Source organism: Thunnus albacares, chromosome 1, assembly GCF_914725855.1.
Source record: "Thunnus albacares chromosome 1, fThuAlb1.1, whole genome shotgun sequence".
Lineage (NCBI taxonomy): Eukaryota > Metazoa > Chordata > Actinopteri > Scombriformes > Scombridae > Thunnus > Thunnus albacares.
The window spans coordinates 17238511-17364951 of NC_058106.1; the positions used below are offsets into that span (position 1 = coordinate 17238511).

The 126441-nt window shown below is 40.1% G+C and overlaps 8 protein-coding genes and 1 long non-coding RNA gene across 20 annotated transcripts; 4 read left to right on the forward strand and 5 right to left on the reverse strand.

Moving 5' to 3' along the window:
- Positions 1 to 27: 27 nt before the first annotated feature.
- dld (deltaD) lies at positions 28 to 8902 on the reverse strand. The gene is made up of 12 exons (XM_044360632.1): positions 8383 to 8902; positions 7909 to 8211; positions 7005 to 7065; positions 5808 to 6065; positions 4226 to 4286; positions 3963 to 4093; positions 3675 to 3844; positions 3343 to 3559; positions 3068 to 3241; positions 2227 to 2965; positions 1836 to 2067; positions 28 to 1721 (listed from the first exon to the last, which is right to left on the reverse strand). Exons 1-12 carry the CDS (start codon positions 8434 to 8436, stop codon positions 1716 to 1718), a joined length of 2406 nt encoding a protein of 801 aa, XP_044216567.1. The 5' UTR covers positions 8437 to 8902; the 3' UTR covers positions 28 to 1715.
- A 3357-nt stretch (positions 8903 to 12259) lies between these two features.
- fam120b (family with sequence similarity 120B) lies at positions 12260 to 33214 on the forward strand. 3 transcript variants are annotated; one of them, XM_044346783.1, is made up of 16 exons: positions 12260 to 12445; positions 12557 to 12628; positions 16875 to 16994; positions 18788 to 18978; positions 19370 to 19503; positions 19599 to 19721; positions 20065 to 20256; positions 20867 to 21125; positions 21230 to 21413; positions 21759 to 21860; positions 22259 to 22431; positions 24598 to 24690; positions 27674 to 27880; positions 28042 to 28162; positions 32332 to 32623; positions 32718 to 33214. In XM_044346783.1, exons 3-16 carry the CDS (start codon positions 16877 to 16879, stop codon positions 32746 to 32748), a joined length of 2220 nt encoding a protein of 739 aa, XP_044202718.1. In that variant the 5' UTR covers positions 12260 to 12445; positions 12557 to 12628; positions 16875 to 16876; the 3' UTR covers positions 32749 to 33214. The 3 variants fall into 3 exon arrangements, with proteins under 3 accessions (XP_044202718.1, XP_044202710.1, XP_044202728.1); XM_044346775.1 differs by lacking the exons at positions 12260 to 12445; positions 12557 to 12628 and adding an exon at positions 16483 to 16571; XM_044346793.1 differs by lacking the exons at positions 12260 to 12445; positions 12557 to 12628 and adding an exon at positions 16600 to 16707.
- Positions 33215 to 53951: 20737 nt separating this feature from the next.
- On the forward strand, positions 53952 to 56567 carry LOC122988384. The gene is made up of 2 exons (XM_044360646.1): positions 53952 to 54386; positions 55421 to 56567. Exons 1-2 carry the CDS (start codon positions 54045 to 54047, stop codon positions 55748 to 55750), a joined length of 672 nt encoding a protein of 223 aa, XP_044216581.1. The 5' UTR covers positions 53952 to 54044; the 3' UTR covers positions 55751 to 56567.
- A 3739-nt stretch (positions 56568 to 60306) lies between these two features.
- On the forward strand, positions 60307 to 78526 carry rufy2 (RUN and FYVE domain containing 2). 5 transcript variants are annotated; one of them, XM_044346852.1, is made up of 19 exons: positions 60307 to 60583; positions 64242 to 64415; positions 64600 to 64717; positions 66192 to 66293; positions 66551 to 66674; positions 67664 to 67728; positions 67833 to 67898; positions 68809 to 68878; positions 69127 to 69228; positions 69448 to 69564; positions 69669 to 69761; positions 70773 to 70853; positions 70954 to 71051; positions 75443 to 75562; positions 75991 to 76120; positions 76220 to 76314; positions 76822 to 76870; positions 77140 to 77220; positions 77482 to 78526. In XM_044346852.1, the coding sequence occupies exons 1-19, from the start codon at positions 60508 to 60510 to the stop codon at positions 77623 to 77625; spliced, it is 1905 nt and encodes a 634-aa protein (XP_044202787.1). In that variant the 5' UTR covers positions 60307 to 60507; the 3' UTR covers positions 77626 to 78526. The 5 variants fall into 5 exon arrangements, with proteins under 5 accessions (XP_044202787.1, XP_044202795.1, XP_044202804.1 ...); XM_044346860.1 differs by having other exon boundaries at positions 70773 to 70847; XM_044346834.1 differs by lacking the exon at positions 60307 to 60583 and adding an exon at positions 61797 to 62537.
- A 1868-nt stretch (positions 78527 to 80394) lies between these two features.
- On the reverse strand, positions 80395 to 89841 carry hnrnph3 (heterogeneous nuclear ribonucleoprotein H3 (2H9)). Of its 3 annotated transcripts, none has more exons than XR_006402856.1 (12): positions 89755 to 89841; positions 88191 to 88283; positions 86790 to 86945; positions 86285 to 86428; positions 84821 to 84959; positions 83854 to 84053; positions 83120 to 83215; positions 82587 to 82702; positions 82178 to 82313; positions 81991 to 82073; positions 81744 to 81800; positions 81541 to 81567 (listed from the first exon to the last, which is right to left on the reverse strand). XR_006402856.1 is itself a non-coding variant. In XM_044346882.1 (11 exons), exons 2-11 carry the CDS (start codon positions 88276 to 88278, stop codon positions 81488 to 81490), a joined length of 1212 nt encoding a protein of 403 aa, XP_044202817.1. In that variant the 5' UTR covers positions 88279 to 88283; positions 89755 to 89841; the 3' UTR covers positions 80395 to 81487. The 3 variants fall into 3 exon arrangements, 1 of the variants encoding a protein (XP_044202817.1); XR_006402855.1 differs by having other exon boundaries at positions 81991 to 82076; XM_044346882.1 differs by lacking the exon at positions 81991 to 82073 and having other exon boundaries at positions 80395 to 81567.
- Positions 89842 to 90258: 417 nt separating this feature from the next.
- On the forward strand, positions 90259 to 96679 carry LOC122979442 (phenazine biosynthesis-like domain-containing protein 1). Its single transcript, XM_044346905.1, has 10 exons — positions 90259 to 91066; positions 91301 to 91400; positions 93119 to 93217; positions 93477 to 93586; positions 93814 to 93843; positions 94027 to 94115; positions 94428 to 94519; positions 94854 to 94937; positions 95225 to 95287; positions 95489 to 96679. Exons 1-10 carry the CDS (start codon positions 90983 to 90985, stop codon positions 95599 to 95601), a joined length of 864 nt encoding a protein of 287 aa, XP_044202840.1. The 5' UTR covers positions 90259 to 90982; the 3' UTR covers positions 95602 to 96679.
- On the reverse strand, positions 94028 to 95580 carry LOC122979450. The gene is made up of 4 exons (XR_006402857.1): positions 95494 to 95580; positions 95175 to 95265; positions 94272 to 94464; positions 94028 to 94106 (listed from the first exon to the last, which is right to left on the reverse strand). It is a non-coding gene; the product is annotated as an uncharacterized LOC122979450 (long non-coding RNA).
- On the reverse strand, positions 96402 to 108440 carry dna2 (DNA replication helicase/nuclease 2). 4 transcript variants are annotated; one of them, XR_006402849.1, is made up of 26 exons: positions 108108 to 108440; positions 107492 to 107548; positions 106277 to 107243; positions 106029 to 106146; positions 105557 to 105706; positions 105205 to 105388; positions 104738 to 104886; positions 104318 to 104440; positions 103793 to 104039; positions 103550 to 103664; positions 103135 to 103291; positions 102718 to 102909; positions 102291 to 102533; positions 102084 to 102197; positions 101774 to 101883; positions 101361 to 101470; positions 101076 to 101204; positions 100701 to 100793; positions 100277 to 100470; positions 99979 to 100068; positions 99480 to 99693; positions 99132 to 99221; positions 98834 to 99019; positions 98589 to 98735; positions 97905 to 98064; positions 96402 to 96571 (listed from the first exon to the last, which is right to left on the reverse strand). XR_006402849.1 is itself a non-coding variant. In XM_044346805.1 (25 exons), exons 1-25 carry the CDS (start codon positions 108135 to 108137, stop codon positions 98011 to 98013), a joined length of 4263 nt encoding a protein of 1420 aa, XP_044202740.1. In that variant the 5' UTR covers positions 108138 to 108440; the 3' UTR covers positions 96988 to 98010. The 4 variants fall into 4 exon arrangements, 2 of the variants coding, with proteins under 2 accessions (XP_044202740.1, XP_044202755.1); XR_006402851.1 differs by having other exon boundaries at positions 96402 to 96827; XM_044346805.1 differs by lacking the exon at positions 96402 to 96571 and having other exon boundaries at positions 96988 to 98064.
- A 4270-nt stretch (positions 108441 to 112710) lies between these two features.
- Positions 112711 to 115915, reverse strand: LOC122988391 (zinc finger protein OZF-like). Its single transcript, XM_044360655.1, has 2 exons — positions 115655 to 115915; positions 112711 to 113951 (listed from the first exon to the last, which is right to left on the reverse strand). The coding sequence occupies exons 1-2, from the start codon at positions 115815 to 115817 to the stop codon at positions 113002 to 113004; spliced, it is 1113 nt and encodes a 370-aa protein (XP_044216590.1). The 5' UTR covers positions 115818 to 115915; the 3' UTR covers positions 112711 to 113001.
- Positions 115916 to 126441: the final 10526 nt, after the last annotated feature.

A 126441-nucleotide genomic window follows, 5' to 3' on the forward strand; every position in this document is an offset into this window, starting at 1 on the left:
ATTCCTCTTTATTTTGGAAAAATATTGCGCTGTTTTCCAGTAATAAAAATGACAGGCTCTGTACATACGACTTCTCTCTTAAATACAACACAGTCACAGTGGTCTCAAGTGCCTAACACATACATGCATACATACTTACATACATTATCTGCCAAATAAAAACAATCCAACTTAAATTATAACAGGTTTAACAAAAAAAATCACAACAAAATGGGAACACAAATAATTACATAATTAAGTTAAAAGAATACATCTTTCTTTAGATAACAAATAAAATAAAAAACAGGAAACAAAATGATCCTAACCAATGGCAGGCAGGGTTATGGTGTCCTTCAATTGGCTAATAGTGGAAGACTGGGGGGGGTGGGGGGTGAAGGGAGCGGGAGTGGGCAGTGCATACATTGACACCACACACAGGCATCACCTCCTCTGTACACACACACTCATACACACTCATACACACACACACCTCCATAGTGCAATGATGTCTTGGCAGTTAAGACTAGTCCTTTATAGCTCAATTTGGAAACCCGACAGCATCAGAGGTTGGGACAGTTTTGCAAACTATGCAACGATTTAGACAATTTTGTCAAGCAATGGTTGGCAAGTTGGAGGAAAACTGAACTGATTTCAAACAATGAATCCAGGAAAGTCTGTAATTGGATAAGCAGCCGAAAAATGAACCTAAAATGACTGATAAATTCATAATTACACTTCCCTTACATTGTGTTTGATTAGTTTCACTAACTTCCCTGTTGTTTGCTCTCTAATGTTGAATGTTTCCCAAGTCGGCCTGCCCAAAACATTGCCCTGTGTATCACAACCTTCAGGGGTCAGGGGCCAGTATGGCCCAACAGGATCCATGTTGGATCGATCTGCAGTCACTACTGGAGTCTTCAGTTCTCTTATTTCTGCTGAGAACCAGCTCAGCCAAAACTGTCTCTGTCAGTGCTGCAGAGTTAAAGATGTATAGCTGCTGTCCAACTGTTTGTTTGTTTTTTTAATTTTCTTGTTTTGTTGGGAAAGCTCGAATTGAGATTTGAGGACTTCTACAGTTGCTTCATCCTCTACTCTGCAGCACTGCGCAGAACATGAACTGTCCAATACCTAAGACAGCTTTTACACTGCATTGTAAAACCACAGCACATAACAGTACTACAACAGTACTTGAAAAGTTCTCAGTACTCCAAAGGTACTACACTGTTCATTCAATCAGTACTCCATGGTACTACAATATCATCTGTCAATACTCCGTTGTTTATCAGGAGAGAAGAGTTCAAAGGATTTGAATCCATCCTGGTGCGAGCAGTAAGTCTTTCTGTTGTTCAGCTGACAGACATGAGCATCTGGAGCAATCATCATTTGACTGCATGAGTACTTGTTCAGCACTGTTTCTGTACAAAGTTTTGTACTAGTGCGAGTGCTAGTACTAAGTCTTCTGGTACTGGAGTCAGCATTAGACCTACATCCATTGAAGGTCAAAAATGTCCAGTATTCACCCGTAGTACTATTGTAGTACTAAGTCCGTGCCAAGAGGGTACTGACTCTGCGCTGGCTCAGTAGCACCTTGGCTCAAAGTCCTCCGGTAAATCCCAGGGAACAGCAGCAAACAGCAGGAGTAAAACCTCCCGGAGACAAGCTGAGCTCTACTGCTCAGGGCTGGTGGGGACCACCATCAACCAGAGGAAACTGGTCTGATCTGGTCTGGACTGGTATCATACCTGCAAAACAGAAAAAAAGGTCAGTATTTAGTGTGTTTATAAATGTGTGTTCATTATTATTATATCCATGATATCAATATTATCAGGTAATTCTATTTATGAGTTGGTTCTCACCTCTGTGGCGATGATGCACTCATCTTTCTGGTCCGATATCACGTAGACGGACTGGTATTTGGTGTCGGTGGTACTCTGGTACCTGCTGTCACTGGGACAGTGGTATTCAGCATCACTGGTTGACTGGTATTTGAGATCACTCGCTGCGTGATAGTTCAACTCGCTGGATGACTGGTACTTTGCTTCGCTGCAGCTTGGTGACTCTTCTACTTGTTGCTTTTCTGATGCGTCACTGTGGAACAAAGAACACAAACTGATTCAGAAATGCTGTCCTGACAGTTGCTTACAATGCATTTAGGCCAATAAATGTGCATTTTTACACCTGCATTTCTCACTAGCTTACTTTCTAAGCAGTATAGCATTGTAAGTACATATTTTGACAGCTATGTACCTGTTTTGTCTCTTCCTGTATCTTTCCTCTGTGTCAGACTCATCCGGCATTTCACATTTAACCTCTGGCTCGTCGTGCTCCTCCTCTTTACACAGTGACAGCTCCTCTGGCCGCAGCTCATGGACCAGGTTATACTCCACGCTGGGGTAGCGAGTCTTAAAGCCGTTCTTTTCTGATCCGCTGAGTCCATTGAGCCCACTGATCCCACTCAGACCACCCAGTGACCCAGCGAGCTCCGAATGGTAATCCGCTTTCTTATTGGTGTTTTTAATTGACGTAGTCATCATAGCGCCCAGCTCCTTGTCGCTGCGGAGACAATTGTTGGTGGTCGTCAGGTTATTCATCGTCTCGTGGCTGTCACTATGGACACTGTCACCATGGTGACTGTGCCGCTCCTGCAGTTTGACCCGAACATAGACCACCAGCACGGAGCAGCCGATCAGGATCACAAGAACAAGGAAGACACCGGCGCACACAGCCGTCCAGGGGAATCCGCTATCATCATCTTCCTCATCTTCAACAATTTCACTGTCTGGGTAAGAATATCGCCTGTCCGGTCCATCCACCACTGGCTGACCCCTGGGGACCTCTGGCAAGAGGAACTGGCAGTTGCGACCGCCGTAGCCAGGCACACAGGCGCACACATAGCGGCCGCCACGCTCATGGCAGGTGGCTCCATTGTGGCAGGGGTTGTGAGAGCAGCGGGAGATGGGGGAGCTGCAGTTTTTGCCTGTATAACCTGCAGAGAGAGTAGAGTGTAAGAGTCTAGAAAAAAACTAATAGAAAAGTACAGAAATGATGCAAACATAATCCCAGAAGACTTTTTCCAGCGCTGTCATACCTGGAGGGCAGGTGCAGGTGTAGCTGTTTGCTCCCTCCTGACACGTCCCGCCGTTCTGACAAGGGAAGGACAGACAGTATCCAGAGATGCTGCTGCTGTCCTCACAGTTCTGACCTGAAAATCCAGTGGGACACTGACAGAGGTAGGAGTTCACCAGATCCACACATTCTGCGCCTGCAGAGGGAAAAGAAGGAGGACAGAGGGTTAGTCCCTGGATGTTTTGATTCTAGGTTTAGGTTTAATCGGTGAAGGTACAAACGCAGAGCACAACCTACCATTTAAACAGGGGTTGGAGGAGCAGTGGTCGATTTTCTTCTCGCAGTTGAAGCCAGCGTATCCCATCGGGCACTGACAGAAGTAGCCACCGTCAGGGTTGTCGACACAATGGCCGCCATTGAAGCAAGGCCCATCTGCACAAGTGTTGGCACTCAACTCACAGTTGTTGCCATAGAAACCAGGTGGGCAGGTGCACTTATAGCCGTTTTCATCGTCCTATATTGGAAAGAATGTAAACAGTGGTTACTTACAGGCTCGTCTCCGTGAACATAGTTTGTTTTTATTCACACCCCCCTTCTCTCTCACTCTTTATCTCCTGATTGATACTCACAATGCAGCTGCCTCCGTTGCGACAAGGGTTTCCAGAGCATTCATTGACCTGGATCTCACAGCTGGCACCTGTATATCCAGGTAGACAGGAGCAAGTGTAGCTGCCCTGGCCGGTGTTGGTGCAGGTGGCTCCATTAAGACAGGGTTTATGGTGTGTACAGTAGTTCAGATCTGGAAACAGCAACAATAAAGAATATCTAATAAAATATTACAACACACTTTAAATGTGAATATATGAAACAAAGAGGGCTAATTGAGTTGCAACAAAGTAGTAACACAGTAAACTCACCCTGGTTGCAGAAGAGCCCGCCCCATCCCTCCTGGCAGTTACACTGCCAGGGTTGTTGGCAGGTGCCATGGAGGCATCCTGGGTAACGGATACAGTCATCACAGTAACGCCCACTAAAGCCCACACGACACCTGGGAACACAACATTAAATAAGTCCTGTTAATAACAAAACCAAGGTATAAAGATCAGTAAAATTAATTTATGAACATATCTGCGCAACATGTAAGATGTGAAAAATGAATTTCCATTGTTTTATGACTTACTTGCACTCTCCGGGTTTATCACAGAAGCCGTGTTCTTCATCACAGCCAGGAAGACAGATTGCTGCAGAGGGGGAAAATAATGACTGGTGAATCATGGGAAAACTAGTGTTGGAAACATACGTTTGCCTTCCATCAGTTTCCCCATTCACACAGGGACTTTTCAAACTGCTACCTGCCTTTCAAGTTGGCGCCCCAGCCTCCTTATCTGTTTGTCTGACTTTCAGGCTGTCTGGTAGCTTTCCTATCTGTGCATTTTGTTCACCTGCCCACCTGTCTGTCTGTCTGCAGTCTGCATTCTCTATCTCCAGTGATATAGGCCCAATAAAACACAATTAATAGCACTTTTGATGTGTGGGCCCTCAACTAGGAGTCCTGTGACCCATGTTTGGTGCTTAAAGACACTCTGGGCCAAACTGGAAACTGATCAACTCTGGAGGATAATCAGGGTCATAAGGTCATTCCTGATTCTTATCAATACAACAGGCTGCAGTGTGTTGGTGTCTTCAGTGCTGCACATGTTGCTGGACTTTTTACCATCCAGATTTAGCAGCTACGGCAGCTTTGGACACCAAAGGGGGAACCAGCCAACAAGCCCTCTCCATTAACATGGTTGCTCTCCAACACAAAAGCGCCCCACACAAAGCCTCCTTTCTCCCCTTGACTGTGGGTCAGAAGTCCCTTTTCTCACCCTTGGCCCCTCTCCTCTTCTCCCCTCCTCCCTCTGATCCTCCTCTTCTCCCTTCCTCTTCCATCCTCCTATCTGCTCTCTGCTCCTCCTCTCCTCTTCACCATTTTCCTTTCCTCCCTTTCCCTCCTATGCTCCTCCCGTCTCTCCTCACTCCCCTTCTCCTCCCCCCCCCAGGGCCAGCTGGTCTGTGTGGAGCTAACCACCAGACAGCTGCTCCATTGTCTCCTCTCACAGAGCAGCTGCCCCCTCCACAACAATACACAACCCCGCTCGGCCAATCACCAGCCCGAGTCACAACAATACAGGACCCCCACTTGGCCAATCGGGGAGGAGGTTTGGGGCGAGGAGGCCCTATAGGTCTAATGGAAGGCACGCGGCGTGTGAATTACTGAGGAGCCACTGCGGCTCATTAGAATGGAGGCCTCTGGTGCTATGGGATAACTAACTGACGCCTGTTGCACACGGGCCCCGCATTAGGAGGTGGAAAAAGTCCCTAAACAATAAAGATAGGCAAGTGACTGTTGGGGAAATTAACTTTGAAACTTCAAACTCTCTTTAGTTTTGACAGTTAGATAATGACTTTTTAAACGGATAGTGACTCCACTCAAAAACTGATACAAAGCATGCATTATTATTGCTCATGTATTGAGGCAGTTCACTGGGATCAGATGCTCTATGTAAACATCAGCACCTATTACTCATGTGTTTCTCCTTTAACTTATCTATCTCACAAGCAGCTGTCAGTGAATTTAAATATTAACTAGTGCAATACTTCTGAGGTGAAACAAGTTTTGCCCCTTTTATCTCCCATTTATGGCCCTTCCACCCATTGCTCCATACAGCCTGAATGATAGTATTGGATCAATAAACAAAAACAAAAAAAAAACAACTTACGTTCAGTGCAGTACTGTCCCTTCCAGCCAGAGTTGCATATGATCTCTCCACGCTCGCCGCAGGTAAAGTGTCCGAAGGCATCGTCTCGGGGCCGACAGAAGACAGAGCATCCATCTCCGTAATAGTGCTCGTCACACAGGAAGCGGTAGGAGTAACGCAGCTCCGTCCTGCCAGCCGTCTGCATGTCCTTGGACCATTCTTCTCCCACAGTCAGGTGACGCTGAGTGGTGATCCTACTGATCAGACGCTCTGGATTGTCTGGAAAAGTCAACGACGTAGCTTGTTATAAATTGTGTGTTATTACTGTTGGTGTTGTACTGCAGAGTAAGGTGCACATGAGACCCTGTAATTGTCATAAACTATTAGATTTGTCCCTTTTTTTAACTTTGGATTTCAGATCTTTACATTCTTTCTGATGCTTGGCCTTCTATAAAAAGACAACACACACACACAGTGATATTTCTGGAGACATGTCACTGGGTAGAGACATAGAAGCCAAAAATATAAAAAAAAACTTTCCAATAGTTCCAATGCAAATCAGCCATGGATACTGCTGTCTGAATTAGAAAATAATAAATAAGTTTTGAAGTGTGCCCTTCCTCTAGTGGAGTTTATTTTAGCTTTTCCATTATCTCCACCACACACAGATACAGACACACTCCCGTGTTGTGGTCAGTTAGTCATCGTTATAGCAGTGATAAAAGCAGGACATGCTGATAACAACAGCAAATATCTCACCACAGGGACAGATTTCAATTGGCACCTGTAAAACGTGTGGGTGGCCTTTTCCCCATTTCATGTTAAGGAAACCTGCAGGTGGTTTCTTTAGTATTGTGACAAACAGTACAGAGACTGTCTTTATCATCATGAGTCTCAAGTAAATCTGATAAATCTTAATGCCCAAATAATGACAGGTTGCTTGAATATTTTGAAGACCAGACGCCTGAATGTAGAGATCAGTTAACATTGCATGTCTATGTGTCGAAAGGAAGTAACTATAATTTTCTCTTTATAAGAGCTTCAGCATAATTCACTAACACACAAGACACTCAGTATACTCTGTGTTTCGTTGTTTAGCACTAATGACTGAGCACTAAGTGAAAAACATGCCACTGAAAGAAAACGAGGCCACCACTAGCCTTCTGGCCTGTGTTTGAGTTACACTGCTGTCTTTCTGCTTCTCTGGCTGTCACCCACCTGTTGTCAGGTCGTCCAGGGAGTCAGTGTGCAGAGCTTCAATGATCAGTGAAAACGTCCCCTGAGGAGAGACAGAGAGAGAGAGAGAGTCAACAGCTGCTGGGCCTGAAGGTTTCCCTCCCTCCGCAGGGCAGCAGAGGGCCATTAGGAGGCCTCCCAATAAACTTCACAGCCTAATTCCCGTGTTGATTAGGGGCCTAATAAGGGCTACTACCTGCTCCCTTTTCACACCCCTGCTACTATCACACTCTGACACCGCCGTAAAACCAAACGAGGCGGAATTTCACGCTGCGCTGCCAATGATGTGCCAACTCAGAGGATGTTAAATTTCCCACCACGCCTGGTCGGAGGAGAGAGGCGTTTGGTGAAAACACCCCCCTCCGTCCCTCCACCACACACACACACACACACACACACACACACACACACACACACACACATACACACACACACACACACACACACAAAACAGTCATACACACACACACACACACACACACACACACCCTCCTCCCCTCCCCGTTTTATCCTACCAAAGAGCACAGAAATACTACAATAGCCCCTCTCACACACTGCTGACAAAGACCCTCACAAGTGTTGAGTTTGGGAGCATCTGTTGCGTTTTGCACTCTTCAAAGCTAATATGTCCCACTGGAATAAGACTATAATAACTTCACAGTCTGCCCATGGTTTTCAGTAGCTATTCCTTAAAATGTGAGATTAATCATAATACAGACCGCATGACACAATAACACAGTCAAACTATTAAACTATTAAATGCTTACAGAGCTTATATATGCACTTTTATTCATTTATTAAGTGGTGATTTATTAACTGGGAGATGTCATAAAATAAAGCATGATAATTAGTATTGCAGTTAATATATGTATATATGAACGCTTACCGGCCATGTGAAGCCGAAGTTAAAGCGGACTGGGTTGGTGAAGCTTTCCGCGTTGGTCTCCGGCACCTGGAAGGAGTTGGAGCCCAGGACGGGAGTCACAGCCCCGCCGTAGGTACAGGGGGGCTCGGGGGAGACGCTGGCCTGGTAATGCTTCAGACAGATCCGAAAGAAAGTCTTGCATTCGCACTGCTGGTGGCCCTGCGGATGAGCCGAGCCTCCCGGGCAGCAGTTGGCGTTCCCCGTCACCCCTTTCTTGTTAAGAAACTCCTGCAGCTTCAGCTCAAAGACTCCGGAGCACAAGACCTGTGGAGTGGAGGTGACACACAAACACAATTAGCCCCGTGTGTTTTCAGACCGGTAATTTTAGGATGTTTGTGGAAATATAAAGATAATTACAAAGTATTTGAAAAGTTTTTTTTAAGTATAAAAACAGCGCGCGTTTTAATACACCCTATTTATAATAATTAGACCTACCTGGCAGGTGAGTAGAGAGAGAGTGACAACCAGGAGCAGACACAGGCGTCCCATTGTGTTGACAGCCCTTCAACAAGCAGTGAAAGCTCCACAGGTCCGTGTAAGCCCGACTCAAACAATCATGGAGAAAGTTTAAAAAGCTTTCCGTTATGTCACAGTCAAGGTGAATTATTGACGCGCAGGAGAGAAGATGGATTCACAGAGAGTTTTCCTTACAGGTCTTCTGCCCCTCTATTTTCCCATATACGAGGCACGGGTTTCTGACAGGATGGAGAAAAAAAAGTTTTACAGTGTAAAGTAATCCTCAACAGAAGGATCCCCTTTGAAGAAGCGTGAATGAAAATCCCCGATGGAAAGAAAGAAGAGTTAATTCCAATCAATCGGTGTATCAGTGCGCAGGAGGAGAAAGAGGCAGCTCTCGATGGCCTTGTTTATTTTTCCACTTGATTGATAATGATATGCTGATCCGAAAAACAGAAAACGAGTCTCCGTCTCTCTCTGCCTCTCTCAGTTTAACAGTGCGTATGTCTGATGGGTGTCCTGCCCTGCACAGGGTTTTATACCGGGCTAGCAGGCGAAGGGTAATAAGATGCAAATGAGCCCCTCTGCTCCTCTTCTTCCCCTCCCTCCACCACCACCACAAGTCCGCCCCGGGGCCATCACAAAGAAAGAGGAGGGGGGAGGAGGGAGGGAGGGGTGGTAGTGGGGGGGTGCGCACAACTTTTCTAAACCCCCCTCTCTTTCTCTCAAAGGGACAGACCAAATGGCTAGTGAGCTGTTAAATGTGCAACAACCCCTTGCTTCCCCTGATGCCTCCCTCCTCCACAGCACAACACGCAGGGCCCAAATTTACATTCCGACAAATTCTTTAACCTCTGCACGAAATCCTCCACATCGCAGCATCAAGTGATTTATATACGCCGCAGCCGGTGCGGACGGTGGCTTCTCATATTTGGGGTTAATGGTGAAAGCCTCGGCTGGCCTGCTCCCCTGTTCCCCAGCCGGCCGGCCAGCCGCCCCAACTGCGCTACAACGACCATCTGCTCCGCCACATTCCTATGGTGTTACCCCTGCCGTGGTTTTCACATGTTCACCCCCCTAAAACAAGTCGATCTGTTCGTATGACCTTATCTTTATTTCTTGGCTAATGTCCTACACCGCACCTCATGAAGTGCGCACTCATCATTAACATATTATGTCATCTTACATGATTGGAAATAACGTAATATAACTAAAGTCTGTCATGTCTGGCATAAAAATGCAAGACTTTTGATCACTCAGTTCATGCGTTTTCCCTTAAACATAGCACCCTATAACTTAATAACATCACTTTGACGTTAGTCGCATTAATATAGAGTCCATCCCATGTCCCATAAAACCGACTGTATGTTTATAAGGCGATCACTTCCCAAATTCCCATTGATGCTCTCTATTTTTACTCCTAAATTATATTTTGAACCACTTTAAGTAGATGAATCCCTGCTTTATGTGTTTGAGAGTAAAACATTATATTTACCAAACCAAGTGCGCAAAGACGCACCAAAATAACCCCACATGGCCACAGGCCAATACACCTACACCGTTTTCATTGCATGCCTGTGTATTTCCCTTACTCGCTCTTTGGTAGAGGCAGTAAAAAAGACTTGGTGGTGTGTCACTCGCGTGGCTGTCATTAAGGGACTTTGTGAGGAGAGGGAGGGGGAGGAGGATGAGGAGGAGGGAAGGCATAGAGGGAATAAAGTTTTTTTCTTTGTGCTTTCAGCTGTATGGTAATTGGGCCGGCAGCACCTGCTCTCCCACAATAATACAACACCAGAGAGAGAGAGAGAGAGAGAGAGAGAGAGAGAGAGAGAGAGAGAGAGAGAGAGAGAGAGAGAGAGAGAGAGAGAGAGAGAGAGAGAGAGAGCATGGCTTGTTGCGTAAACAGTAATCTTACAATATGTTTGATGATAAAGTATCTCAGTTCCCGCATACTGCATACAATCACAGCAGATAAAACGCGATAAACTGCAGCTACATTACACTGACACCACACATGGCTCCACCGTCTAATCTGCGTGTCTGTGTGTATCCGCAGAGAAATGTGGGCAAGAATTCGCACTTGTTGACACGATGTTAATAGGAGTTTATCTCAGGCTGTGAAATAACTGCTGAAGAAGTTGGTATATGATTATTGTCCACCTTTCTCCAAACATAAATATCTGCCATGATCAAACCAATCATCTCCTCTTAATGTGATTATCTCTGCAGTTATGAGGTTATGATTTATAGCAGGTCCTGTCAATTAATTATAAATTGAAATCTAATAATTCACAAATCTAAAGCTGCTATTTTATAGTCTAGGCTTAAACACAATTATTTACAAACCATTGAATATATCACAATGGTAATGTGTTTATGTGACCTGTGGCTGTAACACTGCAACAAGTACTTGATCTATTTGTCTTCACAAAAAGGAAATGAAAGGCTAGAAGGGAGTTGCTGATTAGACAGGACAGTTAGCTGATTTGGTGCCACTTGTTGTCAGTCAAGTCAGCCACCACAACAGCTATTAGGACCCCATTTGATTTCTTTATTAATGTGTCGGTGAAGGCAGTGATGCTTAATGTGCTGCCTGAAAAACAAGAGGCTCTACTGCAGAATACCACAGATATTTTTATGTGTACACATTTAAACACACACACACACACACACACACACACACACACACACACACACACACACACACACACACACACGCCGTGGGGAGGGTGGGGGGGTTCTTAATTAACAACTCTAATTGAAGCTGCTGCCTTGCATTATTTGGCCTGCTGCTGTCCCAAAACAAGGCCTTCATTCACAGCGCACAACTTTATTACTGCGGATAAACCTTCAATCCATATTATCCTCATAAACTGATGATTCACTGTGCTCATTTGTGCCTTGCTGTGTTTTACACCTGGTGTCACTGGAGACAGTTTGGTGACCAACAAGTTGGCTGTAATTCCTCTCTGGGTCAGAGTACAGATAAATGAGAGGCCTTTGCCTAATGTGTCTGCGTGTCCATGATGTGCTCTTTACACTCTTTGAGGCCGATTGAAGGACCTTAACCTTAAGCTTTAACACTATTATCCTTGGCTGCCACGGTCTTTCGAGATACCCGTATGTGTGTTTAGCTATAGGACGCTGCTCATTTCATTTAACCAGTTGATTTCAGCCCCCTTCTCAATAGCCGACAATGCTCCTATGTGGCGTGGCGTAAAATCCCTCTCTCGAAGCCTTTTATTAACACTCATCCCGACTTTCAGAGGTGCCCTGTGCTCTTTCTCTCCCTCTCTGTATTAGGCCAATATACTATCAGTCATTCATCACCATGACTTGGCACACATTTTCCGATTACGCCAGCAAAGCGTGACTGAAAGGCATGGTGAGATGGAAAGTAACCCCCCCCCCCCCCCCCCCCCCCCCCCCCCCCACACACACACACACACACACACACAAACACACACCTCGTTCACCAGCATCAAGACGACATTTTTCCCTAAAACATAATTTATGCCACGAGATTCTCTAATTGTGTATTAAAGGAAACAGCAGAAAGTAGGAACTCCTCCCCTCTGATCATTGTGCGTGTGTGTTTGTGTGTGTGCATGTGTGCGTACGTGCGCATGCGCGTGTATGAGGTTAAAAAATTGTTTAACTGGAGGTCGATTGTTTAACTGAAGTGCTTTCCTATTGTCTATGTGTGTATGTGTCTGCGTGTGTGCGCGTGATCGTGTGTGTGTGTGCGTGTGTGTGTGTGTGTGTGTGTGTGTGTGTGTGTGTGACCAGGAGCTCTGTGACACGCAGGGGGACAACAAAGGGAGAGGTCTCGCGCCCCGCCGCCCATTCATCCCTTTCTCTCGCGAAGTAATTCCCATTGATTCTTATTGAACGGCGAGTCGCGAGCCCCTCGGGGGAGAGCCGTGTGATTTGTGAAGGGTCGCGAGGACAAGACACGCCCCTCCTCGAGCCCCGGCCATCTGCTCACCAAACACCACAACACCAACCAACCTACCAAATGGCTTCCCTCATCTCTACCTATGTAAAGTCTCTTCATTTCTCTCTTTCTGTCTTCTTCTGTGTGTCTCAGTGAATCTGCTTCTGCAGACTGTCATCTCTTTTATTTCTCTCCATTCTGTCATTTCCAAACTAGAAGCCTTTGTAGGTGAAGCTACTAGTTGCTCGGTGGGTTCCTGGGCCAAATCACAGTGGAGGCATGCAACGGGTATGAGGTGGCCATATGGCCAGTGTGTGTGTGTGTGTGTTTGTGTGCGTGCCAAGAAATGGATGGATGGCCGTCGTGGGAACCTCCACATCATCACCATCACATCAACACACACACACACTGGACACACACTAACCATTGCACATAGCATGGCAGCCTTTGGTCTGGTCAGTTATAGCAATCAAAGTTCACAGGGAGCTGGAAAGAGGCACAACTCTGGATCATTCAATTTGAGCCAGAACAAATGTAACTCCTTCTATGCTGCAGGTTCCCACATGCACGGCAGGAGAACTGGTATGTTTTAATTAGCTCTGGTGCTCAATTAAATGTTTAATTTGTGCCTGGGCTGAAAGAGTTTTAGTACGGCTGAATAGAGACCAATATTCAATTAGTTGAAGCCCCTGAGCTAGTCAAATTTATTGGATTCATGCATTCGTTCCATCACATCATGTTGAGAGGAGCAGATAGATAGATAGATGGATAGATGGATAGATAGAGAGATAGATAGATAGATAGATAGGTGCAGGTGCAGATCCTGATGTGTTGAGGATCTTTCCTGTGCTGATTATAATGATAAAAGGAGAGTCGTGTGGCTTGATGGATCAGACTCCCCCAGCAACAACAACACTGTGATGTCAGAAACTTGAGACTCACGTGCCCCCCTTCCCAATCAGAGCCACAAAGACCCGGGGCCGCCTATACCTACCATCCCAGTCAGGAATGTAGCAGCTTATGCCACCTGTTAGCCTGAATGTGAGACACAAACTTAAATTACACCTGTGTTATGGTTTGGTGGTCCTGTGTGAGTCATTGTTTACCATTTTATGAAAGACAGAGGGTCCATTTAGTGGAAAAATATGGACATAATCTGTAATAAGATGAGGTATTTTTACCTTTTGAGCTTCAATATCTTCAATATTCCTTTTGAATGTTACCTTCATTGGTTTCAACACTAGATGAAAACATTTTTTCCACTTGGACATCAGATATTCTGTATTTTCCAGTGCTTCATTTAAGTTTGTTTACATTGAGAAGAGCTTAAACTATTAGTCAGTTAGGCCTCATCAATAAGTGAATTGACAGAAAATTAATCGGCAACTTTACTTAGTTTTAGCTTCTCAAATGTGAGGATTTTCTGCTTTTATTTGTCTTTTGTGATATTACATTTTTGTATTTTGGACTGTCGCACTAAACAAGTAATTTGCTGATTCAACATTTATAGACTGATATCCTATAGGCTATTCATTGATTCATCAAGAAAATAGTAGGAAGATTAACAATCATTTTTGATTGGAGTTTAAATAAAGTTCTGTAGGTTTTAACAGTGCTTCGCCACATGGTGAATCTGCTTTTGAAGATGATGATGACCCGTGACGAACACAGAATTTGAAATTCCCATGAGACGTCCGGAGCATAATGTTTGATTTGAAACCAAAACAAGCAAACAAACAAACAACAACCCCTGTATTTTGAACAAATCACACTCTCCCTGCTCCCTGAGATCCCTGCCCTGTGGCCCCCTGGGGGTCCTTGGCCTTTAGTTTGAGAACCAGTGGCCTCCAGCAGCAGGATTAGCCAGGCCAGCTGCCCAGAGAGACCCTGGACGCTGACACCAGGCCTGACCCCAGGGTGGCTACTATCAGGGACACTGAGGGGATTTGGACAGCACTTGGTGCGTATATGTGTGTGTGTGTGTGTGTGTGTGTGTGTTGTTCATTCAGTCGGACAACTGTTGAGCCAGTACAGATTTGGGCAGCGGTGTTCTTTGTATGTGTGTGTGTGTGCTTGTATGGTCAATTCTTTCCGGGGGTTAACTGCTGATCCAGTACAAATGGGAGGTGCTGGGGGGTAGGGCTGAGGGCAGTCGTGTGCTCCTGGAACATCTGCCTCTGTTTCTCCTGAGTCAAGCTTTGGTCAGGAGAGGGGAGGGGTGGAGGAGGAGGAGGAGGAGGAGGAGGAGGAGGAGGAGGAGAAGGAGGCAACGGCTCCTGCTGATCACACATGCTCCTTCCTACTATTAGTTATTTGTGTCCACATAAAGAGGATATATGAAGGGACATGGATGTATATGTTGCTACATACAACAGTATATTCGTGTTTTTATGTATCTATCACTAGTGAGCACATTTGTGGGCACATTTTCATTTTGATATGCAACATGATAGCCTGGTTACAGACATCTAAATTGACGCCCACATCTATGATTTTATTCAGCAATTCAACTAAAGTGAAAACACAATGAATTTCCAACACTTTCAGTTCAAAACCCTGATAATGCAAGTCAGAAACTAACTAGCTTAATGTCTTCGCTGCCCACAAACAATAGAGGATTATTTTCATGCTTTCTGGCTCTAAGAATGATACTTTTGGTCGGCGGTCATGAGCAGGCTATCCCCCTTTGTCCAACCACGTCACTCCTGGATGAACTCTCTACACTTACATATCACACAGCATTTATTTTAATGTCAGTAACAGTAGCGAGGTGGTGGTGGCTGGTAAATTGGAAGATAGACCTAAATTATCCATCAAGTGCGGCTCCACTCTAGAAAACAACACCCTTTTTCTTCAGTACCTACCTCATAACTGTATAACACACAATAATCTACCTACAGTACAGTATGTGCCACTATGTGCTTGGATACGTTATAAAGTTATTATCATCTGTTCTGACCCTCTCATGCCTCTTTTTTGTCTTGTATTGTTACATACTAAAAATCACTTGGTCACGATTTGATTTTTAGTGTGTATTGTGTTGAAGTGTCTGCCATGTTTTTGTGCTATGTACAGTGTTGTTGTTTACGTAATTCAGTCTTATTATGAGGATAGCGACATAGACCTAAATCTGAGAAATCACCTCCAGCTCCTCAGTTCATCAGTTTTAAACATAAATCTGTAGCTATAAGACAAGTGGGCGAAGAGAAGAATAGGTATTGCAGCTGTTGATTCAACATCTGCACACATCCAGGGCAGCTGTTTCCTAGAAGCATTCTTAAGGCTAAACAATGGAAGTATGGTCATTTTAGCCATAGCTGCTATTGGGAAACATGGCCCAAATATGTTGGCCAAAATGTGGTCTTCATGAGTCCAGTGGCCATAACTTTCCGGTGCACACACAGGAGGCAGATTTACAACACAGCTCCTCCTCTCCTTGAAGATCAGTTGACTGGGAGGGGTGGATTGTCTTCCCAGTCCACAGAGCATCTGGCTGAGGAACGACAGATGCTGACAGCTGGACTGACAGCCAGCATATGTCCCTTTCTTTATTTAGCTCAGACAATAGAGTGGAAGGGACGGGGGTGCTTTGTGTTGAATGTAGACCTAATAGCTTGTGACTCCAGAAAAGAGAAGAGCCCCCATTCTCCAGGAGAGCCCAGAGAGCAATTAGCCAGTCTCTGATCCTGGCCTGGAGAGTTTATGGGAAGACTGAGCCTACAAAACTTCAATGGTCCATTCTTATTCATGCCATATTAAGGTGTTTATTTTTTAATTACAGCAGTATGATTAAACATTAAAACTTATATTAACAGTAAATGTTTTATTTTTGGTCCTCGTAGTCTTATATTTGAATGAATCACTAAGATGACTTCCTGAGACTACTATTATATATAACCTAAGATGATGGTTGTGGTGGCTCATGGATGTATCATAAGATGTATTATATTATTATTGTTATTATTATTATTATTATTATTATTATTATTATTATTATTATTATTATTATTATTATTATTATTATTATTATTATTATTATTATTATTACTAATAGTAGCAGTAGTAGTAGTGGTATTATAATACATCCATGGGTGGACTCCATGCGCCTACCAGCACGTGTGTTTTGTTTTGCAACGTGATGACGCCACGCGTAGATGACAGGAAGTAATTTGCATAACAACCCATGAACACAACCAGGATACAAGCCGCTCGATTATACCGAGAATTTAAAGTAAGTTGTTAGCTGTGTAAAACAATATTTGGTAGTAAATGTATTTGCACACACAACTTAATACATAACGTGATGGTTTGCAACGGCGAGACCCGGAGCTGTGCAGGAATCAATGAGTTTAGCTGTTAGCATTGAGGTTTGTTCTCACTGAAAACTGAATAACCAAACAGAGGGTGATAGGAAAGATATGAGGGAGCAAACACAATATTCTGGCATCATTTAGCATCCTGCCACCTTAAAAAGTTTATAATGAACGAGTCTGTGTCGTTGTCTCACCCTGTCTCTCTATTTCTGTTTCTGTAGATATGGGAGTGAAAGGTCTTCAGCAGTTTGTGGACTGCTGCTGTCCAGAGGCCTGTGTGACTGTGAACCTGAGAGAGATGGCCAGACAGCATGCTGCCCAAACCACAGATCACACTACCAGTTGAGTTTCTTCTGTGAAAACTGATTGTACTTTTCAAAAAACTGGGGAGGATATTGATCAAGCTGATATGAATGAATGTGTTTACCTCAAGCAGTTTAATCTCTACTGTACAAATACAGGTATATACTACATTCAACTGACTACCAGTGTTTGTATGCCTTGTACTATTAATATTATAACATTACTCTTTACATGTGCTTATAACTGTTAGTCAATGTTAAACTGTTTACTCATCGCAACGTCACTTTATATAACACACTGCATCAATGGCACAAATGTAAATCTGTATATCTACATCTTGTGTATCGTAAGCCGGTCATAGTAATTTACATCATACACATCAGCACTTCTGAGTATATTTCGAATTTATACTTAAATATTACTTTTGGTGATCAGCAGCAGTAATTTATATATACATATATATTTTCTAAAATAGCATCTCCCTGGACACAGACTCTTTGAACCTCTCCCCTCAGGAAAAAGACTGAGAGCCATAAAAACGTCATCCACCAGCAGACACAGGAACAGCTTCTTCCCAGAAGCTGTTGCTCTTCTAAACAACTGTGCTGTTATCAAACTGGACTTTACATTTCACAGCCCTCATTCAATCCCAGCATTGGTCACTTTAATATATTTAATCAAACTGGACTTTGTACATTGTACATTGCATTCAACCTCGACTGTCACATAATTAAGTATTTATTGCACATGACACATTAAATTTTTGCACTTGTCATCACTTCTTGGTTCGTAGCACAGTCCATATTTCCTTTGTACAGTCAGTATTTCGTTTCAAGTTTTATATCCCATTTCAAAACTATTACTTTTCTATTCTGTTTTCATTTACTTTTGGTACTACTTTGTTTATTTCATTATTATTATTACCTTACTCTTGTTCTATTTTTATTATTCTATGTTGCATTTGTTGGAGCAAACGCTAAGACACATTGTTTGTATGCTTGCACACTTGGCTAATAAACAGATTCTGATTCTTATCAATAGTGGTAATATTTACCACCACTTTACATCCAGTATTCCTAATTATAAGCCTGGAAATCACATTTGCATGGCAATGATATGGGTAAAAGGACCAACCCTGCTGTTGATAACAGACAGACATACATCAGTGATTGTAGTAGTTTGATAGATTAAAGTTGTGCTAACATGGATGCAGATCAAAGTGAAACATTGAGAGGCAGGGCTAGCGGCCCAACATTAAAGGACAGGTTCACAATTTTTCAAGTCTAACACTGAAATAGTTTTTTCTTGCCATAATCTTTCATCCTGTTCATACTGACTGTTAGAAGATCCCTTCATAATGCACTTACAATGTTTATCTGAAGGTAATATGAAGCTTCAGTCATCCAAATTAGTCAAATCAAATAGACATCTTTCAACGTTACAGCCTTTTTAGTGTCAAAGTCCCTCTTTTTGTTACTATACTTCCACAGCAGCTCAACAGGGAAACACAAAGAAGGAATATGATGCTATAAAGACTGTAAATGTGGCAGATATCCATCTGATATGACTAACTCAGACTGCTGAAGCAGCAGTATGAACAGAGGAAAACCTCTTTCAGTGTTTATTTGGACACCTGACTGTTGTTTCAAGACAGACTTGAAAAACTGTGAACCTATCCTTTAAGGAAAAAAAAAGAAGTTTGATCAGCTGCACTTTGTTTAGCTCATTTGTTGAATTGATTGAATTGATGAAGTAATTTATGGGATGTTCGCTGGCTCAGAGTGGGTTAACATGCAAGCCCACATTTGTATTTAACTCTCATGTACTGTAGGTCCTACACTCATTGTGGATGGTATGGCCTGCCTGCGCCACTGGTACTCATGTAAGGACTGGGTGTGTGGGGGGCAGTGGAGGGAGTACATGGACGCCCTGAAGAGCTGGGTGGAGAGCTTCACCTCAGCAGGTATTAGACTGGTCTTCTTCTTTGATGGAGTGGTTGAAGAGAAGAAGAGGCGGGAGTGGGTGAGGAAAGAAACACTTTCTTTAAGCATACATATTTAGATTGTTGTATTTAACACGCCTTTAAATTGTGTCTACTGAAAGACTGTCAGCCCATTTCTGTCTTCAGTTACAGAGTTCTTTCTTTAAGCAGATTAAGCAGATTAAGATATCTCGATTGTATTTCACCTTTAATATAAGGTGCCTACTTGATGTCCTTGAGAACATGCCAGCTCTAACATTTTGGTCATGTTTTTCCGTATCTTCTTGCCCACTTGAATAGCACAAAGCAAAGTGAAGTCATACCCTGTGATTTAACATAGTGACCTTTGAATTAGTAGATTTTACGCAGCTAGTCTTGTGAGATTACATTCACAATCTCTTGTATACAAACAACATCTTTTCCCGTCTACAGGTGAAGAGGAGACGCAGAGTAAACGGGGAGGTGTGTAAGGTATTTCGTCACATTAAGGCACATGGAGAGCAGCCTGGTGGAAATCTCTTCGTTCTTCCTTCTGGCCTGGCAACATTCACACCCTTTGCCCTCAGGTCAAATTTTGGTTCTTGTTATTGGTGTTAATTGTCTCTAATAATGTTGCTCAATATTAATTTCTTCTTATTATAGATTTCATTATTGCTTGCAGGTCGCTGGGTCAGGAAGTGTTTTCCACAGTGCAGGAGGCTGACTATGAGATCGCCAGATATGCCTGTCGTCATGGCAGCATGGGCATTCTGGGACAGGACACAGACTTCCTCATATATGACAGGTTTGTTAAAGTTATTACGTTATAATGTCTTTTTAAATCAGAATAAGTAAAAGCAAGCTGTTACCAAAACTGAAGAGTGTCCTTCTTTAGGGATCAGAACTCTGATCTCTGTTACGGTAAATCTGCATCACCTGTTAAATTATACAGTCAAATACTTAAACCCTGTAGAACTGAGTTACCTGCAGAATGACTTATCCTACTTACTACTTACAGCTCAAGTGCTGAATTTGATTATAGATTGTGGTACTTCATAACATTGATAAGTCATGGAAAACTAATTAAATTAGATTGATAAAATGTGGATAAAATTCCTGATCCAAATGTGTAATTTTGTCTTTTGAAGTGCTCCTTACTTGTCAGTGGCAAATCTGCGGATAGAAAGTCTCACCACTATCCTATACGACCGACAGAGGCTCTGCCGAGCCATTGGACTGTCTGTTACCCAGCTACCACTGCTGGCATGTCTCCTAGGAAACGATGTGGTGTCAGAGGAGCGGATGCAGCACATCAGGAACAATGCCATGGCAACATACAGGTGTCTGAGGTTTTGGTTTGATTTGCTCAATATTAATATTGTGTAATTGTAATAATGTAATCTCTGAATATTTAATTAAAAATGTAATTCCTCTTACCTTCCATGTAGATTCATCACGTTCATCATTTAATACCTTTAGGTATAATAATACGGACACCATGTGCCCTATACTACATATATATATATACATATACACATACATATATACATACATATACATATACATATATATATATGTGTGTGTGTGTGTGTGTGTGTGTGTGTGTTTGTTTTCCTGCTGCTTGGGTGCTCAACCAAAAATAGCTGACTGAAATCATTTTCTGAGAACTTGTTTCAAACAAAACAAAAATTGTTTTTGATAGCCTTAATCAGAATACTTTAACTTATCTGTTTATGATCTGTGTAGTACTTAAGTCAGCTTTGTGCTCTGTCTTCATTTTTCATAGTTTAGGAAATAAGGAGTTGCTAAACCACAGTTGTTTACTTCGGTCTGCACTCTGCTGACTAAAATCACTGATCTCAGCTTAATGTGACGGTGAGCCAAGTTGGTTAAAGATCTGATGAGAACTTCTGTTGAATTCACAGTAAAGCTAAGTCTTCTGTCTCCCAGGGAAATGCATCCTGCTCCGCTCTCTGGAGCTCCTCGGGGGCAGATGGTGCTAGCTGTATCCCAGCTTGTGAGTTCTTTGTGGGGCAGGGAGGAAGAAGAGTCCAGACTTATTCCTCAGTCTCTGAACTTGTCAGATCCAGACAGAGAGCTCCTGGAGAGGGGCGTTCGCTCCTACTTACTGCCTGAACAGGAAGCTTTTCAGCGGGATGACAGCTTTCCCTCCGCCTTTGAGAAATATGTCAGTCCAGAAATATTAAAGGTATGTTCTGTACCACATACGTGTGTTGTTGAAATCTCTTCTGTTTTGAGAGAGTGCCAAATGCCAGATTGGCTAAATATGTCTTTCTTTGTGGTTTTCTCCAGGCGTGTAGAGAGAAGCATGTAGCGGCAGAGGGTTTCATGGTTTACAATGTTGTGTGTGAGGGAGTGGTTGAATGTAGCAACAGTCTGGAGGATGAAGAGGACAATGAACTGCTGCCTCAGGCCCTCGTCTACAAGTCCTGCAGACAACACATCTACAGTCTGCTGCTGCTGCACAGGCGTGATGGTAGGACAGCAGACATACAGGACGGGTCACACACACTCATACACAAACGTTTGTTGACATAAACGCACACATGCTGACACACACATTCTGGAAACCCCGTATGCACAGTCAGAAAATCACAACACACATGTAAATGTAAACATACACTGCTGAGGAGAAAGTAAATTTCAGTTGATGGCATACAAGCCCTGCAGACTGTTCACATACACATGGACATACACATATATGCACACTTCGGAGGAAATACACACTTGGCAGTGGAGTTTGTGTTGTCACCTTTTTTTGTTGTGCAGCGAGGAGAAGTCAAACTAAATGTTACCTTGACTGTTATGTGTGTGTTTTCAGACAGCATCGTTGAACCTCCAGCAATCAGGGAATGGTTTGTCTACCCTGGAAACCCTCTGAAGGAACCTGACTTGGTCCATCCCGTCCCAGTTAGCCTCCCATGTACTGTACCTGCTGGTTTCTCAATATACTAGTCTCTGTATTCTTAGGCTCAGGTTAGGATTTAACTCTAGTTAGGCCAGCTGATGCAAGTTAAGAAAATGAGGAAATAAGGTCTTTTTATATAATTTCCCTTGTTCGGATGATGATAAACTGTTCCAGTTTTGGGTAGTGCTCTGCAAGTTTACAATGCTCCAGGTAACGAGCAACAAAAGTAGTCATGTGGTTTCCCTGGAATGATGTATCCCTCTCTAATGAGCAAGTGGTTTCAGAATATTTGCCTCTGGATGGAAAAGACAGTGAAATCAAGCTTAATATGTTTAACACATTACAGACATCTGGTCATGTTAGTGTTTTCAAGGCCAAACACCAAAGTATTGTGTCTGTGTCTGAATTTGTAGGCCATCAGCCCAGTCTGGACTTGTTGTGGTTCGGCACTGGTCCTGACATTTCTACTCTTCGTCTGGTGTCCTTCTTTTCAATTTTTGACTGCCAGGAGTTCTCTGAGTTGTATGGAGCTGTGGAAGACTCTCTCCTGGCTGCTCTCTGTCTAGTCACCTACATAGCCCTCCAGGTAATGTTAACTTTTTATGGTTTGATATATTTTAGCACGTAATGATGAAAGAAAACAGATGTCATAAGTCAAATTCAAATGAATGCTGAGGAGAGCATTTATTGAACCAAAGTCACATTAATTAAACAGGAAAAGGTGGACACACTTTTTCTAAAGTCTTCATAAAGATGAGTAAGGCGGATTCACAACCCCAATCAAAGATTTGTACATTCAGTCAAATGTTTTGATTATTAGACTTATTTCCTCTAACTTATAAATGTATAAAAACAATCACAAATGGCAAATTAATTTAGTTTTATTTTATTTTAATTGAAAAGACATACAAGTGATTTTCTCTGAAGTTACTAGTACTTATTTCACGTGCACAACCTTCTTTTGAGTGATATTTGATGTTCCAGTTGCAGAAAGCATGAAAACATCGTTAGTAACGGGCAGGTTGAAAATGATGACGTCTCCACTGTGTTTGATATGTCTCTCTTTTGGTTTTCATTTGCCCAGCTGCGTGTTTTGCTTCGGCACCAATGAATAAGTTAAGCTGTTAAATGAAACGGTTGAATACAATGCATTCAGTTTGTATTTAGGCATTTCAGCCAAGATAATGGCAGCATATGTGGAGTAAAGCTATACTTGGTGATTTATGTAAACAGAAAATGAAAGACCAAATGTTATTTGGTGACACTTAAACATACAAGTCAGCTTTTGATTTGGGATTAGCATCTATAACACATATACAACAATTATTCTGCTCTTTTGTCAACATGTGATGCGAAGTTAAACATCTCTTGTTGACGGTCTGTTCTGTGTTGTTTTGTCATGGCTTGATGGTAACCATTATCACCCACTGAGTGCCCAGTTTAGCCACAGACACCGGTCTTTGCAGCTGCAGCTCTTACGTCAACAACTGCTCTGATAACCACCCGAGGGCTTTGAACAGAGCCATTTCTTAATTCGCCTCACTACATTTCTGTTTTTATTTTGGGCGTAAATTTTAAGCTATAAACATTTTTGATGTGTGTAATCCTTATGTAACGCCTCATGATTGCTTTTCAGAGTATGTGAAAAAAGAGCTTTTGCTTTTGTGCGTTTTGCATGGACGTCATCTGAACTCCAAAACAACAGAGATCACAGGATCACTTGGACAAAAGTACATGCGTCATTTTGCTGAAGATAAACAAAAATTATACTTAGAGTTTATCCTCATTTAATCAACTTCGCTATGAACAATTTGAAAAGGAAATGTGAATGAAAATATTGTCTTGAGCTTTCAGACGTTTTGACTTTCTTTGCATATTTAACAAGAGTGCTTTAACTGAAACATCTTTGTGTTGGGAAATGTATAAAATGTGTTTGCTTAGTTTCTTTAGATTTCTTTTTACAATGTTAGTGCTGTCTCCTTCTGTAAATCTCATTTGAAAAAAAGGATGACAGTTCCTGCTTTCTGATGCTTGTTCTCTAAAATGAATAAGTGAATGAATGATGAGCATTCACATTATCCTTCCCTGCTTTAAGATGTTTTAGCTACCAGTAGGCTACCAGAAGTGTTTTAATCAAACAAATCTATTCGCCATTCAAAAGAAAAATTGTGAAATGACTTATGAAATGACCACCTTTTCTTTAAATCAATGTACCTGATAAATTTGTTTGATTAAACACTCATTACAATTGAGTACACTATTAGCTTAAAGGCAAATTAGATAACTGCAGCTTCCAGACAGATTTTTGGACAAACTGTCAGACGGACACTTTTAACCGGTTGTTTAAATGGACGAAGGACCAACAGACAGGCTGAAGAGCAGCTTGTTAGATGGACCGTTAGACGAGTAGACAATCAAAGATGAGCAGACAGGCTGACAGACAACAGTAGCTGTTGTTGTCTGATCACTGCTGCATTCACATTCACTCGCCACTCTTCTATTTAAATAGCTTCAGGGTTTGTTTGTTTTGAACACACAACTGGGCAGCCTTGTTTCTGCAGTCAGCATTGTTTCTTTCTCTGTTGAATTGTTGCGCAGAGAGCAGACAAAACAAACTGACCCACATAGAAGACACACTGGGATGTGATTGAATTGGCTAACCATATATTTGCCTCTGTGTGTGTGTGTGTGTGTGTGTGTGTGTGTGTGTGCGCGCTTGTGCTTGTGTGTTTGTGTATTTGTGTGTGTCCAGGTACCAGCTCTGTCTTTAGAGGACGTGGATGCTTACCTGAGTCAGGCTGTATGTCTGAGACTAAAATCCCCTCAGGAGCTTCAACAGATCAAGGTCAGCTACAAGCACAAACACACAACACATACTGTAAACAAGGTCAATCATTCTTTTATTTTTAGTGATTTCAATCAATCATAGCCAGATTTTGTAAGACAACCAGATTTCTTTTTTGTAATTTTCACCTCATTTTTATGTCCTAGTGCACCAAAAAAATGTTGTGTTCTCTGCTGTTTACAGTACAGCTCAGAAAATGATTCCAGTAATTAGAAAGTGAAGAGAAAAATGGAGAGAAAACACAGTTAAGCTGCTGAATGAGAGTGTGTTGAAGAAAACAAACAAACAAACAATTTTGGTTTAACTGTGTGATGGTATTTTTGTATTATAGGCTTTTCAAATATGATTTTCACCAAATTCTTTATATTTCAATATGAACATGGATAAATGTCCAGATTTTTTTAAAAATAAAGGCTAAAATAATGAGACCTTCACATATTTGTACAAACACAACCTCAGTGTTGATGTGGTTAAACAGATTGAAAGAATTTCTGTGTTAGAAAACATCACTGATGTAATTTATTAAAGAGCATATGTGACTTTTAAAACAGATGTTTTCAATAATAGCTGATGGTTAAATAAATATAATCAAGTGATTTAATTGTAATTAGAATTTCTTTGGGTTTGATTTATCAAAACAAGCAATTTGAAGACATCAACCTGAGCTCCGGGAACTTTTGATGAACATTTTGACATATTTGAAAAATGATTAATCAGTTATTCAGAAGAAATAACTGATTAATCGATAATGAAAATAATCATTAGTCGCAGCCCTGATCTAGACAGCACGGTGACTGAAACCAGTGAGGCACCGATACTTCTGTCTTCTCACGGTGAACTCAGCTGATGAGACTTGTGAGCTCCCAGTTACCAGAATCAGAGAGTCAGCTTTGCTTTTCCATTCTCTGGGAAAATGGCCGTGCTGCTTGCTGCCTTGTTGTAGCCCCATTTATTTTTACTGCTTAATTACCATACTTACGTCTAGTAATTTGTATTTTTGCTGCTCGTCTGTTTTCTACACAATAATTAGGGCTGGGCGTTGATTTGAATATCCTGTCTGGGAGAAGTTCAGTGCTGCAAGAGGGGAGTCAACTGAGTGACACATATATAAAACACATGATATACGCACATATGCACTGAGATGTGGGTTATCAAACTGTCAATTTTAGGTTTTTGATTGTGTTTTCATTTGCACATGCGTGTGTGTGTAGAACCTGCAGAGAGATACAGATTCACATATATACAAGAGCAACGTCCACACATCAGGATATCACAGTACAAATTGAAAATCTGCCTTTTTATTCCACCAAAATGCGCAAAATAGTTTTTTAAAAATTAAAGTTAATTTATTAGAATGCTGTGTATATGTGTGTGTGTGTGTGTGTGTGTGTGTGTGTGTGTGTGCTCAACTGAGTGAAAATGAGTCACAACATTTATTTGTGTGTGTTTAGGGGAAAGGGGTTGTGGGGAGGTTTTGGGATGCGTTGGTTTTGTTGCAACATTCCTCCCCATGGGACTGTGATTGTGGTGTGTGTGTGTGTGTGTGACAGAGAGAGTGTGCTGGCGACAGTCGCCTGTCTGACGCTCACCACACAGATCTATTTACATCAAACACACTCCGCCCCGCTGGACACACACACACACAAATTCTTGTGCGTCTGTGTTTCTGTCTTTTGTCTTTCTCTCACGTTGTGTGTACTCATATTCTACTACTTTTTACACTCGACCACTTTCTCTTTCTCAGTCTTTCTTCACGTTGCTCTTTATCTTTTTCTCTCTCTCTCTCTCTCTTTGTGTTGGTTTGTTTGTGTGCACCGTCAGGCTTTTGTGTCTCTGTCCAGTGGTTCATTGTTTTCAGAAGGTGAAGCTGTGTTTGACTGGAAGCAGGTGGCAGGCAGGGCTGTATGTGAGAGTGTGTGTGTGTGTGTGTACACGTAATCACTGTTATCAGTGCTATCTTCCAGAGAACAGGTGAGAGCAGATAGCACACACACACACACGGAGAACAGCTGCCTGCTGTTAGCGACTGCTGTCATTACTTTAAGCTTGTATATCATCCTCTTTTTATTTGTCGATCTCATCCAGTTTCTTCTCTCTGTTCCTCCCCTTTATGGCCATTAACAGTTTCCTTTCCTTTTATCAATCAACTCATACTAACACAGCTGATCACTTCTGTCAGCTAAAGATAGCTAGTTAGATAGCTAGCTAGCGTAGAGTAAAGTGACGTGAGGTGACGTGAAGTGGGTGGTCTGACTCTTTTATAGCTCTGTTATTTATGTGTCAGTGCTGAGCAGATGATGTTGTGCAAATTTGTGTTGGGAAACACCAATTATTTCAGCAGCTGTGAATAGAAGTTTAAGAAATGTGTTCCAAGTGGTGACACTGAGCATATTGAAGAAACAGATGGTTTTCTACAGCAGAGCTCTTTCAATGATGCTGATATTTGTAGAGTGTTGATTGAAGTCAAAATTACCATTAATGCCTCAAACATTATGTCTCAATTCAAGCTCTATTAATATGAATAGTATGATGATATTGCCACTTTGTCATCAAAATGATGCATTTTGTTTAAAGCTCAGGAAAAAAGCCAGCATGTGCATCTTGAGTTAAGTTTTTTTTAATCAAATCAAGATACATACCTTGTAATAATAGTGTACATTTATTGATTATATTTGTAAACTGGTCTCACTCCATGGACAATGCAGTGACTGGCTGTGTGGTCCGTTACTGTGGTGGACTGAGGATCTGTTTTTTAGTTTGTGAAAATTTGAGGTGAAGGAATTTATTGTCACATGTGGTGGAGTGAAGTGTGACTTGCTGGCAGCTCAGAAGAGTCACTGCTACTGCTGCTGCTGCTGTGTCATCTGCAAATTTAAAGTCCAACAATTTGTGACAGAAGATACAACAAAGCGCCAGGCCTCGTAATAAAGATGTGCTACCAACCAAATGTGAACCCCAAACTTCTTTCTTTCTTGGCTCTCAGCTTCCTGTCCTCTCCAGTCGGGCAGTGCAGCTGGGATCGCTCTATGTTCGAGGACTGAGCCACCTGCTGGGTGCAAACTCTGCCAGCGGCTGCCCGCTGCCCAGCGCTGCCCTGCTGCCTTGGCACAGCTTCGACGGACGGCTGTTCCACTCAAAGTACCTGCTGTCACACAGCGGCGCAGAAGACACTGTGCTGTTGGACAGCGATGTGAGTGGAGACAGAAAAACAAAAAGGGGAATGTGTGTGTCAGAGAGAAAAGTGACAAAGTTGTCTTCTGTCTATTCTATCATACATGAATAAGATGATTTTGAGTCATGTGTCTTAATCATGAGTAAGTTAAGTGAGTTACTGTCTGCCTCTCCTTCCAGTCTTCCTGTCTGTCTCTGTTTCTCCACCTGAGAGAGAAACTTACAGAGGCTTGCAGGAGGAGAAGCAGAGTCCTGCAGTCCAGACCCAGCCCAGAAGCCAGATACAGAGACAGACACACAGGTGAGATATCTGACTGACCGACTGATACACATCACCCACTGACCACTTCAGCCACCTGCCAAGTGAACTCTCTCCTCCCGCTCGTGTCTGGTGTTTGTGAGCCATTATTTGTTCTGTGGGTCGCTGCTCGTATATATTTATCCGAAACAATTTACGGTTCTCCGTTGTTCCGGGTAGCATAATTATGCTGCCATTTTGGCGAGGGCTCTTTGAAGAAAGAGTGTTTGATCTTGAGACTGTCCCGGTTAAATAAAGGTCAGAGAGAGAAAAACATTTTGACCTGAATTAAGAAATTTTATGGTGTCTCTAGGGCGCCCTGGTGGACTAGTGGTTAAGATACAGACCATATAACCACAATAACCTCGGTGCAATTCCTGCTTGGGACCTTTATTGCATGTCATGACTTTCTCTCTTCCTATGTTTCCTGTCGTTATCTATACTGTGAACTATGCAGTACAAAAGAAAAATGCCAAGAGAAACATCATAACAGCAGAGTAATGATGTTTCTATTATTTTTAAGGCTCCAGTAGTTCAGTTTTTATTTTTTGGAGCCAGTCTTTGTTATTCAACACTGGCCAGAGCTCAGAGAACTGAAGAGAATCCAGTGATCTGAATGGCAGAAACACACTGTAGCTCATATAAAAAAAAAAACTGATGAAAATACTCCTGGAGCCAAATGGAGAAGTACCATTTTAATCTGACAGTTGATCTGTGGTTGTAGTTCTCTGGTGCCCCTCACAGAACCACATTACCCAGAGGGCCGTGCTGTAACGAGCTCCATGTGTGCTGTGGCCTTAACACATACCACGCTGTGTGTGCACACACGCACACGTGCACGTTTGGATCCGAGACTTGCTTTGTCAGTGCGCTAGTAATAGTAGGTTTCTGTTTATAGGCTGGGAGAGCTCTATTTTAAGACACACAACAAGACTAACTGATTACAGGCTTCTCTCTCTGTCTCTCCCCTCTTTCTGCTCCCCTTCCCCTCAGTTGTTCCCCTCTGTTTTACTCTTCATCCTTTTATTTTCTCCGTCCTTCCCTCTCCCCCTCTTTTGATTCCCCTTTTCATGTTTTGCTGTTGTTCTCTGAGCCTTCAGAGTTCAGACTGGAGATACATGCAGTCTTCACCATCTAACACACCTACTGAACTGGTCATGTCGCCTGTCAATATACTGTACAAAGGTCTTCGCTGTAGTGTGCAGGATATTCTATATTTTTCTTACTATCAGCAAATCCCTCCACAAGTCTGTCTCTCAATACTTTCCAATGACTCTACCTTCAGTCCCTCTCAGCTCCAAACAAACTGGTTTCTACTGAAGTTGTAAATCTTAAGAAACAGTCACAAATATATATTTTCATTTCTAGAAAAAAGGCTCAGTAATTTCCTAAAATAGCTGGACGCTGTAGTTTTTAGCAAAAGTTACTCAGAAAGGAGTGAATTGTGTATTTGCTTGGTACTTTCTCAGGATGCAGATTTGGTGTACTGACTAGTATTTATGGCAGCAGAACAGTGTGTGTTGGATTGACTCAGAATAAATGACAGTGCCCATGTTCACTGTAGTGAAGGAACATGTCACTTAGTGCAACAGTCTTAGTCACTGATGTGTTTTTAATCATTTTTGGACAGAAATGAAGTTCTACAGTGCAGAGGAATACACTATATCAGGTTTCAGCTACAGGATTTCAGAAAATACTGAAAATTGCCCATCACAAGATTGCGTAGTCTAAGTTGACGGCTTCAAATGCCTTTTTTAATTCAACTGACAGTCCAAAACCCAAAGAAATTCAATTTGTTACCAGAGACAAGCAGCAAACATCCACATTTAAGAAGCTGGAACCAGTGAATTTTTGGCTCTTTCGCTAAAAAGATTTCTTAAACAATTAATCAGTTACCGAAATAGTTGCAGATTTATTTTCACTGGATTCAATAATCAATCGATAAACTAACTGTTTCAGCTCCAGTCTTCACACAGGATTTGCTGACAATAAGAAAAATATAGAACATCACCAGATTTATCATTTAAGCAAAGCCCTGCTCCCTGTCGGTACAAGACTTGTCTGTAGTTTACAGACTCCATCCTGCTCAGTGGTCAATCAGCGAGGACGAGTCAGCAGTAGCTCATGAAATGTGAACCCGTAGTTTCTATTCAACCCAGTGACTTATAAACCTTTTATATCAACTGTTTCTAAAAAGCGACTGCATGCCATGTTGGCGCAGAGTCTTCGATTTGCGCCGAACTGTCTGCTTTTTGCCCAAGTCAACCCCTGTGGGTCTCATGAGGATGTTTCTGGTTTTATAGATGGAAGGCTATACACTCTTTATACCTCAGTGTTTCATTTCTGCCAGACGTAGACAGCAATCATTACTACAGAACTGTGGGGGATACGGAGTGTGTGTGTGTGTGTGTGTATGTGTGTGTGAGAGAGAGAGAGAGAGAGAGAGAGACAGAGAGAGAGTATGTGTGTGTGCGTGAGAGTAGTGGTGGCGCTATGTGGTATCGTTGAGGGCCCGGTTTGGTTTTTGTTTGGAATCAGGCCTGATGTTTAGTCTCCTCAGCAAATATCTCCTCTGCCTGCCTGCCCTCGCAATTACACTTGAACAGTGAATCCAGTGTAGTTGCTCTCCCATGTCTCTACAGTTTATTTCTGTCCAAAAAAGACACAAAGTAAATGAAAACAACCTCATTTTCAGATTTACTCACATTTTTTTGTGGAGTATATTTTACTCTGCTCTGACTGAGAGCGGTGATGTACCTCTAATCTGTCCTCCGATAAATTAACTGTTTACTCTATCATAGAAATCTAATCTCTCTAATCTTATTTGCCTCCCTCTTTTGGTTTAATCTGAATCTAAATCTTGAATTTTCCAAAAGACATAACAACGACAGAAATAGACCTGGGTGCTTGTGGTCTGCTTGACACATCGCTGGCTTACGCATGGCATGCTTTCATCTGCTTTTTTTCTGCATTTTCACACTCAGTCAGTGGGTTGATGGTAGGATGGCGGCCTGATTTGGCCTTGAAGGCTAGAGCTCCCTTCTGGTGAGATCTAAAGTTGGACTTGATGTCTTATTTCAAGCACTTTGTAATTGGCTAAAAATCTGCCACATCTGTCAAATCTCCTTAAGTGAAAAGTACATCAGGGGCGTTTCTGAATTTGGTGCAGCGGTTAAACAGGAGTCAAGAAACATTTCGCTCATTTTTATGACCCATAATTGAGCAAATGTTACCAACTACAATAATCTAAAACATCATTTTGGATGAAAACAATACAAAAATCTGTTTCATCTTAGTTTACATGACAGTTTGACAAGGAGATCTGATGGCATCCAGCTTCATGAGACTTTTTTTCTTTCTTTGAATAATTCAGCTTTCAACACTGGCGACGTTTGTCAGACTCAATGACTGCATATGTCCTCTGTGATTGTTTTGTTTTTTGCTTTTCCGTGCGGGTAGCCTTGAAATGATTGTGGACAGACTTAAAAGGCAAGCTGTGTGTGTGTGTATAAAAGACGAGGGAACAATTGCAATACTTTTTGCATTGCATCATGGAATGGGGCATTTAACCAAGATTGTTGATTGAAAAGTCAGTGCTGAAGTATCAAACATAATTTATCACTTATGGATTCCATCAAAGTTCATTTTCAAACATGAAAAGGTGATCTATAATTCAGCAGAAAAACATCTTATGGATGGACGCTGTGTACCTGAGACTGAGAAACTGAATCCAAGTGATAGTTATATTAATATCACCTCTAAAAACCTGGTTCAAATGTGATTTTTTTTCTCTTTAACATTAAATATTCATGGCTAAAAAGTGGCAATCAAAGTCACAGCTCAGACAAAAAAACATCCTTAGTTAGTTCATTAAGGAGTCAACACTCGGGTTGCACCCAAGATGTAGAGGTTAAGATGTCGACTATAAACCACAGCGTTCCTGCTTTGACTCCAACTGGGGATCTTTGTTGCAATTCTCTCTCTTTCCTCTCTTGACGTCTCGCTGTCTAAAAAAAAAACAGAAATACAGAAACCTCTCATAAAAAAATAGCCAAATTTGAGGTAATTCCAGCTGAAAGAGTGTGTTGATGTAGGAGTTATTGCTTATTGAAAGAATCTGGTTGATAAAATCATTTTTCAGGGCCTTTAAATATTACTTTTCTCACTTTTAGGTTGGTCTTCAGGTGGCGGCGAGAGCTGGAGGGAGATGACAGGAGGTCATCGAAGTGGAGGAGGTTGGAGGGAGAGAGGAGAATCAAGACAAGACCAAGGTGGATATGAAAACCAAGAGCGCATGTGGGAGAGAGGAGGACACAGAGGACGAGGGATGAGAGGAGGTCAACATTTTCACCCTCAGTCTTATCCTTACTGCAATGATGGAGGTCTCCAGAGCACGAATCCTCCTCCGAAACAGTCCAGAGGCAGATCGTATCGCAGCAGAGGGAGATACCAGCTGGCTCCGAGGTAACACCAGTACCCTTTTCTGTTCTTCTCTCATGTTTCTCCTGTTCTTATGTGTTGTATAATGTCATGTTTCTTCTCTCTCCTCTCTCCTCAGATGGTCGCAGCCTCCTGGTCCCGGAACATAAACTCGACCCTGACAGAGAGGAGAGGAGTAGAGGATTAGAGGGGAGGACTTGAGGAGTTAAGAGGATGGGAAGGACCTGATGAAAGGAGTGAAGGAATCAAATTTCTCTGAACAAACTGATTAGTGAATTACCCGTCAAGAATAATGTTTGTCTAACGGATGCAGTAGATAGAAAAATGGGGATTAAGAGGAGGCAGAAAGAAGAGATTAAGAATACTTTGTGTCATTTGCTAGTTTTAACCCTAAATTTGTCTTTTTGTTCATCGTTTTAAGTCAGTCACAAGCCTCCTCCTTCATCTCAGGGAGACTACATTTCTCACTGTGACAGAAATGAACTGTACGAAGGAGAACCCACCAAACAAACACAACGACCCACTTCAAACATGCACTGAGAAGTGGATTAATGGTTAATCCTCAAGCCTGTTTTTTCCTCTTATCTTTCACAATAAAAAGCAAAGATCTTAAGAGCTGTGTGTATCCAGTGCCATAATCCTTTTAAAGTAATGGTTTTAACTAGAGAAACAGTCATGCTGGTATCGAATATCGGCTGAAACAGGACAGCAGCACCAGAGATTTATACACTTCTATAATCTGATACCAGGAGTCATGAATGACATGTCAAAAATTAAGTAAAGCAACCGAAGTTTCTGTTTATTCAGATACAAAAGAAAGTTGTCAGTAATGGACTCTAATGGGGTTATACTTGAAACACTTTGTTTTGTGCTTTGTGCCGACCAGCCCTGCATAAATAAACAATACTATCCTTGTTTATAGAGGCCTGGGGCCTGTTTCAGAAAGCAGGTTCAGCAAACTCTGATTCTAACCCTGAACTCTGAGTTGATGAACCTCAAGATAACTCAGAGTTTTCACTAAACCCGCTTCCTGAAACAGGCCCCTTGAGTTGCAAAAATGTTATTCTGATAATAGATTTTACTCTTTCAAAAGTCAACATATGTTTTTAGCCAGAAGAAATCCCCAAAATATCACACGTCACTCTGAATTACAGTAATATAGATCAATAGGTCAGTTTCACAATACTACAGTTGTATTTGTTGTTGGTAAACTCAAAAGACAGGAGTGCTTTCTTTTGTTGTCGACTCATCCTTTCTAATGTGAGCAACCAATATTTTACACACAATAAAACTTTGATCTTAAAGACCTGAGTCCAGTAAACATGACTGATAGAAGCAGATTCCAACATTTTACTCCAACAACGCATTTGAAACATCACTGCAGTTTGAAGCTGACCTGAAGTTAGCACTCATTTTCACCACCTGTGATAATAGCTTAAATTATTTTCACACTCAGTGAGGACAACACCGACTGTATTTAGTGAGTGGGGGTCAAATTGCTATGGCATCTGTGTGTGTGTTGATAAGGAACGTGTAGCCCATGTAGCCAGGCTGACTGCCTTCCTGTAGCACCGTGAACGTTGTAAAACCCACCAGAGAGGAAAAGGATGCAGAGAAAGTTCCTCCGTCTGAGTGTTCTCATTCCTCTGTGTGTGTGTTTGCTTATACGCAGAGCAGAAAGACATTTTAGGGATTTTCTCAACAAATGGAAACTAATAGGGGGAAATCAGAGTGTTGATACAGTGACGGTGAGACTGTGTGTAGTTCAGTTGTCAACTCATCACTAAGAGCTACATACAGGCTCATCACAGATTCAGATCCACTGTCGCCATTATTCCATCGGTGAATGCTTGATTTTAAAAGAAAATAAAAAACATTGAGGCTGCTTGTTTTTGCAAAATATGAAGGATGCATCAGCTGGTGACTTCTCACAGTGAGCCTGAGATGTACATGTTCATCAGCTGAAGGTTCCTGCTGTTCACACTTTGTTTTTCAAGTAACACTTCAGGGTTTTGCAGGTTTTGCAGCCCTCAGACGTCTTAAACTTACTCGGCACATGGTCAGTGTTTATCATAATAATCTGTCATGTAGTGTTCCTGTGTCGTAGTGTTTTCTACTGTACTGTTTTGGCCCTTTTATAGTTTTTATAGCCTAATTGTACATTTACTTACAGACTGAAATAAATGCAGCATTTTGAATTTCAATTTAACAACAATTAAAAACATCAGTATGCAGCAAGTGCTTTATTTATGGAACCAAACAAACCTGCATTAATACTTTAAACTAAAATTGTCAGCAGAAAAATGCACCACTACCTTGTGGAAGGAGAAAAAAACATTCTCCCTCTTTAGACTTTTTTAAACATAAAACCCACAACACTTTGTGTAAAGCAGAGTGTTTATTTTAGCCAGTGAAGAATGAAAGTTGAATGTTTAGGCCAACTTAGATACTTAAAAGATGTTTACATATTCATACATTTCTATGTCTAAGAATATCTTAACCTTGAGTGAGCTGTATCTGTTAATGTGACTGCATTATAGTCACCCTTTAACTGCAGGAGAAGAATTATAGAAATGTTACTAGTGTGCTTGAAGGCAGATTGCCAGAGTGCCTTTTACAGAGACATGACTTTAAGTTGTTGTCAAACATGTCAACATGTAAAACTGCCAGTTTCTTTTCAGAGTACATACATGTGTGGAAAGAGTTGTTGATTCATTACTCAGGGTATGACTTAGAATAAAATTGCTGAAGTTTTAAAGGGTTAGAGAGACAAGACATTAAACAGCGCAGTGATTCTTAGAGTCACATGTAAAAACCTTTTGTAAAGGGATGTGACCACACCGTCCACTCCCCGTCTTTCCTCTTAGTCCACTCGCAGCAGAGCCTCAGAAGAAACAACAGCCAGTGTGTGTGTGTGTAGTTTTTGGGTTTGTAATTGTGGTTAGTAGATTGGCTGTGTGTGTGTGTGTGTGTGTGTGTGTGTGAGGAGGGGGATAAGGGTGGGGCATGCAACACACATCCATAACTTGAGTCCACTTGTCCCTTCCAGATAATAACAATAACAGGAGGAGGGATGTTTTCTGTGGTGAAGAGGAAGCGAGGGATGGAAGGTTAAAAAGAGAGGAAGAGGGGGAAAAAGAAAATGGAAGATGGAAGTGGAGGAGTGTAAAGGAGAGATTAGAAATAAACATTAAAAAGGTGGGTGAAGGGGAGGGAGGGAGGAGCGGGTGATGGAGGACTAAGAATAGAAAAACAGGATGAGAGGGAAGAAAGCATAGAAAAGAGGAGGGGAAGTTAGGAGAGGAGAAGATGGAGGAGTTAAGAACCCAAGCGTTTTGAGTCGGGAGTCTTGCCTCAACCACAGGAAACACTGCTGGCTGCCTAACAGATCAGTTTCCTGCATGTGTGTGTGTGTGTGTGTGGTGGAGGTCTGGGCGTGGTCCCTCCAGCAGCAGGGAGACAAACAGACAGTCAAACCCCCTTTCGAGGCCTCCTCCCTGGGATTGGCTCAGGCGTCTTTCCTCTCCGGTGGCGGTCGTTCAACAGGCTGGCTACTGTTATTTGTCTCACGTTCTGTCTTATCTAAACTTTCTGAGGCTTTTCTCACACCATGGTCGGTAAACCAGGCACCCATAAACATGTTGGACCAACAGGATTTGATTTAAATTCTTGTGGTGGCCACAATAGGCGGCACCAAAACAGATCCCATTCTAGACCACAAAACCACATCAACAAACGTTATCCCAAACAAATATCCTCTTCAAGGCAAACAGGTGTCACATGGGAGCAGCGCTGTGTTGTACTGGAGGAAGGCGTGCTCATTTCTGTCAGATGTGTTGCTTTTTCTGTAGGAATTTGTCCTCTAGATTATTTTTGCAATCAGTGTTTATTCGTCTCAAGCAGCCAAAATACACAGATGTTAGCTGTAACTGTTACATTAGCACTGACTGTGTGTGTTTGGTCACAATTCAGACTCTTAAAATAATATCAAAACCTTCCAGTTGGACCCTGTTTTCTTCTTACTTTGTACGTTCATGAAGAGCAGTCAAAGTTAACAGAGTTAGTGGAGATGCGTCTTCACCTTAATATAAAGGTCAAATACTAAAATTCACCTCTATTCATTTTAACACAACATTAAACTTGCATTATATGATTGTTTTCACCACTCTTGGGCAGCAGAAACAAGGTGTGCTTATTATACTGATAGATTTAGTTTATTTGTCCAACTTAAGTTTTTTTTTTTTACACTTCCACCAGACACAGATCAAGATTATCATTCATTCAGAGTTGTGTCTCTGGCTACCTGCTGAATATAAGTCCAATAGTCTCTCTCCTTTTAGCTCTGTTTTTGGTCTCCACCCACTCCTGAGGGAAATATGTGAGTGAACCAAAACAATAAACTTGTGGGCCATAAATCCAAAACAATGAGCTGAAAATGATGAAATGCTCCGTAGAGCTGAGGGGAAATACAGATGTATTCATCACTACTAAGTGGCACCTGTCACATACACATCGCCATTTGATCTATTGTTGATATAAAAATGTTGATTATAGTAACTTTAAGGCTGTTTATTATAAACAAAAATGCATCAGCTCCTGTCAGGTGTATGTATGTATTATCTAGTACTACACCAGAGATTAGAATAAGTTTAGTCATAAATTTAGTTTAATCCTTCTCACATCCTGTAAGTGTCAACTACAGCACTGGAAAAAATCTTAAGTTAATATTTCACTGTGAAAAAGCATCACACAGCGCTTTAGAGTCTTACGTGTAGACCTCTTACCTCTCATCACATTGACTGATATGATATGTTTGCTCATGATATGTATACTCTCTTTAAAAGCAGGGTTGTCAGAGTGAGTGACGTGAGAAGGATGAGGTGGATGACCCTCCCTTGTTTGTTCAAATACTGTTTAACATCCAATTACAGTATTTTCAGAGCAAATGTGAGACACCAATTTGTCTCAACCACAACACCACTTGTTAACACATGAGCAAACCAGCTGTTATAAAGGGTAATTCTTATTATTAGATGGTGAATAACACATGCTTTAGTAAGTTAACAAGTACTTCCAGACAAAGTGATGTTATGTACAAACCTCCAAATTGGTGTTTTGATGTCCTCACTGTTACTTACAGAGTCAGCGACACGATCACAAGGGAAGAAATGGTTAAAATATATCACCAATAAAATGCCTCTTCAGTATGCCAAACTGTAGTTGCATTCAGATACACATCCGAAGAATGAATGGCCGTTTGTTTTCTTGTCGGTGTGTGTGTGTGTGTGTGTGTGTGTACACAAAGAAATAATCTTGGCGACAGAAACGGCTCTGTTATTCTGTTGTTGTTGTAGTCGATTTTACAGAAGCACGCACCAAAGTGTCACAAGAGTCCAAAAATACACAGAGAGCCATAGTGACCAAATATAACTCTTCTGTATTTACAGCACAGTCTATAAATATGAACTGCTTTCTTTAGCTGAGGCCAATACACAGAGGGAACAACTCCCAGACTGTGTGTGTGTGTGTATGTGTGTGTGTGTGACCAACCAATACTAGCACTCCAGGCTCCAGTCTAATGGCATGTAGTTAGTGGAGTTGGATGGAGAGAGAGGACGTGATTATAAAAGGAAGACTGTAACAGAAAAGGAGAAAACTGAACAAACACACACTGACAATAGAGAGCAGATGAGAGAAACTGGACTGAATAACTTCATCAGCTTCCGTTACTGAAAATGTGTTGGGGATTAATCTTATCTTCTCTCTGTTTCTCCCTGCTACCTTCTTTCTTTATTCTACTTCTTGCCCAGAGAAGCTCCAAACTGAACCACCAAGCGAGTACGAGGCTGACCATGAAGGCTAACCTTTCACACTGCCACTTTTTTCTAGGTTCCTAGAGTTTGTAATCACAGCTGATGGTACTTTATCAGACAAGAATGAAAACAATTACTAAAATTATGTATTGTTTTTTGTTTTGATGCCATTCTACACACGCACCATCTTGACAGGGTCTATCAATACTCACCATGTATGTTGTATCCTATCCTTACTGGCTGTGAAGAAAAACCTTTCAACTCCATTTAAATCTGATATTTTCATGTATGTTTGTTCATCCCAGCAACAAACCTGCATGATCTCTCCTCCTTTGGCGAAGCAAGGAAACACAGTCTTTGGAAATGGAAAGAGATACTTTGGACAATACTAACATGATTTGGCTAACTATAGGTAAAGTAGGAATAATTGCTGTAACCTTTCAGCATACATGGTATGTTGAGTATTGTATTAAAGGAATACTTACTCTAATTCGTTTTCTACACCTACCAGCACATCTACAGCTTACTAGTTAACACATTTATACATAAACAAATATGTGAAAACAACAGTTTGTGGTTTTAGAGGGAGTTTGGTGCCATAAATATTTCCTGGTGATCAACATCTTTGTCTTTTTTATCACAGTGTGGTTACCAGGCAACCAACGGAGATTCTGCACAAGACTACCGGGTGGATAGATGACCTGACCGAACAGTTTGTTTCAAAATAAACTAAAAAAAAAAAACAAACATATCTTTTGATACCTGCAGGAGGACTCTGCTCTGATCACTGTGTTGCTTTAGCAGAAAGCACAGTAGATAACTATCAACGGTGCCATGTGTTCAAAGCTCAATATTTTCCATATTTTATGTTTCTGTTAATTGTACTCATGAGCTCTTGTAAATGCTTTGTGGGATTGATCGATCAGGTTGAAGAGCAGTTTTGTCTCTTGTAACCACAAGCAGCCTTCAGGAGCTTCTCTTCTGTTCGACAGCTGAGTTTAACTTAAGATAATGAATCCCTGGATGCTGATTCAGGATTCATACCCAAACCTGAATCTAAGCAAAAGACAAAGGTCAACATCAGCACTGAGTTTGGCTCCAGTGGTGTCCTGTCCCTCCCTCTTCCTCTCCTCCAATCAGCTTCCTCCCTCTCTTTTCTCATCCTCCTTTATCTCTTTTCACCTCCGTACATCCCTCCCTCGCTCTTTTGCTTTTCGCCTATCTCTGTCTCTCTCCTGCACAGCCCCCTCCTCCCTCTGCTCTCTCCTCTGTCTGTCCTTGAATGAATGCTCTCTGACTAGTGGAACATATGCCGCTGGTTGTTCAATACCCTCCCTCTGAGCGGAGGCGCATCCATGCGTGTGTGTGTGTGTGTGTGTGTGTATGTGTGTGTGTGTGTGTGTTCATTGAAACATATGCCTCCTGTTGCACATCGGCCATCTGTTCCTTGAATGGACTGATGGAGTGCTGCTGTAACCATGGCAATAGGCCATTCAGTCAAATAGCCCGTCAAACAACCCCTGGCTCTGTGTGTGCGTGTGTGTGTGTGTTTATGTTTAGGAATTGACGGGCAGAGTGGAGGAATTCCCACATGTTGATGAAATGAGGTTGACCTTCCAGGACGACCTGCTCCTCCGTTATCCAATCTCTTACCCAATTCTCCTTTGGTCCCCAAATTCACACAGATTTTTTTTATACTGTAGCTGACTGAGGACATTGTCTCCAAGAGACCTGCTGACCCAGTCAGACCATTTACAAACCAGGAAGAAAACATTGTGGAATTTAGTCAATGGGCAAAGTTGGATAAATGTATGCAGGTTTTAAATTTTGAATAAAGATAAGTGAGAAGAAAAGAGCCATGATTTAACCAGTTGTAGTTTTGAGAATTTGTGCTGCTCTGCTTTTTTCAAATGAGCTTTAATATAAACTCTATAACGATATAGCTTTATGTTATTGTTTGTGTGAAAATGTGTTGCCTGTTGCAAGTGTGTGTTCTTTGAAATGTGCCTCCTGTAGCTCTTATCTCTTTTTTTGTTTGTTTGTTATTTTTATATTGAGGAATAAATATTTCTGATAAGTATCAGTCTGAAACAAGCTTGAGAAATTTATGTGGTGACCAAAAATGTTGAGTCACAACTGACTTGAAAAATGTTTTTTTTTTTTTTTTTTAAATTTGATTCTTTTAAGTACTTGAAAGGAGTTTAGGAGAGTTTAGAGGATGTTGGAACACACACACACACACACACACACACACACACACACACACACACACACACACACACACACACACACACACACACACACACACACACATTTAAACAGCAGCAGGGCAACAGTGAAAATGAATATTGAGTTTAAGTGTCTCTAACCACTGGTCTATTCATCTGAACCCTCAGTCAGACCATTCAGCAGCCCCACCCTCATACACACATACACACACACACAGGCCCCACCCACCCACTATACACACCCTGCTCCACCCAGTGCAGTGGTCTGCTGGCCATATGTCAGCCCATCTCCTCTGAGACACCTCTCCTGAGACCCCCACTTCTTTTGTATATGTGTGTGTGTGTGTGTGTGTGTGTGTGTGTGTGTGTGTGTGTGTCCCATTTCTCCCCACTGTAGTCTGTAAAAGTAAAAGAAAGTGTTTCAGTCCAGCTCACCACATAACATCTGTGCAGATTCCATATTTTGGGGAAGACAAAGACTGTTTTCTGCTTCAACTTTCAACAGTAAAACCAGTAGATGTGTTTTAATTTGAACCTGCTGAAACCAGCGGTGGACCCCTGTGGCTTGTTTGCCTGCAGAGCATCGATGACCGTGACAGTGATTTCCTGAGACATGATGGTAAACTCAGAATTTGTATTTCAGCGAGTTGTCATAGTGGCGTCTGTGTGTGTCTGTGTGTATCTGACTGTAGGCACATTAATGTGGACACAATAACTCAAAAACAACATAGTATAGAAATGGCCTTCTCACCACAAAGCAGTATCCCAAACAACGTATTCTCAACTATGGGGACAATTCTTTCTGGTGGTGGCGCTGCAGCAACTATCTAAAGGTCTAAACTCTTAAAGTTAACTCAAAAACATGACATAAGTAATACGGTTTTAACCAAAATGATAAGTCCAGCTCTCCAGAGGAAACAATCAAGTCAATGAGTGACTTTGGACAAGTAGTTGTTCCTTGTAATTAGTAAATATATGAAAATGTGTGTCTGTAAACACTATTGTAGACATTTTTCTTCACATTTAAAGGATAGGTTCACATTTTTCCAACTCTTTCTTAAGACAGTAGTCAGGTGAACAAATGAACAGTGAAAGAGGTTTTACTCGCTGTAATTGTTTCTCCTGTTCATTAGAAGATCCTGATGGGGGACAAAATCCACAGTATTTGTTTTAAGCAAAAACCTATTAAAAAGTTTATCTGAAGCTAATATGAAGCTTCAGCATTCAGTTAGTCAAGTTAAAGGGATATCTTCCACATTTACAGTCTTTTTAGCATCACATTTCCTCTTTGTGTTTCCTCAGACAGTGTTTCCCTGTTGAGCTGCGGTGGAAGTATAGTAACAAAAAGAGGAACTTTGGCACTAAAGACTGAAACGTTGAGTGATTTCTACTTGATTTGACTACTTTGGACAGCTGAAACCCCATATTAGCTTCAGATAAACTTTTAAATACATGATTTGCACAGATGGAGACTTGTGGATTTTGGCCCCCATCACTTACATTGAAAGTTCATTATGAAGAGATCTGCTAATGACCAGTATGAACAGGAGGAATGATTACAGCAAGAAAAACATGTTTCAGTCTTCATGTGGGCATCTGACTATTGTTTTAGGACAGACTTGAACAATTGTGAATCCGTCCTTTAACGTATCAGGATGATCATGGTGGGACATTATACAGCTCAGGTGCCCCTCATTAGACTCACTTCTCATGCTGCCAGGAGATGTTTTACAAACAAGTATAAAAACTGTGTGTGTAACAACATCTGAAGACATTTCAAGGTAACAGTCAGTGTCTCTGTAGTAAAAAAAAAACAGGGATCCCCCTCTAACACAACAGTATGGGACTAACTGGAGCATCCTTGGTGTTTGGCAGGCTGAGGCTCATTCCATGTTGTGGTGTTTTGTTTTCAAGTCCAAATTATAATCTTGGTTTAATGTCTACCACCTAAATTCTTTCCCATTTTGTTGGTCTCTCACCACTGTCTCCACTATCTAGTAACTCAGACGTGCCTTAAATATACTATTACATTTTCCTACGTTATACGTTTGTTGTTATTAATGTTAATGCTGATTGGTTCTTATTGAGAACAGCCATGCCGTGTGTTGCTGATCCCACAAGACGAAAGACAATTGTTTCCTGATTCCTGAGAATGAATTCTTTAAGAAAGACTGAATTCTCAGTTTCTCCCATCAACAGCAGAGCAAAACAAATAGATGTTTAAATAGATTTTAAAAAGAGCCAAGTCTGATTTTAGGGTCAGAAAACGCTGTAACTATTGGCTTTATAAGTGATTATTAAATCATTTACTTATGATGTGTAGATTGATGTCAAAAACTGTTGATGTTTATGCTCCTCCAGTATGACACTTGCTTTGTCCTTTATCTTACAGAAGACCACACCAGTGGACCCAATCAACCAATTACCTTTGTAAAAAGGGATTCAGCACATCTGAATGAAAAATGATGTATCAATTTATTTATACTTACAACTTATAAACCACTTATAAAGAGTGCTTTATTAGAAAGCAGTATTAAAAAACATATTTTCTCACACAAACTTAGTGGTGTCTATGCAGAAAAGTTTCAATGGTGTGTGAGAAATCCACCTTGGAAACCTTTTCATTTGTACTCCCCAAAGCAATGAAAATGTTATTTCAAGAACTCAACTCTGGATAATCCACAGACCTCACTGTCAACGGCTTTTATAAGGACTATTCATTCAGTAGAGTGTCATTCCTGTCATTTTATCCTTCTATAGTTCAGGATTTGCAGTTTGCTAGTTGGCTGGTGAAATTGCAACAGTGCACTCCTCCTATGACTAACCTGCTAAGAGACAAAATGAGCTGCTGGGCATCTGTTAACCGCCTGTTCCTTGCAGTCTCTGTGAAATATGTGAGCTGGATCCCTACCTGGCTCAAGATTTTCTGCTTGGTAATTTGACCAAACTGACTATTTTAGGATTATGCAACATGTGAGTACACAATTGAAATGATGAAAGTCTTAAATTGTGATTTTGACCCATTTTAAGGCCTTTATCAGTTGACATAGTACTTTAGTAGTGTATACTCCCAAATATTCAATAAATTAGCAGACACACAGTAAACCTGGAGCTTTTGGGACCTGGGAGCAGTCGGCTGCGTTGCCCTGTTGGTAATCCAACCTTCATACATACTGTAGTTGTGCATGAAAACAGAGTTGCTGCACTCATTTCAGGTTTGCTCATTTTCATTTTTCCTCCAAATGAGTTTCTTGCCCCACCAAACTATGCTGTAGTAATGTTGGTGTGTTCCCTGATCTCAGTTACTTTGGTGTTTACTATGTTATAATAACCAAGAGTAATGATGGCCATAAGTACAAAATAAAGCCAAAGTTATAATAAACCGGAATTATCCTCAAGACAAATCAAGAAGAGCACTTACATACACACATACCCACAATGACTGCAGCTTCTCCTGAGCCTCAGCAAAATTAGACTCATTTTCAGATTCTGAAGCTTCTGCTTTTTGGTTTCTTGGCTCCGTCTCGAGCAGTTGTAAAGTTATCTTGGTTGACAGATGCAGAAAAAAATGCAAGCAGACATGATGAACACAATATATGTCTGTGTATGCGGGATGTAATAATGTACAACAACAATTGAATCACAGAAAATATTCAGCAAACACAGCATTACTGACCACAGTATCATCAACTAGTTATGGTTAACCAAGACGTCTTTCTGCATTCTGTTCGTAAGCATGCACACTATAGTTGTGTACCACATCTGCTTGTGTGTGTTGGTGAGTGTTTCAGCTGCGTACTCTTGTAGCCCCAGACCGCTATCCAACTTTCTTGTTTATTTCTTTCTTTGTCTCTTTATGTCTTCCTTTGTTTTGTTTGATCTTTTCTGAGATCAATCTTACCACTTTCTCTTCATCCTCTTTCTACTTTTCTTTTTTTTCTTCTGTCTGTATTAAGCAGAACTCTGTGGGGTTTTGTGGAATTTAGCTGTACAGTCCTATCAACTGTGCAGAGACATCTGTCCTCCCTCCCTACACCTAAAAAGATTAAAGGTTCTGCTCAGAGCAAAGAGGTCTAGATAATTTATTCTCCACTGGGTCAGGATAGGAATGTTTGTCAATGTGTACCTGTCTGTCTGCTAGTATACTGTCACTTGGACAGCCACAAAAACCTATAACGCTCTTAACACGTGTTATAGCGTTCAGAGTCTACACACACACATACACACCACACACATTCTTTCCACACCTTTAATTTCACTTTAGCAATTCTTCTACCTGTGTTTACTTCGGTCTTTTAATGTTCTTTAAACAGTGAGCCACAGTGTGCGTGCAGAACTACGTCGACACACTGACTGCTCCCATCTGCAGCTATTTTGTGTTCGTCCTAATGATGAAAAAAAAATCCATTGTTTTGTCTTACTGTGAGACAGACATCTTCACAGATGTCTGTGGGTTTTTGCTCCCACAAGTGTAATCCACAATATATGTGAGTGTGGTGGGTAGTATCTTTTGGCAATGGTGAAAAAAATGATTAAAATCTGTGACTTAAAATTGGCTGAACTGAGTGCAGAATTCAACATTTTCCTCAGGTGAAAGTAAAGCATTGGGAGTTAGCAAGTGAATGTGTTTAAATATCAAAAGTAGAAGTATTTCTAACGAACATCCTCTTTCAGAGTGTTAAATCATTGGTGCATTAATGCATAATTTGATATATAGATGCTCAAGTTTGTCTATTCACTCTATAAACTGTAGTTTAACAATGCAGCATATTAATGTATTATTTTAATGCAAAACCTAACTCACAACTAGAACTCTTAGATAAATTATGCAGAGTAAAATGTCTCAATATCATTGTGCCTTTACCTCCAAATAGCACTTAAATATAATTAATGTAGCATCCAAGAATTTTCTAAATTCTATCCATCACATTAGTTTCCACAGGTGAGTTACAAAATGGTCTCCATTTGATCTAAACAAATATTTTTTGTCTGTAATGTTCAATAAAAGTAATAAACCTGGGTATTTACTATCAGTCAATACCTAAATAGGCTTGAATCTTTACCAAAGTGCCATAAACCAAGACTTTAAAAAAAATACACAAGACCCCAGATTTGAATTAAGAAGCTGTTTTGCACCGTAAATTAAGCACATTCACAATAAAAAAGAAAACATTCATGTTTTAAGTTGTTTTCTCTTCATTAGTATTTGTAATATTGTTGCTGCACTGCAGTATGGTTTCATTTACTTTTTGTTTTTCTGAACCTTATAAGATCAGAGGAACAACAGCACACATGGATTTTGTTTTGCTGCGGATTCTCCCTTTAACTAGATCATCGGTTGCATGCTCGTGCTGGCCCCCCGCCCCCCTCCTGCTGCTGGAAACTGCTGCTTCTGTTCCACTTCTCAATGGCATTCCTGTGTTAATGCATGAATCATGACACTTCTTTCTTCCTTTCCCCTTGCTCTCATTCATATCTCTTTCTCACTCTCTCCGCCTCGGTAACGGTCTAACCCTCCACAGATGACTTTCTGCTGGGACTTCCTCTGAAGTGCTGATGGGTCACACGCATGACGACCAGGTTAACAAGCAGGCAGGTTTGAGAGGTAGGGATAGAGGGTCATGGTCAAAGGTCGGGATAACAGGGAAATCCCAGAGCTCAGTGTGCGGCCACTGATCCTCCTGTGGGATGATTACTGCAGAAATCTGCTTTGATCTGCATCTCGTCCACTGAACGTCTTCTTCAACAGGTGACAAAGGACCATTGTCTGCATATTCTGCTATTTTGCCACTATGTTATCCTATTTTCTTTCTATTTGGCTATTACCTGTTGGCAATGTTTCATTGAAACTTAGATATACAGTATTTGCAACTACAATATATACAGCACACTTTCATCCAGTTTAAAAACCTCAGTAAAGATATGCTCTGCTTTATATGCAAAGAATGTCTGAATAGAAGACAATTACAAATAATACAGTTCATAACATGTGAACACTGATTTTATGTATTCTGAAGGACATCAAAACAAAAAAGCACTAATTTCCTTATTTCCTTGTCTTATTGTTACAAATGAGATCTGATACAAGCTGAGAAGAAATGACTGAATTTCTATTGATTTGACTGCTTCTCTGACTTCTCTCTTGTGATTCTAAAATAAGGTTTCAAATGTTCCTGTGAGTTAAATGAAAGCTTACAATTGCTTCTAAAATCACTTTGAAATGCATCACTGTCAGAGGAAAAAGAAAATGGAAAAGCAGAAGTTTAACTGACCTGTCTGTCACACAACAGTGGCGTCTTCCTCTGTGTAAATCACAGTCATGGCTGTAAATGCCTGACTGGAAACTCTTTGATCACAGTGAAAAAAATGAGAGAGACACACACAAAGAGGATGCCTACATTTCACTGGTGAGGTGCACCCCAGGTGTTGCCAGGTCGTCTACTTCTAACTGGACACTTTTTTTTTCTTTTTCTTTCATGACAGTGAGTGTCAAAGAGTTTATCACTGACTTAATTCAATAGTTCGCTGAATACTCTGCTGTGGGCAGCACACTTAGGTACACTGTAACTCCAGGTCTGATGAATGGCATCCATGCCAGATGAAGGAACTTCCAAGAGATGGAGGGAGCAGACACTACTTGTACGTTACACAAATTAAAAAACAAACATGGTGATATACTAAATGTTGTATAGCTTTACTGTATATAGGACTCCTTGCAGGTGATGCCCACAATGGGCGGTGAAATCGGGGGGGGGGGGGGGGGGGGTAACAGTCCCGTAAAAGAAGCTGATAGCTCTTCAGCAGGTACATGTCACCTCATCCTGCTCTTTGATAAGCACAGACACTTCCCTTTAGCATGGCACTGACAAACACACACACACACACACACACACACACACACACACACACACACACACACACACAATCTCCCTCTCTTTTGTCCTGCCACAAAGTTTAAGTTTGTAGCTATATCCAAACTAAGCTTGCAAACTTACCATTGCAATCTTTTGGATTTTCATCCATATTAAGCTGGTGTCTCCAAAAATTGAGCAATTCAAAAACACTCTCCAGGTTCCTGTTGCCTCAAACTCTCCCTGTGATCACTCATTTTAAATGTCAGTGTAGTCAAACACACAGTACAGGTGTTGTCACTGATATGTATTTAAGTTTATGTTACCAGAAGGCTTTGCAAGCATTAAATAGTGATTTTATCAGTGTTCTTGGTTCAGCAGCACAGTAATTACTGTTCACCTCAATGTACAGGGATCAATTCATTGTTTTATATTTTTTCACTTGACTGAGGGAGTAAATTGTGAGTTTGGCGATATTGACACACAATGTAAGTGATCATGGAGAGCAAGAGGCGACATATCAGAGGGTATAACTATCTGAGACCCAACAGAGTAACCGATCTTACAGATGTTGGCTGTCATGCACAGTTTTATTTGCGGTTCAAAAGAGAAGGAAGAATAAGAGATTTAGCTGTTTTCTTATTGTTTTGATGCAGATGGCAAAGTTTTCATTGTATATCTATACTCTCTCACACTCTGTGTGATTGTGAGTGTGTGTGCAGGAGAATGAGAGAGGAGAAATTTCTCACTATACAAACACCTGGGAGATGAGAAAGATGCTAAACAAGACACAGCAAGAAAGGAAGAAAGAGCTCTCACAGAAGCCTTAAATAGTACAAATGAGTCCCAGTCTCTATTTAGCATGTAACTGTCAAAAGGAACAGGATGTCTGTGTGTGTGTGTGTGTGTGTGTGTGTGTGTGTGTGTGTGTGTGTGTGTGTGTGTGTATGTGTGTGTGTGTGTGTGAGAGAGAGAGAGAGAGAGAGAGAGAGAGAGAGAGAGGCAGATTGGCATGTTGACAGTATGGAGCCTCATTTCTCTGCTGGGGGGTCGACAGTTTAACTGTCCCTCCTGACCTCCTCTGGTGTGTCCTGATCATTATGAAACATGTCTGATATTTAGCAGTAGTACTAGCAGAGTGAGTGTTTCAATCAGGCTGTTTTGTCACTGGCCCCAACGTCAAGACAGAAATAATGATAAAGGTCGAGTAATGTGAGATTCCCCATAATAAACTGGGGAAAACTCCAGCTCCAGCTTTAGAAAGCCTGTAGAACATAAATTCATAAATAATAATAATAATACATTTAATTAGTACTGCACTTTTCATTCATAGTGAAACTCAAAGTGTTACATAGAACACACAACATAAAGAAAATAATAAGAGTTAAGATGAATAGAAAGGTTTTTAGGCCTTTTTTTAAAAAAGAGTCTGGGGTCTGTGCTGCTCTCAGATGGTTGGTAAGACTGTCCCACCAGTGTGGTGCAGTAGAGGAGAAGACTCAATCCCCCCATGGTAGATAAATGAATCTAAACTGGTGCACACAATGACGTATCCTACTAGCTCAGTGTGTGTGTGTGTGTGTTTGATGAAATAATTGCTGCCATGACAGTGAAAGCGTCATTCCTGTGGTTCTTCATGTTTTAGCCCATTGGCTATGAATCTCATGTAATTTGCATGAGTGCTGAACATTTTCCAAAGCATACCGTAAGTTTCCGACTGACTTCCCACCTTCCAGGCAGCCATCAGTTTCCATTGACTTGGGAAGAAAATCCACTTAAAGGGATTTGAAACTTGCTCAAAATCCATCAAAGGGAGTATTTTGTCTGTTCAAAACAATTCCTGCTCACAACTGTTTCCATGTGGTGACAATGTATTTCAACTTAGCTTGAATTAAACTAAAGTGGACTAAAAGCTAAACTAATCTTCATACATAAACAACCGAAAACTATTGGCTGCTGATCTGAAAATTTATGAAGCACAAGAATTCTTTAATGGGCTGAAACACGTAAAGTCACCACCGTATTCCTTTAATGTGCGCTCCAGATCTCTAGTATGAGAGTGTGTGTTTGTGTGTGTATTAGGAGGTTAGTTACAGGATCATCTCCTACCGTCAATGAGGTGTGAACCCCAGACTTCTCACGTCCCCCCAAACCCCCCTCCCTTTACACTAGGTGTCAAAGCCCCCACTGAGGTGACACTTTTCACTGGTCTGGGAAAGGGCTGCTCTGCAACAACGCACGCACACACACACACACACACACACAGATACCAGAAGATGGCTCGGGTTGGAAAATGTCTCCCCTTCTCACCAGATATTGAGGTCTATAGATTATCAGGTCTAGACAAGAATGATAAAACCACTGAGTTTCCTTGACAACGCAGAATCTTGGCAACTGTGAGACCTGCACTGGGACCAGAACTGTCTTTAAGGTCTTTAAATGATCTCAAATCTGTCCATTAACAGATCTTGGATCTATACTGTTCACTGATCAAAATGATCTGGCTCACAGCCGACTCAGCATCGTCTCAAACACTAACACACACATTTACAGATTTATCTATGACTACCTGACTGGTGTCTGTTTTTAGGCCGTGTATCTTGCTCTGTTCTCCCTCCTCCTTTCCTCTGAAGATAAATATGTCGCTCAGACTGCTGAGGATGTGTGTGTGTGTGTGTGTGTGTGTGTGTGTGTGTGTTTGGCTGAGAGACAATTTGGGATGTTGAGTCATGCAGTATAGGGCAGATAGCACTGCCAACAGTCAAACTCTTTGGTATTAAGAATCAGGATCATAGTAAATTGTTATTATAAATTTGTTATTATAAACTCAAAGGAAACTTTTCTGCACGTCATGAAAACAAAGAATACAAACAACAGGTTACAGAATGTAAATGTGCGGAGGACTGTAGCCAAATGGTTGCAGAAGTGACCTCTTGACCAGAGGGTCAGCGGTTCAGATTCCTGGACTGCCTGGTAAGGAAAGCGACTGGGACACAACAACTTGAGCAGCTTGGGGTACATAATCACTGCAGACAAATATACAGCAAACTGTAACAGTTTACATAACATATGTATATATATATAAAGTACAGCTTGAAAATGCCCACGTACTAATTTTAAAACCCTATGAAATGATATTTTATGTTTACATTTAATTAAGTGATCCTTGGCTCTGATAATCAGCATCCCAGTCTGTGCAGATGATTGCTGCTCCTCGTCTTGGTGTGCTGGTCTGTCTGATTGAGTCCCTGGGGCTCTCTCTAGGCAACAGTTTGCACACATGTTGGCACATGATCAATATGTACATAATAAGTTACATAACAATAGTATAAGGTTATTTCAGAGTCAATGTTCTGCCCTCTTGACTTCAAGCTTTATCCTGATGATTTGTTTCCCCCTCAAACTGGTTTCTATCATTTACATTCACCTAACAAATAAATACCATGAAGCTTTCATGTGTTTATTCTGTCAAATGGTTTTTATGAGCTCTTAACTCACAGGCAGGAAAGTTGCTGTTGCTGCTTGTGCAGGAAGACGAAGGCTCCACTGCTCTCTTGTGGTTCTGGACTCCCCACTGACAGGCAGTCTGCCATCATCACTGCAGGAGTGAGATGCTGGTCTGCTGAAAATGTTCATGCATTAGTGGGTTTAGTTGCCTCATACTGCCAAAACTCTCAAAGAGGGAACGCACACTGAAGACTTTTTACAGACGGAACTGGAAAGATCTTTGTGCAAAGATGGATGTTTTTTTACTATTACTATCCCTCCATTTGTAAATTTTTGCACCAGAGCGTGATGCAAGTTTTCCTGTTCTTCTCTTCAGGTTCAGGTCTTCATCCCAGTTTCTGTAATTTAGTTTCCTCAAACTTTCCACTAAATATGTCATTAAGCTTTGATCATAAGGTTTCTTAAATAACCTTTTCAGGTCCATCACCTAAATTTTAGGCCTCAGAATTGTTGTTGTCACTCTGTCATGTGAATTAAAGTATTGAGTATAGTTGGAGCTTCAGGGAAACTATGCAGAAATTGCGATAATGTATTTTTAATTAATGTATTTTAAAATTAGAAACAAATTAAACAAATATAAACACATCAATCGAGATGTCCCATTACTCTGTATGCACATAAAGCATAAAAAAGGTCAGACAGGATGAACCTTTGTGTGTTTGACTCTGTCAACAACAACAACAACAACAATTCTCCATGTCTATTAGCCAAAATGGAATAACTATCACTTGTTCTTTCTATATAATTTGTGCTGTCCCTTTAAATGAAGGTGTCTTGACTTTCTGGATCCCAGTAATAACAGGTTGCCACCTCTTGAGGACCCTATGGAGGTAGTCTAGTCAGTTAATTGTTGCTGTAACTGGGGGTGCAATCACATGTGACATCCCTATGATAGTATGTCCTCATAATTGGTGTTGTCCATTGTGCTGTCCCTGTAATCTGTACTGTCCCACATGAGGAACCTTCTTGGCGACACTTAGACTGCCTCCAACAGTGACAATGTTTGATCTGTTACAACCTGGCATCATGGCCTTCACATGTAAATGAAATTTAATGCAGTGGTGTAAACATTCATCACACCTGCCTGGAGTCTTGATGTGGTTACCATTTAAAAACTATTTAAATTAGCCTTCATTTAAATTCTGGCCTTTGATAATCATATGTTATCCCAAACTTAAGGGTCCAAACCCTTGTGTAAAAAAAAATCTACATATAAAAAAAGAGTACGGGTTAGTAAAGGAAGCATTTACATGCTTTATTTCATAACTTCCACATAAATCCACATGAAATAAGCATTTACATCAAATCAACTACATTTATAAGAAGGACATTCTTGACAACAGCTTACACATACAGTAGGATAAACTTTAAATGCACAATCTACTCTAATGATTTATTATGATGTTTTGACAAACAATTTCATTTTTCAAGCATATTTCTTTATGTATACAAAACATGTACTTAAAAACTCCTTTACCACCTGATAGCAATTATGTTAATTATGAAGTTTGTACTGTAACCAGCACTTTTGGTGTGTGTTTACCACTACTAAGTTACAGTAGCACAGATTAAAGTATTTTAAACCCTAAAGATACACACAAAAAAGAATAAAACATAATGAGACACACTCAGCCACATGCATCGTTTCTACTCCCTTAACAGTGTTTTCAAAGGAGAAGTCAATTAAAATTATTTTAAGCCCAAAGACAAGGGGTCTACTTTTCAGTCATTACAGTAGTAATGAAAACAACAGCTATAGGTCTAAAGAAAAGAGTAAATACGCCATCTAGTGCATGCAGGCAAGAAGCACAGTACACTGATGAATGAAAGTCAAGTAGAGAGAATTGCAGGATTTGTAAGATTGTTGCTTCTATCTTATGACTGTCCTTATAGATCCTAATGAAACATTTTCAAACAGAGACTTATGGTGACAACAAGTGAAAACTATAGATACTTTTCAAAGTTTTTATTATAGATAGTTTTCCATACAGGATTTAATATTACTATTACTACTGTAGTAATATTACTACTTACTGTTACATATAGGTTATGGAGGGTATGATATGAATATTTAAAATGAGACAGACCAACAATGGTCAAGTGAATAACATCCTTTCAAGCAGTTTGTGTGTTTGATTTGTACCATTGTACATGTTCAGCTGTTCATTTGAGCCTCTGTGGCCATAAGGAATGTTAATTTGTTTGTTTAACTGTGGCATGAGTGTCATGTTTAATTAATGTAATTATTACAGACAACTTTCTGTTTTAATTTATGTGCTGCTACTTTCAACAAGGAAATCCTATATATTGAATTGATATGTTAATATATGGAAATTAAAAAAAAAATAAAATCATATTCTCCTTTCCAAACAAAATTAGATATTTTATTCAACGACAACATAATTTTAAAAAGCTTAAAGTGCCCCTTCACTCGAAAATGTGTTTTTCTGCATGTTTCAGCTTCACTGTGCAGAATGATGTATGTGCAGAGTTTGACACTAGAAGGCTGTTTTCATATTTATCTGCTGAAAGTGGAAATTTTCTCTGTGCTCATTGAAAAATAGGCTCAGCCTATGAGCAGGATTTGTGACATCACAAATAGTTTGGAGCCAATTCTGGTCCAAAATACAACTTACACAGGTGTGATGTGAAAACATGAAGTCTACAGTGCACGTAAATTAAGAATGGACTTTAAAGTGAAGTATGAGACATCTTGTGTCAGGAAAACTTTAGAAATGAGAAATATCTGCATATTTATAGATTCTGGAGTTTTTAACGAGGGAGGAGGAACAGATGCCATTTTGAGGATTTTAACGAGGTAATTATACATTTTTTTGTGGAAAAGCACAAATTATTAATCAAAGTAGAATATTTTATATACATCTAAAAACATGTCTGGAGGGATCTTTAATGACAACACTTTTATTTTGAATCCATTGACATCTAACTTCCTTCTGCCGACTCGAACCTGGCGAGGAAGACGAACCTCGGTCGTTGTCTGCGGACGAAAGGACTTCGCGGTGAGACGCACAGACAAAAAACAACAATGAACACTTTTGAAAAGAAGCTGGCGGACATGATACATGAACACCCAAATCTCTACGACCAATCCCGGCGGGACTACAAAGACAATCTGAAGGCGCACGTGTCGTGGAAAGAAATCGCAGAGTCCATGGGAAAGTCTGAGGAAGCGGTGAAGCTGAAATGGAAAAATCTACGCGACAAGTTCTGTAAAGCGAAGAAGCGAATGGCGAAGAGAAACGTCCCCCCGCTAACAGACGACGAGAACCCGGTGGAGAGGCCCGTCCCGGTGCTGTACAACCAGCTGGCCTGGCTCACTGCCTACGTTAAACCCAGAGTAACCGCTGGCATGGGAGACACCGACGAGGTGTGTGTCCACCTGTCAGTCCTGTATTAATTAAAAAATGTATTCACATCCTCGATTTTAAATTAGTTATTATCTAACTACTGTTAACTTAGGCCCATGGAAACATAGCCACTGTTAACATGACTGGCTACCGATGTCGTCTCTATTCTGTGACGGTTCTGTATTCATATAATTATCTTTGTACATAGCTGTCTGTCACTATATGTCATTAACTTCATTTTCAAAACCATGGAAACGTCCAGCCACATCATGACAGACGCCTCATTTTATTTCCACACCCGTATTCCGGGAAGACCCGCCCTACTCTGCCTCTGATTGGCTCTGACTTTGATTTTCTAACCCTAAACTAATCATCTCACTTTTCATGCCTGAAGCCAACTAACCAAACCAACGAAGGCAACGAGTATTAGCCAATCAGAGGCAGGGTAGGACGGGTCTTCGCGGAAAGCGGGTGGGGGAATGATGCGCAACGTCACAGAATATCCGGGTTTAGCTTTTCAAAGTAAAAGCAGTTGGCGGAAAACCGACAGTTGACACACAGGTGGGACAGAGTAAAACATTAAAAAAAAACTGCCGAACACTTTATAATAAGGTTACAAATCATATACTTAAAATCTAGACATATACCTTAAGTCGAGATGAAATGAAAACTGCCTTTTTAACCCTTAAAAAAATCAATTTCTTTGTATTCTTATATCAAAATTCAATCATGTTTTCTTGCTTATGTAGGCTTGAACCAACCCATTTCAACCAATAATATCATGACATCCACCCACACTTATTTTTTATATATATTATTTAAACAGTAATATATACTAATAATCATAATGATGTCAACATATTTTATTTTCCTCTGTAAACTTCCAAGCAAGTAGAAACCCAATCAAAGCAAACCTGTCTTGTTCCCTGCAGGAGGTGTAGGTTGAACAGACTTTGATATGTTTGGCTGTGATCACCCAAGAAAAAGAAGCATGCATGAGAGAAGCTACTGTTATCAGGGTTGTTGTTTACTTCTCTCATCACTCTCATCATAGGCAGCTGGAAGTGGAGATGACATGGAGAAAGAGCGAGATAAAGACGAGAAAGAGCAGCATGTTCCCCTGCCTGTCGTCAGCACTAGTTTCCCTCTCGTGGAGTCCTGCCCAACCAACCATGAAGAGATGGGAGTCTCTCTCAAACGTAAAAGGCAAACAACCACAGAAACTGAGATAAGTTCTGCAGATGCCCTTACCAGCCTCAGAGATGAAGACGAACTGTTTCTGCTCAGCCTTCTGCCTTCACTGAAGAGGCTCACCATTAAAAAAAGAATGGAGGTGCGGATGAAATTCCAGCAAGTGCTTTATGCTGCAGAGTTTGAGGACTGAAGAGCTTGTTCAAAGGAAATTTACAATGATTGTTTGAGTATTCAACCTGTAAATAGATTTTTCGAACCATTATAACTCCTTAATATTTATTTTTGCACACTTACCCCTATAAGACATCAAAATATAATGTAAATATAATGAGCTTTATCCTTTGAAAACAGAGAAAAGAGTCTCTCTTTCTGGATGTTGGCAGTAGAGCCGCCCCTTTGTTACCAATAAAAAAATGAGAGTAAGCATATAATTATTAGTTAATTTGGTGCACTTTACAGTAAAATATAATGCAATCAAAAACAACAGCCCCAGAATAAATCATTTTGAAGCAGGTTTGGTTGACACTGTGTCAGATCCAACTAATTTTGTCCACATCCATTTATGTAATTGTTTTGTCTAGAGGTATTGGTTGATTGATCTGATTAATGTGTCATATGTTTTGTATGAAAGGCTCTCTACACAACAATGTAACAACTTTAAACTCCTTGTCTAGCTCTGCTCGTTGGCTTACGGTTTCCAGGTAAACCTTGATGACTGACTAACAGCACTATGCCAGCTCACAACATAACGAATTCTGGTATAATTTGAAATGACTGCAATTATTTTGTTTAACATATAAGCTACAAAGTTAGGAAACAGTCAGTTCCATACAATTTAGTTCCAAAAACTGTTCTGCTTTCTAACGCTGCCTGATTCATTTCACACATTTTTGTAGATTAGACAGAGACACTGACTGTGAACAAATATCTCCTCTGTATCTTTCTGAAGGGAATCGTTTCTACTGTATATATTTTGCAAATAAACATGTTGTTGCTTCTGAAAAACATTTTTTCCTTCATATTTTTGCTTTCCAGAGATTTTAGAAGGTACTCTATTCAAATTTAAGAGTAGTTGCTGCTGAAATTAACCAGTTTTATAGATGAAAGGCGCAATGTCTGATGCAGATATACACAAATGATCACCCTGTGCTGAAAATTTTGCTATTACTGCCTAATTGTTTGATGGGTCTTAAAAAAACACACTAACAATTTTTTTTTCATTTATAACTCTTTAATTATACAATGCAGATATTTTATGGACAAAATCTACTGATTGGGCCTTAAAATATTTGTATTTTTATCGTCCCTCCAAGAGTGTAAAAATCTCATCTTTCATCTTGCTGCTTATTTGTTTCCCTTTGTTGGTTTATGGTAAAGTAGTGACAGAATTAGCCTCGTCTTACATTTCAGTGAGAAGTCTTTCCAGCTGCAGTGATAGCATTTCATTCTATTAGCTGCAAAGTCATTCACTTCCACAAAACACAAGACCGATTTCTTTTCTGTCTCAACAAGGTCCAGCCTCTCCATTGAGTCCACATTCAGGGATTGGTCTGTAACAACAGGCTTGACCCTCCTCGCTTCAACATTTGGGTGTTTTCATTCACATCTTAATATATTTCATTCACATGAACAGTATATGCTAATGTGTGGGTGTGTATCTCTTCCTGTTGTGTGTATATTTTCTCTCTGTCATTCCTTTGCTACCCCCTCTCCTCTCCTCTCCTCTCCTCTCCTCTCCTCTCCTCTCCTCTCCTCTCCTCTCCTCTCCTCTCTCCTGTGTTTATTCCCCTTCGAGCTTCCTCCCTCATCTCGCTTCCTTCTCCTCCCTTTGCTGTTTTACTCCTCAACCCCTCCCCCTCTCTCACTCTCCCTGCTCTCTTGTCATTGGGTGCTGTGTGGGGTGATGGTTGTGGTTTCTGTCGGTGATGTCTCCACAGCATGTACCGGTTTACTGCTTCAGAGCTACAGAAGCTTGTTCTGATTTAACTGCCTTGCAGCACCTCCAGATTAGAGATAGATAGATAGGTAGGTAGATAGATAGACAGACAGACAGATAGATAGATAGATAGATAGATAGATAGATAGATAGATAGATAGATAGATAGATAGATAGATGTTCATAATTGCTGTGGAAGTATGGTACTATCTATCATGGGAAGTCACATGGGAGCCACTAACTGCTGCCTGTAGCTGCTGCGACTGGACTGGGACGACCACACTGAAGCTCTCGCCGTGCGTTTTGCCAGGAAGTAACAGTTTCCACCGAGTCATTGCCTCTGAGTTCACCTACAGGTATAGACCTATCCCATGTTTGGACCAGACTTCTGATTTCTGAAGAACCAACGATCAACTCTCAGTTTCATACTGCCTGAGGTGAGACACAATAATCACATGATAACATACATGTTTACATTGGTATAGCACATAAGGGATGATGGTGTGAAGCATATTGTGTAGTTGGTATATTGCACAGATTCTATTGGAAACAATGACTTTTATCCCCTGCCTTGTAACATTTACACTTTTATCTCCTCTGATATTACAAAACAGTATAACTACTGTTTTTGTTCTCTGTTAATCAAAAGTAATACGAATGAATTACTGTATCAGAATCTGTCAGCATACAGTAGCACCCTCCAATTCCAGCACTGCTGCAGAGAGAGAGGCAGGCTACTACGATGAAACAGCATCACATTCCTATTGGTGGAAAAAACATCCACTGAAGAACACCGATTGGTTGAATCAGCTGTCTTTCATGAGGAAGGGTGTGTCCATATAGTAATTTATATGATCATATGGTACAAACATATCACCCTGGAAGTGTGTGTTTGTTTAGGTGTGGTTCAGAGATGAGACAGGCAGAGCAGAGGAGGAAGGTGGATGCAGCGAGGGAGGAAAGAGATGGAAAAGGAAGCAGCAATAGACTGAGAGTGCTTTTGTTATGTACTTTTGCTGTAGGAAGGGCGTTTACTCAGCTCAAATCAGAATGAATGCCTATATTTAATGCCATAGATTTGATTTACTGTTGATTTCTGACCCTTTTTGAATATTGACATGATTGCAGAGCTGAAACAATGAATTGGTCAAATCAGAAATGAATCATAAACTATTTTAATGATCAATTATTCATTCAAGCAAAAAAGCATTTGAAGATGTCAGCCTGGGCTCTGGGAACTTGAGAAAGACCAAATCATTAACTGATTATTTGAGAAAATAATAAGCTGATTAACAGGGAATTGAAATAATCAGTAGTTGCAGCCTGACATGATCAAACATTTTTCCCTTGCATGAGAATGAAAATTAATTGTTGTATTCAATTCCAATACATTTCAGTCCAAATGCAAAGCTCTGTGTTGTCATTGTTGGTACATTTTTATATGTGTTACAGTGTTAAACATAGTTACCTATAGACAAACAGACAGACAGTGTCACAACAAGACAGGAAGACAAATCTGCAGGAAGACAAAATGATGAGGAAACTCACACATTTACTGATACTGACTCTTGTGTTATTGACAGGAAGCAAACAGGTGGAAGAGTAAAACAAAAATAGTCAAGTCAAACACTAAGTCAAACAGTCAGAGGATATAAAGACAGATTGGGCAGAAAACAGTGCGGTCAACAGAGAAAGAAACATGGAGAAAAGAAATGGACAACATAATCAATATCAACATAAAAGCATCAGCTTCCTGAATTATGCATTACTGCAGACTGGACTGAGAAGCAGCCATTCAGAGAATTAACACAGGCAGTATACAAACAGCTAAAGAGTGCACGGATCTGCAAGAAAGCAGTCATATGATCCCTGATCAGCCCTGAGCTATTAGAGAGAGAGAGAGAGACCGAGAGAGCATGGCATACAGAGAAAGAGAGACAGAGCAAGAGAAAACAACAAAAGAGGGAAAAAAGCAATGGTTCTTGTAATGCATTTTACTGTAGTCTCAGTGCTACTCCAGTTTCTTGTGCTGTGTGTTGTAATGGATCCAAAGTTGTGTAGTTGGTGTGGTTGGAAGCTTTTACATCCATTCTCTGGTGAGGTGGAGGCCCACTGGACGAATACCTCATAAGCTGCTACTCGGTGGAGAAAAGGTAAAACTCCTATTTGATAAAGAATGTACATTTTAGTAATGACTGTACTATTATCACATTAAATCAAGATTAATTAGTAAAATATCTGAAGAAAGAATCTTTTGGTATGTTTTGTTTATGTGTGACAGTTGAAGGGTTTCATCCTGTGTTGTGTGTGATTTAGTGAGAAGAAAGTAAAGTGGCGATGGTCTGTAAGAGAAAGCCACTGGCCATACAGGGACTACACCTTGTGTCTCTAATACACAAGTAGATTTTGAGGAAATGTAGGAGCCTGATAATCAGACGTTTAGCCATTTTGTTTCATTTATTTACTTCATTTTGGGTCTGGAACCAGGCTAGCAATATGGATGACTTGTTCTTTATGAAAACAATGATTCTTGATGTGCATCTGTGCATCCTGTTGAGCCGAAGGTCAAATACAAACATTCCAGCCAGGAATGTTTTGATATTTGATAAAGTTGTGATGTCTAGCAATGCAACACTTGAAGTTATCCTTGTAAAATAGAGAAGAGCATATACGTATACTAAAAACATTTGCGTTCCTTGAGACGTGCGCCGATGATGGAAACTGTTTATACACTCCTCTCTAATCATCTTCTAAAATCTTGATTGCATCGACTGTCTGCTCTGCCCCAGGCTGCAGTTCAGAGGAAGACCAAGACTGATCTGAAGTCAAAACAGAGAGGGTCATCTGGTGTCACTGTCCTTCTGGGGATCAGAAAATCAAAGGAAACTTGACTGGAAAATACCAGGTCAGCAGAAACCAGACCACAGAGAGCCACTTCAGGACTCAGGGATCTGCTCGGTTCGCAATCCTCTCTGCACCAAGACACTGGGGAGAGGAGGCTCCCACTCACTATGTACTCCCCTCAGAGTCTCCACCGTTGGGGCATCACTCATACCGAGAGTATGGAGCGGTTAGCCTACAGCCAAGGTAGGCTAGCAAGTGGTTTTTGAATTTATGACCCTGTCTGTTATATAATGATAACTCCTGTCTACTGCCACTGCAATGTGGTCTCAGATTATGTTTTCATATCTTATGAAAAATAGTGTTATAGCAATCGTTTGAGTCATTCAAATGTCATTGCACCACAACTAATTAGGTTTAAAGTGGGCTGGTAAAGTAAAATACAGCGAAAGTAAGAAACAATTTGGTCACAGTTTTGGGGAAAACATGCACTGAAAATGGCAACTAATTTCACAATAGATAATACTTTTCTATGAGTCAAGAATGAGCCAGAGTCACCAGAGATGAAGAGAAATGCATTAAGAACCAAAAACATCTCTCCTGGCTATTCTAATACATTAAAGCTGATTTTGCATATTATAACCTTTACAGTTGCCACTCTGACCCTAACACTTATTCTTAGGAAGTAAATCGACTGGCCCTATGATTATGTGAAACATAATTTTATTTATGTCTATGTACTGAAGTCCTACAGCTGATCAGTATCAGCAGACTCTTAGAATCACCAATAACATTTAAACAAGTCACCAATCAAAGTAGACTCTAAAGTGGCCTTTATAGTCTGACAAACGTTGGTATAATCCATGACAACACTGACGGTCACAAATTATTTGTATATTGCAAAAAGTTAGAAAAGAAAAGTCAAATTTCTCCAGCAAAACCCCACCTACCTGACACTTGCAACCAACAAAAAAAGTATTTAAAGAAATCACAACATTACATATTTTATTAATTCATCAAATTAATTACTTAATTAATTAATCCAGTCATATTTAATGTGAACTCTCTCGCTGGGCATCCTGGTAGCTTAGGGCTGAAGACACCGCCAGATGTAATTGTAGTTTAGAATCCTAAATATCTTTTATTCTAATTTATCTTTAAAATATCAGACTTAGCCTAAAAACATTTAATATATGTGTCTAATCATTGAATGACCAGAAATATCACTAAGTTCGTCAGTGGTGGCTACGGCCCTGACACTAACTGTATATGTTAGACTGTTTTCTTTGTTTTTTCTTTGCTTTTCTCCTCACATATCTGAAAATAGCTCTCTCCGGGTCCTCTGTATCCATGCATCTCTGCCCCCCTACACATAATCACCATCATGCATGCAGCCGTGCAGTTCTCTCTTCCAGCAGCAGGGGGCGGCAGCTCAGCAGCGCAGCAGCCGCTGAGATCATTACGTAGTGGTGCTGTCTTTTGTGTGTGTGTGTGTCTTGTGAGCAGCCTTTTGACACCGCCCCTCCGCAGGGTGCAGAGGGAGCCGTCAGGGGCCAACTATCGGTTACGTCTGCAGGCTGTAAACAAATCTCTACAACACCACGATGTACGGAAAAGACACATTTCCTGGGCAGCTGCTGTCACCGCCGGTGCTAACGTTCACCATGTAACCGCCGCCTAGCTACGCTTTCCAGTCCGAGGACGTTACGACGGTTGGTTTTTGACACCAGTGAGACCTGTCGTTGTTTTGACCGGTGGTATCACAGGTATTTTATGCTATTGTCACGGTGGTCGCCGGGTGAATTACACACCCAAGTTAGCTCGTTAACGGTTCGCAACCCGTATGAATCTGGCTGTTTTCGCACCGACCAGCGTTAACCAGCTAAGTTATAATCAGTTCAGAGGTACGTGAACATGGCATCGCCCGCAGAGCACGACCTGGCTCTGTCTGAAGCGGACGGCAGCAAGGAGAAAGCTCAGGTGTTTGGGATATTGAGGTTGCAAGAGGAGAAATCTGGTGCTGGGGAGAAAGCTAACAGTACAGCGAGAGGAGGAGGAGGAGGAGGAGGAGACGGGCGATGGCAGGCTCCTATCTTCGCTTTAGCTAGGAAAGCATCCGAGACCATTTCAGGGAGCATTCACGTTCTGCCCAAAGTGTCGGAGCACAGGACGTCTCTGCCCGGGGACTGGAGCGTCCAAGGTAGAGTATAAATCATACGGGGCGTTAATGGAGGTAGTTAATAATAACACGATTGATGACACCCAGCACCTGATTGTTTTAAGAACACAGGAGTAAATGTCACCTAACCCTGTGCTTATCAGCCTGTCTACACTGAAGGATTCCCCCCTGAGATGTTCACGAACAATCAATAATTCAGTTAGATGCTAATTGGAGCACAGTTAATAGTTTCAGCTGGTGTGGATAAGTGTGACAAACTAACTTCTCTCTCCTCCTCTCTCTCTCTGTTATGTCCGACATTACCTCACCACCCTCTGTCTGTGTGGCCAATTGATTTTTCATAGATCAGTGCTGCTTTCATGCTTTGATGGTGTAGCATCATCTGTTAGTGGTGCTGTAGCTGTGCTGCTGGGTTTTATACCACCACACAGCTTTACGGCCTGAAGCATCACATGCTACACTGATACAAATGTTTAAAAAAACGTCTGTCTCTCTTTCTTCTTGGTGTTATCACAGTGCTTTGTACGCAGCTTTGGCTGGTCACATGATGATAAAACTAGTCAAAGGGTTACTTTTTTCCCGTCAGTATCCTCAGGGCCAGCTGCCCAAGGGCCCCTAACAGTGATGCAGCCCCCAAGATGTTTTCTGTTGATCTGTCAGTGTCTCTGCCTCTGGACTAACCTGCTTGGGCAATTAAAGCTCTTCCACATTACTCGGCAACATAGGTGTGCATTTTCACCTGACACTGTTTTGTCCTCTTCTGGTGTTTGGCTACACATTAACCTGGAGGGAGGGTCACGTGTAGAGCATACCTGTGTGGGAGGTCATAAATCCAGGCCCTTGAAGGTCTTCCATAATGAAAATATTAAATACAATGTTTGTTTGTTTTTTTAGGTCAGATGCAGTTAATGCCAAAGTTATAGATGCTGTGTAGACATAATGGGTTTGCTACAATAACACACAGATAGTAATATCAACACCAGCAAAGATTACAAACATGTCAATTGTAGAAGAGTTGGACAACTAAGCATTAAATGTATTTCGCCATAAAACCCCTAAATACAATAAAATAAACCAGGAAGCTGCTTTTTTACATTTAAATTGATAATGAATTTAATGTGAAAGCAAGACTTTCACCTGACTGACTCAGTTTTTTATTCTTCAGATAAGAGACTAATCATGTTTTCAAGATTTAATATGCTTGTTCATATTCTTTAATAAAAAGAAAAAAAGACATACAGTCTTATAAATAGTATAAATATCGAACATTTGCAGATATTATGTTGAGACCACCCTTTGAATCTTGACTTAAGTATTTTAAGTATTGTGTCAGGATTCTCTTGTCTGTTGTCCAGGGTTGGGAGTGTCTTCCTCTGTTCCACAGCTCCAGTTTAACAGACGGTATCACTGCAGTCAAACAACTCGCTAAACATTTCCATAGAGTTACAGGTTTCTACTTGGGTATTTGACGTAGCATTCTCACATTTTGAGTAGTTACACAGTGACTTGGTACCCTGCAACTGAGTATTTTGACATCCATGAATCATCAATTTGAGGACCCTTTAGTGTCTGTGTGCCTTCCTGTTGTCTCTTTGAGCTGAACTTCTCCACGCATTCATCTCATGGACGTACAGTATGCTCCATTGGCATATTATGACGTCTGCATTAACACAGCAGCTACACTGGTGAACATATTGTGTCTTGTGTGTGGCTTTCGTCCCACAGCCCTGCGAGACCCCATGGCCATGGAGCGAGCCAACCTGCTGAACATGGCCAAGCTGAGTATTAAAGGGCTGATCGAGTCGGCTCTGAGCTTTGGAAGAACGTTGGACTCAGACTATCCACCTCTCCAGCAGTTCTTTGTCGTCATGGAGCACTGTCTCAAGCATGGCCTCAGAGGTGAGAGGCTGAGGTGGTTTTAAATGCTGTCTGGTGTGGATGTATCTGCAACCTCCCTGCTTATTAAGATTGAATGTCTAGGCTGCAAAATTCCTGTACCTTTTTCAGAGAAGATGTCATTCCAACATTTTTATTCTCTCGTGCGTGTCTGACTGAGAAGAATCTCTTTCTCTCGTCTCTCCAGTGAAGAAGTCCTTCCTGGGCTTTAATAAGTCTCTGTGGGGTCCTTTGGAGCTGGTGGAAAAACTGTGTCCTGAAGCAGCAGAGATCTCGGCCTCAGTACGAGACCTGCCTGGACTTAAGTAAGGAAAACATTTATGTACACACACATGCTCACACAGAACTTAAACTAACATCTTGCTGGAAGAACATGAAACACAACACAACCACACACATGTGCACGAGAACATAACCTGAGCCAGAGCAGGGAAGTACCTGAGTGTCATTTACTTTCACTTCACCTTTCCTCTCACTGCTGCCTCACTTCTGCCTTTTCCTTATTTCTCTACTTCTTTATTATTATTTTTTTTCATTTTTTAGAAACTGTTAGATACATTGTAGATACTACACTATGATGTGACAAACAGTTAACGGTTAAAATCGAGCTTGAAATTAGTTGCAATACTATCAGTTTTTGGGCAATAGGCATGAGTCACTGATGGCGCAGTAATATTTCTGTTGCCTCTTTCTTGCATCTGGCTGATGGTGTAATTGACATTTATATTTCTTACTACAACTATCAAATTATCAGCTGAATCAAAGTTCCTTTATTTTACTCTAATAACAATATCAGTACCTTAAGAAATGTGTGTCTGAAAAGTGTCCAGGCTGCACACAGGGTAACGTGCACAGGAGTCGCTTGGAGACAGTCACGTGGCTGTTCTTTGCATGTAGTATGTTTATGTTAATTACCAATTAACTGGCTTAGCATGCAGGTCTGCACAATGTGTTGTTTAGATTTGTAGGGTGTACGCATTGGCTCCTCTGCGTGCCTCTGAGACTTTCGGTTGCCCATAACACCCTTCTTTGCATAGGTTTGCAGAGACATTTGTATCCTCAGAGAAACCTAATTCTGGTTTTAGTGGTGCATCCCATACAGTATTAATGTTAAGGTTTTGTCCTCTAGTGGCTGTAGTAAGCAAACTTTTGCTAAATCTCATCTGTGCTCATGATTCCTATGTCATACGTAACTCTAGCATTCAGTTATCAGTCACTAAAGAGCAGTCCCTCCAGGCAAGGAAGCAGTTTTTTCATTAAACTGAGTAATATTCAGTTCTCGTCTGGTCCAGTGAAATGAGGAACAGTTGTGTTGTTTATATGGAGAAGAGAGTCAGTTTCCTTTGGTGGTGCTGAGTCAGACCAACAGACACATAGCAGAGCTGCGCTTTTGCAACAACAAGTTTGGACCCAATTGTTAGATACTGTAGTGCAAACTGTGCCTGTCCCAGTGTTTTTCAGGAGATTAATGCTCTTCTAATACACAGGTTAACATTCAGATTATGGCTGAATATCTTTTTAACATGTTATTGTCATAAAGTAAATGTGGAATCAGTAGTTTGGTCTGACTCAAAGCTGAAATCCAGAATATTTTTATAAAATGAATAACATTTGTCTAGTTGGCCACAGTTTTTGCAGAGAATAAAATAAATAGACAAAACCACAATAGGATGCAAAAGACTAATCCCATTATGTGTCTGTGCCACCAGTCCTAGACCCTTAAAACCTCCTAAAAATGCAACTGTATCACTGATGTGTGTATGTTTTTTTTTTAACCAGGACTCCGTTAGGAAGGGCCAGGGCGTGGCTGCGTCTGGCTCTCATGCAGAAGCGGCTGGCCGACTATCTGCGACTCCTCATCACCAGAAAAGACCTGCTCAGGTACACACACATATACACACAGGCTCTCTCACGCAGTAATAAGATACATTTGACCTGTTTTGGAGAATATAAATGTTAAAGTTACCCAAAGTACCCCAAACATCCCAATATTGCCCGAAAATTAATTAAACACAGCCTGTCCTCTGACAGACTAATAACCCTCTAGAGCTACAACATCTAAACAATTTCACTGTCTGTTTGCTTGATAGTTGTAGATCCTTGCAGCATATGAGAATCTTTTGTATCTTCCTCCACAGTGATTTCTACGAGAATTCAGCGCTGATGCTAGAGGAGGAGGGAGCAGTGATCGTGGGCCTGCTGGTGGGCCTGAACGTCATCGATGCCAACCTGTGCGTCAAAGGGGAAGACCTGGACTCTCAGGTAACCACTGCCCTGAAACGGTATTCTACCACTTGACTCAAAGACAACGATCTGACCATGTGGTTGTATTTACAGCTCTCCACTCTGTCGTCACTATGATTAGACCTGATTGTCTGCTTGCATCATGCTAAGCAAAGGAGGAAATTGGTCTTATGTCATTAAAAAAAAAGAGCGTAACTGTACTTCCTGTGCCCTCTTGACCATTGACACGAAACAGTTGTTCATTGATTTTTGGTTCGGGAAGCAGAAATACAGTTAAGAATTGTCTGTTTCATTCATTATCTTGGCATCTGGCAGATGGAGAGCAGAGACTGTGGTGTCATGTTTGTACTCCACGGCTGGAGACTTTGTCCTGAGTGCAAACACATTTTCTCACTAATGCAAACACCTTGTGCAGGCTGTATTCACACATGACTGGATGTGTCTGAGATACATTTGTAATGTGAAGTCATCTGGAAATTTGTTTGTTCAGATCCAGTCATATTCTGATTACATGGTCAGGATTACATCTTGCATCAAGATTATAGAGCCGCACAGATTTTATTTTTAATGCCAAAACTCTTGTTAGAAGTTAAATAATTCAGTAATTTGTCCACTCTTACCAATAGTATTGGGTTACTACATGTCTTTATGATTTGCTTCAATTCTTTGCAGTGTTGTTAGCCTGCTCTGCATGTGTGCAGGAGGCAGAAATTGGTTATTTTAGCCAATGCAGACACAGTAGCATTAGGATTAATATTAGCTTATTAGATATTAATTACTTTATCACTTTCATGCATGAAGTTAGGGTTTTGTTGGCTCTGTCTGAGTTTTTATTTGTGTAATCAAGTACCTGCATGATTATAAACATACCTGTTTGGTTGCAACGGCTTTCCCGATGACTCATTTACCCAATTAATGGTTGTGCAAACTCTGCTTCTCAGTCTGTTCTCCCTCAGTGAATTATATTGGCTGAGTTTTTACACAGCTTCTTATATTTATTCTTCTAGGTTGGGGTGATTGACTTCTCCATGTACTTGAAGAACGACATTGATGATTACAGGAGTGAAGAGAGGTACAGTCTGTTTGTCTCTCCACTCTGTTTTGTACAGTACTGTCTTTTAAACCGCCTCCAAATGTGATGCAGAGCTGATTTTATGTCTGTTTCCATGACAACAGGAATAGCCAGATAGCATCCATCTTGGATCAGAAGAACTATGTAGAGGAACTGAACCGACAACTCAAGTAAGACATTTGTTTTTTTAGTGGAGACAGACCGGTCTGTATGGTTTTCACCAAACTTCCTGGTTATGATGGTTCAAAGAAAGGAAGTCCTTTGTTCTTAATGCTGTGTGTTTAGAGCATAAACAGTGGTGGTTTAAGTCAGCCTTTCTTTTTCATATGCCGTTTATGATGCCTTCAATCAGAGGCAGACACTGTGCATGGCTGGTTGCATGTTAAAAATAGACCCTTTCTTTTTTTAATCAGTCAGTTTGTGTTTGAACAACTCTGGTTGTTTCAGAAGTGCAATTCTGTCTTGTCTGTCCTCACAGACAGATGCATTCAAAAACAGATTGTCTGTCACATTCAATCTTTAAAATGTTTTTCTTCTCACAAACATGACATCGCTGATGTTGTAACATTTATTCTTAATGAACTCACTCATCTTCATCACTCATAAACCTGCATTAATCTGCTGCCTTTGAGACTTCTGTACTTGAGATAAAGCTAAAGACGCAGCTTGTTCATGAATTAGGAAGGTTATTGCAAACAAACTTCTACATGTGTGACATGACATTAAATCACATTTTCCTTCAGTGTCCTTGGTGAATTGTATGAGTAATCTCCTTTCTGAACATAGGCTAAGCTAACTGTGGCACTACTGTTATGGCACTGTGGCCATCAAAAGTCAAATTCAGGTCTGGTGAGACAGTTGAGAATGCAATCATCAAACATTATGAACATGACAACAGCACTGAGGAAAATACATTTTCTAATTATCTAATATTCTAATTATCTCTGAATTATACGACATTACTTAAGTACAATGTCATTGTGACAAATTATGAGAAAATGTTGCCCCTATAAATTCAGAAAGTCAGCCAAATTATCAGATATACTGATAATTTCTCTCTGTGTGCTTTTCTACATCCAGCTCCACAGTCCATGGTTTACAGGGCAGAGTGGACTCTCTGGAGAAGTCAAACTCTAAACTCATAGAGGAGGTGAGATAATATTGTTTATCACATTAGATGCATTGTTGTATTTTAAAAGTGTGCTGGAGAAAAGAACCAACATAACAAAAATGTATCACTACCCTCATGACTGAGCTGTACAGAACATGGCTGAGGTGCATTTATGTTTAACTATCCAGAAAAGGATCACAATATAATTTGGATTCATCTGCTGTTGCTGGCATGATTGATCACCTGAGATAATCTTTGTGCATGTCCACATGTTTTTGTGTGTGTAGTTAGCCATAGCCAAGAACAACATCATCAAACTGCAAGAAGAAAACCAGCAACTGAGGAGTGAAAACAGCCTCATTCTACTGAAGGCACAGCAGCATTTAGAGGTACACTGTACATACATACAATCACAAAATGATATCCCTTTCTCAAAATACAAAGAAACATTGGTTGTCTAATAAAGTTTGAGTTGCAGCCCACATTCGAACCAAAACTGACACCACAATTGTTGTGGATTTAAAACTCAAGATTCCAGCACCACAGGCTGGTAAAACTGATGCATATTGTGGCTCATATATTCTTCTTATTGTTGATATTTACTCCAGACAACCCAAGGTGATGTGTCAGTGGAGAGAGACACCTACAAACAGTCTAGTCAGGGTCTGGATGAGATGTACAACGAGGCTCGAAGACAACTGAAGGAGGAGTGTCAGCTCAGACAGGTCAGACTGTAACTCCCTTTGTCTAAAATATGCATCTAAAATGTGAGTAGTATATTTTTGTGTGTAATTACATAAAAAAAATATGTGGATGTGGTTTCTTTTAGGATGTGGAGAATGAGTTGGTAGTCCAGGTGTCGATGAAGCAGGAAATGGAGCTGGCCATGAAACTTCTCGAGAAAGATATTCATGAAAAACAGGTCAACATACACTTTTGTGTATCTTTTCTCTGTCTTCCTTTTTGACCACTTGATTTATTTACAAAAGATTTTAAGAGCTGAGTGTACACAAAAGGAAAAACACTTCTCCACAGTGATTTACTGTGAATGCACCGATTTAATAAAATCACAAAACATGCAGATTCAACAATATACAATACATTAATATACAAGCATTGTGGGCGTTGTTAATAGTGACTTTTCAAAGACTGAAAACCGAATCAGTAATTTTTTAGATATATTTAGACATAAACAGTTAAAGATGGTGACGTGGTTGCTCCTCAGACAGATGATAACAAGCTCTTTGGGGGCACAAGCTAAAAATATGGCAGCTGCCTGTACTTACTCACATGGCGCAAATAATACCTCGTGCCTGTCGCTTTAGTATTCCTGTCAGTGTCACACTTCTCACCACCAACCTGTGAACTCTGCAACATAAACACCACCAGCTGACATTTGTAGCCAAGCTGTGAGATACAGTAGCTGCCATGGCATCATCATCATCATCATAATAATAATAATAATAATCATCATCATCATCACAGCTTTGTAAGGAGGCTGCTGGGATCATTAACAATAGCAGCCTCAGGTGGATCAGCTGTCAGACTGGAGAATACTGTCAGCATCATTATTACACAGGTTGAATATGGAGGGTATGACATGGGAATATTTGTGTCGTGCAATGCTACATATAGTTTGCTCTATTTATATTTCAACTCTCTTAGTACTTTTCCTTAAATAACGCACACAAATCAGTGCGCATGTAGAGTTTTAGTCTTGTACTGACCCCCAGTGAAATGAGTGGATAAGTACACAAATAAATAAATAATGCCCTGTGATAAATGAATAATTAAAGAATAAATGGGCAAATGATAAAATCAAGAAAGAGGATCATAATAAATTACAGTAAAACCACTGTAGTAAAACAGAAGCAGACATATGACAGCAATACTGGACCACAACACAACTGAAGATTTTGCTTTTGATCATCAGGACACACTGATTGGTCTCAGAACACAACTGGATGAGGTCAAAGCCATCAATGTAGAGATGTACCAGAAGATGCAGGTACAGGTACACACATGCAGCTCTACACCTTCTTATATCATCCACAAGATAAAAAAGAATGAAGTAGAAATATCTGGTACTTATGACAGTGATTCTCATTTCTCAGTCATCCGATGAAGAGATGAAGAAGAAGAACGATATGATCACTCGTCTGGAGGAGAAGACCAATCAGATCACCGCCACCATGAAGCAGCTGGAGCAAAGGTGAGATACACTGTCTGAGAAGGCACAGCACATACTGATCAAAAGAGGAAGATCACTTTCTCCCTCATGTCTCCTCAGTTCCTCCAGCAGTCTAAACCAGATTCTTTACTGTACAGTTTTTCTCTGATTTACCTGAAAATACATAATCCTTCTGAGGCAAAGTAAATCACTCTTTGTATTTGTCTGCAAGAAAGTTTCAGAGTGAAACATAACACAGTCAAGAGTGCCAGTGGACCAGTTATGTTTTATTTTGTTAAAAGTACATAATTGTCTTCATAAAATGTTCTGCATGGATCTGGTTGGAGCTTTGCAGAAGAGAACTGGGGGGAAACATGGGGGAAAATGGTTTCAGTGCTCAGGTTTTTACTGGAGGATATAGGTCAGGAGGTGGTAAGCCTTGTTTTTACTCTCCTATTTGTCCTGCAGACAAATATCTCCACAGTAAAAAAAACATACCGAAGTGATTTGATTGTGGTGTTTATCAGTGCAACATGTAGTGTAAAATCAAGTCATCTACAGTTCCCACAGAACCCGACAGTATCTCATCTTTTGTGATCAATTTAGTAACCAGATGACAGTTTAAACAATATATCTATATTTATACTTTGTTTTCCTCCTCTGCTCTTTTTCCCTGAAGACTTGTACGGTTTTACTTAACAAAAGACGTTAGCGGAGGCAGTCCACCTCTATTATAAACAGCTGTGGGAAACCCTGGTGCCTATAAAACAGCAAATAGATGCAGTAAAAAGTGTTTGGACAGTGTGTTAATAATGAATAGATTTTGAAGTTGAGGCAAAACAACACATTTGAAGATTAAGTGAAAATGTATCTCCAAAATGCCAAACAGTTTTGATAACACAAAACCCTTTTTTAGCTGCGTTCAAATATGGTCTCAACCTCCGGAGCAGCTTGGGTCAGGGTTCAACAAAAGCAGGCAAAAATTTGAGATACTTGACGGTAATAATATATGGCTACTTTTGCTCTACAGATTAAATTTTATAGATTAAACTAAAATGAGCCAAAATGTTCTTAAAGTGACCTGAGGAGAAACCACCTCCACTAACATCATTAAAAAATGAATGAATACATATAAATGAAATAAACTTTCAGGGAAAACAGAGCAGAAGCACTATGTCACAGAAAATGCCATATATTGTGGGTATTGTTCAGGCTGTCATCTACTAATTAAATTGATCAAAATGAGATGCATCCGTGTAGCTTACCACCTCTTCTTAACAACTTCCTGTGGGAAACCCTGTAAGCGTAATTTATTATGTCTATTAAAATCTACCGCAGATATTTTCATGCATGATACCTTTTCTCGGTCACTATTGCACCTTCGATGTATAAGTGCTCCATACTTGCATCAGTCATGATGGAAGCTTGTAGCTGTTTGTTGGTTCATTGATGCCTTATGATCCCTCCTCACCCCATCAGCTCCCAGTCAACACAGTCCATCATTCCCCTCGCCTCGCCTGTTGGTTTAAATCTGTTCCATCCTGTTTGTGATTGGTTGTGAATGTTTTTTGCTGCTCTAAATGTTTATGTAGGCTGGTAGGATACAGACCCCGGTTACACGTCTTATATTCAGTTTTTTTTTTGTTGATCTGTTCGATTCGATGGAGCAACAGTCAGACCAAGCTGTGTTAAAGTTGCTGAAAAGTCAAAGCGGGTAATTAAGAAGATGAAAATGGTCTGATCAGAGCCAACGATTAAAAGAAAATGAATTAACAGCTAATCAGAAATCATCCCCTCAGAGTTTAACTTTACTTTCCAGGGATCAAACTAGTTTTACCTCCTGCAGATGTTGCTGTAACATAGAGCTCGCTTGCTTCACCTGAAAATGCCAGTTTCTGTCTGCTATGGTTATATTCATCTATCTGTCCACCACATTACCTTTCCCTGCTTTTCCTCTTCACCTCTTCACATCACTCATACGCTCATTGTGAAGTGAAATATATCCAGACTGTAGAAATCTGATGACAGTGTGAACCTGGCAACCTGACATCAGATTTCTGTGTGTTAATGCCTTTCATTTACACTCGCTGCTGTGTTTACGATGAATAAAATCACTCAAAGTGTTCAGTGTAACCGGGGCCACTTAGAATACTGATGTATTGACATCCTTTCTTCCTCCCTTCCTTTCTTCCCTCCTTCCTTCCTCCCTTCTGTTATCTCTTTTATACCATCCATTCAATCATTCATTCATCCATTTTTGCTCCCTTGAAACCTCCGTGTTTCTTCATTTTTTCCCTCCCCTGATTTTATCCCTGCTCCTGTGTGCAGTGACAAGGATCTGTTAAGTCAGACCAGAACGCTTGCTATGTCATTTGTAAAGTGTGCCAGCACAGACACAGAGCACCAGTACAAGCTAGTCAAGGACATCTCCTTCTGAGGACAAACATGCACATAACGCGCACATATGCAGACACACGGCTGCTTATGACAGAGTGAATAAATGGACTCAACTTAATGGAACATTCCTGTTTTATTTGCACACAATATTCAGATGGTTTTTACGGCCTGAGAGCAGCCAGAGAATCAGGAGAAACTGGAACGCATGGTTTGTTTCCTCAGTAACTGAAACATTATCATCAGCAGAGTGCTGGGATTCATACCGACCACTGCAACGTGTTTCATGGTCTTTGGTTAAATTACATACAGATAACTTTTAACAGCTGTGCTAAATGAAGATTAAGTTTCCTCTGAATGTCTTTTTCTCATTGAGCATCATCATCAGCAGCAGCTGTGTTTAGCCGCTCAGAGAACTGTCTGAATATTACATCAGTTATACTTTAATAGATGCTGAATTAATCATATACTACTTCTATTCCATCTATTCTCACATGCTCCGGCGTGCACACACATACACACAAATACACACACACACGCTACACATTCTTCCTGTCTCCAGTAGTCAGTTTATATGCAGTAACACTGAGATTAAGATTAATGAAATTCATGCTGGTTTGGGCTCTGAGGTGTAATTATAGTGTCCTTTTTATTGTTCTCGTTCACATTGAGTTAGAATGAGTACAGTGGGCTTCTCGCTCATATCACAACTACTGAGGAACCAGAGCCACCGATGAGCAAAGATGGTGTCACTGTAGTTTTTAGTGGCATCCATGTTGGCTCCGTGGAGATTGTTGAGTAACTTCAGCTGACTGTTTGCTGTCATGATCCCAATGTTAGAGGGGAAACGCACCTCATTGCCAGCCGACACTGTGTGGGTGTAAAGAAGAAGCAGTAACATGAAAACTATAATCAACATACAGCTGCCTGCGTGTCTTGTGCAGCCTCCTGCTTTTAATCTGTTGCCAGTTTGCTCTGCATGTGTCGCACCTCCTCACCTGCCCCCGACTAGCTGTGATGATCCCGTCTCCTCCTTGCTCTTCATCCTCCTGAAGGTTCACCTAAACTGAGAGAGAACTTATAAGGTTGAGACTTGCAGCTTTAGCTCAATTCACTTGGTTTTGGGTTGTTTTTTTTTTTTTTTGCAAAACAGACAGCTGAACCCAGTTTAAATGGATTCTAGTTACACTGCTGTAAACATCTGGAGCTTCTGCCAAGGGACGTTGAATGTGTAGTTGTGTGTCGTTGTCTTGGCATATTTATTGAATTTTGTGATAGATCAGGAAGTAATCATTCTACCTATTCTAACTCCATGTTCATAGTACTGTAACTCCTTTCAATTTGTAGAAGAATGAACACTCAGTACAGCTGTTTAAAACTCACAACTACTGTCTTTTACCACCGTGAGTAAATAAAGTTAGATGTTTTGAAAGTGCTGGGTGTGGTTTGAGTCCTTGGTCACGTTCTGTGTAGGTAGACACGGGTACATTTTATTTCCTGATTTCTCAGAGTCATGAATACTTCTCACATCCTGAAGTATTTGCTTTTTTATTAAGTTACCTTCCTGTTTTCAAAATTAAAATGTTGTGATTATGTAAAAGAAGAAAGAAAACATGGTAATGCTGCCCACCAGTTTACTCCGTCTGAGTTGCACACTGCATCTGGTTCGTCATCCTCTTTATTTATTGTCCATTCAGTTTGCTTTAAGGCATTGTCTCTCATTGTATCATCACAAGTTTTTATTTTGACTCATCAGCCCTACGTACTCCTTACTGTTTTCTGTTTTGACCCTCCACAACTCAAATCTAATCCCTGGTTGCATTCTTTTAAGTTTGTTGTAATAAAGCAAATTACATCATCATCCTTCTTCATTTACCCTCAGCCATCCCTCCTCCATCTTCCCACCCTTAACCTTGCTCCTTAACCGTCATCCTCCCTGCCGTCCCCCTCAGTTATTTTCTCCCTCCCTCCCCCGCCATTGTCCCCCTCAGTTTTTTCTCTCCATGGTCCTGAGTTTGTCCCTGGTTATAATGGTGCAGATTACAGGAGGCAGAGAGGCACCGCACCTCGGCCGAGGAGGGAACCAGACGTTTCAAGTTGGACTTTGCCAACAAGGCCGACAGCCTGCAGCGGCAAATCGAGCACAGAGAAAGACAACTGTAAGCAAAACACCTGCAGACAAACGCTGGCTCATTTACACACATACATGAACACTAACCTAAAGGTGCTGCAGAGAGAAACAACACAATATTTACACCTTTAGCTTTACACTGAAACTTCTCTCGGTCCTAATTCATGAACCTAGGAAACAATAAATCATATTTATGACATTATTTAAAACACGCACATGTGCCATAGCAACAAACATATGACTTGTGTTGCATGTAACTTCATTGCTCAGGAGACGTCAGATTTCCTTCAACCCAGTTCATGTTGATCATGATTTTTAAAAAAGCAAAGCATAAAGACAAAATATACAGTAAACCAGTGCTGGAACAGTCTCTCACCCCCTCTCTCTCTGTTTCTGTTTGTCATTGTTACTTTGTTTTGATGTTGTATGTACATGTCGATGGTGTTTTTCCTGTAGCCAGCAGCTGGAGATGGACTTGAAGATAGAGAGAGAGTGGAGGCAGACATTACAAAATGATCTGGGCAGAGAGAGAGAGACGGTGGCTCAGCTCAGCACAGAGGCGCTGCAGATCAATGGCCTAAAAAGGGTAAAAAAGACAGAAGCATACATGTAGCACATTCTGTATGACATAAAATATGATCTGATTTGATGCATGTCGCCTGTTGTGTGTTTATTATTTTTCCAGGAGTTCCATCGCCTCCAGGACGAAAACATTCAGCTGAAGACGATCTGTGAAGACCAAGAACAAGCTCTCGAGGAACTAGGCTCCAAACTCAGCGAGTATGTATGCTTTCATTAATAAATGCTCTTTTTGTACTGTAATCAAGTGGTTTTCTATATTGCAGCAACCCAACTTATGTTCATAGTCCCAAGGATAGACTGAACTCAAATGTAATGTGAGATTTGAAGTTTCCCATTCAGTTTTTGAAGTCAGACAAATGTTTCATAGGTCAATTGCATTTTAATATGTATTCTGATAGGAGTACAGTTGTTTTCATTATCATGTTTAGTTCAGCTAAAAAAATCAATTTTATATTCATACTAGTGTTGTATGTTTTAATTCATTTTCAACAAATCACATGTAATTAAAATTCCTGCAAATCAATAGATTACAGTTGATGAGAAAGCCAAACAAGCTTTTGAAACCCTCTAAAATGAAACCAAAAAGAAACCATCACTGTTTTTTAACGATTTATTAAGAAGTAAAGATGAGAAAAGGTTGATTACCTGTGGCGGTTAATTTATTTGTTTGATTTAACTCTCATTCATTATTGTTTTCACAATCAGATCCAAAATGAAGATTGAGGACATCAAAGAGGCCAACAAAGCTCTTCAGGTAAAACTGTAGTTAATCACATAAAAATAGCAGAATGTCTTAAATCTAAATCTTCATCACTAAGATGTTAAATTAGGTGATTAGATTAGATATATATTAGAATAAGATAAAGGAGTGAGTAAAGTAAAGGAGTAGTGTATAAGCCCTGCATCGTTGGTCATGTGTGATTGTGGATCATTGAAGTATACCGTAGTATCTAGTGATTGTTTGTAATGTGTGTGATGTAGAGTTTGGTTGGAAAGGAGATGAACTGTGTCGTGTCGTTGCAGGGGGGTCAGGTTTGGTTGAAGGACAAGGAAGCCAGCCACTGCAAGCTGTGCGAGAAGGAGTTTTCCATCTCAAGACGAAAGGTCAGTCATCAAATAAACAAGTCTGTGTCAAAAATCTCAGACATGGTTAAAATTAGCTCTCGAAATAATCTGAGGGCTCCTGATTTCTTTCTGAGGTAGTAGTCCACATCTTTTAAACATCAATTTTACACTCTATCTTTCCTGTGAAAAATCATCAGGTGCGCAGAAGAACTTACAGTCGACAGAAAATGAATCAACAATTTTGTTATAGCTCCACTGCTGATTTATTGTGGTTCTACCTCTGTGTGTATTCGCCTCCAGCACCACTGTAGGAACTGTGGGGAGATTTTCTGTAACAGCTGCTCTGACAACGAGCTTCCTCTACCTGCGTCTCCAAAACCAGTCAGAGTCTGTGACACCTGCCACGCCCTGCTTCTGCAGCGATGCTCCTCCAACCCCACTTGAAGGAAGTCCCACACTGCTGCCCTGGCTGTTTCAAACAATCGGAGATCAGACTCGTAAATACCCGCCCTCCTGTCCTCCGCAAGATCCACACCCGCCCCTCCCCAACTTATCTCAACAGTGTTTGCTGCTAAGAATGGACAGTGTGCATGAACAGTTAGTGCATTTGATTCGTCTTATTCACAGTTTGGAGAAAAAAAAAAGTCCCTCACTGACAAAATGAGGGACATCTGCATCAATCTGACCTTTGTTTTACATCACTACATTTTCTGCAGAAGTTCTGCAAAGTAAAAAACAAACATCAAACATCTCTTATCATCAGACACAGACTAGAAGGCAGTCAGTCCACTATAGCATGGGCCAAAATGTCTTACTTGTTGACGGACAAGTTGGAAATTGAAGAAGTGAGAGTCTGTGGTCTGCTTTATTATCATAAAGAATCATGACATGTCAAATCAGCTGTCTAAATATGCATCAGTGACCTCTTAAGGGAGTCATGCAAGACAGCATGGAATCTCTTCTGCTTTAGTTCCCCTTGTTTCATGTGTTGTCCTGCACCAAAAGGACACCAAAACATTACAAGATACGTTTTCCAAAACTTAATACATCATAATCAATAAATAATAAAGCAACATTTTGAGACAGTACAGCAGAATCAAATAGCTGGACTGTTTGGGTGATAAAGTTCAGGAAGCTTTAAGCTCTTAAACCATCGGCCCCTTCATCGCTCCATCTGACTGGCACTCACATTAAAACCAACCAGACTCCAACAGGCACAACAGGTGTGACTATATCAAGGTGAACTGCAGGCCTGCTATGTTGCCTGCAAACACTAACGCTGATCAGCAGGTCAGGTTTTGGCAAATCCCTTTCTAAAGTTTAGGAGGAGGAGCAACTTAACTATGAACTGATAGTGAAAGTGCACTAACTGTGAGCAGCTAAATGCAGATTCTTTCCTCAATCAAACCTTCAGTCTTATGTAGTATTACATCATTACAATGTTTGTATGGAGCCTCAAACGATATACAGTAGCTCTGTAGCCAAACAGGTGAGATACATCATTTATACATACAGTAAGAGTCTTACTGTCGGATGTCCGGTGGCCTTAATGTTGTTGAGTCTAACTCCAAAGCACCCTCTTCTGAGGTGCCGTAAAACACAAAGTAAAGGCAGCTTTTACACAGGCACAGGTTCAATCAAACTGCCTAATGAGAAACTAAACTAGATGTATTTCAGGCTGTGAGAAGATCAGAAGTGTGCCAGTTTTTTCACGTTTTCTGACCCCTTTTAAATGTCATTGTTTCACAGGAGCATTCGAATATTTTGGCTCTGCCATCATCAAAGATTTGTCCAGACAGAGGCACCAATTTGATCTGCTCTCCTCAGAATATTCAGTTTGAAATCTTCACTGAAACAAAGTCTTCCCTGCAAACTAATTCCAGGAACGTTTACTGCTTCAGGTTTTTCTGTGTTGACACTATGACTAGACTTGTTCCCCGTGAGGATGTAGCTTTCAAAGGAACTGAAAATCTTTTTTTTTTTTTAAATTAAACAGCATTTGTGCCTGTGTAAATGCTATGGAAATCACCTACTTGTGCTTCTCTTGTTGCCAAAATGAGCCCTATATTTCAACAGGTAGAATCTGAAATAACGGCCCAAGATGTTTCAAAGTAGCAACACTAGCCTATACTAGCCAAGCAAGCACTCGATTGAAGGCACATTTCACTGTTTCTTTGAGGCACTAACGCAGTGGATGCTGCTTCACGGACCAAGAAGATTTCAATTAGAGTTGGTCAAACTGGCTCTTGTGTTGTTGAACCACTGACGGCTAACTGACAACACAACCACTTCACTGACGAGTTAGCGGCTGCTGAGAAGAGACGAGTGTTATTTCTGAAAACAACCACAAAGTATGTTTGAAAATTTGCCAATCCATAATTACCTGTAATGCAGATTAATTTGATAGTATTTATATTTAATTTTGTGTTTTATGCACATTATTTACTTTTGCGCTTTCTCGGTTCACTTGAAGTTAGTTGTAATGTGTGAAGATGGAAAAGACCCACATTTTACTGCTGCTCCATTCCTGAGAGGGGAAGTTTGAAACTTTGAACCAGTTTTTTTTTTTTTTTTTTTAAAACAGATGCAGGTATACAGACATCTGTTTTTTTGTGTTATCAAACTAATGCTGATGACTGTGAAGTCTACAAGTCTTCAGTGACGGGTTCCTCTGCACATTCTGGTTTTGTATTTGTATACAATGTTTTGCAATTTGTGATTTTTTCAAAGAACTGGAAATATTCATTCCCATGAAGAGATAAAACAGGCCTGAGTTCATTTCAGGGAGTGTTTTTTTTCCAGATATGTAAGAGCTTCATAAAAGTTGATCATATCTTAGTAAAACAGGTAGAATGTTTCTGAATTGCACCCAGGCCTGAAACGTTTTTGTACAGTGTCACTCTTATAAATCTCCCAGCTTTCAATGGGACTTGTACAGTGTTGATACTACTGTATGTTTTATGTACATAATGTTGTTAATCACTGTGGCCCTTTAGCTTACTAAATCATGACATTAACTCTATGGCCAACAGTACGTTGCCTTCACTGTGTAGCAGTTTCTGATTAAATCAAGTTACACACAGAATGGTTCATGTTTACTGCAGGTGATTTTTTCCCCTCTGATTTCACAACTCAAAAGTGGATCTTTTCTTGTCTATCAAGATGCCTTCTCAAACAAACATCTCATCATAGATGATGTCAGGGACACAGAAAGAGAATTAAATATAAAATTTATTAGGCAAAATGTACAACAGCTGCATAAGCTATTTTACAGCTCAAATATAGAGACTCAATTTTACTTCCACTCTTTGAGAGTGGAATATAATATTCAACTTACTTTTAAATTCTGTAATGAACTGTGAAAACATTCATAAAAAACACACATTGGCTCACATTTATCAAACTTTTCAAAGAGCAAAGCTGATCTAAAATCACATTCAAATCAGTGTGGCAGGACGGCTAAAAGATCTGATGAAAACAAGTTAAACCAGAATAGATTTAATGTTCCTCATGTTTTAATAAAAGATTAAAAATTAATTTCTCACCAAAAGTTGCTTGTATTGTTTTGACACTGCCGATTGTCACCGCTTCACCTCATAAACACATCATCCAAATCAAAGCAGCGTTATCATCAAGTGACAAGATGAGACCAGAACAGGTCCCGACAGCACAGCGCCAATCAACACACATTTGTTTTGGGGTATTGTGGTCCTAATCCGTGTCCAGCAAAGTTCTGTCTCCCTGCTGCGTCTGTACTGACTGACATCAGCTGCAGTACAGTGAGATAAGATGAATAAAGGGGCAGTAAAAACTTTAACATTCACTTTCTGCCTGTTCAATCTTTTCAAAACTCTGCAAGATAAACAGATGCTCTGACTTCTCTCAAATGGATCTCCAACACTTTGCAACAATACAAATTTTGATATTTATAGGGCATAAACTTGTATTGGTGTGAATCAGGACAAACTATATCTCGATATCCAACTGTTAAACGATATCTGATTGTTTAAAAAATATAAGAAAACGTTTTAAAACATATAAACTAGAAGTTTCCATCAGTGATGTTGTGCCCATAAGAGCTCCAACATTTTACTTTTGTCAGATTTGATTTGTTCTTCATGTGCTTTTAGGAACGATAGAACATGTAAAGTTTATATCTTGTCTGTTATCGTATCTGAGGTTATAGTTTGACCCTGCAATAAATTGACTTCAGATCAGCTCTCCTGCGTAAAAACACTTGAGTAAATGTGGCCTCAAGAAAAGTGAGACAAACGTCAGGATGGATTGGAAGAGTGGGATGACATCATCAGTATGCACCTCGCAGCCCGCTGCTCCGTGAGCCTCCACCCCCTCCTGAGTTACTATAGTAACCGCCACCGCCACGACCTAAAGGACAAACACCCAACTTTTATTACACAAATGTTCAGAATGAAAGTGGCTGTGTACACATCTTTATCAGTCATCTGTATAAACTTCAGTGTTTTTTTAATAAATACATCTGCAAAAAGTGACAATTGTCAAACTTAATTTCACATTAATAAAGAAAGTTGATGAAAACTCACTCATTTCAGCTGCCCCACTTGCTGTTGAGTTGAGAAACAGCTCAATATAACGATGCTCTGTGGAGAAAACAGCAATCATCACTCAGCCTGTTAGAGAACCTGGATTTCTTCTATTGAAATCCATCTATTGACTCTTCAGATTGACCTGAAATTCTGTCATGAAAAATAGTGATTTCACAGTGTTTTGAGTATCTTTCCTAAGCAAAGAGTTTCTTAAAAGGTTTTTTTGTTCCTGCATGAAACTTGCCTCACTGACCAAACACTAATATCTCAGGGACACCTGGGCTGCCAGAAGCATTCTCCTTCTGTAGGTACAACTGGTCTCCTCGTCTGCTGTCAGTCAAAAAGTGATTCTCCATCATAAATATAACTAACTGTAGCATGAAAAATGTGAGGACCAAAGTGAGGCCGGAGAAGAAAAAGAGAGGACATACGCATGTGGTTCTTGTCTTTGGACATGGCTGCCACAGCGTCTTCATGGGAGCGGAACTCCACATCGGCCTCTCCAGTCGACTTGCCGTTTGGTGCCACGTCAATGTGGACCCTCAGTGGGTTCAATGGAGAGAAGAACTTAAAAAAAGAAGAAAAACACAATGTATACACACAGATACAGATTGTGTTTTTCATGACTAACATTCAGTGTTTATCTAAATGTAGTTGCTGTTTTTTATTGAGCTTTCTAACCAACATCATGCAACATGAACAGAGATCACAGCCACAGAAACATCACGGATCTGAATTATTAGTGACGTCTTTAATCTGGTTCTATGATGCCTAGTTGCTTGAAATCTTTCAAGAGAAATAATCAAAGTAACCGGTCTGTGTGTGTGTGTGTTTTCTTACTTTAGCGATGTCTCCCTCTGTGGCACGGAAAGGCAAACCCCTCATGTGGACAAAATGGCCACTGTGGAAACCTGAGCCACTTTCACTTTGACCACCGTAACCGTGGCCTCCCATCCCTGAAATCACACAAACACATCCACAGATCACAAACACAACCTCTGCAAATGTAGGAGAGAGAAGTAATATGATACATTCCAACTTATCATCAAAACATACTGTAAAAATATATACATTATTAAGAAGTGTGAAATCTTCATGAAGCCTTCTACAAGATGTCTTCAAATATCTTCAATTTCAAAAGTTAAACTTAAACATGTTTAGGTGTAAAATATTTTAAGATATGTGCCAAAATGTGATTCATTTCAAAGTGATAAAATCTAAAATGAAGAGTAATAAAAACGTGAACAATTTAATAATTGGGAGACATGTTGACAGGGGCGCTAAACTGCAAGTACAAATGGAGTTTCCGTGACATGAATCAGTGTTTCTAAATGCCAGACTCTTTAGGGGGAAAAAAAAAAATTGGACTTTACCTCTTCCTCCCCTCTCTCCTCTCACCCGCTCATCAAACATGCCGTTGCCAAAACCGTAGTTGTTGAAACCATTGTAGTTGTCAAAGCTGCCATAACCTGGACACAGACACCCACACACAGCGAGAAAACCTCAGACTGTAATTTAACACAGAATGAAGCAGCAACAACTGCTCCACAACACAGTAGACAGATCTGAATAACAGACTGACTGGATAGTAAAACTTTTCTGTTGGTTCAGATAAAGGAACTAATGACATGATCTACGCAGGACAATTAGATTCACTGATTAACCTGAAAAATAACCATAATATATCACCATAAAACACACCCTCATGTGGCTGCACCACATATGTTTGACAATAAATAATAAAGGTCCAATTTCTTTATACATCTGACTGTTAACAGTTTAAGCTTTGCTCTGATGGTTTTGTAAAATTAATCAATGAGTACTGAGTATTGTCTTCCTATGAGTATTTACTGCAAATATGGTTTAAAGACCTGGTTTGTAAACCAGTAAACTGAAAACATAACTCCTGAGTGAGACTTATTTAACGAATACTGAAGTCTTTGGTTCAAACTTGACATTATTATCCTGTTTTCATCTCATGTTACTGTTTGCCTATAAACATGTTCACATGACACATTACATAATGAAAAATACTTAGTATTGCCTTGCTGCTGAATACTAAATTGCTTTCTGCTGCATCAGATTACCACTTTTCCTGTATGCTTACCTCCTCCGTAGCCACCTCCACTCCTCATGGTGTCCATCAGAGCTGCACCACGGCCAGGCCCGGGCCCAAAAAACCCTCCCCTGGGTCCCGCCATCATGGGTCTATCGTACGGCCCTGGTCTCTGGCCTCCCATCCCCCGCCGGGGCACCTCATAGTAGGCTCTGATTTCGTTACGACTGCTCTTAAAAATCTCTATATACCTGCAATATGAAAGGCCCGTGGGGTGAGGGGGGGGCAGAGGAGACAGTTAAGGTGAAGAAATGGCTTAGCTCGGGTAACATACATAGATATGATTTACAGAGAGAGAAGATTAACACACAAGAGACAAATATTCTAAATAATGGTCTAAGTTGTTTTAGCCTGGAGCTGAAGTGTCTGAGTGACAGAACAACCTGGTCCAAAGCTCATCATTAACTGGGCTTAGGGCTGTAGTAAAGAATCTTTACCTCACCAAGCTGCCTTGACTGTCCTCTGTTACACTTCTATGCTTAATCCCCACATTAAATTATGTGTATAATAAATATATGAAAGGATACAAAGAAAGTGCCAAAATAATTATCTAATACACCCACATTCTGTTCTAACAGAGTTAAAAAGAGCTCCCAGGTCTTAAATGGCCACCAATAAACTGTCTATGACATGAAATCATCACACCACCTTTAACTTAAAGATTAGATACATGATCTTTCATCCTAATATTCAACATGTCACCATAATTACAATGCATAAACCCATTAAACCCCATCCCATTAGCATTTTAATAAATATCATGACACACCCAATTAATTTACCCATTTTACCATAATTATTCTAGCAGACCAACCCATGCTTATCATTCAACCGTAAGTGTAATAGAAACCATCCCGTTAATCATAATTATACCATAATTACTCTAATATGACCACCCAGTAAGTACTACAATAGAAGCCCAACCCAGTCCAGCCCGTCCCTTTCCCGTCTGTCCCACCTGTGCCCTATTCTTTCCTTGTGTTTCCCCAGAGCCTTTTCTGCTATCTCCTTTGAGGCAAACTGCACGAAGGCTTCCCCTGTGCTCCTCCCCTGGTAGTCCACTGGCAGAGTAATCCCATTTGGCACGATTCTCAACCCTTCAACCCAAGCACACATAAATACATAGGTCGGTAGGTAGACTGATAGATAGTTATAGATAGAACAACACCCACTGCATCACTGGAGCTTTCAGGATTAATTAAGGTCATGACAGCGAATAAATAGCAGCTGCAGTATCTGATAAGACTGGATTAAATAAAGGGGCATCTCAGAGGACTGAAGTCACACTTGTAATGTGCCCAGCAGAGGAATGAAACACACACTGGCCGGGAGTCAGCTTATACCACATAATTAGAGGGATGTAGAGGATTTTTTTTTCTCTGATACACTATCGAATTTTGGTCACCAGCTTAATTATTATTCATCATTGCTGAGTGACATTACTCCATAATAATTATTTAGTGTTGATCTTCCTACATAAAGGCTGCTAATAAGCAGAATCACAGTACTGACCCCAGATCAGTGTCATGGGACTGTCTCCTCTCAGCCAAACCAGCCCAGCCCATTCTATAGTTAAACCTCCTAATGCATGACATCTAGATCATACAGGACAAACATGCTAGATAATATGCTTACATAACACTAACATGGTAATATTCATACTAACAATTTATAACAAGGACAAGTTAGTCAACACAGTATGACTATACTACAAGAACAAACATACATCAGGCCTTTGGGCCATGACACACACACACACACTTGTATGCAGATATGTAATCCTGCCTACCACAGGAACAGGAAATAATGATGTGAAATTAACAGTGTGTAATATGAGAAATGTGAAAACATCAAGTGTTGGCAAAACCGTCCATCTACATTGAATGTTACTGTACGTTGATGTTGCAGTGTTCAGCTGAGTGGAAAGCACTTTATAAAGTGCAGTTGGGATTTCCTTTGGATTTTTCATGATACAATCAGCCACATTTGTGTTTAAGAAAGGACCTGTAAATGTTTAGCAGTACTAAATTAAATTTGCCATTAAAATTGGAGGCATATTGTTTAATTATAACCCTGTTGTATTTTTTAATATATTGTATTATCACTAACTGTGAAGCCTAGGAGGGCATTTTATGTGATACAGGTTGATACATAAATACTGAATAAGAGATTCAGAGTCTCATTTGATACGTTGCACGGCAGGTCTAGATGCTCTTTTGCACATTTAAAAGCTAGCTGCAGTTCTGCCAGCTCCCTAACACCCTTACACTGTGGTGTCGACAGTGACAAAAACTGCAAACAGCCTGTGTCTGTAAAAACTATCCCTGAGGTTGACATAAAATAAAATATGCAATATCAGGACAATTTAACTGTAATTAGACAAAGGTTTATATAAAGCTTGTAAGTGTATGTGATCATGTACCTGAAAAGAACTGAACAATCTCTTCCTTGCTGCAGCCAAAGGGCAGGCCTCTAAGTCTCAGCATGCAGCCACTGCAGCTATCATAGTCAGCAGGGCCGCTACGTTTCAGCACCCAGTCCATCTCACTACGGTTTGACTTGAACACTGAGTCAGACACACACACAGATGGACAGACACAAACACATCACATGTTATCTGAAAGTCAACCTCAAAAAATACATAATTTTCAGTAGAGTATTATTCAAAGCTTATCACACACAAAACAAGCTGAAAAAAAGTATATTTGTACAGTAGGAGATATAAGATTTATCTCTTCTTGATGTAGGAGAGCCATGAAACAAGCTTTTACATGTGTAGCAAACAACTAGCGACAACAGCTCCACATTAAACTGATGAGATACCAGAGGAATTTGCATTTATGTAAAAACAAAATCAACACAGAATAAGATCAGAACAACATCTCTCACTTGTCAGTCAGTCTGTTATACCAGTTTTCATTGCTTACCCTCGATGTATCGGTGCCCCATGTATTTACGGTCTTTGGCAAGGGCATTCTTGAAATCCTCAGCTGTTTTCAGCTCAATAAATGCCTCTCCACTGGGGCGGCCTTCTTTGGAGTAGGTGAAACACACTCCGTTTACCTTCCCCACAATGTCACAGTCTGCACAAAAAAATTTATCAGATTTCTTTAAAAGAATGACTACTCAGACATTTTTCCCTGTCAAAAGAAAAACACACCATTGAGGATACAATTGAAATCTTTCTAATTTGAAGACGTGGATTGTTTGTAAAAGGAATTTTTCCCCATATTTAAAGGCTTGATATACAATATATTGTTGATTCTGGAAAATGGAACGTAAAAATATACCATGCTGAGATTCACATGAGACCTTGACAGCTTTCTTAACTACTGGGGTCATGTAAACTGTGAAGCATAAAAATCGGTTGACTGGCTGGAAAAGGTCATCTAGTCTAGTTGTTTGTAAAATGTTGTAGTAGGTGGAGAAGACTTGTGCACAGACTTAAATCAAACATCCATCTGACCAGCGAGATTCCACTTGCACTGGTGTTACAAATGAAATACTGTTGGGTGTGACATTAGCTACTTTGACCTCCCCAATTAATAAAATTTTACTGGGTGTGATACTGTGGTGTTTATTTCCTTTGATGCTATTTCCATAACAGTGTTTTTCTAGAGGACTAGGTTTTTAGCCCTGTGCCCAACTCCCACCCTGGAGGACCAGTGGATTGCAATTTGTCAGGCCTCTACCCTTGACCTGACTGACTTGGATGTCCCTACCAGGAGACTAAGCTCCTGCTGGTATAGTTCTTGGGATCATTAAGGCACAGAAGCCCCTGACCAAAACAAAGTGGCAATCCTTCAGGCAGACACATCATGCGAAGAAAGCAAGATGACATCAGCAAGTATTGCCCTACACTGGACACCAGAAGGAAGGCGTAAGGGAGGAAGACCCAAAGAAACCTGGCATTGAACAGTGGAGAGAGAACTGAAAGCCCTGAAGCAGACCTAGAGTACCATCCAAAAGTTCACCCTAAACAGACAGGAGTGGGGATCCTTTGTTGCTGTCCTACATGCCAGTAGGCATAAAGGGCAGTAAGTCAGTAAGTAAGGGTGTGATACTGATGCTTTGATTTTACATGTATTTTAGACTCAGTGTAAAGATGAAGACAGTTTTCTGTCAACTTAGAATGCTCAATTGCATTACAAATATCATAATCCTTGCAAGAAAGATTAACAGCTGTGATAACTAATAAAAAATGTTATCAAAAATGGAAAATAGTCATGTTTATAGTTTTATCATTTTAGCCATGGTTTCACAATCTTACAGTTTTTAACTCTGTTCAGCCTCAGGCTGTAAAGATGTGTGTGTGTATATGTTCTCACCAGAGAAGAAACCAGCAACCTCTTCCTGTGTGCAGGACCAGGGAAGTCCTCTGATCCTAACCACGTAACCCTCTTCGTTCAAAGACATCCTCGCTGCCAGAGAAAGCAAAACACCACAGTAACACATTAATAAATAATAAAACACACTATAATGTAGTTATAGGCAGATGTAAGTTAATTAATGTATTTGTCATTAACTATAACTCCTCCTGTGGGCCACCATAAGTGCAGATTGGTGTATAAACAGATAATGAATGACATTATAGTATTAAACAGTTGTGATAATATAACATATGTCTCAATAGGAGAAACAAGTTATTAAATTTTTATATAGTGTTAAATAGGATGACTTCTATAAAATAATTTTGTAAAATACAGATACTTGGCCTAAAGCCATTATAGCATCACTGTTACTGTCATTTTAATTCAGCCATGACTTATATGTGCTTTCATTATTTATACTTACTAATATTTAATTTGTTTGACATCTGTTTGCTCTGTTATAATTATAAACAGAGCAGGAGCTGTTGTGGACCTATGAAACATACATATCATTCTCAGATATCTTTAATATCTTCAGACTCTGTAATAATACAATGCACAACATCCTTTCTGCAGGAGGCATACTGCCTAATGGTGTTATAAACAACTCAAACTGTTTTGTAATCAAATCAATAGGACCAAAGGATTGCTTGACATGGATAAATGAGTTAATCAATGAGCTTTTTTTGTTGTTTGATTGCTTTATTTATTTATTTATTTTCTTTTTTGTGTGTGCATGTGTGTAGGTATGTACAGATGTGTATGTATATACAGTATGTGTGTGTATGCTCGTGTATGTATATATGAATGTGTGCGTATATGTATATGCATCATCATACTAGCCACTTTATTCTCTTTCTTATCCTCTTTATATAAGCAAATGTAAACCTACGTAAAATGCACTCTTGCGATAAAGTATAAAATAAAATTTTAAAAAACTGTTTAGTATCCTGAAGAAAACTAAGCAATTGCCAGAGACTACAACGGTGTACCGGTAATTATGAATAGTATCTAACAACAGAACCTTGTGAGAAAGACTTCTTCATGATTAACGGTGTAATACAAAACTGTGCAGTTGTCATAGTAACTTTAATACGCTAATGTTTGTTACTTCCTCCTTTCAGCTGTCACAAAGTGTTGATGAATAAACCAAGAGGTTTGTAAGCTAACGTAATTATAGCCCAACTTCAAGCCACCAAGACACTACCAAACATTATTTAACTGCAAGTAAAGTTACCTCTTTACTTAAAGTTATCAACAGGCGAATATGTCACAGACAGGATGCTGGACTAGCTAATGAAGCTAACGTAGCCTGACGTGCTAATGTTAGCTTTTATAACATTAGCGGTTAGCAGTTAGCTGCTAAGGCTAACTCCAGGACACTGACAGCGGTCAAACGTACACGGCAGAATAGTTCAACTCCTAACGGCCGTGCGCTGTCACCGGGTGTAAATATGCATACAAAGACAGAAATACATCAGTCGTAAGTGGCAAATGTCTGAAAACAGTGAAATTGTCTCACAATCTCCTCTTGTCCCCGGTCTCGAGCCTCAGGTGACTCCTGTCTCCTGCCAGCAAACACGCTCAGGTATGTTGTCGCGAGACTTGCAAAGCATGAACTAAATTACATTTGAGCCGTTTGTCTGTAATAAAACAAAAACAAATACAACTTAAAAAACTGATTTCGTACAAGACTTCATGTAGTGAGTAAATGCATGCAAATAGAGTGTTATTTCATTATTGCTGTGCATTACTGTCCCATAAGATTAACCTTTTAATAGTGCGTTTTGTTGAAACTTTTTTCTGGGGATGTCTTTGAATCAGTTTAAGGAGTATCAGGGCCACACTGAGAGGAAAACACCTCTGAGATTTCGAGAACAAACTCATAATATTACGAGAAAAAAAGTCGTAATATTACAAGAATAAAGTAGTGATATTATGATTAAAAAGTCGTAACTTTATGAGAAGTTATTCTTTAGTGTAGGTTTCACAAAGAAAGAACCACATGGACTTAATTGGAGCCTTATACATGCCTGTTCAGTAATTGAATTCATTGATAACCTCTAGATCCATTCAGCACTTTGATTGATGGACAAATAAACAGTCGAGCATATTTGTCATTTCAAGTCAACATTGTGGGTGTGTGTGATGTGCTGCTGGGTATAATTGTGTAGGCTATTATGTGCCCTGTGTGGTTTTGTACTGCTGTAATTGTGCTGTTATATGATTTAATTGTGACCTGCCAAGATGAACATTAGCTGTCAAATAACTCTGGTACATCAAATGGTAACATCTATGTTTAACACTGTACAAATAAAGGAAAATAAATAGTAATTGTAAGTAATCTGCAGACCAAAAACACTTGTATGGACACGTTATTAATATGCGAGTGCCTTTATAAAGCTTAAATAAAGCACGAGATTAAGGGATTATAGGATAAATGTATCCCTGAATATCTTATCCATGTGAGACAAGCAGGTTTTGGCTTTGAACTAACACATGTACAATAATTTTAGCTGCACATATGACAAACTGGCCTCCCACACAAAGCGTCTGAACACTGGACAGTCATGCTGCTGAAAACATGGTTTGAAAATCTGGCAACCCGGACAGTGAAAGCGCTGTTTGGTTTCAGCTGAGGGGAAAACTGCTGAAACCAAACAGACTGGGTCGAAAGTCCATCGAGGCCAACTGTGTCAAACCCCACCGTCCCTACTGAACACTGCGTTACATTTTAAGCCATTTTCAGAATGGAGATCCCAGTATTTACGCTTGACGCTTTTACCAATTTACCGTTCAAGGGAAACCCGGCTGCAGTTTGTCCGCTGATGCATGTGAGTAAGATTTTAAAGGGTTAACGACAGATACAGTAGGCGACATGACGGCCCGCATTAGGGCCATGCACTGAAAAAGTCATCTACCTGCGTGTGTTGGTTGTTTGTTCAAACATCATATTATAGGGAATCAGTCAGCAACGTTTTGGTTGTGTCACATGTTGCATTTATGTGCATGTACCAAACTGTATGATTATACGTCACAAAGATTTCTGTATCATGTGTTTCTAACAGGAGCTGAGTGATGAACTGTATCAGAAGATAGCAGCAGAGATTAACCTGTCAGAAACTGCTTTCGTCACCAGGATCAACCCCTCTGACGATTTCTCCAAGGGTCAGATAAGATACCATATAGACCTATATTATTACCATTATTTCATTTATTCAATAGAACTATCAGTGTAGATTTGTCACAAGGATTTCTGGGACAGGTTAGCATTTCATTTAGAAATTACCCCAATGCTGACCGCCACCTTTATCTATGTATTGCTCATGTATTATTGTTGATTAAAATGAGGAAAGTAGACTGCTGCAATACAGTTAACTATGTGTTAACTATAAAATACAAGAAGAAATATCCATGTACCTACTAGTGACCTATGTATGTTGCAACACTGACTATACCTGACATTATTAAAGTGCTGGATGGAACAAACAACATGATTTTACTATTATTAGAGCCTTCACACTAATGGGGCTAAAATTTACACTTTGGCATTAGGACAGCATTACAGAGCAAACAATTAAATCACTAAATTCAAAATTGCTATTAGGGTTATTTTTTTAAAATTGCATTGATGATGCTGGAGGAAAGATAATGTGGTCACCAAAAAACATTATGATTATTGATGATGATATGATTATAAATATTATGATTCTCTGGGGACCATTATTAGCCACAGGAAATTTAAAAAGATAAAGATAAAAAGAATATAGAAAATATGCTAAATGTGTTGTGTGTACAGTACACAAGCACAGCTGCTGTTTAAACAGGTACACAACTAAAATAAGGAATACTAACAAAAGAAAGCGCAGGTCATATCTGCCTGGAAGAAGAAGAAAACTTACACTTACTGTCTTCACAACAGAAACTGGAGCATCCAGATGCACTGATGAGACACAAACATCTACTGACTAAACTGATACTGCTGACTGAAGCAGTTATTTAAATAAGAGTCAAAATACACACGAAAGTTATTGCAGGTAATAAAGGGTCTATAAAGGAATAAAAGGTGGAATAACAAGTCAGATACTGTGGTTGCGGATGAAAGGACACAGCCGTGTGCCTCTGTGTGTTGTTCTAAAGCCATGTGGGCACAGGCTGAAAAAACACGTCCTCAGCAGTCTGACAGGTAACAACACACAGCTAAGACTTGCATTGTTGGGAACGTCAAGAACAATGACATTAGCTGTCACAGATAAAAATAGCAGTGTGCAGTCACCCAGTGTTTCACAAGTACAGCTGCACAGAGCACAGTGTCCATGTCATTTACACACAGCTGAAGAATCTCTTATATGTATGTTGACATTTTAACCAAGCTAACTATATACAACTTAAATAAACTTTAAATAATTTTATGATGAAATTATTGTCACACTGTTTATACACTCTGGAAGAGAACAGTAACCTGCTGTCTCACACTGTATATGCAATCCAATAAACCCCTCTAAATAAAGAAAAAAGGTAAATTTCCTACTCAAGCAAAAAATAATTGAATTGCAAACATGGCATTTGTCTTTAATTTAATTTACCTGGATAAACTGTATGCATCCTAATAACAAATAGGATTACTTTGCATTTATACCAAAAAACTGATCTCATGCAGTCACCCCAGAATCAGGATTATTTAGACTTAATTAAATATAACTTCTTTGCTTGCACTTTGCTTGCAGCTATAGAATTTCAGATTGTACACTTTACCACAACACACAAGTGTTTTAGTTTAATGTGAGAAATGGTGGTATAAACTTCCCTTTATAGGTCAAGGTTTTTTAAAAAAAATTCTTAAAGTGTTATGAGTGTTAAAGTGCCTGTTGTGACACCATCAACAGCGTCGAGGTTCTGCCTTCGATGGTTCACACCGACCACTGAGGTGAACCTGTGCGGTCATGCCACTCTGGCCTCTGCAGCAGTGCTGTTCCAGTATAAGAGTAAGAAGCAATACACCCACCCACACATCACTTTTATTCAACTGGAAGCCACTTGTAAATATTTTTGTAATTGTATCTGAACATAAGCTGCCCCGATACTGTGAAGCCTTTACATGTAATACACAATGCAGCTTAATACAAGGGTGAATAAAGTACCGTTACACAAATACACCCACACTAGTCAGTAACATCTTAATAATTGAGTAAACCTGTTTTATTAGCCTCTGTGCATAACATGTGTATATTTTAAATTTGTTAGATAACATCAATCCTACAGTGGTGTTTGAGACTAGGAGTGGAGATCTGCTCGTCACCCATCACAGGGAAGGCTTTGTCATGGATTTTCCTCTCAACTCACCCACCCAGGAGGTACAATATACAGTCAGATAAACACAACTGGACAATGTTGCAGGACCAGGCAATCCTGGCAGTTATTTGTCCCAACATGTGTAGTCATGCCAAAAAGTGACAGCAAGATTTTCCAAAAGTTTTTTTTTTTTTTTTTTTTTTTTTTTTTTAGAAACTTTGCAAATATTGAAGAAGAATACAAAATGCTCTCACTCTTAAATCTTTCTTTCTGAACCTCTTTTGCTCAGGATCCCAATGGGTTCAGAGACATCATCAAGGTCAGTAAAACAAATTATAAAATAGACACCTCCTCTCTCTGCGGGCGTCGTCATGTTTTACAGCAATGACTCCTGCTTCGCTGCTCATATGAACTCATCTATATGTACAATATGTGCCAGTGTGATTATATTCTTGTGTTTACATGTGCACACCGTGTCTCTGCTTCTGCATGTGTGATACAGACTGCAGTAGGAGATCACCCAGTCCAGGATGTTTATCTGAACTCCAACACTAAGAAACTGCTGGTTAGACTGGCTGACAGCTGTGACAGGTTACAACACACACACACACACACACACACACACACACACACAGAAGAGGTTATTACTTGCTAGCTGATTATTCAAATGATAAGTTAAGATTAAGGACAGTCAAGAATGGATCAAATGTACAGTATGTTAGAGGTAACATCTATTCAGTTACACACCTTCACACTTGGGTATTGCTGAGTCTCATATTGGTCCTTGAGCAGCACCACAGGATAAAACAGGGACATAGTGCCGGTTGCTCCCTCAGCTGACCTTGCAGACACAAACTTGTCTATTTTCTAAATCCATGTGTGCTGCATGTATGTTGCCTCCAGGTCAGTGCTAACCAGTCTGAAAGTCGACCCTGTCGCTCTTCAAAGCAGTGAGAAGAGTGGAAGAGTGAAAGGACTAATCATCACCATGAAAGGTAACCCAAGCTAAAAAAAAAAAAAAGAAAGAAAAAAAAAAGATTGCCTAGCTAGACCAGGGTGGTTGTTGATGTTTGTGGCAGACGTAGTAAGTATCACTGAAATGTGAACCATGAAGAATCTTAAAGAAAGATGTAACAGCTTTTTGTCGCTTGGATGCTAAAGCCTTCATTAGTTAAGCTATTTGTTGCATTTCAATGCCCACTGAGGGTTTGTACAGCAAATCTTGCATGTTAACAGACCTCTGTTGAGAACAGCCCATGATGAAAACTACAAGCCACAGTCAATCAATCAAACTTCCTCTCCTTAAAATGATTGTATGTCTGACTTCAGGATCTCCAGAATGCCAGACAGGATATGACTTCTACTCCAGATATTTTGCTCCATGGGCTGGAATTCCAGAGGATCCTGTCACTGGTAGGATGAATGCTTTCCCCTCAAATAACAATTATAATCATGTTTCTGACAAAATGACTTTTTTTTTTTTTTTTTTTTTTTTTACAATTTTTACATAAAATTGTACTGTGTTTGTGTAATTTGGGTTATACATTTAGGTATTAGGAAATAGGTCCAAACACATAAAAATCATTTCAGATGTCTAGCACTTATGTCATGTAGTTGCTCAATGTTCAGTGTGTGTTATTTGAGATTTACCTGTAAATTGCGCAACAAATTTCCAGTCTTATGTCCTTTCTGTCCTGCAGGTTCTGCGCACACTGTCCTTGGTGGCTACTGGTCTAAGAAACTTGGAAAGAAGAAAATGTTGGGTAATTAATAAAACTAATTCCACATTGTTGACATTACCACAACTGTTAAGACAGTAAAATTTAACCAGGTTACAGAGGTAACCAGGTTACTAAATCCTAAAAACATGTAGTTTAGAGGTCAGCATTTCCCACTACTGTACATATACCCATTACTATTAAACTATGCTGACACTCATGTTATTCCCCTGTGTGTTTATGCAGCTTACCAGTGCTCCAGTCGAGGTGGGGAGCTGGAACTAGAAGTGAGGGACGATGGAAGAATCAACATAGCGGGACAGGTTGTCACTGTACTGAAGGGAACAATCACAGTGTAGCTGAAGACACATGTAAACCAGTGGGGACAGTCACTATGTACCAGCAGAGAAGCAGACAGAGGCTTTGCATCATTTGATAAAAACAAAATGGTTTACATAAAGGGGGAAAAAAAAATAGACTTCAGTTCATAGCGGTTAATCTGATAATGAAACATGACTCAGTGTGAAAACAAACTACAGGATGGAAAGAACATCTCACACTTTGTCAGGATTTTTATTATTATTCGTTCATGTAAGACAAAACATAAGTCAAAATTACAATACATAAAAGTACAAAATATATTAAAAAAAAATTTTAAAAAACCACACAAAAAGTCAAATCAAAGGTTGTGTTAAGTTAAACAGATGGTAGACAGACATAAAGTTAGCCTGGTGGCCTTAACGGACACACTCGGGTCATTAGGGCTGCAACTAACAATTATTTTCATTGTCAATTAATGTGACAATTATTTTCTCAATTAGCCGATTAATTGTTTATGAAATGTTTAAAAAAAGTGAAAAAATGGCATTCTCAATTTCTCAAAGGCCACAGTGAAGTCTTCAAACTGCTTGTTTTGTCTGACTGACAGTCTAAAATGTTAAGATATTCAATCAACTGTCATATATGAAAAAGGAAAAACAGCAAATCTTCACATCTGAGAAGCTGGAACAGTCAAATATTTGTTTTTGTTTGAAAAATGTCTGAAACAATGAATCAATTATCAAAATAGTTGCAGATTGATTTCGACAATCTATAAATCAATTAATTGTAGCTCTACCGGTCACAGTAATGAATTTAAATTTTAAAAAATAGTCATCAATTAATCAGCATACTGTAATTTATTAGCAGGAGATTACATTTCCAAATTATTTGAGCAGAATATTGTTTCTAGTGGTTGCCTGTAAAGAGTTTTAACTGGTTATCATGATACCAGGTAGTTTCCTCTGTAATTGTTCTGCCTCAGTGCAGCTTTAGGTCTGTTGGCCTGTTCTGCAAAAACACAAAGGAATGAGACAGATGACTCAAAGCACTGAGTTTTTTTGCTGTTACACACAATATGATGCTCTTAAACCAGAAATAAATAATTTATACACCATATCCCAGCTTGCCGTTTCCATTTCCTTCAATTTCCATCTTTGTTGTTGTTGGTCAGTATAGTTTCTTTTCCACAGGTTGGGATCAAGTACTGTTGATGTGCTAAGAAATGTCTCTTTTTCTTGTGGTCCAGTCATCTACAGCCAGTCTACTAAATAAATGACACACTTCAGCTGTCACCTCATTCTTTATAAAAACAAAGTTGAGGTTTGAGGTGGAAAATATGCAATACAGGTATAGTGATATAATCATTTTGGATTGTAGTTATTGTGATATACAGTACCAGTCAAAAGTTTGGACACACTTTCTCATTCAAGTGATGATTTGATTTGATTTTATTTGTCTTAAAGTCTTTATTACAGTTAAAAGACACAACTTTCTGAGCTTATCTGACTGTTACTATTGTTTCAGCTGAGTGAAATGAACTATGGATAAATCTACCTGTTTGGGCTCCATAGTCACATTACTGATGAATTGCGGTTTTATGTGCGCAAGACTTGTGAAAGTATCAATAATCATACCCAACATAACATATTGTCACAGTGTGTTGACAGAGGTATTTGGTCTAACTTTGTGAAGAGAGACCAGTCTAAGTTGAGGTTTGATGCTCTGTGCTATAATCCATCAGTGTCAGTTCAACACATTTCAGCTGTGTGATTGTACCATAAATATGACCACCTGATGGACACAGTTCAGGTTTGTGTAGTTTAGCAGTTTAGCATCTCACTTCCTTCTTCTTTTCAGTGTTTCACAGCATACACATTAATTACGAATACTTTTACAACTGGAACGTTTCAAGTGTTGTGGCCTCAATAATGGCTTACAAAGCTTGTTGAGGTCTAGATTTTCAGCTTCAAACTCCTCTCTACTTGTGTCTGTATAAATACTTTTCAATAAATACAGTAGGACCCAAAATGTCCATTGAGCAATCTGACAAAATGTTCTGTTGAATTATACTGAATGGCATGTGCTTATTTTCAGTATCATAACACACAAAGACACATTCATTTACAAGTGCTTTGTATAATAGAAGCTCTCCTGTATAATTACTCTATTATAAAAACCCACAATGTTTCAACAGTGTAGTACAGATCAGAAGTAGGGCCTCTATCTTAGACCCTAGTCCTGTATAACTAATGTAATCCAGTTACACAATATACATATGACAGATTAACGATGGACAGGACTGCAACGGGTAGATTCTGAACAGACGCCTGCTGTGTTGTACCTCAGGCTGGGATACAAGTATTTTGCAGCTTCTGTTTGATCACAGCCTCCTGACAGATCATGTGGTGCCCAGTTGAGTGGTCCACAGCCACTGGCACGGACTTCTATCACAGATGCATGCTGGGCAAGGCCTTGTGGGCAGCTAAAGGGAGCTGGATAATGTGAAGTCAGGGTTCAGGAAAAAGAGATTTGTAGATCTAGAAGATATGAAACATACAGAAAATATGCAACAAGAACAAAGGTGAAGTGTTCATCAAAAAAAAAACTGACTGCATACAAGCAGTGTTTTAGCCTCCATCATTCGTTTGGAAGAAGGATGACATTACATAAACTTCAGACTGTACAGAACTTATTAAGAATCTTCTGCATCAGCCTGTGAAGTAACTATGATTTAAATATGATAAATCCACAAAGATAGACACTACATAAATTAAAGATTCATTGAATTGACTTCATTTAAAAAGTAGAGGATGTTTTCTTAAATTGTAATATTATAGTAGTAATGGCTTTCTTACCTGCAGTTGGATTTGTGACTGCTAAAGGATATATTAACACTGTTTTTTATGTGTTTAACATCCTGGCACTGATGTACCGGGATAGAGTCAAGCAAGAATATCTAATTTTCTGGTTGCAAATGAAAGAAATTCTCTGTGGTACGACAAAGTTGTATTTTTAAAAAGGATATCATGTTCTCTTTCTGGAGATGATCGAGTAGTTTCTCCACAGGTGCGTAGCGTCGTAGCGTAGAGGCAGAGCCCACCATCAACAGTTTGTGTTTAGCCCTGGTAATGGCTACATTCAGGCGACGCCAGTCCTTCAAAAGCTCTCCTAGCTATGAATCGAGATGCAGGAGAGAATCAGATCAGGTTTCTACTCACTTGTTCAGGAAAAAGTGTGTCAAAACGGGGAGAAAGGAAGAGAAACACTTACATTTCCTTCCTCTGCAGTGCTCCTGACAAAAGACAACACAATTACACTCTTGTCCCGTCCTTGGTATCTGTCCACTGTATTCACCTCTACACCGCTGAAAGCAGAGGACTGCAGCAGAGCAGTAATACTCTTTAACTGCTGTCTGTAGGGGGCAATAACACCTATATCACTGGGCTTACAGCCTGCCTAAAAATAAAAGAAATATAAACAGCAATTAGTATAAATAACATTAACAGAACCTAAAAACTCATTGCATCATGTCACAAATACTTGAGCATTAGGCAGGCAACAGGTGTACCTTTATCAGCAGTGAAAGTAGCATGTGTACGAGGGCAGCTTCAGTGTGATTGCTTACACCTCCCTGCTCCACTGACTCCAATGCTGACATCTTAAAGAGAAAAACACTCTTAAGCAAAACAATCTTGCTTCAATTAAACCACTTTCATCGATAATTACAGCAGCTAATTTCAGCTCTTTAACCCTCTACTAAAAAGCACTGGGGAATAATATAGTCTTAATGCTTTCAAAAGGTGTGGATGGCCCACGTGGAGCATCAACTATCTGTTCTCTTGACTCATTTCTATCCAAACAACACATTTCTAAAACTACAGCTTGACGTGTACTGTATTCTGTATATTCTACCAACCATTGAGCAATCCAGGAAGCAAACGGGGTTGCTAGGCAACAGCGTGGCCTGTATCCATGCCAGGTCCTGCTGGGGATGAATCTCAGAAAAGGAACTAAGCTCCGACTGGACAGAGGGCAGGAAGGGCAGAGTGAGCAGGGCTGTTGCCGTCCTCTCTGATCCGCACTCCAGCCGGCCTTCATACATCAGACAGTTACTGAGAGACATTATCTGTCTGAAAACACAGAGCAAACATCTGTCATGAAGCAGGAATCCTTTTGTTTGTCCAACTATTTCCATACTGCTCTGTAGTTATAGTTTGTTTTCTGCAATGCTAAAGTACGACAGAGCAGCTATAAACGCTTCTCTCTAAAGATCAAAGTAAATACAGATTTTATTCACAGCAGGTTCATAATGTAGTTTACTGTAATCATATTAATTCTGACAAAATGGTTTTAAGCTCCATTAATTTGCATAAATATTGATAGCAGTTAAGAGTTATCTGTGTATGTAAGTTTACCTGTTCATCCGGTACTGAACATTGAGTTGAACCACTGCTTCACTATGAAACTCTAGTCGCTTAAAAAGACTTTCATCCATCCCAAGAGACCTGGAGAAAAAATAAATAAAGGGATTCAGTGAGTGAAATTTCTATGGATATTCTATTCTTTATTCTTTTTTTGGATTAATTAATTAATTACATGCTGAACCCTCACTTTTAAATAATCTATTTTAATGTGTGTTGTTTTTAACCTGATGAAGACAATAATGACAATAGGTCCACTTAAGGCAACAGTTTTTTTATTTTTCCCCTTTACCTTGCTTCCTGGTTTTGTACTATTGGTGGCAGTTGTTGGTGATCTCCAACCAGAACAAATCTCTTGGTGTAGAACAGCGGTCCCAGACAGATAGGCTGGCTGATCTGTGACGCCTCATCGACGATGCAGAAATCGAATCGGCGACGTGAAAAAATGGGGTGCTTGATTCCCATACAGGTAGTTCCCACTACCAGCTAATAGAAGAGAGAGAGAGAAAGAGAGAGAGAGAAGAGTTGAATGATAAAACATTAACTTATTTTAACGTTTTAAGGCAATTTACATAATCTGTGATGAAAACAAGTGAAATATCTTATAGCAGGAAAAACTTTTGAACAAAAAGTAAATATTCTAAATACGTAATGCTGATTTAAGTGTAAAAGTAATACATTTGTAGTTGTTATATCCAACAAAACAAACTCCTCACCTCCTTGTTATAAAGCTGCTCCAGCTCTGATAGAGTGTGAACTCCTTTCCTCCTGATACTTTCCTCTGTGTACGGCAGGATGTCTGGATGAATCTGGAGAAAGTGGCGGAAAATGAGAAAAAAAGCTCTAAGCTTCTCTTAGAATTCAGTTTGGATTCAACTATTACTTTAACATTTCAAAAATTCAGATTACAGACTATTGCATTACATAATAAAGCACAGATTTGTCCATCCTCCATATATTACTATTTTGTCAGAAACAGTGATTTTATCTCTAAGGAATGACAGTGTGGATTTACCTCTATAAAATAAAGTAGGCCAGTAGACTAATTATTTACTGTACTTTACACACAATGATGTCAAACTAGGACGCACCTTCTGTCCCTGCCCCAGACGTAGAAATCCGACCCGGAAACGCTTGAGCTTCAACAGGATGTTGTCAACCGCAGAGTGAGTGTAGCTGGTCAGCAGCACGCTGAACCCGCATGCATGTAGGATGCGAACCTGAGAGGAAAAGTGAGGAAGAGTCAAAGAGCAAGAAGGAAAGAGATAACAGAGAATTAGTAAGAGGAAGGTGGTGGGTGAAAGAGATGGATAGAAGATAATGTTGGTTTGTGGTTAAAGTATGGTTACAACAGGTCGTCATGGTTACAAGTTTACCAGGGTGCAGATGGTTGTGGTTTTGCCTGTGCCGGGCATGCCGACAATCAGCGTGTAGTCTTTAGACAACAACACCTTCTTCATGGCCTGCTTCTGGGGCTTGTTGAGACCTAAAACACACACACAGAAAAGATTTGTTACCCGAGGAGGACTTCAGTTCTGAAGTGCTTAACAGCATAGATGTTTGAGTAGCAATGAAATAAAGAAAACTGCAACTCCAGTGTCTACTAAAACATTTTCCAGGGATGTGTGGAGGTATGCATCATGCTGACTCATCAAGTTGCTTATTCATAGTGTTTTTCTCTGTTAATAAGCAGTAATGTAGAGTAGAGTGAAGCTGAAAAAAAAAGAAGAGGACAAAGGAAAGGACACGAGGCAAGCAGAATAGAGTAACAGCAGAGTGGCACTGTCACCTTTGAGGATGTTGGCCACAGTGTCTTTGGCCTCTCTGGGCAGAACAGAACTGAGGTTGGAAATAAACTCTGGAGGACGAAGGTCAACGACCAACTCCCTCAGTCGATCACTGCACAGAAAGACATGCATTAAATAAAACCTGAAATATTTTCAGGAACAACATCAATAGTGAATTTCAAAACACCTAACATAGAATATGTAAGGCTGTTGTTTAGACTGTCATCTTGTTAACTTGCAAGGGATAAGCCCGTTTTACAGTTACATGCATATAATATCATCATAACTTAATACTGTATACTATAGTACCACCTGTCCTGACAGCTTTCCATCAGTCTGGAGACATTGCTGAGGTGAGTACTGAGGCCCACCACACCTTCATCACCGTCCACCCGAAAGGAAACACCACTGAACTTAGACAGGTCTCTGTAACAGACGTCAAAACAGCAAAATAAATGAAAATACTGTTCATATGTTATTATTTGGGTGGAAAACTTCAAATGGCAGATTTGTTCTCACCTGTCCAGAGTGCAGCTGATCAATGTCCTGCTGACCTCACACAGGTATCCTGTTGCCAGGCCAACAAAACGACCTTTCTGGTCGCTAAGAACAATGCGATCCCCACTGGCCAGACCGCTGCTGGCCATACCCTGCTGCGGGACTACACTACCTCGCTGGAAACGATGGAGGAAAACCCCTTCAGACTGGACGATCACTGAGCCACTGAGGCGCAGATTCCCCACACAGCTTCCATTCTTCTCACTGGAAACACAGGTCAGAGCAAATACTGTTAACTGTCTTGATGGAAGTTGAAAGCTGGTTTCACTCATAACATTTTGCATCAATTACTCAGCTTTACTGGGGGGTATGAAAGGATCTGGAACTATGTAAGCCAAAGACTAAATCAGTGTTTACAAGGTTTACGTTTGTGAGTCACGCCTTGTACCTCTCCTCGACCGTCTGAAGCCACACACGCTTTCGGCCGTTCTTAGCCTCCATGGTGGCAGCCTCAAGGCAGCAGAGCAACAGCCAATGGGAAAAATAGTTCAGCTGTAAGGGAGTCAGGTGACCAGTCTCCTGCTGCAGGAAGTCACGCACAACATCCTCTGAAGTGTCTGCAGAGCTACTATCCAGCGCCCTGGGGTAACGGTGAAGGAAGATAGAGACAGAAGACAAGAGAAGAAGAGGAGAAGACAGAAGAGGAATTAATAGCCTGACGAGACAATGATTTAAACTCATCATCTCCCATCTAGTCCTCCTCAAAACTGCAATTAGCCTCACCCAAAAAGTGTTCCTCGCTTGCTGATGATTAAGAGATTTCAGTGACTGAAAAAAAAAAAAAAACAGTCTTAAAAAGGTTTACCTCTCATATAAGGCACAGTTTCTCCTCTGAGGGCAGTACTGGCAGGTTTTTCTGTCTGTCAGGATGTCAGGAAGTCTAGCCAAACGGCTTCGCTCAGCCTCTTTCGTCACACAGTTGTGAATGTAATGGACCAAGGTGTTCCTCAACTTCAGCAGCTCTGAGATAAACAAAGAGTTTAAAGAAATTAAGTTGATTGAAAGAGTTAAAGAAGACCTGGTGTTGTTGAAGCAGACACCATTTAGTATAAGCTATAACTACAGCTGCTCATCAATTTCTTTCAAGTTAAATTTTAAATATTGTTTAGCATGTTTGCAAAATATTCAAAAATTCAACAATTATTATTAATGATTAAAAAAAAACAACATATTTTGCAGTAATTTTTCACAACTGGTGTTGGGTAGGTTGGTCTAAGCACCTCTGCGGTCCATGTGGCTGGCCACTACAGGGTGCAGGTTGCCAGTCTTGAGGTAAAGTAGGAAGCCAGCTGCAGGATTATATCTCTCCAAAGTCATCATAGTGTACAGAATCACCTAGGAAAAAAAACATATGTATATGAACATTTTGATTAAATTTTGCCTGGAACAATGTAAACCTGCTGTTTTATCTGACCTAACTATTCTACATCGTGTGTGTCTGCCTAGCTGAGCGGTCCACCAACCTGACTGCGATGCTCTATTGAGTTTGACTCTCTTCCAGTCTTCAGCTCCAGGGGGACGGTCTTCTCCTCTGGGGTTTTGTGACTACCGTTTCGTGGTCTTTGGATTCGAACCTGTGCTGTCACATCAATTTTCCCTTTCAGACCAAATTGTGGTGACCACACGTTCTCTTCGATGTCTGCCAGCTCTGTAACCGTGACAACAGTTGCCGGGTCCTGCCACCTGCTTGGAGCTCCACCGTTGCTAGGGCTGAGGTCATGGAGACAGAAGGACATAAAATCAGCTCTTTAAGCTGACAAAACCCTTTTTCACAAAGGTTTTAGGTCATTACGTTTTAAACTGTGATCAAAAATATCCTCAGTATAACAAGTCTCACCTTTGACAGCTTTTTAGTCAAGAATAGAGAAAACAAAAATGAGATAGCACATTTATAACATTGATTAATATGACATATGGACACAAAACAATCAGACTCCTGCAGAGCTTAAGTTTTGTTAGTAAATCTGCAGCACTGTGTGTGCTCATACATTTTGAGGCTGATGGCTTTTGGTGTTGGTGAGCTGAGGTATTCCTTTGCCCAATGCTCCAGTGGTGGCAGGTAATCATGCAGCTCCTGCTTCATCTCTTCCTGACATACACCCAAACTGTACCTAGAGACACACGGATGAAACACAAAGATAACTGAGCGAGGCAAATAATATGTGTACAAACAAGTGAAAAGGTGATACTCATGATGCAAAATAATGTTTGGTGTCCTGCTATCAATTCCTAGAAATGTCATTACAAACCAACTGTGCGGTGCTTTCCTGCCATTTTTTTCATTTAAGTGCTGTTTTTCTAAATTTAAAATCATTACAGTCATGAAAAAGGTCTGCAGCACCTGCTGTGAGACAACACTACAGACAGACATGAGTATGGATGGATTCAGAATATAATCTAACACTTACATGTCTCCCAGGTGCTGAGGACTGCACAGGACCTGGTCAGCCAGCTTAGACAGGGTCTCCAGAGAGAAATCTTTAGCTGTAGCTGCTCTCTGGAAGACTTCATGGACCATGGTGCCGTTCAGCATCTGCTTTGAGCCACCGTCAAAACTCTGCATCACAGCAAACACAGATTTAGTTTAAAGGCATCATGTTATTAGGGTGTGTTTAATGTGTTACATAAACACACACACACACCATATTTTGTCATTTACGGTTACCACAGAGTTACATCAAAACTTCAGTCATTTTACATTTTGACATTTTTTATTGCAGGGCTATTGCATAATGTTAGCTTAATGCCTTTTACGTACTGTGCGCTTCAAAACATGGATTTTAATGAAAAATACGCAAAAATAAACTGACAAAAACACATCCTAATGTAACAGTTACACCGTCAATTAAAAAGAAAAAAAAGGTCGTAAACGTACCTTGAACATATCTCCCAGTACTGCACGCCTCATACAGCGGATGGAGCTCGAGATACTGGTGCCTGAGATTAGGCTATCAGGAAGTAAAACCAGGAAGCCTTGCTCCCTGTCCACTAACCAAGATCCATCATCACAGTGGCCCTCCAGATGCACCACACTGCCACGGCTAACGGGTGTCATCTCCCTGGAAACACAGTGGAGGAATTATCATGTTACATGCAGGATCCCCAACCACTACAGACAGACGTCCATGTAAAAGCACATCATCCATGTGTGATAAAAGACATGAAGAAAATAAGGAACTGAATAAAACAATGTGACCGGGTCAGACGGCCCAACTACACATTATTACCATCCATCTTTCAGCAGACACGTCTCAGTCGGATGCAGAGACTTAGAGCATGAGATAGTCAGTATTTTGTGACCCGGCCTCTCCTCCACATCCAAAACCCAGTAGCGGTTGTTAGGGCCTCCAGAAAGGATCACATGGTCTGGTACTCTGCTGCAGGAACAAAGAGGAGTTTTATCATATCATATTTTTTTTTCCTCCAATCATCTGTCACACATAATTTTTAAAAAAATCTGAATGAATTTTTTTAACCTAGAAAAATAATCATATGCCTTGATGTCATTATCATTTTCCAGTTTCTCATTTTTTATACAATGACGCTAATGTCTTCCCATAGAGTGATAAACTGACACTGTAATATAGAAAGCTTATCAGCATGCACCACCTTGGCATGCTGTTGAAATTAAACCAAATCACCTGACCTGATCAAACTCCGCAGTAACACCACCAGCCAGCAGGTACATGTGTATCTTACCGGGTTTTTTTGGATTTATCCTCCGTGTTGAGACCTTCACTGGTATCCATCTGCTCTGCAAACCAGTTCTCGTCCATCATCTCTTCTACACAACACGCTGACGCCACTCCTGCGTTTCCTTATTTGGGGAGGGGGGTAGCATAGCATATTGTAATATTTCACATAATAATATCATGATCAATTATCATAATTATAACATGGCAGGTGGCAGTTCGAACCCCAGCTTTGATCCTTGTGCATCACTGTACCTCCAGTTTTCTCTTGATCTGATGATGTCACGTTGCCTCTGTCTCCATTTGATGATATCACAGCTGTTATTGCAGCCCCTTTCTCGTTTAGGTCGTCCTCTCTCTCCTCTGTACTCCTCTCCAGTGCAGGTGTGACTGCTTGTGCACTGGGTTTGTGCATGTGGGCAGTTAGAGTGTGAGTGTCCTTATCCAGACGAGCGTATGGCCTTTCACTGGCGTTCCCCTCAGCCGCCTTCTGCTCCGTAATCACAGTGAAACCAGAATCTCTCTCATCTTTATCTCTTTCCTCCTGTTGTTGTGTCTGCGCCCTCAAAGAGTGCAGAGACTTGTTGTGCAATGTCGTATTCTTTCTGTTGTCATTAAAGACCACTTCACTGCCTCTGGAGGGACCGAGCCCCAAGCTTTGACCCTCCGACCTCTTAGACTGGTCACTGGAAAACTGAGGTTTCTTCACAGGCCCAATCACAGGCCTTGTTACTTTTATGCCGTTAGCTATGGGACTCAGAATTCTTTGTGCCGGTGGATTGGCAGTCCTTGGTCTCTTGGCATTTTGGGACTCTTCAGGAGGGCTGAAGAGTCTTTTCAAGGAGCCAGAACATCCCTCTTCCCTCTTGGCTCTTCCTCCCTCCTCAGTAATTACTCTCCTTACATTTGACCCTTTGGAGCGGGGACTTCGACAGATGGGGGACAGTTGGCCGAGCTTCCCCTGGCTCGCCACCTCTCTGCTGGGCTGGGGACTCAGTTGACCTGGTTCTCTGGAGGAAGAGAGCCTAATCTGACTGTTGGGGGTCTCAGGCACAGAGAGGAGGAGATCTGGTGAGGAGGGAAGGATGTTCTCAAGGCTCCCAAGGATACTCCTCTTTAAGGGAGAATGGGCTCTGAATATAAAGACTTCCTCATCTTTGATTTGTGGCTCAGTCTTGGAAAGAGCAACGCCAGTTACTGACAGTTTTGTGGAAGATAAGTCCTGAAAGCATCAAAGCAAACATGCAAAACATATTGAGCAAAGAAATTGGAGGTAGAAGAGTCAATGTAACAGTATTGTGACATATGACTATATATCTCAGTTTTTTTGTATAACAATATGTTAATATATCTTAAGTGTAATTTTCTGCTCCATTTCTGTCCAGCCGTCTTAGAAGAAAAGAGAAAGATACACAAAGGAACAAGATGCAGCAAAGAGAAGAACTAATTGAAATAAATAGTTGTACCTACCTTCTGGTTTTGAGTGGAAAAGAAGGTTGAGATGTTCTTCTGCCCTCCTGGGGTCACCTGAAAAAAAACACAAAGCAGAGATTTACCAGAATTCAACAATCACTAAGTTTCTGTAGCTTTTCACAGGTGGTATGTGTTTATTTTCCACCACAGTTGCATGTTAAAACAGAGCATAATGATTTAAACGGCAGCACATTTGCTCAATATTAACATCTTGGTGGGTTTCAGATTTAATAGAGGCTCTTGATATAATCAATATTACCTCCTAAAACTGACAACTAAGCACGTTTGTGGTAAACTGGTAACTGCGATATATCACCTCTGCTCTTCATTTACAAGAGTTGGTGGTTAAACTGCTCTGCACATGAATGAATGAATGAATGAATGAATGAACACTAATATTACCTGATAAGCCATACACAATGTTGTTCACATAATACTGCTGCCCAGAAAAACAAAAGATGACTGCACATGAGAGATCAAGTGAAACCCATCAAACCAGTCAGACACACAGCTGAGTTAATAACGATGACAGGTGCGTCACATTTAGCGGGAGACATTACTCTGCCTCATTAGAGGCTGGTGTGTCAATTAACAACTCTCTTACTGAACTCACCTTGGGTTTCCTCAGTTTGGTCCTGTGCATGGTGGCTCAGGTTAAAACACAGGTAGGTGTGTGTAATTATATATGTTTGTTTATCAACGGATCACCGGCATCAGCTACAGCTAGCTGAAGAGAGTTTATTCTGTTTAATTTCAAACGACTCCGCATCTCCACAAGCAGGAGACTGTTCACTAACTGTCCGACGTTAGCTACCGTTATTCTCCCGTTAAAACCAGCGAGCTTGTACTCATTTTGATCATCATTCAGCTCTCTTCTCTTCCAGTGTTTGGAGGCAGTTTAAAAGTCTGAGGCGCCAAATTTTCTACTTCGCGCAATGGAAATGACGTAAGGAGTACATCCGCTGACAGACTGTTTTCGGGGCGTTTTACGGGCGTTATCAATTTTGCGAAGACCCGCCCTACTCTGCCTCTGATTGGCTCTGACCGACCTAATCTACCCAACCAAACCGAAACAAACCAACAAAGGCAACGAGTACTAGCCAATCAGAGGCAGAGTAGGGCGGGTCTTCATGGAATGTCCAGATGGTAATCCTAGATTTGCGAATAACTATCGCGAGGTTTGTACGCGTTATTCCTTTATTGTGTTGTTTGTTTTAAATTGAACAAAATAATTGTGTTTTATGAAGTGGTAATGCAGCGGTTAGGCACAAAAAACACTTAGTTAGGGTTAGGGAAAGATCATGTTTTGAGTTAAACGATCGCTCTCGCGAGATCCTACGCAGATCCAGGGTTACCTCTAGACTCGACCCATTTTTAAGAGGGCGAGGAATGCAGCCATCATGTCGCCCTCTGTTGGTGAACAGCATGACCGACTGTAGATAAACATGACCATAGCACTATGATCACAGTGAAATCTCTAAAAGGTTATCTGACGAGTCAAAAGTATAACTACATATACTGATAATAAAATTAATGGATTGTGATCATCAGACAGTTAGGCTAACTTTTTTTCATTAAGTAGTGACACTAAAATTCCTATTTGCATGTAAAACAGGTTTTATAGCTTATGGGATTCATTTTTGACCATGGAAATAACAGTTTGACAAAAGATAAATAATTAAATATATCACAGTTCCTTACTGTTTTTTGTTTTTTTGTTCTTTTTTTGTGGAAATTTTCAGTGACATCTCTTGGCCTTCATCAGCAGATTAACTTTGCACAATGATATTAATAAGTAAACAAAATAATGTCAAATGAAATCTTGTCAGTGACAGCCTACTGAGCCTACTGAGCAAAGTCTGTCTCTTATCAATGACTGACATAGTAGCGGACCTGAATAAAAAAATATTTAAAAGTGTGATGAAATTAAAATCCTTTAGCTGTTTAAATTCCCTCTTGTTAGCAAGAGGAGTCGGTATATTCATGTTTTATTATTAAATGTTTTAGGGATAGTTTGGAGGTGAAGAAGAGAACAGACTAGAAACTATTTGTCAGTTGGGAAAAGTGGTTATAAAATCTAATGATGCAGTTCTGCACCTCGTTGTTTTTCTGAGTTGAGCCATCAGTGCACCTTGATGTGGCCCTGTGGAGATTAAATGCTACATGTGATGATGATGATATGCTACATATGAAAAACAACAAAAAAACAATTTTCATCACTTGTTTGATGTTGTTGAAACAGCCTCAGGTGCCTCCCGGAAGCAGTAGCCCATCATCCGAGACGAACAGAACCACTATCATGCTACTGATGGCTTTTGTGTTTTCTGGCACCACAGTGTCTCTCGGGGGTTCATTATGTCAGAAAATGTATTCTACTCCATAACAGAGCTACTGATTGTAAATTGTGCTTTCTTCAAGCCCACATTACTTGGGTCATCTTAAATGCCTCACTGATCAGCCCTCTCCCCTCAGACATCAAGCAAACATCTCATCTTTGAAGCATAGTATCCAAAACAATGTAATAATAACTTTCTGATAAGTCACCCTTCATAAAGGCATTAGAAACTGTCACTTTGTTAATGGTTGACAATTAATTTATTAATTGTTTGACTGGTTATACATCTGACCACTTATTTCTAGAAAAGGGCTGCAAATGATCTGCATATTTTATTTTATTACTCAATAAACCCAAGAAGTAATTACAACTTAAAACCCTTTATTAATGGTGCTGTATTAGAGAGTGGTACCATAATTTTGAGCTGAGTAAATCCAGTTTTTAAATACCTTCAACTTAATTGAATAATGAGGGCTCGTTTGCTTTAGAGAATTGGAGTCATTAAACATGATTAAACACTGCTTACTCATGGCCAACCTATTTTTATCTACAGCCTGAGAAATATTACACACATCAGGTCATAGACCTGATGCTCACTAAAACATATATTATGTTTCTTCAGGTTTCACTAGAAAGCAACTATGTAACACATTCACTTAAGTTTACAGAAATTAACATAGTGTACAGAAAATAGAATAAACCATACTATTTATAAAGCCACAATAAACTTGGAAAATTTAAACTGCAAATTTATTAACCCACTGGAGCCTGTTGAGGCTCTCTGCAGCTTCAGCGAACAAATAAATACTACTGCAGCATGATGAGGACATTAGGAAGTTATTGCGTCTTCATAAAAGGATGTGTTGTGCTATTTCGGTTCAATGTAGAGTGTTTACTAACCGTATTTCCTCAGGTAGGTGAGGATGTCTGTGATCTTTCTCTCATGTAAAAAAAATAAAAATAAAAAAGTATCTGCATTGGTCCTGAGACAAATGCTGTAGATGCTCAAGTTCCAGAGTTCTGACTGAAAATCCCAAATCACTTTGTCTTTAATGTGAACCAGGAAATACTTTGGTAAGAGGATAAAGTTTGTAATTAAGGAAATAAAATGTTTATGTGTGATTCATATGGTTTGAAGTTGAACAGCCCTCACACCTTTCTGTGCGCTGACCTTTTGCCCTTGGAGGGTCATGATGGAGAGAGCTGGTTCCTTTTAAAACGTATATGGCTGTCCTATCTACTGCCATTAAAAGAGTTAATTATTCACTATAAACATAATGGTTTATGGATTTCTGTTTGTACTGATGTTTTTTATGATCAGCTTCACACACACACTAACAAACAAACTATTGTTGCTTTGTTGTACATTTAAAATACAAAAATAGGGAAACAGTTGACAGAAAAAAAGCCAGTTCTGCCACTAAAGATCATAGACTGTATATAAAGAGCATATGTATATTTATATACAGTCTATGCTGTCAAAATGTCATAACATTTGTTATTACATTAAAATCTGGTGTAATTAACTTGATCTGTATCCAGGGAATGTTTACCTGGACAAAATTGTAGGAAAACTGTGATAACTTTATGTCTCTTTCTTAGACAGTGTGTAAAGCTACACGTCACACACACAAAATGTTTCTGATGTCACAATGCCATTTCTTCGTCCTACATTTTTCCCGTCATATACTAACTTTCCTGTTATTTCAGGTCCTGCCACTCTCACCTGCCCTGCAGTTAAGCTCTGCGTTCCTGCCGTTCCCCATCACCTGCACACCTGCTCCCACTGTCCCACTCAGCCTACCAGCATATATATCAGCCCATTTCCTTTAAATAAAGTTTAAATCGCCAAATCGTCTATTTGCCTTTTACGTTAGCAGCCATTTTCTCTGTCTGCCAGCCTTTTGGCCTCCAGCTCTCTGGCCTGATTCATTTTGGACAAGTTTGTCTGATCTCCACTGCCTGCTTGACTTTTGTCTTGTCCTTTGGTTCTAAGTAAACTTGAACTTTCTATTTTAACTGTTCTGAGTGTCAGCTTTTGCTGAACCTTTACATTAGAAATCAACACATATGACAAAGATAAAAACAAAACAAGACATGATCAAAAATGCCAACTAAATCTAAACAAATCAAAGCTCCAAACAGACACCAGGAGTATGTTTGATGTCATTGCTTGAACATCACTGCCAGGAGTGACGCTGATAAAACCACATTTAACTTGCTACTCAAGTGTAGGCTCTCTGTGATGTTTTATTACATCTGACAGTTTGTGCCTTAGAGAAGTGTCTGTTATATTTCCTGCCTGTCTGAACTTTATGTTCAAAGCCTGTTATTTAACATGTACCACCTTCTGATTAAAGCTGCAATTAGTCAATTAATTCATTAGTCGATTGACAGAAAATTAACTGGGAACTCTTTGGATAATCGATTAATCATTTCGAGTCATTTTTTTAAAGAAAAAATGCTAAAATTATCTGGTTCCGGGTTCTTAAATGTGAATATTTGCCGGTTTCTTTAGTCTATCTAGTTTATGATAGTATACTGAATATCTTTGAGTTGTGGACTGTTGGTTGGGACATAACAAGACATTTTAGGTTGCATCTTGGACTTTGGGAAATGGAATTGATCATTTTCATTATAATTTTTCAAAATTTAATTTTTTCATCAACCATCTCTATGGATTCATAATGACCTCCATCATTGTGAAAAGACGTGAAGAATGGGGGAAGACACTGTTTTGCTTTGTGAACAATAAGAGATATAAAAAAATATTGCCAGCCTTATCCTTTAAAACTTTACATAAATGATAGTAAAACCATGTGATCATCCATTAATTTCAAAAAGGGCAACTACTAACAAACTGGAACCACTACAAGTAGAATGAGTCATGATGATAAAAATTGCTCCCTTTCTTTATTTCTTGAGTGTATTTGTATGACTGGTTCATCTAAGGGCCACATTTAACACAAATCAATAAGCCACCTGGAGAAAGATACAGTATTACAACTTGTTGATAAAGTGTTTGACTCTATAGTATAAAAACTGTACAGCAGTGACATTAAAAAATGGTTTGTACAACATTTATTTCATTACTAAACTGTAACAAACTGATACGTGCATGTAAAATAATAAAATAAACAGCACAGAACAGTCATAAATATTTAACCAGAGTCTAGAGACTCTCCCCTGTGTGAGTCTTCATGTGAATAATTAAATGCGAGCGCCGAATGAATCTTTTCCCACAAACAGTACAACTGTATGGCCTCTCCCCTGAATGAGTCTTCATGTGGCGCGTTAGATTAGACTGAGTGCTGAATTTCATACTGCATACAGAGCAACTGTACGGTTTCTCACCAGTATGAATGATGGTGTGCTTGATGAGATCTGCTTTCTCTCTAAAACTTTTTCCACAGTCGCCACAGCTGTGAGGTTTCTCTCCCGTGTGGATTCGCATGTGGGCGTTCATGTTTCCAGCCTGCGTGAATCCTCGGCCACAGAAACTACAAGTGTACGGTTTCTGTCCAGAGTGAGAGTTCATGTGCGTTTGCAGATAGGAACGCTGAATGAAGCTTTTACCGCAGACGCTGCAGATGTAGGGTTTCTCTCCTGTGTGTGTCTTCATGTGGCGAGTCAGAATGGATTTAATCCTGAAATTCTTGCTGCAAACGCTGCAGGTGTACGGTCTGTCTACCATCTCGCCAGCTCCCTGCGGTTTCTTGCTGTTTACACCTGAGTGAAGTCCTCCGCTGTCCCTGCAGTCATCGTCGCTATCAACATCTTCACTCATCTGGCAGTCACTGGTTGCTTCTTTATCCGGTTCTGCTTTGAGATGTTCAGATGAGCTGCTGGGCAAAGCGTCTCCCTCTTTATGTTCATCATGGTGGCTTTCATGTGAGGACTGTCTTCCGTCTTTGTCACTTCTGTGCACATAAATTATATTGAACATTGAGTCTTTGGTATCAGCCTCTTCCAGCTTTTCACACGCCTGAGTGGTCCACAGTTCCTCCTGTTCTTCTTTGATCTGCTGAGGCTCCTGGTCATCATCTCCCGGATTGGTCCTTTTCTCACAGTGCTGCTGCTCAGAGGGAGCGTCCACTTCCTTGACAGAGAGCTGCATGGAGGCTGGACAGTATCACACAGGAGAAAAGAAATGTAGGCATTATTTTTTATCAAATACAAATTTGGACTTGTATATACTTAACAGGGAACTTGACAAAGGTATGTTATTATTAAAATAGTATTATAATATGCAATATAGACGAACTTGGGATGGTTTTTCTTTGCACAGCACAACATTTATCTTTTGATAGCTGCCTATTTGTGATATGAAAGGGTCTATTGTGAGTGTTTCTTTGTAATGCTGTGCACATAAATGCATAAAAACTGTTCTGGGTTTTCATGGTTTGATATGTACATCAGTCTTGGGGTTGTGGTTCATTACATTTTTGATACAGTGGAGAAGATAAAAAATAATGGTGATAAAAAGTCTCTTGTTTCCACAAGGATTCAACATTTCATGTTCAATTGTCTCTCTGAGGTTCAATCACAGTTGATCATACAGATGTTCAGAGTCTCTGTTAACAACCCACAGCTCCAAAATTCCCTCATCTTTTCCTCCATCGCTTTCTTCTTTTGCTGCCCCAACAGTGAAGGTGAGGAAAGCAGCTTGACATGGTGAGAGTTTAACTCCCCTGTGATCATGCCGTAAAACAAAAATCATTCACAAAATCTGAGAAAGCATGCCACAAGCTTATTTGTGTGACATAACGTTTACTCACTGTGTTACCCACTGTTTATTATTAGTAGTAACACCAGCAAAATATGGTACATTTGTCTTAATTGGTAGCCTAACACTTTATTTCACAGGTCCATCATAATAATTAATTCATAATAAAGAGTAATTTGTATTTGGTGGTATTTTTAGGACATTTTATATAAAGGGTGGTGAAGAAACAGAAAAAAGTGTGAAGTTGGTTTAGTTGGTAAGTAGCCATTCATTATATATGGGTTCATAAATAGCTGTTAATTCTCAATAAAGTAGACAAATGCTTTCATACCAGCTCATTCACTATGAAAGTAGCTTTGTGTCAAACTACATATTAACATATCAGATTCTTTCTTAAAAACTGAGTGACCACTTACCAACAAAACCAACTTAACACTTTTTTTCCTTATGATTTGTACTAAATTGCACCACCCTGTCCATAAAATGTCTATAAAATTAACCTGCATATTACTCAGAAAAATTCCAGGAATTTCATTCATTTCCAGTGAATGAAATTAAGGAATCTGTAGAAAGAAAGGATCAATTTATAATGAAAAAGATATCTTTTATAAGATAGTTGTTCCACATGACTTTTGCTTCCCTGTCCTCTTTTACTCCATTCATCCCTTTGTCCTCTCTTACCTGACTGATCCACATGAGGAGTAGCAGAGAGGAAAAGAAAATATGGAAAAGCTTTGAACCTCCTGGTATCATGTGAACTAAATATGTAGACATAGTTGTTCTTATTCGTACAACACACTGTACTCATATACATATAAAATCATAGTGTTTGCAGTATATTCAGTAGTTTCTAATATGTAACATGAAAACTGTTCTGTGGCTCAATTTTGCGACAGCCATTTTGCATCCCCTTCCTGATACGTTCAGGGATGCAAAATGGCGCTACTTCTCTCCCGTGTAACGGGCTGAGAGTTGAGGGAGTGGACCAGAGGACTGAAGGCTGCAGACATCCTCACACACTGGTGAAAGTAGGAGTGTGTCTCCTCAGCTTCAGCGCTGTTTAGTGGTTAAAGTTAACCTGAGTGTGCTGCGTCGTTACCTGTCCTCCCAGCCAGCTGTCGGTGTTGCTCCATCTCCCGCTTGGAGCGGAAAACTTCCTCCTCATAGTCTTTAATAGTTTTTTCAAAGAGGCTGAATATTTCCTCAGCAGCGGCTTTCAGTCGCTCATTGACCAGCGCTTTAAGTTGCTCTGTCTTGAACATTTCCGCGGTTGAAAGCAGATCTCCAGTCCGGATCCTGATCCTGACGGGCTGACTGCAGGCCGGCTGCTCGCTGGGTTGCCAGATGTCGCGAGAAGAGCGAGCAGTCGTCAAAATCAGACCCCAAAGAGATCCAAAAAGACTCTCACCCGCTCTCTCTGTAAAATTATATGAGATTATTTGCCAGTAATGAAAACATTTATCAAGCTTTATTTTTAGGCCTGTTACCATCGATATCCTTCTGAATGAGCCAGGTGATTCACATTTATGACTGCTGGTAGGACTGTGCTCCACTGTACTTTTATTTTCCCTTATTTTTATTTCATTTCCGAAGTAAGACTGTATGGGTTAAATATGCAAATATGATCGGGCATGCGGAAGAAAATGCCATTTAATGTAAAATCCACTGACAGACATGTGCGCAGGGTAATTTTTCTTTTTACTAAAGATAGAAACGCAGCATGTGGGTGAAACTGTCAGGAAGTTTGATAGTTTCATATGTGCGTCTTCGTGCGCTATTTAGTAGTCAGACAGAGGCCCAAATAAAGCAATGACAACTTCACAAGAATGTGGTGAACACAATCTGTTAAACATACAAGAAAACCGCGGCCTGCGGGATGACTTGATGAAAAAGCTTAGTTCCGTATAATGAACGGACATGGCAACACAGGCTGTAAACACAAACTGAGGCGCACAATGGACCGAGTCCTTCTGCATGATGCAGCTTTTCTGCCATCTACTGGTCATGAAACAAAACACTGAAACATTTATTTATTTCATGTTTGTTTAGCATGAACCAATGACACATATTCACAGCATTTATAGCCCTATGCCAGAAGTTTTCAAAGTTGTTCCTCTTTAGAATTAGGTTTTCACTTTGGCAGACAGACCTTGTTTAAACCCATTGCTAACCTGCTTTTGTTCTCCCCAGGGAGGCTCCAAACAGTTTCAGGGGAGGCTCAGTGAATGGAAGTGAAAAAATATTACATTAGTTATTACATTAGTTATCAAAAAGAGATCACATAGAATAGCCTAAATGTGTGTGATTAGTTTTGGGGAATTTTACTGATTTTCCCAATTTCCCAGAGTCAGAAACAAATAAATGCCTCAAGACAGACTTTTTTTTATGTATTCGGTGCCTTGATTTGCAGTTTGCATTTGCTGCAGCTGACCAGGAGATGACAGCAGATATCTAGAAAAAAATGGAGAGTCTAAGGGTAAAACTCAATAAATTTGATAATTTAGAGCTGACATAAGACAGTCAACTGCCTCTACGATATGACTGCTACACTTTCATTTGACACTTTAACATTATGAATGATGTCATGTTTGCTTCACTTAGAGCTGCAGCCAGAAAGTGTTGATACTCGACCTTGTTTTTACATCATCTATTCTGTTAAATCTGATAAACAGACTAAGTGGTACTTTCAGTAAATGGGATACATGTTTTTTTTTTTTTGCCAAATTTCAATCTTCCCTTTTTTCTTCATTTTCCCCCTCAAGTCCCCAGTGGATACTCTCATCAATGCTGTCACTCACAGCTGGCCCAAACATTCTCAACGTTTACTGTCATCAATTAGCTTAAGTCTTATGCAATTTTGATGATTATCTTTATTTTATTATCATTTACTATCATATTTGATTTTACTTAATTTTCACTATTTGTTTCTATTTACTTGGTCCTCTGTGTCCCAGTCAGGGCTTTGAAAAATAGCAGAAATACCTTTCATGGTATTGTTAGTTCAAACGTGAGGATTAAAGTCTGCTGTTTCAGTATGGTCAGACAATAACATACCAGTGGGGGGCCCACACACACACACACACACACACACACACACACACACACACACACACACACACACACACACACACACACACACACAGCAGAGCAGAGATCATGTAAACTTTGCATGCCAACATGACAGGTTCATGCCAGCTCATTCTGTACAGACCTCACACCTCTATTCTCAAAGTAAAAATAAAAATACATACTGTTTTTTTTGTTTGTTTTTTTGGCACAGCAGTAGAGTTTCACATCTGCTTTGTGTTCTCAACTGTTTGTTAAATGTAAAATTAAAACAAGGAAGTAAAATAAAGCTTTTAAAGTGGATATGTCACAATCTGGCTCAGTTCTCCACCAGATGCCACAAGACTCTCTTTGTTAAGACTGGACTGACTCGGAGAAAGATATAAGCGAGGCTGCAGATTATATTGTAGACCACTTGAGATACTTTCGCTCGCCACACATGGACCCTCATAGAAACTAAGTGCAAATGTGAACTGAAACACGTGTTACGTTACTCGGAGCAACAGTTGTCTTTCAATCCAATTCATGTTGTTACATGCAGCCTTAATATTTAGGCCACTCCACTTGACAGACTTGTTGGTTCATGTTTATGTCAACAGTAATGTATGTTTCAAGTCTTTAAGGTAAAAGTCTCAAGGTTGGCAATGTAATGAAGTTTATTTGCTGCATTTGCTCAGTGTGACTTGTTTAAGTTTGATGAATGAGGGTTTATATATGGAGAGGACTGTTCATGATTACATTGCGGACTTTAACTCATGGATGAAGTTCTGTTTTTCATTTGAGCTCAGCCCAGAGCAGCTATTGCCTTTGTTTTCTCTTTTTCCCCCTCAGCTGCTCCCTCCACACCTCATTAGTCTTGTCTGCATTTAAGTCCTAACCTCTAATAAGTTATTCAGTTCCTGCATTTGGGTCCACCTGCTCCTCTCCATTGTGACAGAATATGTTCACAGGCAACGCTCCTGTGAATACTTCTGTTGTTTATATACAGAGATATACATCCTGACACTCTGTGCTGTGTTTTTACACTGTACCAGTACACTTGCAAAAGTAGGTAGAAATAACTCTGAAGATAATACTAGTGTTGCATCATCATTGCCTTTAAGCTAGTAATTGTAAGTTTAGGGAGAAATAATTAGATATAAAAATTGATGTCCTGTAGATTTTGGGGTAAATACTTTTAATGTTTCATACTAAATAAAATTCTGAATATAAGAATTACTCAGTTTAATAAAGTGTGCCACATTGCTCTGTTTTTACAATAGCACACTGATGTTATAGTATAAGTTAGTTACCAGAGCAAATGTGTTTGCATGGCCTCTTTGCAGCCTCAGCTGTAAGTCAAACATGTGGCAATGAGACGGTTGGGAGGACTATGTATGATAGAGGACCAACTATGCCATTAGGGAATTGCACCCCAGAAAATATGCACAACTGAGAAGTGGTATTACATTCACCAATAACCTTGAATTCACAGTTGGACAAGGCATATGACAGAGACGTGGGTCAATATAAAGTTTTATTAAATAAGGAAACTGGAAAATGTTTGCTGAAAGACAAAAAGTAAAAAGTGACTAAGAGACACCAGTTGAAAAAACAGTTTACAAGATTTTGTTAAAATCTTTTACCATTAAATGTAAGTGTTACTAATATGATAGGAGTTGACACACTTCTGAAATGTGATTCTGTCAGGTTAATTTTCTTCTGCAAAAGTACATAAAACTTTTACCAAATAGCTGCAATGCAGTGATCATACTGTTACAAAAATGTGTATGGAAATTCCCCACCTTGAAAAGTTCAACACATCAACTACAGTCTGAAGTTATTGGTTGCATTTTGATCAGGTTGTTGTTTTTGCTGTGTCCTAGTTTCACACTACATGCAAATTTTTAACAGGTTTTGAGTATGTGTAGTGTGGTCACACTGACAAGTGACAAAATCAGGTTCATTCAATGTCACTTGACTTGTCAATGTGCTCATGATGGACACTATTATCCCACAATGCCATGCATAAAGGAAATGAAAGAGCATCTCACAGCTGGAAAACATTAAACATAATTACAGATGGAGGCGAGACAGTTCCACGAAGATCTCAAATTAATAAAGCAAAAAACATGTTCTCTTAAGTTTATTTTTCAATAGAGTAGCACAAAGTTCGTTTACCACATCTGGCATGAATTCCTGTCAGTACAAAACTGTAAAGAGTAGTAAAGGACACAGGTCTGGAGAATTTAGCCTGATTGATGCAACTGAGCAATCAGCCTGTTATTTACCAGCTATTGTTCACACCTCCAGCTGGTCCTGATGGTGGTTTTATTAAGTTATACTGCAAACCTGAAACAGCAAAAATACAAGATAATGGCACTAAAATTGAAGTCATAGAAACCCTAATGATCAAATTGTTGACTTTTTCTGCCAGATGACCCAAGTTGGCCCAATTATAGTCCAATTAGCAAATATTTAATAATAATCTGACCTATTTGCTGACTTTTTTGGTCTGTTCAATGTAATTAACATAACAGTTTGCCACATGCATATTTTTGTGGAGGCAAATGAATAATTATTCCCTAAAGGGATTCATTATGCTTTGACTCTAACTTTGGCTTGCTCTAGTCACAGCACGAATGTGGAGTTTGACTTTTAGGTACTACCTGTTGTGCATTTAAAATCTGATGCTATGATTTTGGTGCAGAGCTGTCAGGTCACTGCTGCTGAAACTCTTGTTATCTTGTCAAACTGTAGGAGCAGCAGCACAGCAGGATTACAGGATGAGTCTCCCACACATTGACTGTGCATCTCCATGGTGTTTTTATCAAGGAGCTACAACTGTGAGTGGGGTGATGACCACAGTCAAACTCAGGTGTTTCCGGCATATCAACATTGTCTGACCCAGTCACTGCACTGACTCATTCATTCATTCATTTTCCCTTTGTCGTTCCCTTTCCCCTTTTGCTGCCCCACCACCACTTCTTACAAAGGTCAGTGCCAAATTTAGAGTAATGAAAGAAATAAAAGAGAGGCCAAGACACACACTTAAGTAGGAGAGAGACAAAGACAGAGAGGTAATTGGTCTTTGGTAGACTCATTATCAGCACATAACTCAACAAAAGCACCTGAATACCTGACTAGCTTGACCTTTTACTCTCATCCTACATATTAATAATCAAGCTCTTTAATAGGCACTGTCATATGTGGCTCATTAAGCACTCTGTAGTTTATCAAAGACTTTTACAATCACATCTTTAGCTCCAGAGAACAAAAAAATGACCTCTGCCATTCAGCTCACAAAGAAAGATGCTTTTTTTCTTTGTTTTCATGTAAATAAGGAGCAACTACAACAGAGTCCAAAAACATATAGATGATATCAGTTGAGTTGTCTGTCTTAATTTTGTGAAGACAAGCCAGAAATAATCAAAATCATGAATTACTCGAGTCATGTGACTTGAGTCCAAACCCTTGAAAGAAATGTAGCATTAAAGTTCATTCTTGACATAGTAAATAGCCAGATATAAATTGGAAATAGTAGTTTAAAAACAGTATTTACAGTAACATTAAAGTGTTTGACTGACCGGAGTGCTCTGACTGGAGTGATCTTCATGACAGCTGCTACCGCTATTAGTCATTTTTATTATTATTGTTGTTATTTTTGTTGCTGTGCTTCTCTGTGTTTCTGTCTGTCCTCTCTCCCTCCCTCTTTCTCTCTCGAGGCAGATGGCTGCCCACCTGGAGCCCAGTTCTGTTGGAGGGTTCTTCTCGTTAAAGGGAAGTTTTTCCTTGATGCTGTCACCAAGTGCTTGCTCATGGGGAGAATGGTGGGTCTCTGTAAATTAAAGAGTACTGTCTAGACCTGGGGCCTGTTTCAGAAAGCAGGTTCAGCAAACTCTGAGCCTGAGCCTGAACTCTGAGTTGATGAACCTCAAGATGGGAAACCCAGAGTTTTCGGTTTCAGAACAGCTGATCAGCGTCAGTTCAATCAACTCTGAGTGTGTTCACTTTGAGTTAAGCGCGTGCATGATGAATGAAAAAAGCCATCATCAATGGAGCCCCGATACTATGAGTCACTATGGCAACAGGCAGAGCCTCCATTTTAATCCAGTGGACATAGAGTTATGAATGCATGTGTGTGCATGACGCTGCACATTTATCTTTTTAAAAAAAAGAGTTTATGTCAGAGCAGGAAAAGTGTCAATTAGTTAACACAATAAAGTTTTATTCAGTGTTATCCATTAATTCATCATTTATCAGACTTACATTTCCTTAATGATGATAAAGTGGAATCTGACTGTGTATCAGGCTGCAGCTACATTACAATTTAAATATATTTGTTCAGCTTTAATCTGACGGACAAAACACAGGAGGCAGTGACTGAAGATGAAAAATATAGTTAAAGATTAAAACATATAGCCTTTAGATCAAAGACATAGAGACATGACTATAAGCTCACAGTCTGATCAGTAATAATGTGTATGGTGATTTGCACTTGAAAAGGCATCAAGGTTAAAATACAGAATATTTTAAATTTTTAAACATATTTTAAACACTATTTGTATCTCAGCTCAACAGCATTCAGTGACTTAATTTCCGCTACTTCAACAAATGCAGTAAATTTAAACATTGTCACTGAAATGCTGTTAAAACACGTTAAGATTATGTTCCCTATTTAAAAATCTCACTTTCAAACTTCATTCTGCAGCTGCACCACAATCCTGCTCACTCATTATGTTAATATATAATCTCCAATATTATGGGAATGATTTTCCATCAGTGGACCAATCACATCATGAGTGATAGAGATAATTATTCATTGATCCCACGTCTTACTGATTGTTTAAATTTAAACTGAGATTACACATTATTTGCAATAAAGATTTCAGCACAGGAGCTGCTCTAACAAACTAACAGCTGTCTTGTGTGCATAAAGTCTCAGAGTTATAACAGAAGGACATGCACAGGTTTTATTCTGAGCTGAGGATGAATTCACGCATGTAATATTCAAATGTGAAGGAAAAAAACGCTGTTCAAACAAATGACTGATGCGCATAAAATCGGTAACTTTAGAAAGTCCTTGAGTAACTAAACTAATATCCAACGAGGATTTAGATTCTGACAGATGGTAAACCTCCGCTAATTAATGCACTTTGATACGGACTGAATGAATGAGGAAATGAAACGGTGTGTCTGATTCTGTAAGAGGGAGAAAACCTGCCAGCAGGTTAGCTTCACAGAGTCAGTTACTGCGGCAACTGACTCTGTGGTTACTGTGGTAACTGACCCCAGGTTTAAGTTAACTCTCTTTCTGAAACTGAAAACCCACAGTTTCCCTCATCTCGGGGTGAACAAACTCAGAGTTTTCACTAAACCTGCTTTCTGAAACAGGCCCAAGCTCTATGTGAAAAGTGCCCTGAGATAACTTCTGTTGTGATTTGGCGCTATATAAATAAAATTGACTGGACTTGACAACTGAATGAACTGCATTCGCCCATGAATACTGATAAGCAGTTTGAAAGCACCGGAAAAAGCTCTCAAGTGGACCTTGAGTTAATCTCAAAACCAACAGCACAAAAATTTGTTGGAGATACAAAACACATGCAGTCAGAGGGATTAATACAGATAATACTGATGTCTAACTTGATTTGTTTTTGCTTTGTTTCTAACTGGCACTTGTTCTGTTTTTCTGTAAATTAAGTAAAGAAAATGCAAAATAAACCTCAGATATCTAAGCCTCATCATCCTTTGGTGCACGTCCGTCTTTTAATCAAGAAAGTAGCTTTATGTGTTTGTAGTTTTAATCAAGGAATTGAGAGACTGACAGGCAGCTGGAAAGTGGCAGAAGAAAAAAGATTAATTGTTTGTCTGTGCTCTCAGTTGATTACATCTCTTTTATTTTCTGACCTCTGAACATTTCTCATCTTCCTCTGTAAGATTATATCTGCACACTGTCTGCTTTCCTCAACAACGTGTACCGCAGAATGATGCACCTGATGAGGCTGGAGTGACCAAAAGTTGTTGTGTTGGAGCTCTTAATGGATGCCCCATCATCTACTGAGAAGATATTGATAATTCTTGTCCATACTGTACATTATTAATACAAAATTCCTACATACCATTATAAACCTGATGCCACCTGAGGGAATCTGAACAACCCGTACTTCCTCTGTTAAGAGAGCCACATGATCCACCCTGTATCATCCAGCCTGCATTATAAACTGTAAATGTCATCCAGGAAATGTTGATATGGCTAGAAAAAGATTGATTTCAGGGTTATAAATGCCAAGTTCTGTCTCAAAATATTTGAGATTTTTTTTTAGCTGTCAGATAATTGCTGTAATACAAGCTCAGATTATACTAATTTACTGGTTTCTCAGTGAATCAAATTCCTCTAGTTCACTATGAGAACATCTCAGTAGAATGGCAACAGGTTTTGCTTTCTGGTGAAATGTGACAGGCCTCTGACAGAAGTTGGAGAAAAAACAGCACTGAACTCATTGCTCTGCCTTTGAATTGTTTCTAACACATCATTCACCTGAGGTGTTGCCATGTGCGTGGAATATATCAGAATGACTGATAGATGTGCTGGTCTTGTGTGCATGCATTCATTCCCTGAGCCGGGTCCCCATGCTGGCTCAACTATAAGTGACAGTGAGCATTCTTACATCGAGCAACAGATCCCCGTCTGCCAATCCAACCAAGCCCGTAATGTTTATATGCTGACGCCGACTTCATCAGGTTCACCACTGGACGTGATGTTGGCACTCATGTTTGGAATATAACCAATATCGAGGGAGTGGAGTCGGGTATGAGCCTCTTCACATTTTATACCCTCCTGGTGAAGCTTCTTATTAGCTGCCGATCTCTACTCACACTCCTTCATCCGCTCTTCCATCCTTTCATCCCCTCTTGTGCACACCTCTCCTATCTCCTTTTTTTCAGATAATGTCTGCAACTTGTAATCAGCTCTGGTGACACAATGCCAGAGACAGATCAACAACACTGAGTTTTGCCCCACTTAGCCTTCATGACATCCGCCCCAGGCCACCCTAAACCTCACCACATTCATACCCTCCTCACATCCATTCATCCATCATCAACATCTAACACCTCCTCATTCCATTAAACCTTTAATAACCTATTGGTGTGGTGTGGTCCTTGCTTGTGAAAGGGAATTGAGTCTGAATAGGGCACTGCCCCAGGGATGAGATTTTGGACTCTAAAAGGTTGAGTTCTTTTCAGTGTTTTGCAGGAATGATTATGGTTTTTCCAATTGTTCAGCTGTTGGCTGACTTCTGGAGGAATAATCATGCAGAGAGGTGCTTGTGATGTTTCTTGTTCAAGCTCATGCAGCCATGCTCACTGCAGCCTTGGCATCACATGTGGAGAACCACATGGCAGCTGCTCATCCAGCAGGAGTCTGGCAGTAGCAGGTGTCTAATAGAGAGTGTTTTCACTCTCCTCACTCTTCCTAAACTATTTGGATTGTTTTCATGCATCTCTGCCGAGCATGAAGAGTGGCAGAGTTCCACATCCTCAGATCAGGGGGGGATATTTTGGTGATCTGTTGGTCACACATGTGAAAGCACAAGGAATCTAATCTTCCTGAACTCTCGGAGCTACAGGAATATTTCTGTTGCTGTAAGAAAGTCGACATGGAAGCGGTTAAGGTACAACAACCATTTATATAGCTGATACTGGAAAGAGTTGATATGCTGACTGCCTGAGTCAGTATACATAAATGCATAAAGTGCGCTACACAGCATGTGTAATTAGAGAAATGTATGGAGCTTGTTAGAAGGCTCAAATATATAGCATATAACAGCATTTATGAACAGAACATTCCCTTTTCTATTATTTCACCACAACTTCTCTCACTTTGGCAGCTCAGTGGCCACAGCATGTAGGATCATAGTACTGTGAGTCCAACTGTGAATCCACCACAGACTAAAATGAGAATTTAAAAAAAAAGTTGCTATTGAAAGAGCAGTTTTTAAAGCACAAAACTGAACAACAACAGCTTACAAAATCCATCACATGATCTTAACTGGCTGGTCTGTTTGCGTTTCAAGGTCACTGGATTTATCTGCAGTTTTATCTTCTGTGGCCACAGCTGTGAAACATGAATGAGGCCATGTGGGCCATGTTTTTCAACATCATTTTGTCATACGTATTCCACTATTTGCCTTGTTAATTTCAAGGTTTTTATTTAATATTTATGTATTGTCTGTAACACTGGTCCTGTTGATTGTATTAATATATTGTTTTTTTAATTCTGTGGATACGCTGGCTCCGGAGCTACACCAGGAATATATGATAGTTTGTGTGTTAGTGTTACTATTGTTGTGGCAGTGTGTCTTTCATGTTGTCTGCTGTGAGCTGTTTGACTTTGTATCTTTTGTTATTGTGCTTGAGCAACCAACTACTACAAGTTATCTATCTGATAATGTGACTGGCAGCAGCCTTCGTATTTATCAGTAGTTATGTATGTACAGTGGGACACAGAAATAAATTCCTTTTGTTGCATGAACGAATAGAACTGTGTAGTCAACTAATAAAGCTTTGTCCATTTACTGGGTATACAGAGAGGAAATTCTTCTTTTAGCTGAAAATAAACAACAGACACTTGTTATGAATTCACCGTGTCTGTGTATGTTTGTGTTTGACCCCAAGATCATTGCTGAGAGAGTTTGTCAAATGGTGCGAAAAGTGGCTTTCTGGTCTCATCACATTACACTTGGTGTATTCTGCTGTTAGCAACAGCACCTGAGTGTCTGTGTGTGTTTGGGGAGAAGGGTAGTTTTGTTAATAGAGGTTCATAATGTATTAGATGTT

Coding starts and splice junctions, on each gene's coding strand:
- rufy2 (XM_044346834.1), top strand. CDS start 62,252: ATGGCATCGCCCGCAGAGCACGACCTGGCTCTGTCTGAAGCGGACGGC. Junction 67,899..68,808: donor GAACTGAACCGACAACTCAA/GTAAGACATTTG, acceptor TTCTACATCCAG/CTCCACAGTCCATGGTTTAC. Junction 75,563..75,990: donor GAGCACAGAGAAAGACAACT/GTAAGCAAAACA, acceptor TTTTTCCTGTAG/CCAGCAGCTGGAGATGGACT.
- LOC122988391 (XM_044360655.1), bottom strand. CDS start 115,817: ATGTTCAAGACAGAGCAACTTAAAGCGCTGGTCAATGAGCGACTGAAA. Junction 113,952..115,654: donor ACAGCTGGCTGGGAGGACAG/GTAACGACGCAG, acceptor GATACTGTCCAG/CCTCCATGCAGCTCTCTGTC.
- LOC122988384 (XM_044360646.1), top strand. CDS start 54,045: ATGAACACTTTTGAAAAGAAGCTGGCGGACATGATACATGAACACCCA. Junction 54,387..55,420: donor GCATGGGAGACACCGACGAG/GTGTGTGTCCAC, acceptor CTCTCATCATAG/GCAGCTGGAAGTGGAGATGA.
- LOC122979442 (XM_044346905.1), top strand. CDS start 90,983: ATGGAGATCCCAGTATTTACGCTTGACGCTTTTACCAATTTACCGTTC. Junction 91,067..91,300: donor CAGTTTGTCCGCTGATGCAT/GTGAGTAAGATT, acceptor TGTTTCTAACAG/GAGCTGAGTGATGAACTGTA. Junction 94,116..94,427: donor CTGGCTGACAGCTGTGACAG/GTTACAACACAC, acceptor TGTTGCCTCCAG/GTCAGTGCTAACCAGTCTGA.
- fam120b (XM_044346783.1), top strand. CDS start 16,877: ATGGGAGTGAAAGGTCTTCAGCAGTTTGTGGACTGCTGCTGTCCAGAG. Junction 16,995..18,787: donor AACCACAGATCACACTACCA/GTTGAGTTTCTT, acceptor CATGTACTGTAG/GTCCTACACTCATTGTGGAT. Junction 19,504..19,598: donor TTCACACCCTTTGCCCTCAG/GTCAAATTTTGG, acceptor TATTGCTTGCAG/GTCGCTGGGTCAGGAAGTGT.
- dld (XM_044360632.1), bottom strand. CDS start 8,436: ATGGGACGCCTGTGTCTGCTCCTGGTTGTCACTCTCTCTCTACTCACC. Junction 6,066..7,004: donor CCTGGACGACCTGACAACAG/GTGGGTGACAGC, acceptor TGACTTTTCCAG/ACAATCCAGAGCGTCTGATC. Junction 3,845..3,962: donor CGGGCTCTTCTGCAACCAGG/GTGAGTTTACTG, acceptor TGCTGTTTCCAG/ATCTGAACTACTGTACACAC.
- dna2 (XM_044346805.1), bottom strand. CDS start 108,137: ATGCACAGGACCAAACTGAGGAAACCCAAG. Junction 103,665..103,792: donor CAATAGAGCATCGCAGTCAG/GTTGGTGGACCG, acceptor TTTTTTTCCTAG/GTGATTCTGTACACTATGAT. Junction 100,794..101,075: donor GTCTGGGGCAGGGACAGAAG/GTGCGTCCTAGT, acceptor CACTTTCTCCAG/ATTCATCCAGACATCCTGCC.
- hnrnph3 (XM_044346882.1), bottom strand. CDS start 88,278: ATGTCTTTGAACGAAGAGGGTTACGTGGTTAGGATCAGAGGACTTCCC. Junction 84,054..84,820: donor AAGGAAAGAATAGGGCACAG/GTGGGACAGACG, acceptor TTCATATTGCAG/GTATATAGAGATTTTTAAGA. Junction 82,314..82,586: donor CAGAGGGAGACATCGCTAAA/GTAAGAAAACAC, acceptor TCTTTTTTTAAG/TTCTTCTCTCCATTGAACCC.